The sequence below is a fragment of the Procambarus clarkii genome, chromosome 63 (genome assembly GCF_040958095.1).
Source record: "Procambarus clarkii isolate CNS0578487 chromosome 63, FALCON_Pclarkii_2.0, whole genome shotgun sequence".
NCBI lineage: Eukaryota > Metazoa > Arthropoda > Malacostraca > Decapoda > Cambaridae > Procambarus > Procambarus clarkii.
This window is the reverse complement of record NC_091212.1, coordinates 7,493,569-7,594,552: the sequence shown is the minus strand read 5'-3', so window position 1 is coordinate 7,594,552 and position 100,984 is coordinate 7,493,569. Positions and strand designations below refer to the sequence as shown.

At 43.6% G+C, this 100,984-nt stretch overlaps 3 protein-coding genes across 6 annotated transcripts in view; 2 read left to right on the top strand and 1 right to left on the bottom strand.

Moving 5' to 3' along the window:
- Positions 1–5,306: 5,306 nt before the first annotated feature.
- On the bottom strand, positions 5,307–30,497 carry LOC123769553 (protein Asterix-like). Its single transcript, XM_069308683.1, has 5 exons — positions 30,379–30,497; positions 15,494–15,660; positions 11,585–11,693; positions 8,813–8,910; positions 5,307–6,540 (listed from the first exon to the last, which is right to left on the bottom strand). Exons 2-5 carry the CDS (start codon positions 15,544–15,546, stop codon positions 6,465–6,467), a joined length of 336 nt encoding a protein of 111 aa, XP_069164784.1. The 5' UTR covers positions 15,547–15,660; positions 30,379–30,497; the 3' UTR covers positions 5,307–6,464.
- A 916-nt stretch (positions 30,498–31,413) lies between these two features.
- CPT2 (Carnitine palmitoyltransferase 2) lies at positions 31,414–79,825 on the top strand. 3 transcript variants are annotated; one of them, XM_045760784.2, is made up of 14 exons: positions 31,414–31,587; positions 38,677–38,760; positions 46,014–46,066; positions 48,183–48,286; positions 50,527–50,672; positions 53,525–53,694; positions 56,164–56,305; positions 60,651–60,807; positions 62,616–62,886; positions 70,068–70,264; positions 70,911–71,080; positions 71,459–71,684; positions 76,124–76,316; positions 79,586–79,825. In XM_045760784.2, exons 2-14 carry the CDS (start codon positions 38,716–38,718, stop codon positions 79,707–79,709), a joined length of 1,998 nt encoding a protein of 665 aa, XP_045616740.2. In that variant the 5' UTR covers positions 31,414–31,587; positions 38,677–38,715; the 3' UTR covers positions 79,710–79,825. The 3 variants fall into 3 exon arrangements, with proteins under 3 accessions (XP_045616740.2, XP_045616741.2, XP_045616742.2); XM_045760785.2 differs by having other exon boundaries at positions 31,418–31,551; XM_045760786.2 differs by having other exon boundaries at positions 31,443–31,587; positions 48,172–48,286.
- A 16,191-nt stretch (positions 79,826–96,016) lies between these two features.
- Positions 96,017–100,984, top strand: part of LOC123769550 (Nuclear polyadenosine RNA-binding 2) — a 70,842-nt gene continuing 65,874 nt past the window's right edge. For both annotated transcript variants that reach the window (XM_045760783.2, XM_045760782.2), the window contains exons 1-3: positions 96,017–96,152; positions 98,384–98,426; positions 99,553–99,714. In XM_045760783.2, coding sequence (XP_045616739.1) covers positions 96,114–96,152; positions 98,384–98,426; positions 99,553–99,714 — 244 coding nt within the window. In that variant the 5' untranslated portion in view covers positions 96,017–96,113. The remainder of the gene's footprint in view (positions 96,153–98,383; positions 98,427–99,552; positions 99,715–100,984) is intronic.

Here is a 100,984-nt window from a genome sequence, read left to right as displayed (position 1 = left end):
GGCGCGCGGATTGAACGCTCCTGGCTGGGCTTTCTTTTCTCACCTCATCCGGAGCTCTTCTTTGGGCCAGTGTGTGCTCACTGCAACTACCCAGGGGCTCACAGCACCGGGAGAGGCCGGAACCTCCTTAATGGACGCCTTCCTGAGTGGGGGCGCCATGCATGGACGTTGACAGCAAGTCCCAGAGAGACAAACGTCTGTTGGAGAAGGTTTCGTGTTATTTTGATCATTAAAAAGGCATACGAAAAATGTTGTTTCCAATACAAATGATAAAAATCCATGTGTTTTCGTTAGAAATAACTAAAATGTTCCTGATTTTCCGTTTATATTACCAAAAGATTAATTCTTGGAGTTCGGAGCTTCATTCCGACAGACCTCACAGGCTTCCTCCTGCCTGTCGGAGTCGCGGAGTTCTATGTGGGAGAGTCTTGAGAGTGTACAGTCGGCTATTCACTTCAAGCTTGCTTATATTTGGTGACTACACCTGAGCTCTCTCCAACAGGATGAAAAGAGTATTACCTGTAATTGGGAAAAGGATTGTAGCTTCTGTAATTAGTGCTAATTAGTTATGCCATTAAGATAATGAGAGACTGGAGCGAGTAAAGAACACTGCTTTTCCCCAAAAGCGGTGGGTTTTCTGTGGGAAGAAAACATATGTCTAGGAGATGCGTCTAACCGCCTAAGCTGCACACGCAACGAGCCAGTGTTTATATAAGCCTTGCCCGCAGAATTGGCGACCCCTGTTCTCACCCCGCCCGCAGCTGCCTCACCTACAAAACGCCCACCCTCCTCCCTGGGATCCTCTGCATCCCCTGTTCTCTTTTTTAAGGGATGACGCACAGGCAGGCTTGGGACACCTGTTTTAGCTTGCTAAGTATTTGCGGTATCTTTTGGGGTGCTCCGCCGGAACCCCCAAAGTGATAAAGCCTGCAGATAGCTAAGAAATATTACCATGAATTGTAATTAGTGTAAATTCAAATAATGCAACTTTCAATTACTAACTATAGATGTAACTATTAATTGTAATTGATTTAATACTTTATCATTATAATGATTATTCATTATAATTATTCTTTAATACTTTATTGTTATGCATTAGTCACTAATTATTTATCATTCACCCTAATTAGCTATTTGATTCATTAAAATTATTGCTTATCATTATACTATTTATTATTATTATATTATCTATTATTATATAATAATTTATTATTTACTATTATAAAATAACTAAGTCCCCACTCTGAGCGCGTTTTCTTCCAACCGCAGAAATAATGTTTACTCCCTACAATATCAATTGTGACCAGGTCCGTCTAATTACCACAAGCTACACAAGCTTCAGAAAGCTTCCTGGCAATACGCTAGTAATGAATAAATATGATATATTTACCATTATAGTGTTGTGCTGAATGTACAACACGAGAAAACAAATTTAATCTGAAAAAGTATCTTTTTATAAAAAAATTAGACAAAAATAAAAAGCTGGACCTAGATTCAGGAAGCTCTGTGTATTTCTTCAGTAAGTGGGTTTGCTACGAAGGTTCCTAAGTGCGCCCTAAGAAGATGCTTAGGTGCGATTCAATAAGGTATACTTAGGAAGAAAATTGTTGGTTCACCTGCGTGCCGATAGAGGTCACTACTGTGTTTCGTTTGGCCAATCAGAGAGCAGCAACATTCTTCATATTAAAGATTTAGCGCTGGCTTATCGGAGCTCTACTGCCTCCTATTTACGTCGAATTATCTTATAAAATTAGTATATTTCGAAGTAAAACAATGTTTTTTCAACTTCTACAGCCAGCACCGACATTGTAGTAAACAAATATGTTACATTTGTTGTTTACCTACGTAATTCTAAGAGATACTGTGTAGCTGTCCTTGTTGCTCGGAAGATGCGCTGACAATTATTGTATATATTTACTGAATTTACCCAAGGGCCACTAACTATCTAGTGACCTCGAAGAGGACAGAAAGCCGGCGGCTTGTTAAAGGGCCCGCCAATTGTCTTAATGATATTTTTTAGCTGGAATTTGGCATTTACGGCTTCAGCGGGTAGGCGGTTCCATGGGTTTATAGTCCTCTTGGTGGAAAAAAAACATCTGTTTTCAGTCCTACTTGAGAGAACATACTCTCCAACACTATATCTGTGATTGTCCTGTTATCAGTGACTTCATACCAAATGGTATGAGGTATTTTGAGCTCTGTAATTACTTCATACACTCAGGAATATTGGAAGATATTCTTGTGCTGCACCCAGATTTTGCCAGTGGAGGCTAATAGATCAGCATTAAGTATTTTGTTCTCTCCTAATTCCATGTATGACTGGCCATCCTGTGAGGTGAGGATGTTGGGTGAGCTTGTAGCTGGTTTTTGATCTACACTGTGTGGTCCTTTATACAGAATAGGGAAGCAGCACATTGCTGTGTATACCTAAACATGTTTAAAAATACATTGTTTGAGAGGAGTTTTGTAGAAACTGGTAAGAGTAATTATAATATAATGTTTCCATGATTCAGTGCTTACCTCTTGTGAAAATTGCTTAGAGTTGTTTAGTCAGAGTTGATTTGTTTTTTGTATTGAGGCTGGTATTTTCTAAATTGATTCCATGTACAGTATGTCTAACCATCCTGTGAGATGGGAGTATTAGATAAATTTATAGCTAGTTTTTTATCTACACTGTAATATTCCATATAGACTAGGGTAGCAGCACATTGCTGTGTATACCTAATCTTCTTAATAAAAAAAAATCAGTAATAAAGATTTTAAATTATAGTTTGTATTACAAATACAGTACTGTATTATCCTTATTAAATCATGTTGACCATGGATCATTAAGATCTCATGTTGATATGTAATACAAGTCATATTTCTTTTGAACTGCTAATCATTCATTAAATTGTGCATTATGTCTCACTTTTTCACTTCCTTGGATATACTGTACAGTACAAAAAGATAGGATAAAAATAAACCAGTAATATTTCTTTCATTATATTTTTCATTTAAATAACTGCATCAATATTTTTACAGCTGACAGGATTTGTTTTCCCATACAGGTGCATTATTTGTTAAAAAAAATTTGGTTTATTGTTACACACAATGGTGCTACATAGCCTTCCCAGCTTGGTGCCTTCTTTTAATACTTACTGATTAAAAAATAAATAATAAATACATTTTATTCAGGAAAAGTACATACAGTTGATTTACAAACATAATGATGGATTTATAGGCAGAGCTAGTACATACAATACCTAAACCCACTAATACTCATAGCATTTCGGGCAAGGTGTGGGAAAAAAAAACACAGACTAAAACTTAATAGTAATCGGGATTAGGTATAAATTGTGTTGAAAGAAGGAATAAAAAATACAAAAAGGGGGTTAACATAGCATAAATCAGCAATTGCACATGTTGGTGAACAGCGTTGTTTAAAAAATAGCAAGACATGTGTTGACATTTAGGAGGTAAGTTAGGTTACATGGAGTTAATTTGGCAGTACTTGGTTTAACTCTTAAACTGGTTGAGAGAGGTACAGCCTTTGACATGATTCGGGAGGCCATTCCACATTCTGGGTCCCTTGATTTGTAGAGCACTTCTAGTTTGGTTACACACAGCCAAATTGAGTAACAGGAAGAGGTCTTGGACACAAATTTGTTCCATGCTAAATGTAAAGGAATCAGCTGAGTATTCCTCAAATAAAATAAGTTGCCTCAGCTTATAAGGTAAATAAAATGAGCATTTCTCAAATAAGTAGCTGCCTCACCTCACTGCTTTACTGCTACATAGCCTTCCCGGCATGGTGCCTTCTTTTGATAATCACTTGTTCCACACCCAAATTGTATAACAGGAAGAGGTCTTGGACCCCTACTTCCCTCTCTCTTTTTTAATAATCTATATAGTCATAATTATAGCTTTTAAGTATTCAATGAATAAAGTTTTTGACATTTTTACCCTTTTCCTTACCTAACATCATTTGTGCAGCATATTTTTATTTTATGTCTCACCCAGATTTAATTTCAAAATAAAACCAAACTAAATAAATTAGAAATGGGTATGTATAGCTAAGGTACACCCTTACTACTAGGTGAACAGGTGCATTTGGTGATAGTAAATGATCCCATCAGGCAGGGCTCATCACCTTCTCTCATATTTCATGTTCACCAGTGTTTATTTACTTAATAACTACTGGTATAATATCTTGCTATTATAAAACTAATTCTACTATCACCAAACACATATTTACTTCAAGTTTCAAGCAGAGAATGCATATATAACTAACACGAAGGATTCCTCTTCACTAGATTCACCAGCTATAATATTTTGGTCATGTTCCAATATCATAAATCGATCCCAGTGTTATGTAGTAGAGAAAAAATTACTTATATCCAGTTTACGTAAAGCTACGAGTGGTCGAAACCACACTTAAATCCAGGAATGAACTTACGAAGGTTTTTCCACTTAGGGTAGTTAATTGAATACGGACGTAGCCACCACGAAGGCGCTAAGACGGAAAACGCTCTTAGCTAAGAGGAAAAACCTTCGTAAGTACCTTCCTGAATCCGGCCCCAGGTCGTGTAACTTTTTGCACATCCTAGTCCATGGGTTAAGGTGCACATCTGTGGTTATCCACAACATTGGTTCGATCGTGCTGTCCTGCTCTAAAGATTATATCATTGATTTATCACATTGTGTACAATATCTTTATACATTTAATATTTTTTATGTTCGACATACAATACTGTGGTGTAAATACTTTCTAATGAAAGGATTCTAATTGGGAAATTGTAAACAACGCCACACCTTAGGGATGGCATGTGACTGAAAGCTTTATTGTACAGATTTTAATGGACAACAAGATCCACAGCATTCACCCTTTATTTGTGCACATGATAGGACATACATTTGTGCATAATTTGATGCAGAAATCGCATGGAAAAAGCACTGTTTGAATTTTTTAGTAATATTAATTTAAAATTATCAGTCTTGGAGGAATTCTGCATTATCTAGATGCCAAATTCATTGTACAGGTCACTGGCTAGATTAAAATCCCTATCTTGGACCAGGTTCCCATGTAGTACAAAATCCACTGAATTTATATTCAATATAGTATTGTATAGTGAATATTCTTTGCTTGAGCCAGTGAGCCCAACCACCTTACTGATACATCTCAGCGTAATACTGTAATGGGAAGGAGAGATACTGTATACAGTATAGTAATGGGAGGAACACGCAGTCAACAAGGTAGTACTGATAAAATCCTGATATACCATATAATTCAACATGACAAATGCACTATTGAAAGGAGAAGATAATTATATATTATGGTAAAAGGTTTACTATGAAATACAAAAGTACATATTTAACAATAATACATGTGGCCTGCATTAATATATATTTTATACACTAAGTATAGTACTGTATAAACTGTTATACATACTGTACTTACAACCTGTAACTATATTTTAGAAATTCTAAATTCTGATAGTCAAAATAAGAAATTAAGGAATGATATGTTTCCTTTGTAACCATAAAACAACAACTTTGCATAACTAAGCAAAATGGAAGAGGAGGCAGTCCTAAAAGAGGAATTAACAATTCACTGTAGAATCTGTCTTTATCCCCATGAACGCCCCTCTGATGGAGTAACCACAACTGAAACCTATTCAGGTAGCCCTATCTTAACATGCTCTTCTGATTTGTCCTCTTTCCTTTATGTCTAAGAATTATTAGCCAGCAGTAACTGGTTGGAGTTAATGTAATTTCATGATCAAAAAGATATTATGCAGTTGATGTCACCTCGAAGAAAACTATAAAATCAGTGCTAGTGACTGATAACTTTGCCTGTCATCCGATCAGGTGACAGCCTGGCTCTACTGAATGGACAGTACTGTACTGTACTCCAAAAGTCTCCCTTCCCCCATACTGACTGCCTACCATTCCACTCCCAATTCCCTTTCACTCTTCTATTTCTAACGTGGTGATCAAGTCTTCCTTTTATGTCTAATATGGAGGCTATCTACTGTACTAATGTGGTTGTCACTCGAGGATCAACTCGTATGGTACTTCATATTCCAGGATATTTTAAGCTTTGACCTTCATGCTATTGCCTTTTATACTGGCATGAATGACATGATAATGTTATGGGACAATACAAATTTGTCCATTTGTTAAAGAAAAAAAAAGACAAGCTGCTTACAAGAAACTTTTGTATGGGAAGTATAACACAAGAATTATATAGTGCAGGCTACACAAATTAAAAGATTAACAAACCAAGCCATTTTGTAACTCATGCACATCATCAAATGTTGGCACTGTTCCATATTGCACATCATAATACAAACCTGGCACCATTAGCTAGTTTATTAAAACTAAAATTGTCACTGTCATTCAGCAGTACAATTTTAATACAAGTATGGTGAGGCAATTATACATTTCCATTCAACCAAAAACAATCGATAATATAGAACTGTTTATATATTGGACCATGGAGGTGTCATTGGCTGTGGGTTTTGAAGGTAGGACATCACAACTGCAGAAATGGACAACCTGAAATGTTAATATAATTAGTAAATTATTTGTGACAAGCAAATAAAAGTATATTTGTTTAATTATGATAATTTACTTTGAAAATCAGAACTATTAGCCAGTAACAATGGGTTGGATTAATGTACAGTAATTTAAATTACATTCAATAACAAAAGACAATTATGCAAGTGTTGTCACCCTTAGGAAAATCATGAAGTCAATGCTATAGTGACTGACAAGTAAGCTCAGAAAACTACTGACAGGGCTCTCCCAAAAATAACAAATCAGAGCAAGAGAGATTGTTGAAACACAGGGAATACAGAGGACATACTCAGCACACAAACACAATAAAGTACATAAATTATTGGGACCATTTGAAGCTCCCAAAATGTACTCTGGAAAGGAGACAAGAGAGGTATCATGTACTGTATACATGGACTGAACTCCAGGTCCAAAATTTGCACAGTATTATAACAGTGGAGCGAACAATATGGTAGGAAATGCAGAATAGCGCAAGTGAAGAAAAAATGTGCCACAGAAACAGTCATAGAACACTGTATGAATATCCAGGTCCAAAATTTGCACAATATTATAACAGATGCTATACCGATGATGATACTTTTCAAAACGCTTGTGCTCTCTAGAGTGGAGTACTGCTGCACAATGACAGCCCCTTTCAAAGTTGGAGAAATTGCTGACCTGGAGAGTGTGCAGAGATCCTTTACTGCTAGAATCCACTCAGTAAAACATCTAAACTATTGGGACCGACTAAAGAGCCTAAATCTGTACTCCCTTGAGCGCAGGCGGGAGAGATACATAATAATTTACACGTGGAAAATATTAGAGGGGCTGGTCCCAAACCTGCACACAGAAATAACATCACATGAGACCAGAAGACATGGAAGGATGTGCAGAATACCCCCATTGAAAAGCGGAGGTGACACAAGTACTCCGAGAGAGAACTCTATCAACATCAGAGGCCCGAGACTGTTCAACACGCTTCCGCTACACATAAGGGGCATAACTGGCCGACCCCTCACAGTGTTCAAGAGAGAACTGGATAAGCACCTCCAAAGGATACCTGATCAACCAGGCTGTGACTCATACGTCAGGCTGCGAGCAGCCGCGTCCAACAGCCTGGTTGATCAGTTCAGCAACCAAGAGGCCTGGTCGACGACCGGGCCGCGGGGACGCTAAGCCCCGGAAGCACCTCAAGGTAACCTCAAGGTAACCTCAAGGTAAGGTAAGGTAGTGGAGCGAACAATATGGTAGGAAATGCAGAATAGTGCAAGTGAAGAATAAAGGTGCCACAGGAACAATCATAGAACACTGTATGAATATCAAAGGACCACAGCTCCTTAATATCCTCACAGCAAATAAAATAAGTATGGCTGGAACAAAAGTATTTCTTCAAGAAAAAATTAGAGTTTCCTGCAAGAAGTGCTGGACTAACTAGATTGTAAGTGGGAATATGGCCCTGCAGGCCACTCCAAGCAACAGTCTACTGGACCAAGATCTTGCACGTCATGCCTGGCCCAGGCCAGGCTTGGAGAAAAGAAATCCCAGAACCCCCTTATCCAGGTACAAATCCAGATCCAGGTAATGAAATGCCCTTTTCAGGCATGTAGTCAATCGCTCACCTCCCAGTCCTGTTCTCTTCCTTATAGAATATTTGGGGGTTCCATTTGGCTCAACGAGCGGGGATGGCAGGCTAGCTGGGACTTTAGGTGACCTGACCCACCATATGATGGTGGTCAGGCACATCATGGTTCAACCTGTCCTCTTGAAAATAACGTCGCTTTTCGTTCGAATGCATGCTATATCCAAAAATGAACGTAATTTGAAATGAAATTGGCTCACGAAAGTGACATACTGTCGCGTTTTCTCTAAGTCCTCTGGCTTACTTGGAAAGGTTAGGAGAGGAAACTTTCATTCAACGTTTTTCATAGCTTTTGAAACTTGAGGACAATTTCCTGCCCTCCTAACCTACGAGAGGACCCTTAACTTACTGTTTTGAAACAAAATCCAAAATTTATTTTAATTTTTTTATTTTTAAATTACGTCCATTTTCGGCCATATGGGCAAACGACCAAATTCAGACGTAATTTGTAAGAGGACAGGTTGCACAGTTAGGGTATTTACCCCGTCGCAATGTTTATTTGCCTTAGTACACCAGGTTTTGGCCTTGTGTAAAGTAAAGTATATGTTAAAATGTGACATGCTATGAGGACAGGTTGTACCTTTATGGGTTTAGTAATATACAAATTTCAGAAGAAAACAAGATAAACCTTACATGAAGCTGCTGAGCATTTGTTTCGTATCGTCATTGACTCTCGAGTTGGCAAAGCTGATGCAGGAGCAGTATAGCGCAACCCAAGCACACCACTTCAACTGCAAGAAAGAAATAATGAGTTCACTATAGAGTATCATTTATAACAACAATGTCTAAAATTTCTATAATCATAGTTTTAATAATACAGTATTTGGAGGATTAAAATTCATAAGTGAGTAGAAATCACATTCCTCAATATAAGTATTATAAGATTAAAACCCTAAATAAGAAAATGATCCAAGATAAAGTCTGATATTATTTACTTAAAACATGTACTGTACTATATATGTGAAAATTAAGCATTGAATACTGTATAATTAAACATCTTTTTCTGGTAGGCCCTTGATTTACCCATCTTCCACCAGATGACAGCCCTGAGGTTACCTGAGGTTTCAATCAACTTGCCTAAAAGGATCAACACTTCAAAAACGAAGGGTGAACAGGAGCACTGTCCAGAGCGAACGATGCACTAGAACCCCTACCCCAGCCAGGAACCAGGAGATATGGATCTACACATGGCCCAAAGCTGGATCCGAAGAACTCAACTGAAGCAGACTGAGGCTAAAATACTGCACTGCCAGCTATCAAAGATTGATCTACCTTCCCTTCCCGCCCAACCACTTGGGCTAGACAGTAGAGCGAAGGCCCATTTTTTTTTTGCAAGCCGGTTTTCAATCCCTGACTGTCCAAGTGGTTGGGCACAATTTCGTCCCCATGTCCCATCAAAAATCCTTATATTGATCCCTTCCAAATGCTATATAGTTATAATGATTTAGTGATTTCTCCTAATAATTCCCTTCCCTTCCCTTTCCCTCCAGAAAGTAGAAAGGGTGTAAAAAGAGAGGCAAACCGCAAGGAATACAACTAAGAAGATTCCTGATGATCTAGAACTGCACGCTGGAAAGCACGACAGGCCGCATATAGTGTAAATATGCAACCACATCCCACAGCAGCAGCTCAAACAACTAGAGCAATGCTATCAAGGCAATCTTTGAAGGCAACACAAATGGTGAAACCAGCTGGGAAGAACCCTGCTCTAAACATAATTACACCTGATGAACCAGGCTGTGACTCATACGTCAGGCTGCGAGCAGCCACATCCAACAGCCTGGTTGATCAGTCCGGCAACCAGGAGGCCTGGTCGACGACCGGGCCGCGGGGACGCTAAGCCCCGGAAGCACCTCAAGGTAACACTGAGAAGAGCTCCAGAGTTGCACAAAAATGGAGACCCTATGCCATATGGATCTAAAATTTGTGGTCCAACATGATCTATTACAGTATATACTTATCATTTTGACAATAGCATATGATAGAGCAATCATTGGCAAACAATTCCATTTAAAAATCATAATTACAGTATATGACAATTATTGGTGGTCCCAACATAACATAATGACCAGGATTTACACAAACTCAACCATTCTTGACATAAATCCCAGTAAATTGAGGGTACCGGTAGTATAGTCGAGTTCGTTCTTGACTCGCAATCTAGAATTCTGGGTTCAAATCCTAGGCAAGATAGAAATGGCGGGTGTGTATCCTATCACCTAATGTACCTGTTCACCTAGCAGGAAATAGGTACCCAAAAGTCAGTCAGCTTATTGTGGGGTTGCATACTGGGGAGGGTCAGTAATTAGACCCTAGGGATAGGGGGGAAAGGGGGGGGGGGGGAACCTGGATACAAACCTAACATGTACTGTATGTATAACCTGGCTGCCAGTCCTCCAACACAATGAATTATTATTATTAATAAATTATTCGCAAAAAATTCTTTTATGATGCGTCTTGATTATGGCATATGATACTGATCACGGATAATTTGGTATTAAAATTATAGATGTACACACACACAACTTTATTGAAACCAAACATTCAAAAGGAGAGAACTTTTTCACCAAGCTTGAGAGAGGAAATGAGGAAGGGATAGTCTCACACCCCTCCCTCCCTCTTCCCCCATGCCCAGCATTCAGCCGACTGCTGTTGCTTTGTCACACTTTTGGCTCACTTCACGCTCATGCCATAAATTTTTCAGTAAAGTGAAAATGTATTTTGACTTAATTACAATCTTCAGCACAATAATTACCGAATAATGGACATCCATGTTAGTCACAAGGGTTGAGTTGACGGTTCTCCAACCTCCTATCAATTAAAAAAACTAGAAAGATCAGACCTATGTGACAGGTATTGAAGTATTATTAGTGTGACTCCAACTGTACACACAGAAGATGATGCAAGGCACCAACATGGCACACGAGTCAGAATCAGACATAACACACACTAAAATACCCAGCAACAGGCCTGGCCACGTGGACCGAGTCCCAAGCAGTACTGATGTAATGGCAACTCAAAAGGAGAAGCCCTGACTAGGACAACACCCAGAATCTTGAAAAATATTACTGGTGGGAATGGGTAATACAAACTAGCAACAAAGCAGAGAGTTGAGAAACTAAATCAGAATGAATGAACAGCTAAGGGCACACAAGATGGGTGCCTTAAACTAACAAGTGAAGCATGAATATAAACAATACAAAAAGCATGGCTCCCACAGAAAATGTTCCCATGAATGCCAACATCACTTACATACAATATACAGTAGTTCATAAAATATGAGTTGAAAACAAAAAAAACTGAGCAAGCTAGTGCCAGGATGAATAGGGATGATAGTGGTAGACAATAGGGATGATACCGTGGGCTTCAGAACAGACCCTATAATGCCAGAAACCCAAAACTTACTCTCATCATTAGACCACACATGCTGAAGATCATGCCTAGTACATTCATGTAGTCAGTAGTTGGATCTTCACCAGGGGCCCCTGGAGTCCCTTGTGCTGATGGTTTGTACCTGTCAATGGTCAAATTACATTATATTGCAGTTGGTATGTATAAAAATGTAATATTAATGTATTATTATTATTACTGTATCAGTAAGGTGTTATTGATCAAATAAGTAACATTAAAGCATGAGTGAGAAGGCAAATAAAATGAATTCAATAAACACAGGTTTTATAATTCTCTTTGCAAGAAGTGATTAGTTATGGAAAATCAGGAGGGAAGATGAGAGAACATTACAAATACAAACAACAATGAAGTTCAACAATTACTGTACACAAACCCTCACAAAAGTAACATTATTTGAAAAAAAAAAAAAATACAGCACTGAATGTAATGAAACACCATTTTCTGGGTGAGCCCAGAGGCTCCCTGGAGCCTACAAGGCTCTCCACAGAAAAGATTTTGAAAAGTTTTTTACTTGTATCGTACTTAAGTATGATTTCCCATTGGGGCAAAGCCAGTTAGGTTTATCAAGGTCCCCTCTAGGCCAACTACAGTACTAGTCTTTCCCAAGATGCAACCAACAATAGTTGCCCAACTCCTAGGTACTTATTTACCGCTAGGTGAACACAGGCATCGGGCAAAAGCAAACGTGCCAAACGTCCCTGTCCTGCGGCAGAAATCAATCCCGAACGTTTCAATTGCGAGCTGACTGTGTTGACCACTACACTACAGTATTTTGAGGTTATCTTGAGACGATTTCGGGGCTTAGCGTCCCCGTGGCCCAATCCTCGACCAGGCCTCCTTTTTGTTACACCCCCCAGGAAGCAGCCAGTAGCAGCTGTCTAACTCTCAGGTACTTATTTACTGCTAGGTAACAGGGGCATCAGGGTGAAAGAAACTCTGCCCATTTGTTTCCACCTCCACTGGGGATCAAACCCGGAACCTTAGGAATACAAATCCGGAGCGCTGTCCACTCAGCCGTTAGGCCCCCCCTGACACTGCAATATTATTCACTACAATGGTTATTTGTACAAATGAATCGCCATTATCTGTACATTCTTGTAAAGCCACTAACATGCATAGCATTTTAGGCAAATCTTAAAGCTAACGCAAAATTTGCAGTGAATTTTAAATTATTGTACAAGGGAAACAGTTAATCTTAAGAGAACAAATCTACAAGGGGCCGTGACGAGGATTCGAACTTGCGTCCAAGAGCATCCCAGACGCTGCCTTAATCGACTGAGCTACGACGTGGTATAAGAATTGCAACCAGAAATTCTTCTGAATTTACTTGGATCCTGCAGCCTCTCCGAGAGACAAACCAGGATTTTACACAACTCCCCCCATGCACTCGAGCTATGTCAATAGGCCGTTCTACCTCTTCGCCCTTACTTCATTATACACAGAAATCACAATAGCGTGACATCTAAGCTAAGCTAATTGTTAAGCGAGAGGTAAGGTAGTAATAAGGGTGATGAGAAATTATGTTGATGGAGTGCATTTGTAGATAGTACAGCACTAGATGAGTAATTAGCACAATGTGGGATACTAAAGTGAAGACATTGGGTTAGGAAATTCCACACATTTGGTCTCTCTATATAGAGACCTGCATAGAGAATCTTAGAGATATTTTAGCAGTGATGTTCATGCAGAACATCACAAACATTCTTATTTCATACAATTCGGAAGTTTAAAATCTGAGTTAGTATTAAGGAACAGAGCTTTGCAAGTGTTTATAATGTGAAGAGTACGGATTAAATGTTTAGTATGTCCAGGGGTTTGAGCAAAGAGGCTGTATGTTGTCTGAAAACAGAATTTATTATAGTTGAGGGTATCACAGTGTAATCAACTCTCATACCAGGAACAGTTGAGGGCCACAGCACTAACAACACTTCAAACCAGACATGACTTAGCAGACCTCATTGAAATTTTAAAATACTGAACAATTTGGAGGATGTTGATCCAGATAATGTCTTATAAAAGCTCAACAAACCACAACATAGGACTGAAAACAAGAGATGCCTTTTACCCCCATACGGTTATAAACCCATGGAACTGCCTACCTGCCAAACATAATTGCTCAAACTCTTACATTTTAAAATCCAACTGGAAAAAAATAATCAAGGCAAATGAGGGGACTTTGGACAAGCTTTTCTGTTCTCGTCGAGGCCACTAATACGTTAGTGGCCCTCAGGTAAAGTCAGGTAAAAATCGGTTGCCTTTCCCCTTGACTCCCAACTGGGGATCCTGGGTTCAATTCCTAGTCAGGACAGATATGGCTGGGCACATTTCCTTTCACCTAATTCTTCTGTTCACCTAGCAGTAAACAGGTACTCGGAAATTAAACAACTGTTGTGGGTAGGATGATATAAATACTGTACTTTGTAAAGAAAACCAGATACAGTACTGTAATAACAAAATATATTTAAATTAAGATTATAGTGCATTTTAAAATCTGGTTATGTGGTCGCTGATGGAGAGTTTCCATAAATACGTAACTAACATGAAACTGGCCGCTAACAGTTTCATGTCAATGGCTGCTTCGGCCAGCTGCATTTAGTTCAATAAACATTTCTGTATATTACCTGTTGATGGTTTTAACAGTTCTTCACACACAGCCTGGCCTTTATACAGGTCATGAAAGGTCTACCAGAACCTAGTGAGTTACTTGAAACACCTAACATTTTTATGCAAACTTTGTACAAAATTATTAATTACTACTATACACTGATAACACAACTGTTGTTTTCCAATAGTTGTGTTAGTCCTACATTGCTTTTTTATCACTAGTAAAACGGTCTGTAATAAAGTGTCACCCTGTACACATGACTGTTCACCAATGGATTGGAAAATTTACCTAACCTTACCCAGGCTAACTCAAACCAACCAAGCCTAACACAGCCTAATCTTGGCTAATACATCCTAATGTATCAAACTTTATGGATGGTACTTTTTGGACATGAAATAATTCGACGATGCTCGTTTTCCCGTTTGTTAAAACCGTATACACTATACTGTTATGGTAGGATGTATTAGCTTAGGTTAAGCTGTACTGGACTCCATTGTTTTGGGTTAGGTTGATTCTTGGTTTGGTTAGTTTAGGTTGGGTTGAGCTAGGTTATCTTGAGATGATTTCGGGGCTTAGCGTCCCCGCGGCCCGGAAGCAGCCCGTAGCAACTGTCTAACTCCCAGGTACCTATTTACTGCTAGGTAACAGGGGCATCAGGATGAAAAACATTTTGCCCATTTGTCTCTGCCTTCACCGGGGATCGAACCCGGAAACCCTAGGTTAGATAGGTTTTAACATTTGTTTGCGAGTCATCGTGTATGTGGTATGACTTGTATCTGATTTAATATGGTCTTATCTGTCAAAACTAAAAATTAAGTAAAAATCTTATATACCTTCTTGTATATAAATAAATAAATGAGCTTTGTTTAACCCTCGCCATTTCTTTTCAAACTCCAAACAAAATGGGAGTAAAAAATCATTTCAACAAGGCTAGTTTTCTGATAAAAATGTACTACTAAGTTAGACTTGGTTATGTTATATGGATTAGGTTGTTTTATCATTAATCATTATCGTTTTAAGTCTGCTAACTAAGCATCTTGTATACGTAATGACCTATACCCCCTACAGCAAAAATACCGAACTATAATACCCTAAATCCCACCCATATAGGTGTACAGACAAGTAATTCTTTAAACATCACACCAAAGCATTGTACAGAGACAAGAAAACCCATGCCTATATAAGAACGAATTGTCCATATGATGACCTACTAACTTCCTCCCCCACACACACACAGATCCTCATCATTACACAATAATAACATCTTGCACTACAATATCCCCCCTACATTCACTTACCTAACAATCTTATCCACTCTCCGTGGGTCAGAGCTGTTGTTTGACGTCTGCATTTTGAGTGGGAATGTTGCTGGCGAGCTGCTCCTGTATGTCGTCTGCTGGTCCACAACAGTGCTGGTGGAGGCTGAGGGTTCCGGGCCACGGGGACCTCGGTTGCCAGATCCAAACTGCGGTAAGTACCGAATTTGTAATAAGAGTAATATATATATATTATATATAATGTATATATTGTTAAATATGACCGAAAAGGTAAGATTAATAATTCTACCACGAATTTTCTCAATATTTCTTATGTTTCTTTTTTACTGTGGATGGTAATTGAAAAATCAATTCTCCAAAATTCATTTTTATTTCTAGTCTGACGCGAGGCTTGAACGCGTTTCGTAATAACTTGTTACATTTTCAGAGACTTTAGTTTATACACACACAACTGTAACCTGAGAACACTAAACAGTTTTACTTATGCTAACATTAAACAGCTTGTCTTATATACTCGCATTTGGGTGAGGTGATGTGTTGCAACAGTTTTGGAAGAGGTGAACAAACTTTTGACCAACGCAGAACACGGAACAATGGGTATAAATTGGATAAATGAGAGGGAAGAATGGAAGTAACTGCAAAGGGCCTATTGACCCATACTTCCTCTTGATGCTTCTATATTGGTACGGAGTCTTGAAGTGGGTAGAATATAGTTGTGCATCAATTGGCTGTTGATTGCTGGTGTTGACTTCTTGATGTGTAGTGCCTCACAGATGTCAAGCTGCCTGCTATCGCTGTATCTATCGATGATTTCTGTGTTGTTTGTTAAGACTTCTCTGGTGATGGCCTGGTTGTGGGAAGAGATATGTTTCTTAATGGAGCCCTGTTGCTTATGCATTGTTAATCGCCTGGAAAGAGATGTTCTTGTCTTGCCTATATACTGAGTTCTTTGAGGCTTACAGTCCCCAAGTGGGCATTCGAAGGTATAGACGACGTTAGTCTCCTTTAAGGCGTTCTGCTTTGTGTCAGGAGAGTTTTTCATGAGTAGGTTGGCTGTTTTTTTGGTTTTATAGTAAATTGTATCTTCTGATTTTTGTCTGTAGGGATAACGTTCCTATTAACAATATCTTTCAGGACCCTTTCCTCCGTTTTATGAGCTGTGGAAAAGAAGTTCCTGTAAAATAGTCTAATAGGGGGTACAGGTGTTGTGTTAGTTGACTCTTCAGAGGTTGCATGGTGTTTCACCTTCCTTTTTATGATGTCTTCAACGAAACCATTGGAGAAGCCGTTGTTGACTAGGACCTGCCTTACCCTACAGAGTTCTTCATCGACTTCCTTCCATCCTGAGCTGTGGCTTAGAGCACGGTCAACATAAGCGTAGACAACATTCCCCTTGTACTTGTCTGGGCAGCCAACCCTATGCCCTACCAAGAACCCACCCAAAGCCGGACAGACACCCACCTGGAGCCCGAACAGTCACCCACCCGGAGCCCGCCAGCTGAGTGAACCGGGGCCCGCCAGTTGAATGAACTGGAACCCATCAGTTGAGTACCTGGAGCCTGCCCCGAGCCCGACCAAGAACCCACCCAGAGCCCTACCGAGAACCCACCCCGATCCCTACAGAGAACCCACCCCAAGCCCTACAGAGAACCCACCCTGAGCCCGACCAAGAACCTACCCCGAGCCCTACAGAGGTACCCCAAGCCCGAGAGCCCACCTCGAGCTTGACAACCGAGAGCCAACCCTAAGCCCTACAAAGAACTCACCCCCAAGCCCTACCAAGAACCCAGCCCCAAGACCTACCAAGAACCCAGCCCCAAGACCTACCAAGAAGCCACCCCCAAGCCCTACCAAGAACCCACCCGAAGCCGGACAGACACCCACCTGGAGCCCGAACAGTCAAACACCCAGAGCCCGCCAGTTTAGTAAACCGGAGCCCGCCAGTTGAGTGAACCGGAGCCCGCCAGTTGAGTGAACTGGAACCCGTCAGTTGAGTACCTGGAGCCCGCCCCGAGCCCTACCGAGAACCCATCACAATCCCTACAGAGAACCCACCCCGAGCCCGAAAAGAACCTACCCCGAGCCCTACAAAGGTTCCCCAAGCCCGAGAGCCCATCCCAAACCCGAAAGAGCCCACCCTGAGCCTGACCGGGAGTCAACCCCAAGCCCTACCAAGACCCCACCCCAAGCCCTACCAAGACCCCACCCCAAGCCCTACCAAGACCCCACCCCCAAGCCCTACCAAGACCCCACCCCAAGCCCTACCAAGACCCCACCCCCAAGCCCTACCAAGACCCCACCCCCAAGCCCTACCAAGACCCCACCCCCAAGCCCTACCAAGACCCCACCCCCAAGCCCTACCAAGACCCCACCCCCAAGCCCTACCAAGACCCCACCCCCAAGCCCTACCAAGACCCCACCCCCAAGCCCTACCAAGACCCCACCCCCAAGCCCTACCAAGACCCACCCCCAAGCCCTACCAAGACCCCACCCCAAGCCCTACCAAGACCCCACCCCCAAGCCCTACCAAGACCCCACCCCCAAGCCCTACCAAGACCCCACCCCCAAGCCCTACCAAGACCCCACCCCCAAGCCCTAACAAGATCCCACCCCCAAGCCCTAACAAGACCCCACCCCCAAGCCCTACCAAGACCCCACCCCAAGCCCTACCAAGACCCCACCCCCAAGCCCTACCAAGACCCCACCCCCAAGCCCTACCAAGACCCCACCCCCAAGCCCTACCAAGACCCCACCCCCAAGCCCTACCAAGACCCCACCCCCAAGCCCTAACAAGATCCCACCCCCAAGCCCTAACAAGACCCCACCCCCAAGCCCTACCAAGACCCCACCCCCAAGCCCTACCAAGACGCCACCCCCAAGCCCTACCAAGACCCCACCCCCAAGCCCTACCAAGACCCCACCCCCAAGCCCTACCAAGACCCCAATCCCAAGCCCTACCAAGAACCCACCCCCAAGCCCTACCAAGAACCCACCCCCAAGCCCTACCAAGAACCCACCCCCAAGCCCTACCAAGAACCCACCCCCAAGCCCAACCAAGAACCCACCCCCAAGCCCAACCAAGAACCCACCCCCAAGCCCTACCAAGAACCCACCCCAAGCCCTACCAAGAACCCACCCCAAGCCCTACCAAGAACCCACCCCAAGCCCTACCAAGAACCCACCCCCAAGCCCTACCAAGAACCCACCCCCAAGCCCTACCAAGAACCCACCCGAAGCCGGACAGACACCCATCTGGAGCCCGAACAGTCACCCACCCGGAGCCCGACCAGTCAATCACCCGGAGCCCGCCAGTTTTGTAAACCGGAGCCCGCCAGTTGAGTGAACCGGAGCCCGCCAGTTGAGTGAACTGGAACCCATCAGTTGAGTACCTGGAGCCCGCCCCGAGCCCTACCGAGAACCCACCCTGAGCCCGACCAAGAACCTACCCCGAGCCCTACAGAGGTTCCCCAAGCCCGAGAGCCTATCCCGATCCCGAAAGAGCCCACCCCGAGCCCTACCGAGAACCCACCCCCCAAGCCCTACCGAGAACCCACCCCCCAAGCCCTACCGAGAACCCACCCCCCCAAGCCCTACCGAGAACCCACCCCCCAAGCCCTACCGAGAACCCACCCCCCAAGCCCTACCGATAACCCACCCCCCAAGCCCTACCGAGAACCCACCCCTCAAGCCCTACCGAGAACCCACCCCCCAAGCCCTACCGAGAACCCACCCCCCAAGCCCTACCGAGAACCCACCCCCCAAGCCCTACCGAGAACCCACCCCCCAAGCCCTACCGAGAACCCACCCCCCAAGCCCTACCGAGAACCCACCCCCCAAGCCCTACCGAGAACCCACCCCCCAAGCCCTACCGAGAACCCAGCCCAAAGCCCTACCAAGAACCCAGCCCCAATACCTACCAAGAACCCACCCCAAGCCCTACCAAGAACCCACCTGAAGCCGGACAGACACCCACCTGGAGCCCGAACAGTCACCCACCCGGAGCCCGACCAGTCAAACACCCGGAGCCCGCCAGTTGAGTGAACCGGAGCCCGCCAGTTGAGTGAACTGGAACCCGTCAGTTGAGTACCTGGAGCCCGCCCCGAGCCCTACCAAGAACCCATCCCGATCCCTACAGAGAACCCGCCCCGAGCCCTACCAAGAACCCACCCCGAGCCCTATAGAGAACCCACCCTGAGCCCAACCAAGAACCTACCCTGAGCCCTACAGAGGTTCCCCAAGCCCGAGAGCCTATCCCGATCCCGAAAGAGCCCACCCCGAGCCTGACCGGGAGCCAACCCCAAACCCTACCAAGAACCCACCCCCAAGCCCTACCGAGAACCCACCCCCCCAAGCCCTACCGAGAACCCACCCCCCCAAGCCCTACCGAGAACCCACCCCCCCAAGCCCTACCGAGAACCCACCCCAAGCCCTACCGAGAACCCCCCCCCCCCAAGCCCTACCGAAACCCCCCCCCCCCAACCCTACCGAGAACCTACCCCCCCAAGCCCTACCGAGAACCCACCCCCCCCCAAGCCCTACCGAGAACCCACCCCACCAAGCCCTACCGAGAACCTACCCCCCAAGCCCTACCGAGAACCCACCCCCCAAGCCCTACCGAGAACCCAGCCCCAAGCCCTTACCGAGAACCCAGCCCCAAGCCCTACCGAGAACCCAGCCCAAAGCCCTACCGAGAACCCAGCCCCAATACCTACCAAGAACCCACCCCAAGCCCTACCAAGAACCCACCCGAAGCCGGACAGACACCCACCTGGAGCCCGAACAGTCACCCACCTGGAGCCCGAACAGTCACCCACCCGGAGCCCGACCAGTCAAACACCCGGAGCCCGCCAGTTTAGTAAACCGGAGCCCGCCAGCTGAGTGAACCGGAGCCCGCCAGTTGAGTGAACTGGAACCCGTCAGTTGAGTACCTGGAGCCCGCCCCGAGCCCTACCGAGAAACCACCCTGAGCCCGACCAAGAACCTACCCCGAGCCCTACAGAGGTTCCCCAAGCCCGAGAGCCTATCTCGATCCCGAAAGAGCCCACCCCGAGCCTTACCGAGAACCCACCCCCCAAGCCCTACCGAGAACCCACCCCCCAAGCCCTACCGAGAACCCACCCCCCAAGCCCTACCAAAACCCACCCCCAAGCCCTACCAAGAACCCAGCCCTAATACCTACCAAGAACCCACCCCAAGCCCTACCAAGAACCCACCCGAAGCTGGACAGACACCCACCTGGAGCCCGAACAGTCACCCACCCGGAGCCCGACCAGTCAAACACCCGGAGCCCGCCAGTTTAGTAAACCGGAGCCCGCCAGTTGAGTGAACCGGAGCCCGCCAGTTGAGTGAACTGGAACCCGTCAGTTGAGTACCTGGAGCCCGCCCCGAGCCCTACCGAGAACCCACCCTGAGCCCGACCAAGAACCTACCCCGAGCCCTACAGAGGTTCCCCAAGCCCGAGAGCCCACCCCGACCCCTACCGAGAACCCACCCCCCAAGCCCTACTGAGAACCCATCCCCCAAGCCCTACTGAGAACCCACCCCCCCCCAAGCCCTACCGAGAACCCACCCCCCCAAGCCCTACCGAGAACCCACCCCCCCAAGCCCTACCGAGAACCCCCCCCCCCCAGCCCTACCGAGAACCCTCCCCCCCAAGCCCTACCGAGAACCCACCCCCCCCCAGCCCTACCGAGAACCCATCCCCCCCCCAAGCCCTACCGAGAACCCACCCCCCCAAGCCCTACCGAGAACCCACCCCCCCCAAGCCCTACCGAGAACCCACTCCCCCAAGCCCTACCGAGAACCCAGCCCCAAGCCCTTACCGAGAACCCAGCCCCAAGCCCTACCGAGAACCCAGCCCCAATACCTACCAAGAACCCACCCCAAGCCCTACCAAGAACCCACCCGAAGCTGGACAGACACCCACCAGGAGCCCGAACAGTCACCCACCCGGAGCCCGACCAGTCAAACACCCGGAGCCCGCCAGTTTAGTAAACCGGAGCCCGCCAGTTGAGTGAACCGGAGCCCGCCAGTTGAGTGAACTGGAACCCGTCAGTTGAGTACCTGGAGCCCGCCCCGAGCCCTACCGAGAACCCACCCCGAGCCCTACAGAGAACCCAACCCCCCCGAGCCCTACCAAGAACCCACACCCCCCCCGAGCCCTACCAAGAACCCACACCCCCCGAGCACTACCGAGAACCCAGCCCCAAGCCCTACCGAGAACCCAGCCCAAAGCCCTACCGAGAACCCAGCCCCAATACCTACCAAGAACCCACCCCAAGCCCTACCAAGAACCCACCCGAAGCCGGACAGACACCCACCTGGAGCCCGAACAGTCACCCACCCGGAGCCCGACCAGTAACCCACCCGGAGCCCGCCAGTTTAGTAAACCGGAGCCCGCCAGTTGAGTGAACCGGAGCCCGCCAGTTGAGTGAACTGGAACCCGTCAGTTGAGTACCTGGAGCCCGCCCCAAGCCCTACCGAGAACCCACCCTGAGCCCGACCAAGAACCTACCCCGAGCCCTACAGAGGTTCCCCAAGCCCGAGAGCCTATCCCGATCCCGAAAGAGCCCACCCCGAGCCTGACCGGGAGCCAACCCCAAACCCTACCAAGAACCCACCCCCAAGCCCTACCAAGAACTCACCCCCAAGCCCTACCAAGAACCCACCCCCAAGCCCTACCAAGAACCCAGCCCTAATACCTACCAAGAACCCACCCCAAGCCCTACCAAGAACCCACCCGAAGCTGGACAGACACCCACCTGGAGCCCGAACAGTCACCCACCCGGAGCCCGACCAGTCAAACACCCGGAGCCCGCCAGTTTAGTAAACCGGAGCCCGCCAGTTGAGTGAACCGGAGCCCGCCAGTTGAGTGAACTGGAACCCGTCAGTTGAGTACCTGGAGCCCGCCCCGAGCCCTACCGAGAACCCACCCTGAGCCCGACCAAGAACCTACCCCGAGCCCTACAGAGGTTCCCCAAGCCCGAGAGCCTATCCCGATCCCGAAAGAGCCCACCCCGACCCCTACCGAGAACCCACCCCCCAAGCCCTACCGAGAACCCCCACCCCCCAAGCCCTACCGAGAACCCCCCCCCCCAAGCCCTACCGAGAACCCACCCCCCCAAGCCCTACCGAGAACCCACCCCCCCCCCAAGCCCTACCGAGAACCCCCCCCCCAAGCCCTACCGAGAACCCCCCCCCCCCAAGCCCTACCGAGAACCCACCCCCCCAAGCCCTACCGAGAACCCACCCCCCCCAAGCCCTACCGAGAACCCACCCCCCCCAAGCCCTACCGAGAACCCACCCCCCCCAAGCCCTACCGAGAACCCACCCCCCCAAGTCCTACCGAGAACCCACCCCCCCAAGCCCTACCGAGAACCCACCCCCCAAGCCCTACCGAGAACCCACTCCCCCAAGCCCTACCGAGAACCCACCCCCCCAAGCCCTACCGAGAACCCACCCCCCCAAACCCTACCGAGAACCCACCCCCCAAGCCCTACCGAGAACCCAGCCCAAAGCCCTACCGAGAACCCAGCCCAAAGCCCTACCGAGAACCCAGCCCCAAGCCCTACCAAGAACCCAGCCCTAAGCCCTACCGAGAACTCAGCCCCAAGCCCTACCGAGAACTCAGCCCTAAGCCCTACCGAGAACCCACCCCCAAACCCTACCGAGAACCCACCCCAAGCCGTACCGAGAACCCACCCCCAAGCCCTACCGAGAACCCACCCGAAGCCGGACAGACACCCACCTGGAGCCCGAACAGTCACCCACCCGGAGCCCGACCAGTCAAACACCCGGAGCCCGCCAGTTTAGTAAACCGGAGCCCGCCAGTTGAGTGAACCGGAGCCCGCCAGTTGAGTGAACTGGAACCCGTCAGTTGAGTACCTGGAGCCCGCCCCGAGCCCTACCGAGAACCCGCCCCGAGCCCTACAGAGAACCCAACCCCCCCGAGCCCTACCAAGAACCCACACCCCCCCGAGCCCTACCAAGAACCCACACCCCCCGAGCCCTACCAAGAACCCACACCCCCCGAGCCCTACCGAGAACCCAGCCCAAAGCCCTACCGAGAACCCAGCCCAAAGCCCTACCGAGAACCCAGCCCCAATACCTACCAAGAACCCACGCCAAGCCCTACCAAGAACCCACCCGAAGCCGGACAGACACCCACCTGGAGCCCGAACAGTCACCCACCCGGAGCCCGACCAGTCACCCACCCGGAGCCCGCCAGTTTAATAAACCGGAGCCCGCCAGTTGAGTGAACCGGAGCCCGCCAGTTGAGTGAACTGGAACCCGTCAGTTGAGTACCTGGAGCCCGCCCCGAGCCCTACCGAGAACCCACCCTGAGCCCGACCAAGAACCTACCCCGAGCCCTACAGAGGTTCCCCAAGCCCGAGAGCCTATCCCGATCCCGAAAGAGCCCACCCCGACCCCTACCGAGAACCCACCCCCCAAGCCCTACCGAGAACCCCCCCCCAAGCCCTACCGAGAACCCACCCCCCCAAGCCCTACCGAGAACCCACCCCCCCAAGCCCTACCGAGAACCCACCCCCCCAAGCCCTACCGAGAACCCACCCCCCCAAGCCCTACCGAGAACTCCCCCCCAAGCCCTACCGAGAACCCACCCCCCCCCCAAGCCCTACCGAGAACCCACCCCCCCAAGCCCTACCGAGAACCCACCCCCCAAGCCCTACCGAGAACTCACCCCCCCAAGCCCTACCGAGAACCCACCCCCCCAAGCCCTACCGAGAACCCACCCCCCCAAACCCTACCGAGAACCCACCCCCCAAGCCCTACTGAGAACCCAGCCCAAAGCCCTACCAAGAACCCAGCCCAAAGCCCTACCGAGAACCCAGCCCCAATACCTACCAAGAACCCACCCCAAGCCCTACCAAGGACCCACCCGAAGCCGGACAGACACCCACCTGGAGCCCGAACAGTCACCCACCCGGAGCCCGACCAGTCAAACACCCGGAGCCCGCCAGTTTAGTAAACCGGAGCCCGCCAGTTGAGTGAACCGGAGCCCGCCAGTTGAGTGAACTGGAACCCGTCAGTTGAGTACCTGGAGCCTGCCCCGAGCCCTACCGAGAACCCACCCTGAGCCCGACCAAGAACCTACCCCGAGCCCTACAGAGGTTCCCCAAGCCCGAGAGCCTATCCCGATCCCGAAAGAGCCCACCCCGAGCCTGACCGGGAGCCAACCCCAAACCCTACCAAGAACCCACCCCCCAAGCCCTACCAAGAACCCTGCCCTAATACCTACCAAGAACCCACCCCAAGCCCTACCAAGAACCCACCCGAAGCTGGACAGACACCCACCTGGAGCCCGAACAGTCACCCACCCGGAGCCCGACCAGTCAAACACCCGGAGCCCGCCAGTTTAGTAAACCGGAGCCCGCCAGTTGAGTGAACCGGAGCCCGCCAGTTGAGTGAACTGGAACCCGTCAGTTGAGTACCTGGAGCCTGCCCCGAGCCCTACCGAGAACCCACCCTGAGCCCGACCAAGAACCTACCCCGAGCCCTACAGAGGTTCCCCAAGCCCGAGAGCCTATCCCGATCCCGAAAGAGCCCACCCCGAGCCTGACCGGGAGCCAACCCCAAACCCTACCAAGAACCCACCCCCAAGCCCTACCAAGAACCCACCCCCAAGCCCTACCAAGAACCCACCCCCAAGCCCTACCAAGAACCCAGCCCTAATACCTACCAAGAACCCACCCCAAGCCCTACCAAGAACCCACCCGAAGCTGGACAGACACCCACCTGGAGCCCGAACAGTCACCCACCCGGAGCCCGACCAGTCAAACACCCGGAGCCCGCCAGTTTAGTAAACCGGAGCCCGCCAGTTGAGTGAACCGGAGCCCGCCAGTTGAGTGAACTGGAACCCGTCAGTTGAGTACCTGGAGCCCGCCCCGAGCCCTACCGAGAACCCACCCTGAGCCCGACCAAGAACCTACCCCGAGCCCTACAGAGGTTCCGCAAGCCCGAGAGCCTATCCCGATCCCGAAAGAGCCCACCCCGACCCCTACCGAGAACCCACCCCCCAAGCCCTACCGAGAACCCCCCCCCAAGCCCTACCGAGAACCCACCCCCCCAAGCCCTACCGAGAACCCACCCCCCCAAGCCCTACCGAGAACCCACCCCCCCAAGCCCTACCGAGAACTCCCCCCCCAAGCCCTACCGAGAACCCACCCCCCCCAAGCCCTACCGAGAACCCACCCCCCCCAGGCCCTACCGAGAACCCACCCCCCCAAGCCCTACCGAGAACCCACCCCCCCAAGCCCTACCGAGAACCCACCCCCCCCCAAGCCCTACCGAGAACCTACCCCCCCAAACCCTACCGAGAACCCACCCCCCAAGCCCTACCGAGAACCCACCCCCCAAGCCCTACCGAGAACCCAGCCCAAAGCCCTACCAAGAACCCAGCCCAAAGCCCTACCGAGAACCCAGCCCCAATACCTACCAAGAACCCACCCCAAGCCCTACCAAGGACCCACCCGAAGCCGGACAGACACCCACCTGGAGCCCGAACAGTCACCCACCCGGAGCCCGACCAGTCAAACACCCGGAGCCCGCCAGTTTAGTAAACCGGAGCCCGCCAGTTCAGTGAACCGGAGCCCGCCAGTTGAGTGAACTGGAACCCGTCAGTTGAGTACCTGGAGCCTGCCCCGAGCCCTACCGAGAACCCACCCTGAGCCCGACCAAGAACCTACCCCGAGCCCTACAGAGGTTCCCCAAGCCCGAGAGCCTATCCCGATCCCGAAAGAGCCCACCCCGAGCCTGACCGGGAGCCAACCCCAAACCCTACCAAGAACCCACCCCCAGGTCCTACCAAGAACCCACCCCCCAAGCCCTACCAGGAACCCACCCCCAAGCCCTACCAAGAACCCACCCCCAAGCCCTACTAAGAACCCTGCCCTAATACCTACCAAGAACCCACCCCAAGCCCTACCAAGAACCCACCCGAAGCTGGACAGACACCCACCTGGAGCCCGAACAGTCACCCACCCGGAGCCCGACCAGTCAAACACCCGGAGCCCGCCAGTTTAGTGAACCGGAGCCCGCCAGTTGAGTGAACCGGAGCCCGCCAGTTGAGTGAACTGGAACCCGTCAGTTGAGTACCTGGAGCCCGCCCCGAGCCCTACCAAGAACCCACCCTGAGCCTGACAAAGAACCTACCCCAAGCCCTACAGAGGTTCCCCAAGCCCGAGAGCCTATCCCGATCCCGAAAGAGCCCACCCCGAGCCCTACCGAGAACCCACCCCCCAAGCCCTACCGAGAACCCACCCCCCAAGCCCTACCGAGAACCCATCCCCCAAGTCCTACCGAGAACCCAGCCCCAAGCCCTACCGAGAACCCAGCCCCAAGCCCTACCGAGAAACCAGCCCCAAGCCCTACCGAGAAACCAGCCCCAAGCCCTACCGAGAAACAAGCCCCAGGCCCTACCGAGAACCCAACCCCAAGCCCTACCGAGAACCCAGCCCCAAGCCCTACCGAGAACCCAGCCCCAAGCCCTACCGAGAACCCAGCCCCAAGCCCTACCGAGAACTCAGCCCCAAGCCCTACCGAGAACCCACCCCCAAGCCCTACCGAGAACCCACCCCAAGCCCTACCGAGAACCCACCCCCAAGCCCTACCGAGAACCCACCCGAAGCCGGACAGACACCCACCTGGAGCCCGAACAGTCACCCACCCGGAGCCCGACCAGTCAAACACCCAGAGCCCGCCAGTTTAGTAAACCGGAGCCCGCCAGTTGAGTGAACCGGAGCCCGCCAGTTGAGTGAACTGGAACCCGTCAGTTGAGTACCTGGAGCCCGCCCCGAGCCCGACCGAGAACCCACCCAGAGCCCTACCGAGAACCCACCCTGATCCCCACAGAGAACCCACCCCTAGTCCTACCATGAAAACACCCTGAGCCCTACAGAGAACCCACCCTGGGCCCGACCAAGAACCTACCCCGAGCCCTACAGAGGTACCCCAAGCTCGAGAGCCCATCCCGAACCCGAAAGAGCCTACCCTGAGCCTGACCGGGAGCCAACCCTAAGTCCTACCAAGAACCCACCCCGAAGCCCTACCAAGAACATACCCGAAGCCGGACAGACACCCACCTGGAGCCCGAACAGTCACCCACCCGGAGCCCGACCAGTCAAACACCCGGAGCCCGCCAGTTTAATAAACCGGAGCCCGCCAGTTGAGTGAACCGGAGCCCGCCAGTTGAGTGAACCGGAACCCGTCAGTTGAGTACCTGGAGCCCGCCCCGAGCCCTACCGAGAACCCAACCCCCCCGAGCCCTACCAAGAACCCACACCCCCCCGAGCCCTACCAAGAACCCACACCCCCCCGAGCCCTACCAAGAACCCACACCCCCCCGAGCCCTACCAAGAACCCACACCCCCCCCCGAGCCCTACCAAGAACCCACACCCCCCCCGAGCCCTACCAAGAACCCACACCCCCCCCCCGAGCCCTACCAAGAACCCACACCCCCCCCCCCGAGCCCTACCAAGAACCCACACCCCCCCCGAGCCCTACCAAGAACCCACACCCCCCCGAGCCCTACCAAGAACCCACACCCCCCCGAGCCCTACCAAGAACCCACACCCACCCAAGCCCTACCAAGTACCCACACCCCCCCAAGCCCTACCAAGAACCCACACCCCCCAAGCCCTACCAAGAACCCACACCCCCCAAGCCCTACCAAGAACCCACACCCCCCCAAGCCCTACCAAGAACCCACACCCCCCCAAGCCCTACCAAGAACCCACACCCTCCCCAAGCCCTACCAAGAACCCACACCCCCCCAAGCCCTACCAAGAACCCACACCCCCCCAAGCCCTACCAAGAACCCACACCCCCCCAAGCCCTACCAAGAACCCACACCCCCCCCAAGCCCTACCAAGAACCCACACCCCCCCCAAGCCCTACCAAGAACCCACACCCCCCCAAGCCCTACCAAGAACCCACACCCCCCCAAGCCCTACCAAGTACCCACACGCCCCCAAGCCCTACCAAGTACCCACACCCCCCCAAGCCCTACCAAGAACCCACACCCCCCAAGCCCTACCAAGAACCCACCCGAAGCCGAACAGTCACCCACCCAGAGCCCGCCAGTTGAGTACCTAAAGCCTGCCCGGAGCCCCGACCGACAACCCACCCCGGAGCCCCGACCGACAACCCACCCCGGAGCCCCGACCGACAACCCACCCCGGAGCCCCGACCGACAACCCACCCCGGAGCCCCGACCGACAACCCACCCCGGAGCCCCGACCGACAACCCACCCCGGAGCCCCGACCGACAACCCACCCCGGAGCCCCGACAGAGAACCCACTTGGGGCCCGACAGAGAACCCACTTGGGGCCCGACAGAGAACCCACTTGGGGCCCGACAGAGAACCCACTTGGGGCCCGACAGAGAACCCACTTGGGGCCCGACAGAGAACCCACTTGGGGCCCGACAGAGAACCCACTTGGGGCCCGACAGAGAACCCACTTGGGGCCCGACAGAGAACCCACTTGGGGCCCGACAGAGAACCCACTTGGAGCCCGACAGAGAACCCACTTGGAGCCCGACAGAGAACCTACTTGGAGCCCGACAGAGAACCCACTTGGAGGCCGACAGAGAACCCACCCCGCGCCCAACCTTTCATGGAGAAAATTGAACACCAGGCGACAAAAATAATTGTAGAATGAGGTCTAGTTTCATACCATGAACGGTTGAGGGTCACAGGGCTAACAACACTGCAAACTAGGCATGCCAGGATGGATCTCACCGAAACTATTAAAATATCGATTTGAGAATGGCCCAGGACGGACCGAAATTCGTCGTCCCTTCAATTTCTAGTGTGTGGTCTGGTCAACATACTTCAGCCACGTTATTGTGACTCATCGCCTGCCTATTAAAATATTGAACAGTTTCGAAGATATGGATCCAGAGAACAACTTCAAAAGGTCAGATGGAACACAAACAAGGAACAACGGTTTCAAGTCCAACAAGCCGCAGTGTAGGACTGAAAACATAAGCTATATTTTCACCCACAGGGTTATAAACCCATGGAACCGCCTATCTGCTAAAGCAGTAAATAACATAACACTTGAATTGTAAAATCCAATTTGAAAAAAATCGGAACAAATGGGGGACCTGATCTGCTACCAGAAATTTTAGCCAAATATCCCCAGTCTGCTAACTGTAGGTAGTAACCGAGTGATTGTAACCTATCCACCGCTGCCCACTGGATGGGGGGCGGTGTGCAGGACAAACATAAATTGTGACACTAGCTCTCCACATATGTCAGGTGCTTAATTTAGAACCTGTACTTGAGGTCGATCTCGAACCCATTGTTGATGTGACGACTTATATTGAATTTTGTAACTAGCTCATCAAGATTGTAACTTGCTTAGCTAAATGAATTGTGGGGTTCAGTCCCTGAGCCCATTATGTGCCTCTGTAACCCTTTCCACTACCGCCCAGCCGAGGTACAACAGGTACTCAGAGAGAACTATCAACATCAGAGGCCCGAGACTGTTCAACACGCTTCCACTACACATAAGGGGCATAACTGGCCGACCCCTCACAGTGTTCAAGAGAGAACTGGATAAGCACCTCCAAAGGATACCTGATCAACCAGGCTGTGACGCATACGTCAGGCTGCGAGCAGCCGCGTCCAACAGCCTGGTTGATCAGTCCAGCAACCAGGAGGCCTGGTCGACGACCGGGCCGCGGGGACACTAAGCCCCGGAAGCACCTCAAGGGGGTAGCCCACAAGATGGGTATGGGGTGCATAATAAACGAACTAAACTAACATTGATAGGCATTGTTCGAAGCAAACTCCGTACGCGAAACCCTATTATATTATATAATTCTATATACTGTGTATATAGAAGATATAAATATGTCAAAAAGAATTATCACTCTTACCTGGAGCAATGTTGCTGATGTCGGAAATCAGCGATACATGTTGTCGCTTTGGCGGCAGCGACGATACTGAGCGCTGAGCCTTGAACGACCAACCGCCGTTTGAACGCCATTTTGAAATTTCAGGCGTACTACCCGAAAAGTGCGTAAACTAGTATTTGCGTGCATTATAGACCATTCCAAGAAACCTTATTGCTATGAATATCTTGTTATCTAACAAACGAATTATTTATGTTAATATTTTTAGCACATATGTTAAATTAGGCCATTTTTCATTTAGAGGGGGTATATATATATAGCTATTTACATTTTAAGTTTGAAAAATTACCGTACAAAATTGAATACAAAGATAAGATAAGATTTATTTTTACAACCCTGTTTGGAAATTAACTCCTTTTACAATGAAGACACCTGAGGACGACCGAAACGTCGTCGTCCCTTCAACTTCTAGTGTGTGGTCTGGTCAACATACTTCAGCCACGTTATTGTGACTCATCGCCTGCATATGAATAATAATAGTATTTTATTTACAAGAAGGTATAATGAGTTGGTGAGATTACATTAGAGTAATATTTTTACATTCTTGCAAAGCCACTAACACGCAAAGCGTTCCGGACAAAACTTATGTAACATTATGTGAAACTTATGTAACATTAATAATTGTGTAACTAGCTTCAAAAGATTGTCAATTGCTTAGCTAAACGAACTATGTGGTTCAGTACCTGAACCCATTATGTGCCTCTGTAACCCTTTCCACCACCGCCCAAGAGATGGGAATGGGGTGCATAATAAAGAAACTGAAATTGGAGTGTTTTTACACCCATGGAACCGCCTACCCGCCAAACCGTAAATGCTAAAACTCTGCTGAACTTTAAAAATCCTGCTTGAAAAAAATCACCAGGACAAATGGTAAGACTTTGACAAGCCATCGGCTTTCTGTCCTCGTCGAGGCCACTAGAGTGTCAGCGGCCATCAGGTAAATTCCGGTAAATTATGAATTCATCTTGAGAAAGTGCTGCACACTTTTCGATATGGTGCAGTTGGGCAGAGTGCGCGGAGCAGCTGGTGCAGTCGTGTGGAGGAGCAGCCGTGAGCCAGCACCAGCAGGCACACCTACCCTACACCTGTGACACACCTTCCCCTACACCTGTGCTACACCTGCCACACAAGCAAGTGGTGAGACACCTTACCTGCCTCACATACCCACTCCAGGTACTAACACTACTCGTGGCCTCCTTCATATAGGATGTCATATTGGCGCAGGAATTATAGTTAGCTTATCTGCGGGCGCAGAGTTCGCTGACCGGCTTATCGTTGATAAAGTATCTAGTGTTTAGTAAAGCTTGTGTATTTGGTAATAGTTGTTTTCGGTCCGTCTAATTATCACAAGCTGCACAAAGCTTCCTGTCAATACGTTAGTAATGAATAAATAAGATATATTTACTCATTATAATGTTGGTGCAGAATGTACAACACGAACAAACATAATTTTAATCTGAAAAAGTATCTTTTTTTATAAAGAAATTAGACGAAAATAAAGAGCTGGTGACGCCAAATAAAGTTGACGATCCAAGCGTCAGTTAGGTTAGGTTTGGTTTGGTTAAGTTAGGTTAGGTCACCTTAACCTATCATATTTATTCATTACTAACGTATTGCCAGGAAGCTTTGTGAAGCTTGTGTAGCTTGTGGTAGCTTGCGGTAATTAGACAGACCCGTTGTTTTCAATACCCACGTGGGACTGGGTATTATCCAGTCGAACATATGGGCTTCGATATGGCTCGTTTGTAATTGTCAGAACCATATAATAATAAAAATAATGCAGTATATTATATATGCCATTATATGTCATTCCAAATTCCCAGAATGTGGAATGACCTTCCCAATCATGTTAAAGACTGTACCTCTCCCAACCAGTTTAAGATAAAAACATAAAAACTAAGTACTACCTAATTAACTCTGTGTAACCTACCTTACCCCTAAATGTCAACCCATGTCTACTATTTTAAACAATGCTGTTTGTTGACCAAATTGTATATTTGCTATTTTCTGCCATGTTCCCCCCCCCCCTTTTTTATTTTTTATTTTATATATATTTGCTTGGGGACTGTCTTGGGTATGATTTTATTTTATTTTATACAGTATATACAAGAGTTCGTACATTCTTGTACAGCCACTAGCACGAATAGCATTTCTGGCAAGTCCTTAATCCTAATTTTCCCCGGAATACGACCTGTCAAATCGTGTAACAACCAATTACCTATTCACCCAATTACCTGGGTGAACAGGCGCCTAGTAAATCCTCCCCGGCCAGAATACAAACCCAGGCCAAAGCGCTCACGAAGTGTTGGGTGAGTGTTTTACCACTGCACCACGGGGAGTGTGATATGTATCCTAAGACGGTATCCCTCACACATTCTTAATGTATTCACTTAAGTGTGCCTATGGAGATTGAGCTTTAGCTCTTTGGTTCCACTTCTCATCTTTCAGCCAACTGGTGAAGGCATAAACATTTCCTGGCATACTACACTGAAAGTTGTGTATGGAGTCTGCCTCCACCACTTCACTGCTTCATGCACTCTATTTGTTAATTACTAGAAATCCTTTAAATACTTCACTGTTCATAAGGGGAATACAAATGGTAATTTTGTACACATACGGATTATTATTCATATAATAATTCACAATAATTTATTGTGTTTGGGGACAGGCAGCCACTGTATCATACACATTAGGCTTATAACGAGGTTCTCTTTTCCCCCCCTTTCTGAGTCGAATCATTGACCCTGCCCAGGATGTAACCCCACAAGAAGCTCACTAACTCCTAGGTATATTTACTGCTAGGTGAACAGGTGCATTATGTGATAGGAAAAAGGTTGGGCACATTTCCTATCAGCATTAGGCGATACGAAATATGGTAAGTTGCCCTATGCCTCGCAAGCGATTTGGCCTGGGTTTGTATCCTGGCCGGGAAGGATTAACTAGGTGGCAATCCTTAACAGTATGCCTCTGTTCACCCAGCAGTGAATGGGTACCTTGTTATTAAACGATTTGGATGGTCGTATTCCAGGGAAAAGTTAAGATTAAGGACCTGTCAAAAATGCTATGAGTGCTAGTAGCTTTACAAGAATGTAAGTACTCTTGTACAGTATGTATAAATAATAAAAAAAAAAAAAACTGACTCCTCTGTTCAGTAAACAGATCCCTGAGAATTCGTCAGCTGTTGTGGGGAATGGTCAGTTATCGGATAGTGGGACCTTGATAAGCATAACAGGCATCCAGTCCCAGATAATGGGAACGATCATCTAACCCAGCCTTGTCTTAATATTACTGTACTGCATATTATGCATATCATTTATTCTAAACTTTTTAAAAAAATACATGCAATTTGTAGTACTGTACACTTGTAGTTGTTTAAACTAGTTCTCAGTAGTACACTGGATTTATTCTTGACTCACTATCAGGGATCTTGAATTCAAATCTTGTGCAGAATAGAAATGGTTGGGCATGTTTCCTTTCACCTAATATTTCTATTCACTTACCAGTAAACAGGTACCCACGAGTTAGGAAACGTGTAGGGTTGCTTCCTGGGAAAGGTTAGTAGTTCCACCTTTGAGGGGAGGACCTTGACATAAGTTTAAGGTATATATATCCATATCACAACTACCAAAATAAAAAGTACCTTGCAGCTGATTGATGAAGGAAAAGACCTTGGAGTCACAATCCTTCAGTCACTGAAGGTTACACAAATAAGAGCTGCAGTAAAAAAAACCTAGGAATAGTCAAGCAAACCTTTGACATCAAAGAAAAGTAGTAGTTATTCAACTGGCGTTTCGCAAGTGCTTTGGCCTGGGTTCGTATCCTGGCGGTTGAGGATTTACTGGACGCCAATCCTTAACCGTAGCCTCTGTTTACCCAACAGTAAAATGGTTACCTGGTTGTTAAACGATTTGGTGGGTCTTATTCCGGGGATAATTAGGATTAAGCACTTGCCCAAAATGCTTATTCGTGCTAGTGGCTATACAAGAATGTAGGAACTCTTGTATATATAAATAAAAAATAAATAAAACTGTATAAATCTCTGCTATACCCCCACTTGGATTACTGTATCCAAGCATGGAGACCTCATCTTCAGAAAGACATAGCTGCTTTGGACAAAGTTCAACACCGAGCAACAAAAATCATTTTAGATCCAAGTCAACTCTCATATTGGGAACAGTTGAGGGCCACAACAACACTGCAAACCACACATGAGAGGGCTGATCTCATCAGAATTTCAAACATATTACACAGAGCTGTATATACATGGTGTAAATCCACAATGAACATCATGGATTATGAGATATATAAAAGGGGCATTAAATTCAGCTACCCAGGAAATGAGATTAGCCAAAATAAACTACGAAACAAAACTTGCCCAAAACATAAAGGAAGATCCAAAATCATTCTATGCAATGTTTAGCATGTTTAGGGATTAAAACTGAGGGGCTGTGTTCTGACTGAAAACAGAATTTGTCATAGTTCTGATTGGAGATCTTTTTCTGGGTGATGATGAGCTTGAGTTAGTTTCCAGCGATTGAACCCAAGGCAGTGATAACGTATGTTAGATAGGGGGATAGCTTAGTGAGTAGTACAGTGTAAGAAGAGTAGAGTGGAGAACATTATACCCTATTTTAGTTGCTATAAGTACAATGGTACCTTCATTTAGGATTGTAATCCTTTCCCAGAGATGCATTGTCAACCAAAACGAATTTTCCCATAAGAAATAATGTAAATTGAATTAATCCGTTCCACACCCCAAAAAATATTAACTTAAAAGTACATTTAATACCGAATAACACCCATTTTGTACTAGCCACAAAAAAGTACTGTATGTACAGTGTATATCTTACCTTGAATGAGGACTCTTGTTGGTGTATGGGACATGGTGAAGAGGGAAGGAGGAGAGGTGTTAGTGTTTGGAAGGGAAGTCCCCTTCCATTATAACAGCAGTGATGACATTTTTGGGGTACTCTCTCTCTCTCTCACTCACATTTTGCAGGCATACCACTAGAACCTGGTTGTGGCTCACTGCTTGCTTGTCTTACTAAGAATCTGTCTAATGACACTTGTTTTTCCCTTCGTTTTAACACTTCTGTACTGAGACATCACATTCATTCGCTGAGAATGATCTATTGTTTTTACTCCATCATTCTTACAACTATTTTCTTAGGTTCAACTTTATCACTGACTTTGGACCCATGGCATGATATATAGTAAGAACTTTTATGTTAAAAAAAGCAAAAAAGCAGGCAAACAATGACATTCTTTATAAAGAATTCAAAGCACGGATGCAGTCGTCACTATGCGCAATAGACTTGTAAACAAACTGAGTGTGTTTCGCCCCGTGTCCCCAGCACCACGTGCTCATTATACCCATATGCGTATGAACAGATGTCGTCTTCCAAGTAAACCGTCATGTACCAATTCAAATTTTACAATGAATTTGACGTTGTCTTCCAAAAAATTTGTCTTCTAGGGAAGTCCCCAACCAAGGGTTCCACTGTACTATTATTTTTGGATGACATTTTTTATGATATATTTTTTATGACATTTTTTATATGACTCACATCCCACTAGTGATCATTTTTTTTTTTTTTAAACAATGTAACCCTTCAATGAGACCCTCTTTAAGGTTGACTCAGAAGAATAAGACATAGGATAACTGAAAAGTAAAGATAGGGTAATATTTTTTTTTTAGCAAAGCTCCACAAATGGCAGTGGAATTTGAATTGGTTACATGCTTTGTCTATTTATCCGTTACCTCTCATCCATTTTGTTATGCCAGTTATATGCACTTATGTGATTATTGCTAGTTAACTGTAACTTAGTTAACTTCTGTAACTATAACTACTTATAAGTTAACTAAGTTATAAACCACAGTACTTATAAATTAATGTATAAATAAATTAGTCCCATACCAAACTAGTTAACTTTCCAGCTACAGAAAATGTCTTTCTGAAGATGAGGTCTCCATTCTTGGATATAATAATCCAGGTCAGGTTGCATGAGAAATTTATACAGTTTAATAACTACCTTCTTTTCCTTGAAATCAAAAGTTGTTTGATTATTCCTAGGATTTGGTTTGCTTTTTAAACTGCAGCTCTCTTGTGTTGAGCAACTTTCGGTGATTGGTGGATTCTGACTCCAAGGTCCTTTTACTTCATCAACCTGCAAGCTAATATAGTTTATTTGGTAGTTGCATTATGCATCGTTATGCTCCAAATGCAAAATATTGCATTTTTTTTTTTATATTAGGAAGCATTTGCCAATCTTCATGCCATTTGTGAAGCTATGCCAAAAAAAATTAATTATCCTATCTTTACTTTTCAGTTGTCTTGAGTCTTATTCTTGAGTCAAGCTTAAAGATGGTCTCACTGTAGGGTTACATTGTTTAAAAAAAAAATGATCACTAGTGAGATGGGAGTCATATAAAAAATGTCATCCAAAAATAATAGTACTGTACTTAGAGCAGCTAAAATCAGGTATAATGTTCCCTGCATTACACTTCTTACACTGTAGTACTCGTTAAGCTATCCCTATCTAACATACGTTATCATTGCATAGGGTTTAACTGCTGCAAACTAACTCAAGCCCATCATCACCCAGAAAAAGAGCTCCAATCAGAACAATAACAAATTCTGTTAAAAGTCAGAACATAGCTCCTTGGTTTAAATCCCTAAACATGCTAAATATACTCCACTCATTCTCTTATATTAATAATAATAATAATAATAATATAATAATAATAATAATAATAATATTAATAATAGGTAAAAACACATACAGCAGAATGAGTTACAAGCAGAATGTTGGATTAATAAATAGAGCTAGTATATGCTATGCTTAAAGCCACTAATACACACAGCGTTTCGGGCAAGATTGAGATTGTGCTATTTACACTTACAAAATCTTACTCCGAGATTCTAATCTTGATTTGAAACTCTTCCCTGATAGATGTAATAGAACCCATGGGTACCACAACAGAAGTATATATATCTCTGATATTCTTCAAGTCAAGCTAAATCTGTGTAAACACTCTGTGCAAGTAAAAGGACCCAGTCTGTGAAACTCGCCCCTAATGAATTAATTAGTTGTCCAACCTATACTTTATTCTAAAATAGAAAAAAAAGTATCTAATTTCATCCTCATAGTTTCCCACCTTGTGCTACCCCACTCTCCCAATATAGTACTTAGGACATGCAACTTTATCAGTACATATAATGTATTCTATCAATTTATATTGTAGATATTATGTTGAACTCAAATTCTGTTAAAATGTACCTATCATTATATATATTGGTTAGCTGAAGGACCTGCCTAAAATGCTGTGCATGTTAGTGGCTTTGCAAAAATGTAACACACGATCACCATTGTATTTACTTTCACAACCCGATGTACCTTATTGTATATAAAATAAATAAATGAATAAGCTATGAGTTGAACACAAAAGTGGGCTGTTGTACACAGACAAAACTTTATTTTGTGCTATTTTGTTGAGGGCATGAGAAAGACGGTAACAACTGAACCAAAACTTTCTTAGACCTGGTATAACATATATACACGGTGTACTAAATTATGCCTAAGATGACATATGTTAGGCCTAGGATTGCTTACTTAAGTCTAGGAAAATTTTGGTTAGGTTGCATAGTTCTAGTTTTTGGCATGCCTTTTGGAGTATTCCAATAATGTAAAATCAGATTTTAAGTACAGTACAACAATCCATTTTTTAAGTGCAACAATAGTTGCTATAAGTACAGTACTGTACTGCCATTTTTGGATTATGGGTTGGATTCACACAGAAATCACACTAGCGTGATATATCAAATGAATAAATCCACAAGGGATTTTTTCTTATATTCTTATTCTTCTAATTCTTATACCATGTCATGGCGCAGTCGATTAAGGTGCATCTGGGATCATCCTGGACGTAAGTTTGAACCCTCATCACAGCCCTTGTGGATTTATTCATGGGTTGGATTCATTGAGGTGTGTAGCATGTATATATGTAGCTCTTTAAATGGTGTTTGATTTCTTTTAAGATGTTGAGATCAGAGGAAGCTTAGGTATTCAAATTCAAATTTTTATTCAGGTAAAAGTACATACATAGAAGATGAGTTACAAACATTAAGTTGGATTTACAGATAGAACTAGTACATACAATACCTAAAGCCACTAATACGCATAGCAAATATAGTACGTAGTTCATAAAGTTTTTCATTATACTCTATTTAATTTAAGGCTTTAATTAATTTTCTCTTACAGGTCTTTATCACTGTATAGTGAATCAACCTTTCATCTAAAATGCTGACAGCTCACAGCAAGATTGTTACGGGTCCTCTAAAACAGGTATGATTGTAGCTGAAAATAGAACTAGAGTAGTTGTCTAATAATTTTTTCTAAGTAAAATGGGGCATTGAAACTACAGTACTGTACATGTATTTTAAAATATTTTTGTTAGCAAATGTAATACAGTACTAGGATATTTGACAAAAATTTTGACATTTTGAAAGTGATCAAATTTTTTTTCGTTCCGAGAGAGCATCCTTAGCACAGTACAGTAGTTCCCTCATAGCTATGCAGTAATGCAATTTGATGTTCTTGGACCCAAAAGGTCACTCTTGCTGCTTCTGTCATTCTCTTTTGTTCGCAAGTCCTTTCACCATTGGGTGTGTCCTGTTTGTCAGCATTGGACTTAAGTGCAAGTTGAGTTATTCTCTTGGGCATTAGCTAATCAAGACATTGAGCATCTGCCTGTTCCAACCTCACTCCTACCTTCTCGGCTGCCTCTGTCTTTGCTGTCAAATGACCAGCTTGACCAACGTTTGTTTAATATGTGCCTCTAAATAGCTTCAGGTGCCAATGAATCTGGGACTGCTATGCCTGGGTCTGTAATCAAATCAAATGAATATTCAGGTAAAAGTACATAAATACAAGACGAGTTATAAACATAATGTTGGATTTCTAGAAAGAGACAGTACATATAATGCCTAAGGCCACTAATACGCACAGCATTTTGGGCAAGGTGTGGGAAAAAACACTTAGATTAAAACTTAATACTAATTGAGATCAAAGCTGCTTGCTCGGTGTCCATACCTGAGGCGTTTTCTGTGGCTCCACCTCTTTCAGCTGCTCTGACCAGTCCGGTACATGGCTGGTTCAGTCTTCTCCGCTCTTCGCGTCTAGTTCTTTTGTTGCAGGTTACTCCCCATTTGTTTGGTGATCAGGTGGCTTTGTTAAAGGTGTCCCACCTGAGACTTCGTTTCAGCGACAGTTTGAAGTTTCCTGGCGTTCTTTCTACCATTCTCTCTCTCTCTCTTCGTCAGTTGTCATCTGTTTCTGATTGGGCTGTCTTGGCTCTTTCAGGACAGTCATTTAATGCCCACTACTGTTGTCTCGTATCTGTCGAGCAGCGCTGGCGGAGCTGCTGTTGCTTGCATTCGGGGTCAGCATCACTTCTGCCCTGTTCAGTAAGCTCTCTCGTGCTCTGTTTCACCTCTGGCCTGCTCATGCGAAGCCTGAGCCATCCTAGTCCTTAGATAGAGGCCTCTCCTATCTCTCTTCTCCTTGGTTCGTGATGGCCCTATTGGTTCAAGATTGTTTTTTTGAGGATCTCTTTCTGTTGGCATTGGCCTCTGGGGGTCAAGTCGGTGAACTTCATGCTCTCCACCGGCGCAGGGGTTTCTACTCCTTCAGTCTTGGAAGTCAGTTTGTTCGGATGCAGCTTTGTCCTTTTCTGGCGAGAATGAGATGACTGCTTTTTGGAGGGGTCCTTGGGTCACTGATGCTTGCTTGGTCAGGCCGCGGGTACATTGTGTGTTTCCAGTTGCGGCACTTCGCCGTTGCCTGTGCGCCTCTACTTCTGTGGCCGGGGATGCGCTTTTGGTTGATCCTTGTTTTTCCTTGTTCCCTGTTCCAAGGCTCGGGTCTTCAAGGTCGTCCTCAGGGTTCTTAACTCTAACCAGCGTGCAGTCTATCCGACGTGCCCATGACATTCGGATGTCTGTTGCTTTGGCTGCCATCTTCGGCGACATGTCTTTGCCTGTTATTTGGGTGCGGGGATTTTGGAGGTTGTACAGGATCCTGGCTATGCGATATTTGGTTCACATTCCTGGTCCTGGGCATTTGTGTGTTGCTTTGGGTCTCAGGTTGCAGCAGTTGTCTTGCTTTCGAGTTGAGGTGCACGTGGCAGCCACCTCTCGGGTGTATCCCTCTTACTTATCCCTGGTTATGGAGCTCCAGGGAGCCGAAGGGGCTCCCCACCGAAAACCAGCGTTGAATGTAATGAAACACCATTTTTCTGGGCGAGTCCCGAAGGCTCCCTGGCACCCTGCCTCCCACTGGTCGGCAGTTTTTGCTTTGTTTTGATGCTTAGCCTCTGAACTGAAGTTTCTGGGTAGCTGGCTCGGGTGTGGGGGGGGTGCAGGTCTCCCCCGCTCATGGTGTGATGTTTTCTTGTTTCTTTGGGAATTGAGGGAGTTCTACCTCTCTGTTCAGCTTTCGTACCTTGTGGGGGGTCTGTTTTATTACGCCTAACTTTCTGGGTGCCTAACCCCGGTCGATGGCAGATAAGGTAAACCCCAACCATGGGGGTTTTCCAGGGCCATTGCTCCCTGTACCTCTGAGGGGGCCAGGTTCTGGCTCGTTGTCCCTGGTAGGCAGAACTCCATTGACTAAAGCCCTGGTCTAATGTATCGCATATTAGCCCAAGAGCTCCAGGAAGCTTCCGGGGCTCACCCAGAAAATTGCATTTCATTACATTCAGCACTCGTTTTTTGGAGTGCTCGTACTTGATACATGGATCTATTTATGTTTGCATTGAATTATTGGCTTTAAAACTGTCACAACATTTTCGGATTGCGAGGATTTTTCATGGTGGATGCATTTTACCTGGACTGTGGATGGTTTTCTTATCTTTAACTTGTCCCATCTGTCCAACTTTATTTTCTTGTATTGGCCAGGATTGAGAAATTTGCAGGCCCAGTCCTCCTTATTCTGAAATGCCCAGTTCAGCCCTGGTTTCCTGCTCTTCTAGGACATTGTGCTAATGATCTCCCTTTCCAGAATTTCCAATTTCCATTGCTCCAGTTGCCATTGACATAAAGGGATGGCAAACCACATTGTATGTACCCATTTATTGGAGGGTTCCTGTTCTTATGTGGTGCAGTCAGTTTTTTGTGGATATTTACCAATGAGTCACTTTCTTTTCTGTGTTTATAATGACCTCTGGTTTGTCTGCTGCTGCAGCCTCTGTTGAGATACATGTGTTTGCACTGCCCCTACAGGATGTGGTTGCAGGCTTCATTGCAGCTCTTTGTGCTTGTGAGCTTGATGTTTAGGCTTATCTTCAAGAGTCCACTTGGTTGTTCTTCCTCTTATTTCCTGCTCCATGTTCTCCATGAATTCCTAATTACATACAATGGTTTTCTTTACTGAAACTAATAGGTAAATCATAAGCTTTACAATTAACCTGAAGGGTAAACAACATGGCCGCAGCCGCCATGTTAGAGGCTAAGCTATTACTTCCCATTAGTTCAAACTTACACTGGGAAGCTCAACAAGTTGGCCTTAATCCGCCATTAAAACCATTCAACACTACATTAAGAATATATGGATGCTTCATCTTACAACATTTATATAGTAATGTAATAATAATATATTATAAGGCAACGCCTAACATTTTTATTACTCTGAATTCTACTTCTACTTATAATAGAAAGTTACGAGTTCGTTATTCTTTCAGCTGGAAATAACGGATTCGTAACAGGGAGTCAGCAGCATTTTATGTTTCTCTGTGACTGCTTTGCCTGGCAATTTAGCCACTGTCTAAAGTTCTGATTCTTGCTTCAGTTTGGATGGGGTAGGTGTTCTGCAGTATCAGTCAGTCAGGTACTTGTGAGATTTTGTGTACTTTGCAGCTCTGTATCATGACATTTTTTGGAACCCGCTATGATCTGGGAGTCATTGTGGTTCATCCTTCCAGCCCCGTCATTACTTGCTGGTGCCGACTTGGTGGGACTCCTGAGCACTTTGTCCTTGTCCAAGGTTTATCAGGTGGCACAGTGTCTTTTGGCTTACATCCCAGAATTTCTGGAGTGTCTATTGGCATATCCTCTTCCTTCTTAAGTTCAGGAATCAATTGAGGTGTTGTGTAAGGTATGTCTTGTACCATTTTTGGGCTCTGCCATCTTGGTCTTTCCCTGGTCCCCAGCTTTTTCCCAGGCGGCCTTGTATGGTTCTGCAACTTTTTGTCTTCAGCGGATCTGCATTCTGGACTGCCATAATGACTTGCTGCTGGCCAGGAATCTAGTTCTTTTTCCAGTTGGCTCACTCTGGATTTTTGGGAGCCTGGAGAATGTCCCATTTGGTGCCTCCTCAGGGTCTGACTGACCTGGGCCTGGATGTGAATGTTGGCCTGGGCCTGGATGCAGATGTTGGCCTGGATGTGGATGTTGGCCTGGGCCTGGATGTGGATGTTGGCCTGGGCCTGGATGTGGATGTTGGTCGGGGCCTGGGCCTGGACCTGGACCTGGACCTGGACCTGCGCATGGGCCTGAATGTGGACATTGGCCTGGGCCTGAATGTGGACGTTAGCCTGGGCCTGGGCTTAGTTAAGATTGCCAGGTTTACCAACTTATTTTTGTCCTTTGTTCAACACTGTTGCAGCTGTACCTTAGGCCTCTGGCTGTTTCTAGGGTGGCTTTTTCTTTTTCTTTGGAACCTTGTACATCTTTTGGGTGGCCAAACCTTTACCAGCCTGGTGTTCTCACTGGGAAAAGCCCTCCACCACTGGCTGGCTGGTGAAGGTTTTTTTTTTTTAATTTTCTCTGGCAGTGTTCTGTCACTTCTCTTAAGGTAGTGTGGTTTGTGCACACACCATTTTCATTTCTGTAGTGTGTATCTCTTCCACAGGCTTTATTCGGAATGTCTGAAAAGTGAGGCCTCAATGTCCTCCATGTCTCTGTTGTTGAACTCTGTCTGTACCCTTGCTTTTTTATTCATAGGGCTTAACATTCCACATAGTTCACATTCAAGATTGTCAAATGTGCTTGTGGGCTGCTCTGTCATTTGTCTGATTTCAACAGAATACAAAGTGCACAGACCCTCCTTTCAGCAAATGTGTGCAACATTTGGTCAAATGCATGTGTGTACCTTGTTATCATCACTGATAAAATCACTGATACACTAAACTAAATACACATCATAAATACACATCACTAAAACATCACTGATAGGGGCCTCGTAGCCTGGTGGATAGCGCGCAGGACTCGTAATTCTGTGGCGCGGGTTCGATTCCCGCACGAGGCAGAAACAAATGGGCAAAGTTTCTTTCACCCTAAGTGCCCCTGTTACCTAGCAGTAAATAGGTACCTGGGAGTTAGTCAGCTGTCACGGGCTGCTTCCTGGGGGTGTGTGTGTGTGTGTGTGGTGTGGAGAAAAAAAAAAAAAAGGTAGTTAGTAAACAGTTGAGAGGCGGGCCGAAAGAGCAAAGCTCAACCCCCGCAAAAACACAACTAGTAAACACTGAATGTGATCCTTTGTCATTAGATGCCTTCCAGGTGGACTGGAACAGGTGGATGTTCATCAGCCCATTTTTTTCAATTCAGTTGTTGCTCTGTGTTGTCGAACCTGGAGAGCTTTTGCAGGACTCGTCATTCTGTTGGGTTCCGAATAATCAGGCTAGCACTGAGTCTCAACTGTCCTTTCTCAATGACCTGCCCTGATTTCATTCATGGACATTAATCTTTCCCAGACATTTGGCGGTCATTTATGGTTTTCCTCTCTCCTTCAATCTCTACATCTAGAATTTATCAATATAATTTATCACCTGTATTAAATTGTAGTTGCAGAATTTTTGGTGTTGCACCTCTGGGTTTCTCCTAGTCACCCATAATGTTATCTGGAGGTCATTTAAATTATTTTTCTTCTATGTATCCTCCTTTTCTGTGTGTTGGTTATGTCCTATTTGTTGTGGTTATTTCTGGACAATCACCTTGTGCCCAATTTGAAACTGTTCTTTTTAAAGAGTCGGTGCTCTCCAAACATCTTAAGTTTTGATTTGGACCACTCCAAGCCGCTTCTTATTTTTCAAGCATGGTTAAGCATTTTTTCCCATCTCTCAGGCTTTTTTTCCTTGACACAATTTTAGTCCTTTGATGTTATGAATTATGTTTTTCCAGTTTTAGATGTTGCTACCATTAGACGATGTCTTGTCTTGGTGTCTGAAAATCAGGTGGAAGAGGGGGTGTTGAACCTTTGTTCTTTACTCTTTGTCAGCAAACATATTCCTTGTTCTCTCGGCCGAGGGTTTCACTATCATTGATGTGGCCAAAATAAGGCTCCTTCTTTTTGTACCAAATGAACCACTTTACCACAACCTCTTGTAGTGAGGTTGATAATTTGGCCTTTCATTTTCTATGCTCTCTGCTCTGTAGCGGAGGTTTATTATAGTAAGGCTATTTGGGCATGCCATTGTTCTACACTCTTAGCCTTTGAGCCCTCTTCCATATACAATGATTTGTCTGTCTCAAATAATTTGGCAAGTAGTTAAGCTGAGTCAATCATACCTTATTCTTGTGCAAATGCCTTGAGAAAGCATGCAGCTATATCCTCCTCTTTCTCAGCCACTCTCTTGGCTGATCTTAGGACCTGGGGGATTTTGGAGTTAAAAAAAAAGTGATGCCTTCTTTACATTACATGCCTGACATCCCAGGTCTTTATCAGAGATGAGCTGCCGAGGAGCAACCTTTGCACAATTCCGTCCTCTGAAATCCCCTCGGGCTCCACCCACTCTATAATTTGCTTGCTTCTCAGGAAAGTGTCCAGTACCTTTGTTCTACATACTAGTACAGCAGTGTGCAGTACCATGAGGAGATGGCTAGGGGGTGCTACCTAGTGGAGCTTCCTCAGAAACACACCAAGTGTAATTAAACATCCCTTTCTGAACTGCAATTCAATCAGCCTTTTAATTCTTGCCTTACCTGAGAGTAGGGTAGGCTAGGCTTAAGAGGATGTAACTGCTTGTCCCGACCCTGGGATCTGGTAGGACTGCTGCCTGGTGGTGTGGCTGGCATAATTGGTGAACAAAGTCCATTACTTCAGAAGGACTTTTGATTGATGATCAAGTTGCTAAGAGTCATTTGCAGGGAGTGGATAGAAGGGTTTGTGTGTCATAGTGTGCGTTTCCTTCAGCCAGATATGACACTGATCTCTCCCATGAACTCCCAGCCCTATTTTTAATGAGGCATTAAAACTTACAAGGTTACTTTTCTATTGGGCTAATAGTTGCTCAAAGCCTAGTGCACTCCTTGGACTGGTTTTGTCCAGAGCATATGGCTAAGGACCCTACTGAAGTGCTATTTAATTTCATTTGATCCTATATTTTGTTAAACAAGGTTGTCACATTTTATGTTGTGATAACTGGTAGTTATAATATTAGTTATATAAATTATAACTGGTACTATTATATAACTTTAATAGGAGTTATAGAAAGAGCAATTTTTATATTTAATAAACAAAATGTGTGGTGAAATATAAATATCCTGCCATATTGTTAAATTAAGAAAAATTGAGTACTCATGATCCAATTAAATTGTCCACAGGTGATAGAGGTTACAAAAGACAGTGTGATACGAAGGCTTCACACAACCTCTATGTAAGTATAATAATAATAAATTATGTAGTAGTATAATAATGTATGATGAATGTGGGAGTGAGGTCAGTGAGGTGAATGTGGGGAAGGAATGATGTGAATTAAGATGTGGTTAGTGAAGTGAAGGTGAAAGAGCTGAAGGAAGGGATGTGGTCAGTAAACTTGCAAGGATGAAGTCAGTGAGGTGAAGGTGGGGTGAGGTCAGTAAAGAAAATATTGGAGATAACCTCATTTCTCTCGAGTTATCACAACGGCACGAGACCATGTGATAATAATGCGAGGACAGGAAGGAATACTCTTGGAGAATGACAAAAAAGTGTGGGATAGCATTAACAAGACCTTCCATGTTATCAAACCAGAGCCAGATTAATGTCCAAGTAGTTAAGGGTTGACAACAGACGACCAGAAACAACACTAGACAAAATTTAAGTTCTGTAGTAAAAAGAGGTAAAATGATTACTGGAGGAATTGGATGTAACAAAACCATTAGGAATAGACCATACTGTATATCATCATGGTTACTAAAGGAAACTGCAGAGATTTTGTGTTACCAATTAACTATAGTGTTCAACATTATACAGTAAGTACTAGAAATGGGAGAGCTACCAGAAATCTGGAAAATAATAAGTGTAAGTTCCAATATTCAAAACTGGGGACAAATATATGAAACACTAAACTGCAGACCAGTGTCATTAACACACATTCCATACAAGTCTAGAAAAAGTCACTAGGAAAAAATTGTAGAACATTTGGGGAGTAAATTTTATAGGCACAACATGGCTTCAGAGAGGGAAAATCATGCTTAAAAACTTGATTGAATTCTATTTCAGGGTCACCAAAATAAGACAAGAAGAAAGGATGGGTAGACTATCTTCCGAGACTACCAAAAAACTTTTCATAGTTTTCACGAGAGACTAATACGGCAGGATAGAGAGACAAGTGGGAATAACAGGAAAGGCACTGGACTGTGTATGGGAGTACTTGATGGAGAGGAAGCAAAGGATCATAAGAGATGATGTCAGGCTGGAGAGGAGTGGAAAGTAGTGTTCCACAGGGCTCTGTACTAGGACCATTGCTCATTGACTTATGTAAATAACCTCAGAGGGAGTGAACTCTTACTTGATGTTTACAGATGATGCAAAGTTAATGAGGAGAGTATATGACTGGATAGGACTGTATGGTGCTGCAAAGGAGAATTGGACAAACTTCAGGAGTAGGCAAATATTTGTCTGCTGAAATTCAATCCAAATAAGTGTAAAGTAATGAAAATGCCTAACTAAGATAAGAGACGTGTATTTAACTACACCATAAGGAGTAGCAGTTACAAGAAACAATTAGAAAAAACACATGAAAATAGACATAATCCTAACTTTATCACCAGAAGCTTGTGTGAACAGGATAACAAGTATCAGCATATGGGAAGTTAGCAAACATGTGTCATTTAAAAATCTAAACAAGGAGGCTTTCAAGTCCATGCATACAGCCTATGTGAAACCACTTCTCGAGTATTCATCACCAGTATGGAACCCATACCTTGTGAAACATAAACAGAAACCTGAGAATGTTCAGAGTTTTGTAATTAGATTAGTACCAGAATTGAGGGGGCTTAGATGTAAGGAAATCTAGAGAGAGAACACTCACAGCCATAAAGGACAGGAAAAAAGGGGTGGGGGGGATATGATAACTGCATACAAGATTTTGATGGGAATAGACAGTGGACAAAAAGGGGTCATCAAATGAAGCTGGACATTAATTTAGTTGAAGAGATGTAAAAAAGTTCTTTCCTTGTATGGGTGGTTGGCAAGTGGAATGCATTGAAAGAAGTAGTTGTCAAAGTCAATTCCATCCACAACTTTAAAAAGAAATATGACAAAAACTTTAATATTGAGAGGGGTAATTAGCATGCCAGGTGTAAACAGCCAGGCATAAAAAACTAGACCTCACTTTCACCCCTCCCCCCTTCCCTGTAGTCACTGATAGGTTAGCACTGATAGGTAAGTACCATTCTGATGCTGTCATGAGATTGGTATTTAATCAGTGGCCTGAGTTCCTGTACAGTATTTTATTGTCTACTTCATAGTTAAATAAATATTGTATAATTTATCTAGTTTTATTTCAGTTGTAGCAGTACTCCCAGAATCCAAGATGAATATCAATACATTCAGAGGTCAAAGATACCGACTATGCATTTTCAGAAGTCCTTGTTACGACTACCTATTCCAGGTGAGTTATGAATTTTTATAATTATTATTATTTATTATTATTATTATGTGTATTATTTATTATTATTATTATTATTATTATTATTATTATTATGATTTGTAAACCTGTAGTTTGATGTACCACATTAGGATTATGGGGGCAGGCAGCCCTAATTTAATGCCCAGGCCACCAAAGCATGATCGGGAGAGAGCTTAAACTGCTGCAACTGAGCAATTGCTCAAAAAAAGAAGTGCTGATATTTTATTCTTCTGTAATACTGTACACTGATTAGAATGACAGGATAGGAAGATTACTGGGTGGTTGCACAAAGCAGTACCAGTCCAAGTGTATAGCTGTGAAACATGGATGTTGCACGAACTTGAAATGTTGAGAATAATATTACTGTAGTAGCAGTGGATTATCTGAGAAGCAAGTGTGCTGTTTATATAGTACAACATATTGTTAAGAATGTAATAAAAAGAAATATAAAGATTGAGTAGAATATGATGGATGGTCAAGTTGAACTAATGGTAAATATTGTATAGGTAAATCATAGACAATTTTTACATTTTGTGTGCTGTTAATTCTTGGACAATAGTCCAAAAGCAGTACATCAAGTTAAATGCCGCACTTCCTCTCCACCACCCAATTTTCTGTGGGGTGCCACATTGGCTCCCTGAAGCATATTAGTTTGGGTTCATCAGTCACAGGAGTCCTTATGCCTACAGGGGACCACGAGTCAGAACCTGGTCCCCCTCATAGAGGCGCAGGGAGCAATGGCCTATGAGCACTTTACGTATAAATTGTCATAATTGCCATAGACTGGTGAAGGACCCAGAAAGGTATGCGAATCAAAACAGACCACTGTCTGGTTAACCTGTGCAATCTACATGTGAAAAGATCAAAATAACTCCCCTAGAAAGAAGCCCATCACGCAACACTTCATGCATCTAGCACTCAGGCTCAGCATTACACCCCCCATCGTATGGAGGGAGGGAGAAGCAGCAGCCCACCACTGCAGTTCTTGAACTGATGTACTGGTGGTCACTTCAGTCACCTCTGACCTCAAGTTCCTGTTCTGGATTTTTGCCGTGTGTGGCTGTTGCAGCTATGTGTGGTGTGGTGGCCAGGTGTTTTAGAGTACAGGAGCAGCATGCTCCTTGGGTGACCTTTCCTAGATGCTCCGTGAGTACTCCGTAATGCAGTCAGAGCTAGTCACAGTCGCAACCAGTCAGTGGCAGCCATTGTTAAGTCACAGTCAGTCAGGCATTCAGTCACAATAACAAGTCAGTCAGTCATAACCCGTCAAAGGCAGTTAGGAATTCACAGTTGTGGTAGTAATCAGTCACAGTTTATAAACAACATGAGTCTGATGTTTACAGAACACCAATGTTATGTTCTCTCACAAACCCAATGTATGTTCTTTTATAATGAGGCAGGCAGTCAGGGCAGTCAGTCAGGGCAGTCAGTCAGTCAGGGCAGTCAGTCAGTCAGGGCAGTCAGTCAGGGCAGTCAGTCAGTCAGGGCAGTCAGTCAGTCAGTCAGTCAGGGCAGTCAGTCAGTCAGTCAGTCAGGGCAGTCAGTCAGTCAGTCAGGGCAGTCAGTCAGTCAGTCAGGGCAGTCAGTCAGTCAGTCAGGGCAGTCAGTTAGTCAGTTAGTCAGTCAGGGCAGGCAGTCAGTCAGTCAGTCAGGGCAGTCAGTCAGTCAGGGCAGTCAGTCAGTCACTCAGTCAGTCAGTCAGGGCAGTCTGCCTCCGAGGCCACCATCTGGTAGGATGGTAGCCGAGAAGCTGAACCTGGAGGGGTGGGGGATATTTCTGGGAGGGTCTGGTGTGGGGGATTGGGATGGGGGAGCTGAGGGGATGTGGTGTGACCACAGCCAGTCTGTGATAGTCCACCTGCCCGTCCGCGTGCTCAGACCCACCCAAACCCGCCTACCCACCCGAACCCACCCAAGCCCACCTACCAGCCCGAACCCACCCAAGCCCACCTACCCACCCGAACCCACCCAAGCCCGCCTACCCACCCGAACCCACCCAAGCCCGCCTAACCACCCGAACCCAACCAAGCCCGCCTAACCACCCGAACCCTACCCAAGCCCGCCTAACCACCCGAACCCACCCAAGCCCGCCTAACCACCCGAACCCACCCAAGCCCGCCTAACCACCCGAACCCACCCAAGCCCACCTACCTGCGGGAATTTGTGCAAAAAGCTGATTTGTGATGGTTAGTATATAATGAATGTGTTTGGTTTATTTTCAGATTTGGACAAGACATGTACTAGATATTTACGATCACAGAAAGCATTATTAACGCCTGAAGAGTACAGTGTGACTGAACGTGCAGTTGCCCAGTTCAAAGAAGGACCTGGGAGAGATTTACATGCACAACTGAAACAAAAAGATAAGGTTATTTTCATTATTATTTTGGTTTTATTGTTCATTATTCATTGTACATTATTGTTCTGCACAGCTTTGGAAAGTTGGCCATATTGGGAAACACATGGCTCTTATATAAATGTAACTTAAGAATCATCTGAATTATGAACCTATTGGCTACACTAAGGAATGTAGATATGTTGTGACACTTCCATAAATACATTTCATGAGCAGGAGTGATGACCTTCTCTCTACAAGATCTGGGAGTAACTGGCACACAGACTTCTGCCACTGGTCAATGGCAGACTAGTTGTATAGTCAGGCATTGTACATCCTGAGATTTATTTACATATCTGAGTAGCTAGAGCTGAATAGATCTTGAACCTAGCCATAATCATCTTCACAACAGACCAGCACTAAAAGAACTTGTCTCCCCATCTTTTTCCAGTAGTACTAATAGTATGAATGAAAAGAGAAGATGTTCTATAAAATGTACATACATACCCACAGAAATACTGTACTAACCAAGTTGGCGTCTTGAGTTGTGACGTGCCAAGTGTCGAGACACCCAATATTCAGATAAATGTATTTATTCAGATATACAGATACAGATCCATACAGATACTGTATGTATTCAGCCAGTATTCAGATAAATGGCTATTGTGTGAAATGGCATTTAGACCAATAGCTAAATAGCATTTTGAGCATAGTGGTATAAACATATGACTTATGTTACAATACTGTATAACTGGAATTTAGGAAACTATTGTTAAACTTTTTGTAATATTCATTGTAAAATATAATCTTGTATCAGATCACATGTTCATGTCATGTCATGCCTTATGGTCAAAATGATGTCCAAATGCTGGATCATATTATAGGCTGTACAGTGAATACAATCCCTAACACTTGTAATGAAATTCAGTATTTGACTGAATGATTGTGTTGGTGGTTATATCACCCCATGTTTTAGGAGTTCTGCCAATCTAAACATGTATACCAATAGCAAGTGAATGATGTAAGGAATTCAGATTATGGCTAGAAGCTGGAATTTAACCTATTAAGAGCACAATTATTCCAGCTAGGTGCATGTCAGATGTCATATGCACAATTCATTTTGTTTATTAAATGCTGTGTAGTTCAAATCATTAAAAATTCAGCAAACCTAAATATTTAAAACAAACTCCATACATTTACTTTGATATACAGAATTTCTTATTAATTAATCCTCAAAGTGTGGTCATGATCATCATCATCATCATCATCATCATATGTTGATTGCCTTCCAAATTGGTGTTTTATTGGGATAATAAGCAGAAGAGCTATCAGTACAATCAATTGGAAAATATTCTTGATCACGTGAAAAGATCACGAGTTTTAATTAATTTGTTTCCTCTTATTCCAACCCAACCATCCCCTCTCTTACTTCGCCTTCCTTTCTTTTTTTACCTCAATTATTTTTGAGTAAGCGTGACAGTCTGGGTTTTCGGAAACTTAGGTGGTGCCACTTAACACTTTCGCTCGGGGATGACGCAGCATTGCGTCATCCGTTTACTGGCGGTAATGCCGGGGATGACGCAGCATTGCGTCATCCACTTTAAAAATTCGCCAAAAATCAGGTTTTTATCCGATTTTTTGGGGACTGGTTTTAAAATGCGCGCCGATGTCTTCCCATTTTCTTTGTTGCGCCTAGTGGCCCTCAGGCGCAAAATACTAAACATATGTGGGCGGGAATTGGGAGTGTAGCTGGAAGGCGTCTGAGCGCTCACTCACGGCTAACGCGTGGCCCGTCTTCAACTCGTTGGCGGTTGGAGCGTGACCAGGTTTTTTATTTTATATGTTAATATTCCTCTAGAGAATTCTATTACGAACCCATTGAGACCAAAATGAAAGACCTAGGACGAAAATTGAGGTGACCAGAGTGAAAATAGTGAAAACATTTTATCGTGTTTGCGTGCTCCCGGGTAACTCGTTCGCACTTTCTCTGCTTGCTGCGGGTAATTAGCCAGGCTTTTGGAGTTTATATGCATTTAGTGCTGTAGAGAATTTTATTGCGAACACAATGATACCAAATTTAATCTCGTAGAACGAAAATTGAGGTGACAAAGTTGAAGAGAGTATACACTTTTCGGAATTGACGCGCGCTTCCATGACACGCTGGGGCCCATATCGCCCTGTCGAGGGGTGGCGCATGGGGTGCGCGAAAGTGTTAAGGGTCAGACTAACTCGATGGCCGACTCTGGTTGTTACCTTTCCTTTAACCCACTGTGGTTAGCGTCATGTTGGTGACAGCAATTGATGATGTCAATGAGCACCATATATGACCCAGGAAGTTATTTCTGAAGGTGTGTATTATGTTTGTAGGATTTTCCAGCAGCTTTCACTATTACAGTATATAGTTACCCATTGTCAGGGCCTGGAAACCTGCCAGGCTTAGTGAGGTTTCCCTAGACCAACTACTGACCTTTTCCAGGATGCAACCACAATGGTTGTCGAACTCCCAGGCACCTGTTTACTGCTAGGTGAAAAGAAACCTCAGATAAAAGGAAATTTGACAAACCAGCACAGGATGGAAACTATTTCCTATGGCATCAGTACTTATTTCAGTTATTAATTGACAGTATTCTTATGAATGGCGCAGACAGAATATAACATAAGTCAGCAACAATTTGAAACAGTACTAAACATTTTTATTTTCACATGGTCTAAGGGTATTGGTTGAGCTGGCCTGCTATATAGTGTAGCAATTTAACATATATTTTATTTAAACTTTGAACAATACAATACTGTAATAGATTAATAACGATTAGCACGGCTAGGAGATGTTATACAGTAGTGTATATCATATGTTCACATAATTAATGCACAACTTGTATCAACAGGCAAACAAACACACAAGCTATATCTCGGGACCATGGTTTGATATGTATCTTAGTGATCGTGTCCCTGTTTTGCTGAACTACAACCCTTTCTTGGCTTTTCATCCTGAGGAGCGACCGGGGTATTCTGATCCAGTCGTACGTGCTACAAACATACTAGTGTCATCTCTAAGGTTGGTTCGTTATATATGATAATATGGCCATTGGTGTGAAATATTGCTATTAATGTCACACATGTTAATGCTAATCCATAGTCAGTGAATGTGAAGAATGCATTATGGCAAGATGAACAGATATGATTAAAAAAAAACATTCTATATTAATATAGCAGTTTTCATATGTAAAGTGTAGTCAGTTTTCTTTTATCACACAAGGGTAATGGGATTCAGTTTACCCAGTGGGATTTTACTTTCTTGAGTGAATAACATCACGTAAAATCTTCTCTAGATGTCTTACTCATTTTCAATTGTTTGGCTTTTAAAAAGAGCACTTGAAACATTTGTTGCAATTTTCCTTATTTTGCATCTCATCTGCACTTACAATTGATATACATTAAGTAATCCAAAAGGTATTCTCACTCGTCATAATCATGTTCAAACTGCTATTTTGTGTGGCAACTTACGTTGTACTGTATATGCAGTAGAACTTAACGTGTATCATGTGTAACAAAAATTTGGATTTTGAAATACTGTACAGTAAATGTGAAAAGCCTCTTTATGAGCAATACACTTTGGTTCTGTCTGAGGAAAGATCCATGAGGGTTAGGCAGGGTCAGGAACAGTAAAGCAGGTTGACATTCTGCACTGGCATAACTGGAGAACATTCACAGTCCAGTCCAAAGTGACCTACAGAAAATGAATTCATAAGAACTGTAACTCCCTTCAAATCCTCCTTGGCACTTTTAAGTAGCCATAAAAACATTTTTTTGCTAACAGTTGGCCCACAAACCACCGCTGCCAACTGCTGCCAGGTGGCAACACCAAAACCTAACAGGATTCTTGAACCTGAGCCACTCCCATATACTACTTCACTTCATGGTGCCATCAACACAAAACACACTGCACATAGTAAAAGTGGGGACACAATAGTGGGGGGAAGGAATAGTAACAACCAAGTATTTTTCACAGAAAGGAGCCTTTTCTGTGGGGAGCCCCTCTGGCTCCCTGGACTGATATATGCTATATTAGTCTGGGGCATCAGTCAATTGGAGTTCTGCCTACCAGAGACCACGGGCCAGAACCTGGCCCCCTCGGAGAGGTACATGGAGCAATGGCCTATGGAAACCCCCATGTGTTTGGGAGCATTCCATGTCTGCCATAGACCAGGGTTAGGCACCCAGAAAGGTAGGCATAACAAAACAAACCCTCACCTGGTAAGAAATTGCAACCGAAGACCAAACGGAGAAAGAGAACTCTCCCAAGAACATAAGGAAACAGGCATACGTCTTTCACAGCCGCTGCTCTGCTTGTCCGTGCCGCCCTCCCCTCCCCAGGAGGAGGAGGGGGAGCCCCGAACTCCCCGCACCGACTACTCACACCTCCAGTTTGGAGGCCGAGTATTAAAAACAAAATGCAAACCGCCAACTGGAGGGGGCCAGAGAGCCTCCAGGGCTCGCCCAGAAAATGATGTTTCGTTACATTCAACGCTGGTGTTGTGGGGGGGGTTGAAGTCTGCTCTTTCGGTCTGCCTCTGAACTGTCAATCAATCAACTGTTACTAACTACTAAGTTACTAACTGTTAAGAATTTGTGGTACGGTACTTGGTATGTCATCAGTGAACCAGTGCCATAAGCTTAGGAGAGCTCCTGTGATGCTGATCTTATCTGATCTTATCATGTGAAATATAATTGATGAATTTATTGTTTAAATTGTCTTTAACTTTGTTCCCTAGAGCTTTTTGAGTTGAGATGAGAGAGCCTCTGCAGTTACTGGTTTCATGATTTCAATGAGTACATGTTTAGAGTTGATACATGCTAATAACATCTTTTGGTACAGACAAGTTCCATTCCTTGTTTTGTATGTACTGACCAGAATGGATGGTGGCAGCCCTTCTACTATTTACGTTTCTACTTCTACCTATCTACTCCTCTCCCTCCACCCCTCTCCAAACTCTCCCTAAAACTGACGACCCTCCTCGCTCCTCCCACCTCTCTACCTCTCTCACCCCAAACCCTCACTAATTACTTCATTATTCATCTCTTTCCTTTCTCTTGTACGTTTGTGGCAGTGAATTGTGCTAGAGTTTCTCTCTAGAGTTACGAGTAGCTGATAAAGTTACAATGCCTTGTAGTTGTAGCACCTAGGTACTAGGTTACAAGGTGTTGAACTGGAGAAGTTTCAGTAGGAGCTCTGGTTGGGGAACTCTAGAATAGTTAGCTAACTGAGGGCGGGATAACGGACTAAAGAGAACCTGTTTCCCCCACCCTCGTTAGTTAACTGGGGGGTGGAATAATGGACTAAACAGAGCTTCCCCCTCCCCCCCTTGTAAATGTCATTCAGAAAGAGGCTTGTCTTTACATTCAGTATTGTATTTTTATATATATGTACAGTCCTATAGCTGTAAATGTTTCATTGCTTTTAGTATTAAAGTGTTGGTAATCCTCAAGGATGTTTAGATTTGATGTGATTAATATGATTCAACAGGTACATGCGAACTCTTCAGGATGGTCTCTTAGAGCCAGTTGTTTATCATCTTAACCCTTCAAAAAGTGATAATCAAAGGTTCTGGGAAATTATGAAATGGATGCCTTCTTCTGTTGCTTCATATGCAGCTTATGCTTTAAAGGTGAGGAAAACTTTTAATTTTTCTGAGTTGAGACTACTAAGAAAACTGAATAGTTTCTGGAGTATACAAATTACCTAATAATGGAGCTTTGAAAATCCAGACAACAGGAAACCTGAAACTCCTAAAACCTGAGACATTCAAAATATTAAATTATTTCAAAAGTTTGCAAAATTTATAAAAGTTGGGAAACTCAATATTGGATCACTGTTATAACAATGTAATTCATATTGATCTGACATTAGCTCAGTGTCAGTTGTGCTGATATAATGTTACTGTGGCTGATTTAGCATCATATCACTGTCAATAACATTGGCTAGTGTCAACATAAAAAATTTAACAAATTCACAAGTTCATATCTTCGGTGGCCTTAAACATTCCACATTTTTATTAAGGCTCAAATGTATTAGATAAAGTAATAGATATTAGATAAAGCCACTTGTAACAAATAAAACTATAGTGCCTACAGAGCTGCAGTTTATCAGGATCTCTTAAAATATAATAGAAAATGTTGAAATATAGTATATATCTAAATGGGTTTTATACAAAATTTAGAACTTTTCCATACAGCAATGTATTGATGACCCTCGGTAGCTTGCTAAAACTTATCAGCACTGACATTACAGAGGTGCACTCAAAAATCAGGCTTTTGAGGTTTTCTTGGCCTTTTGGGAGAAAGGGTTTGGTTCTCTTAGAGAGGTGAAGGGAACATTTGGGGATCAAATATTAACCCACATATGAGGTAAACTGCTCAAAGTCAAACAACAAAATAAACATCAACATTTTTATGAGAAAAGAATGACAAGGGCAAATATACCTGCCCTAATTCTCCAAGGCACCACCAGGTGGCAGCCTAGATCCCCTTGGGTCCCAGCCGATGACCCTCTTCATTGTCTTGCCTGATTCATTAGCCGATTGCTCCAGTGTGTGGTTCCTGTGCTTTCGGCACCACTGCTGCATGGCCAGTTTTGGTGTTCACCTAGCAGTCGGCAAGATTTTTCCCACCAGCCCCTTGGTGGTACACCCTGGTGACGGTGTCGGGGGAAGGATGTTTATATGACCACCTTGAGCACACCATGTCATGAGATTCCTGGGTGTCTTGTATGACATCACAGGGCCTTTGGTGGGCTTGTTCCTTTCCTTCGCCATCCCTCTGGTGTCTCAAGGGTCCACTCAGTTATCTTTTCTCCTCCTATTTGTCATTTGTGCCTTGTTAAAGAAGAATGCTTGCTGTGACCTCTTCCTTGTTGAGGGGTGTCCAGCTTTTCTTTTCTTTTTCATTCCCATGGGAGATTCTTTGGATGCACATTTTATTCTGGATTTGTCCTTTCTCAGTGGTCTAAATCTATCCAGAATTCAAGTACAGTAGCCACTCAATTTAACGGCCTCTTTTATACCGATCTGCTGATAATGAGCGGTTTGGGAGACCGGTATCTGGAGCCTCATATACTGGTCTGGTGGTCGATATAACTGTAGGTCGGTATTGGGTTTGTTTTGGTATCAGCGGGCCCTCACATGGCAATAGGCCACTGACCTCCAAGGCATTGAGGGAGGGATGGGAGGCATTGAGGGAGGGATGGGAGGCATTGAGGGGGAGAGGCAGGGAGTGTGTTAGTGTTGGTGGTGGTGGTGAGGGAGGCAGTGATTGATGGAGGGAGGCATTGAGGGGGAGAGTGTTGGTGGTGGTGGTGGTGTGGGAGGGAGTGTTGGTGGTGGTGAGAGAGGCAGTGATTGATGGAGGGGGGGCATTGAGGGGGGAGAGGCAGGGAGAGTGTTGGTGATGATGGAGTGGGAGGTGGTAAGGGAAGGGGAGGAGGGAAGGACTGCTGACCAGGCAATGGTTGCCAAACCTCTCACCCATACTGTATTAAAATTTTTAATCTTAGTTGTAAAATATTTATGCCAAAATATGTTAATTTTCCATATATTACTATACAATATTAATCATTAACATGTTTTATGGTTTCTTATTTATTAATTAAACAAAATATAGTTTTATTTATGAATTATGCACAGTTGGCATCTGCGAGCAGGCGCTGACAGACATGTCCACCTCTACACCTAGCCTTGACCCCGTTAGTAGCTCCCTCCTCCATAGCCTGCTGTTCTTATGTTATGAGGAAGGCAGTGAAGGAGGGATGGAAGACATTGAGGGAGGGATGGGAGGCAGGGATGGAGGGAGGCACGGAGGGATAGAAGCAGTGAAGGCGGGAGGGTGGTGGTGGTGGTGGTGATGGTGAGAGAAGAGTGGGGGGGGGCGAGGAAAGAGTGGTGGTGAGGGAGGGAGGGAGGGAGGTGTTTGGTTAATATGGTTCACTTGTTGTGTGGTCCACTTGTCCACTTGGTGATCCAACTTGTCATATGAAGGAATTATTAATTGTTACCTGTGATAGAATGGGCACTAACACAGGAACTAGCTTGGAACGCAATTACACAATGAACTTTATTTCATTTTAGTTATATTAAATATATCTTTCCCGAATGTTACTCGAAATATTACCGACACTTCAACAACTTCAGAAATACCGGAGCCCCGGAAATAACGACCTGGGTACAGCCCCATATAGGCCGTTAAATCGAGTGGATACTGGAGGACTAGGGGTTCAGATTGGGTTATCTTTAATACACCTATTGAGATGGACTGTCATTTGTGCTCAATCGGTTTCCCAGGATCTTCACCAGATTGACTCATGTTGTTCTTCAAAGTCTTCAACTTCTGGAGATTCGTGTTCTAGCCTACCTCGACAATTGGCTGGTTTAGGCTCCAGTCATCAGCTTATCAGCCTTACTACATCTGCAATACTGTCTTCACTAATGTGAAGACAGTATTGCAGTCACTTATAAGGCCCCTCATCTTTCCTGACAGACCCTCCAGGTTTTTCCTGATTGCTTTAACTTTGTGTGCATAGTCTTTCTGCTGGGCCAGAATTTGCTGAATGGGTGGTATCACCTTCTGCACAGATCAACTATTTGTCTGCAGTGGGACTACATAGTGCAGCCTTGGGCTTTATGGCTTATTTTGATTTATCACTTTCCTTTTTGGGCTTTTGAGGGTGCTCTCTCTCTCTGTCAATCTTATTTCCTTGCTGCCTTTTTTCAAGGCCAGGTTTTGTAATATTATGTTAGATGGTTTGATTCAGCTAGCCTGATGTGTGCATGTATGCTGTTATTATTGCTTCCTTTGTTAATATTCAGGCCTAGGATTTCTGACTGTTAATTTTGCCTGCTCATTACTTTTAAATTTTGCCTGTCCTTGCTTGGCCTATATGGCTCTTTCATGCCTTTCCAGTCACCAAGTTGATGAGCAAATCCATAGGATCTGTGATGACGGTTCGAATATATGTGCTGGGTGTTCCCAGGCACATGCTCTAGTCTAGACAACTATGCCACATTATTATGATCATGATTGTGTGATTACTTTGTGTACCAAGTTTATCCTTTTCTGAGCTTTGGGTTTGCTGTTTTCTCACCTCGCAGATCAGCCCTATAATTGTACTGTACCATTATTAATTTAGTTTTGCTCTAAGACTATTTACTGAGAGACACATTGGAAGTATGCACAGGGAAGTTAATGAGGTCTGGCCAGAAATCAAGCATTGAATGTAATGAAATGTCCTTTCATAGTGGTTTCAGTAGCTCACTGTTCCTGCCCTTCCTTGCCCCTTTGTGCCTTGGGGGGATTAGATGGGGCATACAAGTGGAGACTGGCAGGCAGGACACATGGGTGACCTGAGCTATAAAGCCTAGTGATATGCTGGGGTAATAATGTATGAGGCAAACTACTGCTACTGTTGCTTTCATCTCTTCTCTCTTTAATCAAGATATGTAATTTTTTGCTTCACTTGTACTTTTTGGGCAAATTTACTCAGTTGATTGGAAATTCCCATGCCTTCCCATGACCCTTCCTTCACTAACCTCGGTGCAGACTAGATTCTGATCCTGGTGTTACTTTATAATAATACTCAAAGATCTTTTGCATTAACCGTCACAATTTCAGAGAATGGTCTTGCTCTCTTTACATACATTGTGTGTGACACACAGAGATTGTTCATCACCCTTCTTAATTACTTCTTAAATTCTTCACTACATATTTTCTCATGTAGGGTGCAAGAGTGATTTTCTCATGTAGGGTGCATATTTTCTCATGTAGGGTGCATCATGTGAATGGCTTCACCACAAAAATAATGCTGCTGTATACTGTTCACATACAATATACAGTACAAATGAAATGGATATCACATTTGACTTCCTTCTTTAATTGATCTAATTTTTTTTATTTGACAGTATTTCATTCAACTAGTATCTGATTTCTTTTATATTTCATTATCATTATGTATTTATGTTTTAGGTGTTTCCTCTGGATATGTCTCAATTTGGCAATCTATTCAACTCCACTCGTATCCCAGAGATTGGCAAAGACAAGCTGAAATGTGATTCGAGTGCCCGCCACATGCTATTCATGAAAAATGGCCACTTTTACGTGTTTGATGTCCTCGATGCAGATGGTATGTGTTTACTTAAGTTGTTTGCATATTAATTATAGTGCATCCAAAAAATGTCCTTACTATTTTTCATCATATCTGCACCTGCAATGCAAAATGTGCTACAGTAAAAGTACTGACAATGTGATAGGTGATTATTTATTTATTTTCTTCAATTTCTGTATTTCCTTCTCTAAGGAAATACAGTGGTTCAGGATTTGAGGCTGTATTTCTTGATTTTTGCCTGAAGTAATAGTCTTCTCTACCTCAATATCCATTTTTACTGTCAAGCTGTGCTGCTTGTTCCAATGAGATTATTTCACTGGAACATTTAATTTAGGTTGGTTTCATGTAAGAGGCATGGCCTTGAAATATATTTTTGCTGGTACTGAGGGTGCTGGATTTCTCAACTAACTTAATCCTCTCAAGGAATTCTTTATCATTTGGCAATTCCTATCAGGAAAATAGGTTGGCTGTCTTCGAGTCTTGGTATCATTACTGGGATGCCTTGTTAGTTGTAACACGGTAAGGGAAATAGTCCATCCCCAGTCATACCCACAGATATCACACCAATGAGATATTGTGCTCACTCATTTGTGTAGAAGCACACCCATGAAACAAATACTTGTTGACAGGTGATCACTTGCCAAACTGTAAGTACTGTGGAGCTTTGCTGAGTGTAAAGCACCTGCTGGTAGAATGCCCTACACTTGGGATAAAAATACAGTTCTGTATCTCTGCAACTACCATTGGCATTGAATATTTTCCACTATCTTTAATGCTAAGGGATGATGATTTCTTCTTTGTGAGTAGTATATTGCATTTTATTGAGGAAGCACAGACTGTTACTGTATATATGGTCATATTAAAACATTGAAACTTTTTAAGCCTGAAAATTTGAATAGTTCTGTTTTCCAATTAATTATTTACATAGCATTGTATCCTTGGGTTGGCTGTTAGTGGTACAGTTACAGTCTGTAGCTAAAAGAATGATATTAATCATGGGTTAATACCATGGTTAATACCATTCAGGGTGAAATCATCCTGAACTTCAAAACCAGTTCAGGGTGACTGCAAACGTGACATAGTACAATACCTGCATTTTGCTTCCTCTGGGTTATCAACCCTAACCTGTGCTACAATACAAAATAGTTAATGAAATTAATTTTCAGGTTTTTTTTTTGTCTACAGAAAATCATTATTTATCTACAGTATTATTTGTCAGAATATGTTCAAACATATATAATAACATTTGCTTTAAGATAAGTCAAGAACATTTGGTGATAAATCGGTGCATCCTGTCAAGTTGTCACAATGAACGGATAATGATGAATTAAAGTGCCTCGACTGAACCGACCCCCCCCCCACACACACACACACACACACACACACACACACACACACACACACACACACACACACACACGTTGAGAATACAAATGTTTGTGAGCCACTATGATTTATCATACATCATATTTCGTCCATTGGGGATTTTGATGTCAAAATGTGATATATTTTTTGAGAGGACAAGTTGAATAAATAGCCAAAAACTGGGTAACTTTTGAAATCTAGTTTTTCCACAAATCAAGAATATGATCTAAATTTTGGATGTGCTTTTATGTATGAAATGTATGTTTGAATGTACAGTATCTATATATGTATGTGTATAATATGTTTTTATTTTTATTGTGTGTATAAATTATCTTCTTCTTATTGTATGTAAATTGTATATATTTATATATTTTGTATGTATACTGTATGATATAATGCATGTTACTTATCTGTTAATCATTTTTATGCTAATTTTGGGTCTTTTTCGTTTTTATTTCCAGGTAACATTCTACCTCCAAACCATATTCATGCCTGCATATCACACATTGCCAAGGATCAAACTCCACCTCCAAAATATCCTATTGCCATCCTCTCATCAGAAAATCGTGACACCTGGGCTGCCTGTCGGACAGAATTAGTTGCTGCAGGAAATGAAGCTGCTCTGAATTCTATTGATAGTGCTGCCTTTAATATAGTGTTTGATGATCAAGAAGTTGGGTTAGATGCAGAAAAAATGTATCGCACATTTCTCTATGGGAATGGGAAGAATCGGTTTGTAGCTACATAAGCCGACAGTACTTTTATGATTAGGAACAATATCCCAGATGTGGGGAATACCTTAGTTTTCTTTTTTTATGTATCCCCCCAGAAGAATTTCTTCTTGTCTTGTGTATTTTTCTAGACTGTCCATCTGTGTACCTTTCTCAAATTTACACTCAGATACTGCCAAGCCTTAGGAATTGCACCAGGCTTCTGAGAGAGTTTGTGGTTATTTAACTATATTTTCCTGGTGTGTGTGTGTATGATACAGGGACAGAAGATAACTGGATTGGCATATTACCTCTTCCAGGAGGCATTCATGTACTGTATTGGAATATTAAAGAACCAACAAGAATGAGGGGAAAGTAATGTGCCATCAACACTGGACTTAATATTTACTAGGAAAGAGGCAGATATCTTTGATGTACAGTATTTGCCTCCAATAGGTAAGAGTGTGACCATGTATTCTTAGAAGTAAAATACAATGCTAGCAGCAAGAGTTTTTTGTGTTCAGGCTCAATAGACAAGGTATTATTCATATAGAAATTGAAAAATGATTATTCTTGTGGAAAGCAACATGGTGATGTGTGTGGTCACTGCACATGATAATGTTGCCAGTACAGCAAGCCCTTTCTATTTGGGATAAATTCTTGAAACACCCTTGTCTTGTAAAACCACTAGGGCTAGAACAAAGGGCAGATAGGTTTGCTGACAAACAACTGTGCAGGGTAATTCGAAAAAGTAAATATGTAAAAAGTTTGAAAATATAAAGCTGTGAATATGTTAGGGTATGTACACTTACATGTGCTTGCAAGGTGAGCTTCAGTTCTTATTCTTCACCTTTTAGTTACCTGTTATGACTCCCAACCCTCTTCCCTCCTGTCATACCCACTGTACTCTTGAAATTGGAGTAAACCTAACAACCTTTCCCTTTTAGCTTCTTCCACCTACTCATTGCTCTTAAACTAAAGTAGCACTTACTTATGTCTTAGTGGCTTCTCTGAGTTTCAAGTTTCCACCTATGTTTTCTTGTCATGTTCCTCTGCATGCTGAGCATTTTGATTCCATTCACTTTGTCAGTGACTTGAATAATCTTGTGCAGTATTTATTAATCATGTCGCTTCTTTCCTTTCTCTTTTCCAGTGTGATGAGGTCTAGGTCTCTCAGCCTTTCTAATCTCTATTCCTATGGGAATAGGCATAGGAGATTTATTAATCCCAGGTCTTTTTTTCCGACATGGCACTTGGGAAATTTTCTCAAGCCTGCTCCAAATCTCATCACCTTACATTTGCTTGGATTAAAGTTGAACAGTCATTTTGTAGACCGTCTTTTTAGTTTGTTCAGTTTCACTTATGTTCTGCTCCTGTATAGAAATCTAGTTACAGTATATAGGAAATATTTACATTACACTTTACAGTGCTGTATAACCATCCTAGCTTAGCAGTTTGATACTTATTTATTCCTCCTCCTCCTTTCATTATATAATTCCTTTTTAATTTTTTTAATGTGGGGAGAATCTTTGACTCTGGAGCTATCAGACTGATATTAGCTTATATTAGTCTGGGGCTACAGTCAATGGAGTTCTGCCTACCGGGGACCACAAGCCAGAACCTGGCCCCATCAGAGAGGCACAGGGAGCAATGCCCTAATTAAACCCCCTTGTATTTGGGAGTATTCGATATCTTCCATCGACCGGGGTTAGGCACCAAGAAGATAGGTGTCCCAAAACAAACCCCACTTGGTAGGAAATTGCAAACCCAAGACAGAACAGAAAAATAGAACTTCCCCAAAAGAAAACAAGTAAACATGCAAACGTCATCAACCTCCGCCATTTTTGGGCTCTGGGTAGGGAGTAGTGTTGTTGCTGGTTGGGGCGCAAGGTGCTGCACAGCTCACCTACCTAGCAGCAGCCTTGTTCACTGTTCCTCTGTTGGTGGTGTGCTTTTGCAGGGTTTCTCTTTTCTTGTTTTACTGCATTCTTCCTCATATTGAACCGGGAAGAACTTCCTGGTTCTTCTCCATATTGGGTGCTTTATGAGGTTCCAGAGTCTTCCTGGCTGGCAAACTGTCCTTTCTTTTCTCAGGGAGCATGGCATGGGTTTTGTTGGACCCACGTGCTTGAATGGCGGGAGGCTGCTACCGTTCTTTAGGTTTACTTGGGGAATGATTTTGAGCGCCTCAATGTGTGCCTTTTCGCCCCTGTGCTTCCTCGTGATACTGGCTTTCTGCAGCACGCATAGGTTCCTACCCTTTCAGCTGCTTTGGTGGCTAAGGATTTTTGCACCCGTAGGCATTTGTCCTCGGTCTTGTGATTCTTTTCCCCTTCTCGAGCTATCCTCAGACTGGCTTGCCTTCGTCTGGGGCGTTGGCTTTGCTGTTTAAGCTATTTGCACTGATACTCCTGGAGGCGGTGTCTCTTGTTCTTTGCCTCTCGCATCACCAGGCCGTCCTCGCTCTCTCCTTGGAATCCATTTGGGTCCTGGCTTTTGGATTTTCGTCACCCTTCTGTCTGTTGTTGTTTGCAGACGGGGCTGGTACTCAGTTTTTGCAAGCGGCCTCAGCTAGTTGCCATGCTCTTTTTGGATTTGTTGATTCTCCGAGGCGGGCTATTCTCGGGCTTCTTGGAAGGGTCATGCCAGAGCTTGGGTTTCTTCTGGGCGAGGTGGGCCCATTGGTGGCAGTTTCTGACCGGCGCCTCCTTCGGAGCCATCGTCATCTGGTCGGCGCACTGCTCGCTCTGCACATTGGCCGGCTTCTCATTAGTGGCACCGGCCCTTTCGCGGGTCGTCCCGTTGATGGGGCGCTGGGGGGAAGGGAGGTCGGCTCTGTTTGCCCACCCTTGGTCCCACAATTTGTGGGTGTTTCAGGTCGTGTCTTCTTCCCAGTGGTGGCGATAGGCTGCTGCTCCTCCTCTGGGGGGTTCGGCACTGGCAGGGCAGGCTTCTGCCCCCCTGCCTTGTCAGGTCATCTTGGAGTGGGTGCGCTTGGGTGTGGTCAAAACAACCTTGTCCCTCAAGTGGGTTTCCCCGCTTGTTTCCAGTACTGGAATAGGGCTGTGCAGATCTTCAGTTCATTCTGGACATATCCCGCCCGAACTGCTGGATTCCTTGCCCCTCTTTTCGGATGACGACGCTGTCCCAGGTCTGGCTTCTTTTGGAGCTGGGGTGTTGGATGGTGTGTCTGGACTTCCGGGACATGTATTGGCACATCCCGATTTCTCTGAAGTTCAGGGACTGGTTAGGTTTCCTAATGGGGCGTCGTGCTTACCGCTTTCATTGCCTTCCTTTTGGCCTAAATCTGGCATCTCACGTTTTCATGCATCTTACCCGGGTCATGGTGACTCGTCTGTGTCTGCTAGGGGTTCAAGTTCTGGCCTACCTTGACGACTGGTTGGTGTGGGGTCCCAGCCAGTCTGCTTGTCTGCTCATCAAGGATGTGGTTCTTTCCCATGTCGCAGTGGACGCTTTTCAGCAAGACTGGTCGAGGTGGTGTACCTGTCCCTTTTTCCCCCGGTCCAGCTGTTGCTTTGGGTTCTAGCTTGGTTGGAGTCTTATCCGGGAGAGTCATCCTTGTGGCCCCATGGTGGTCGGCCCAGCTTTGGTTTCAGTCGCTGCTTGCTCGATGTCCGAACTTGGGGCGTTTTCCATGGCTCCGGCTCTTCCAGCTGATCGGGCTGGTCCTGTACCTGGCTGGTTTGATCTACTCCTCCACTCTTTGCATCTGGTCTTTTTTGACAATTGTGTATCACCATTTATATCATGATCAGGTGGTTTCATTGATGGTGTCCCACCTGTGTTCTTCATCTCGGCAAGAGTGTGAAGTATCATGGCGTTTCTGGGGGGGAGCCCCGGAGGCTCCCCTTAGCTATCCAGGCTGATATGCTAATGTCAGACTTTGGCATCAGTCATGTGTATGGAGATCTGTGGGCTTAACGGGGACCACGAGCCAGAACCTGGCCCCCCTCACAGAGGCACGAGGAGCAATGGCCTATAGGAAACCCCCGTGTGGTTTGAAGCATTCTATGTCTGCCATTGACCGGGTTAGGCACTCAGAAAGGTAGGCATCCCAAAAGAAACCCCTATTCTGGTGAAAATTGCTACAAAAAGGTGAACAAGTGTATAGAACTCCCCAAACAGAAACGAGCAAACGAGTATGACATCCCATGCCGCCGTCTGCGCAGCTCCCCCCACTCTCTGAGAGGGGGAAGGAAGAGCCCCTGACCCTTGTGCCGGCCATTCACACCTCAGTTCTGAGGCTGATGCTAAAGGCAGATGTCGTGTGCTTTGACTCCAGTGGTTGTTTCAGTATTGTGTCTTGTGTGTGGTGACTGTCTTCTAGGTGGTGCGCGAGGCGGGCGTTATTCTTCAGTACTCGTATTTCCCTAGGTGCCCAGTAAGTACTGTACTACCCTTGGGGCTTGGGGTCACCTTCCACAAGTTCCTTGGGTTCTGCCTTTGCTAGGCCGTTTACTGCTTGGTTTTCGGCCGCCCTTTGTGTGCTTGGGTGTTCTGTCTCCCTCGTTTGCCTTAGAGTAGGGGGCAGTTTACACTGGTAAGGGGTGCAACTTACTGCGCAGCTTGTTGTCACCAATCATTCTGTTCTGCCTGGGTACACTGTCCTCTTGCAGGGTTTTCTTTTTCTTTTTGTTTGCCTGCCTGGTTAATCTGCCTTGATTATTCCTTGATTATTACCCCCTGTGTACTGAGTATTCTTCTCTCTTCTGGTGGTACTTGGTCCCACATGAGTGTACACGTCCCGGGGGTTCAGTTCTTAGATAGTTGTTTTGTAGACTTGGGCGCCGGTTAACAGTACCCTGCCTGGGCTTCCCTGAGCGTGAGTTCCATCTCAGGACCCTGGGAATCCCCATGGGGTTACAGGGGGTCCGATGGATGTGATCCCTGAGTCCCCTCTCGCTTTGTGCAAGTTCGAGGGTTGCTTTGTCCCCTTGTCTCAGGGTGACTTTCGCTGTTTTTGCCTCAGTCTACTGCCTCTTGGGTCGATATCACCTTCAAACAAGGACCTGGAGTCCTGCGAGTTTTGTTGTTTGTTTGTGGCTCGGTTACCTGGTCTAATGCTGACTATGCTGATGCAGGCAGAATCCAACATGCAACGCCCGTTGCACATTGGATTCAGGTGGTTGCAACACGCTAGATTCTTTGCTCCCCGGAAGCCCTGAGGCTGCCCCGTTTTGCTTGTTGTGCCAGGGCTTGGGGGTGTTGGAAGCTTCGGTTTTGTTTCCGTCCGCACTCCCTTGTCTTTTCCCTGTTGTGGTCTAGTCTGGTCCCCCTCCCTTTCCTCCCTGCATCCGAATCCTCACCGTCTGTGGGTTTGGGGTCGGGGCGGGGATTCGATGGTCTTGAGACTTGGGTGATCTCGAGGATTTCCCTTTCCAGGGTAGCGACGGAGGCATTCGACCCTGTTCCTCCAGCCGTGTTGTATGAGTCTTCCAGTGGGCTCCCTTCCTTAGTATTTATCCGGCTGCCCCGGCTTTTTTCCTGTTAGGCTGGGGCATTGGAGGGGACAGTTTGGCCTCGTGGCCTGCCATGGAGGTTCCCGGGGCTGGGGAGGGGCTGACTTGCGGGCCTCGGGCCCCGTTGGACCCTGCCAGGGTTTTCCTACCCTCTGAGCGGGGCTTGCAGTTACGGGGAGTGGGTTTTTTCCTTTTCCCCCCTCTGCGTAAGAGTTGTTGGGCGTTGGCCCCTCCCCGAGTTCGGTTCCTTGTCCCTTCGCGTCCGTTGGTCCTGTCCTATCGGTGGGTACTCTTCTCCGTTTTCTCACCCTTCATCTCTGGGACAGGACTTCTCCGTCATGTCAGGTAGATGGCTCCGGGAAGCCGACGGGGCTCCACCCAGAAAACCAACGTTGTATGTAATGAAACTCCATTTTCTGGGTGAGTCCCGGAGGCTCCCCGGCAACCCTCCCTCCCTCCCCCCTGTCGGGGGTTTTTGCGTGTTGTTGATATCCAGTCTCGGAACTGGGGTGTAGATGGTCGGCGCAGGGGTCTGGGGCTCCCCTGCCCCCTCTTGGGGAGGGGGGGGAGCTGTGCAGACGGCAACGTGTGACGTCCTGCTCGTTTCTGTTTGAGGAGTTCTATCCACTGGTTCGGCTTTTTGTAGCAATTTTCACCAGAATTGAGGTTTGTTTTGGGATGCTTACCTTTCTGGGTGCCTAACCTGGTTGATGGCAGACATAGAATGCTTCCAGCCACACGCGGGTTTCTATAGGCATTGCTCCTCGTGCCTCTCTGAGGGGGGGGCCAGTTTCTGGCTCGTGGTCCCTGGTAGGCAAGAACTCCATGCACTTTGATGCCAGAAAGCTAATAGTTACATATCAGTCAGAATAGCTCAGGAGCCTTTGGGTCTCGCCCAGAAAATGGCATTTCATTACATTCAACGCTGGGTTTTTTTCACCAAATTGTTCCACCACACTTTAATTTTCTTCTCTAGGGAACAATAATTTTTCTGTAGTGCTAATTCGAATTATAGCACTGTACTTTTATTAGTTATGTTTAAATCTGGAAAAATTTAAGCGATTCATTAGAACTACAGCTTAATGAAGAAGCATTGTTGTATTCTTGGTTAAGATTTCCCTACTTGAAATATCTATATCGTGGTTAGTTGGGAAGAAGCTGGTTATATTATTGCTCATGTGTGAATGTGATCCATTGGTGTGGTATTTGCATAGTGCAGCAAGATATAATGCAGTATGGACTGACAATGTTGGGAGCATTTGTTGTGTTAGGAAGATGGATGGAATAAGGACTGATCATGTCAGGACAAGATGTGGTGTTTGAAAGTCTGTGAAGTCTAATATTGAGGAGAAAACTAATTTGTGATTTTGTTGAACCAATAAATGATTACTACGTGATGAAGAGGTTTGAGATTAGAATTATGAGATGATGATGTGGATGTTGAGTCTGATGGTGCTTGCTTTCTCAAATGATTTAGTGTAAAATATTGTGAATAGTGTGCAGAGTTGAACATTTTAAATGTTAAATGTTTAATATTTATTGTTTGTATTGATTGATCTTTTCAAGGCAAGTTCTTCTGCATCTCACAAAAATGAGAAATAGATTAATGATGACAAAGATTACAGTATTAAATACACTCTCCATTTGAATAATTTTAGGTTAAAATAATTACTGAATTTGATTTTTGTAAAGAATATTTAATTTCTTCAGTGGTTATTTTCAGGTGGTTTGACAAGTCTTTCTCATTAGTCTTCAGTCGTGATGGGCAAGGTGGCCTAAATTTTGAGCATTCATGGGGAGATGGAGTGGCTGTCATGAGCTATTTTAATGAAGTAGCTAAGAATGTCAACGAGCATCCCTACGTCCATCCTGATAGTGTACCTGCCAAAGTTGATGCCTCACAGTTGGTCCGGAGGCTGGGTATGTGTGTCCTCACTCTGGCTTCATTCAAATAAGTATAAACCATTATTATGTAATGTAGTAATGTTTTGGGGTACTTTGCTGTGCTTGGGTGTCCCTCCCCCTCCCCTCTCTGTTTTTCTTCCTATCTCCCCCCCCCCCCCCATTCTATTCCCCTGTTCCCACTCAGTTCCTCTCTTTCCTATATCCCCTCCTATTCCTTTTCCCCTATGCTTCCTCTACTCCTATGCCCCCTCTATTCCTCTCTTCTCCTATGCACCCTCCACGTTCCCTCTTCTCTTCTCCCCCTATGCCCCCCCTCTATTCATATCTTCTCTCTATGCCCCCCTTATACCACCTTACTCTCTTCCCCATATTCCTCCTCCTACTCCTCTCTTCCCCCTATTCCCTCTCTTCCCCCCTTATGCCCTCTCTTCCCCCCCTTATGCCCTCTCTTTCCCCCCTATGCCCTCTCTTTCCCCCTATACCCTTTCTTCTCCTCCTATGCCCTCTCCTTTCCCCCTCTGCCCTCTCTACCCCCCTAAAAAAAAAAAAGTTAATGATGGTTTCATACAAGAAATGGATTCTCATAGTAAATGTTGAACAAAAAACATTGTATAAACAGTGTATTATATGTACAGTTTCTATATATTAATACTAATTTCAGAATTCAACTTGACACCAAATTTGGAGGCTGCTATTGATAAGGCTATCCAAACCTACGAGACTAGCACCAGTGCTCTACAGGTAGATGTTTTGGAGTCAACAATATTCGGCAAGAATATATGTAAAAAGCGAAATGTGTCGCCAGATGCCATGATGCAGTTAGGATTTCAGGTATTTATTAAGATAAAACACTACAACGAATTACAAAAATAATAATGTATTTTGGGGTGATGGTAACAGACATAAATATTTGTCTTATTTTGTGTGTGTTTTTATTTTGTTGGTTGTGCAGTGGTTAGGGATCTAGTGCGCTAAATTTAGTTTCATTATTTTATTATAATTTCCTCCATAAAGTTTTAAATGAAAGTGGTGATTATGTTATAAAATATTTAAATTGCTCAAAATATTTAAATTTTAGAGGTTGTACTCATTAAGTTCATATGCAGCAATTCTTAAAATTTAATTTAATGAAATTAGTTTATGAAGTGGCTATTTTTAATCTTGATTTTGTAAATATCTTTAAATGCAGAGTTACATATTTTATTACAGGTTGCATATTACCTCCAACATGGAATGACTGTCGCTACATATGAGTCATGCAGTACGTCAGCATTTAAACATGGACGTACAGAAACAGTGCGTCCTGCAACCTTGGAAACGGTAGAATTTGCCAAAGCTGTGTCTGGTTCACAGCCACCAAGTAGTGAAGACTTGAAGAAATTGGTGATGGAATGCTCAAAAGTTCATGGGATGCTAACCAAAGAAGCAGCCATGGGTAGGAGTGCTATATTATAGTAGACTCAAGGTTGTGTTCCATGTTCTATCTGATTGCATAATATTTAATTTAAGGTTTAACCCTTTAACTGCGCAACGCGCCTGCAGGCCTACGTCTGGGGTGCGCTACACGCCTCCAGGTATTTGTATTTTTCACGTTCCATTCAAAACTCCCGCAGCTACATGGGGTTCATATCAGCTTCCTCAGGGCTCTTGTAAACAGACACCATCTATATAAAAAAAATCATGGTCCACATTCTCAGGTGTGAGAGCCTCAGTAGTGAGTGAGCAACCAAGGCTGGCGCTCACAGCATGAGTGCACAGCTCTGCTGTTCAGCGTGTGACCACAGCATCGCCTAATAATGTCAAAATATATATATAACCTGTATTATTTAGCCATGATAGTATTGTAAAAGAGCCTGAGTGTGATAATGACTGGTATAATGTTCAAATATCAGTGATTCAATGCTGTTCACGATGTTCACAGCGCTAGCCACAGCACCACAGCATTATTTCATCCATCTAGGAATCTTCAAATGACTTCTTAGGTTCCTTTTTAAAATAAACTTGTGGTCAATTATTCATTTACAGGAATTAGTGACCAGGATTGTGGTTATAATTAGCGTTGTGCGTAGTATTGTGGAAGGAGGAATTTTGGTGAGGGAGGGAGGAAGGGAGAGAATTGAGGTAGCCTCACTGTGTGGCAACCACACTCTCTTTTTTTTTTTTTTTTTTCTCACTATACTAGCTTCGTGGTTCGCTATGGGGAACACACATGTACATGGGTATATACAATGTGTGTCTGTATAGTGTAATAACAGCAACAGGAGTATGTTGAGTGGAGCTATTTTGGTGAGGAAGGTGACGTCGTAATCGTAGCATCGTCTGCTGTCTGTTGTGTGATTTCTCATGCAGTGTATGGTGGCCACTGTACAGTTTGGACACAATACCGGCTTACTTGCATAGTTCTGGAAAATAAAACATGTAGATAGGTATATATATAACATGTGTAATAAAAACAATAACAGTATGGTGGGAGGAGCAATGTTGGCGAGTAAGATGTTGGAGTGAGGGAGGGCCTGTCTGGGTGTGACTGCTCACACTCGCAATGTTCTGAATGTGTTGATGGTGAATGTGTATACTGTAGTGTGTGACAGTATATAGTGTGTACATATGTTGTAAATATACATAAATGAACATGAAACATTGGTGTGAATGACTGTATGATGGGAGAAGCAATGTTGGCGAATACAATGGAGGAGTGAGGGAGGGCTGGCTGGGTGTGACAGCTCATACTCGCTGTGTTCTGAGTGTGTTGATGTCATGTCCGTGTTCCTCTGTTGCCATCGGCCTTGTTCTCTGCTGACCACAAGGCTTAAATAAACTAGGCAGATGTGTAGTGTTTTTCTCTGGCCACAAGTTGTATGGTCCACAGTTGCATTATAGGTACTAACTATCGTTTAAACTACATTATCATAGTTGAAACAGTCAGTTCACAATGGAAAGGTTCCATGTTCAATTCCCTTCACAGGACTGAGACATTTTGGCACCTTTCATTTCACCTGATACCTCTGTTCAAGCAGTAAATAGGTACCGAAGAGTTATATGACTTTTGGATTGCATCTTGGGAAAGGTCAGTTGCTGGCCTAGGGACACCTCAATAAGTTTAACTAGCATCCTGTCCCATGACAATTGGAAACCAAGTTGTTTGGCTGCTATTGGTATTGACAATGATGGAAATGGGTTTTGGGAACTAGGTTCAGTATATGCTAAAGCTGTATATAGGATTTATGCTCAAGGATCACAAGTAAGGGGGTCTAGCCTTAATTATAACAAGTAAACAAATAATTTTAATTGATAGAAACTTTACAAAGAATAACTAATAAATGTGTGTATTAGTATAGAAATTGAACATAAACAAACCTGGAAACTGAGACATAAGTGTATGCTGCACACCATTGTCCCCATCCTAAACACATTTCCATCACTGGATACTAAGTTCCCACCGATTCACTAGGCATTTCAGTTTAAGACTGCTCAGTCAGCCCCACAGCCTACCCCTTGCCATTGTTGGGACAGTTGATAAATAATTTCCCCTAGGCTGCTGTACATCATCAGGGCTGTGCTTTACATTCCTGGTAGCCCTCTGTACATCATCAGGGCTGTGCTTTACATTCCTGGTAGCCCTTTTAGTGGTAAGTTTGTGTAATGGGCGATGTTTGGTGTCTGCCACTTTTAGAACCAGTGTAGTGTAGTGTTGGGCCCCTTGGGTGTGTCAGTTGCATGTCCTTCCCCAGGAGTCTGTGTATGCACCTGTCACTTACCCCCATCTATTATGCATTGAGCATCACTGTATTTTGCATTGGGGCACGACTGGTGTCATGCAAAATATGTCACTTGAACAACTGTGGAAGCTTTCAGGAGGTAACTTGACAAGTTTCTGCTGGGGTTTTGTATGTGGATGTCTTTGTGGAGGTGTATCATCTTCTGGTCTTATTGAGGTTTTACCATTTCTGGGGCTGTGTTTACCCATTCCATGGGTTGGGGTGCTGTTCACTGTGTTCTTCTCAGTTGTACATACCACTGCCTGCATGTATGAATTATGTGCTCCGTATGAATGCTGGTCTACTAGGTAGCCTTGGTGTGATGTAGTCTTCATTCTGTGGCTGTTCTTCTCTGCCCTGGTGCCCAGTTCTTGTCTTGGGCGTCAAGCTGCATGCCTCATGATTGTAGGGCTGTGTAACTGACAGGTTTTGGTTTGCTGACCCTAAGTTTTCAGATTTCGTGCCCTGGTCTCCTGGACTATTTTCCTTCGGGTCTCTGGGCATTGTGCCTCCAGGTTTTGTTTCCCAGGCCCCTGGGTTGTGGCACTCAGGGTGTTTTCTCTGTGTTGCCTGCCATGTTCTATTAGTGTATGTTCTCTGCACTCTGTGTCATTAATTGCGTGCTGTAAACTTCCAAACTGTATGCCTTCAATCTTTCCATTTATGTGTTACATGGGCTATGTGCCCCAGTAATTTCAAGTTATGTACATATGTTGTGTTGGGCAATGTGCACTGGGCCTTTTCAGATTGTGCACAATGGACCTTTTGGTATTGTGCACAATGGGCCTTTTCGGATTGTGTGCACAATGGGCCTTTTCGGATTGTGTGCACAATGGGCCTTTTAGGATATAGGTTATCTTGAGATGATTTCGGGGCTTAGCGTCCCTGCGGCCCGGTCCTCAACCAGGCCTCTTTATTGTGAATTAGTCCAGGATTGTGCATATACTGAACCATTTTGAGATTGTGTGTGCACTGGCCCATTTGCGTATTGTGCCCACACTGGGCTATTTGGGGATTGTGCGTGCACTGGGCCATTTAGGAGTGTGTGCGTACCTGGCCGCCTTTTGGCCTGTGTGTACACCTAGCCTCTGGATTCTGTCCTTCAATCCTCTCTGCTGTCGCCCGACCCCTTGCAATTTCAGTTCTATAGTTGAGGAGTTAGCACAGTTATTTTTCAGAAAGGATTTTTTATTTTCTGGACATCCATTCCACTTGTTCTAGTCATCGGTTTTATGCCTGTCAGATGGGTTGGTGGTACCCTACTATCTGGGATGGGTGCTCTTCTCTGCAGGAAGTGGTGATATGCCATTCTGTCTAGGTGGGTTTATCAGCCCTGTGCAGTTGTCTGCTATCCTCCTTGTTCCCTTGTTGTCATTCCTAGTTTGCAAACTGCATCTCTGGCTTCGGTTGGGGTCCACTGCAGCCTTTCGTAGTTGCAGTGGTTGTGGTTGGATCTCATTCCTGGGCTAGGCTGCTCGCTTTCTTCATGGCAGTGTGTTTGCCTGCCTGTCTCTTCCTTGTTGGATTCTTTATAATTCTATTCTGTTTAAGGGTTTTGTGTGTGTTTCTTTGTATTTTTCTAAGGTTTCCCTGGGTTTTTGTTTTCCCTTCAGAGTTCTTTGTTCATTGTTGGATATATGGCTCTATGGTGTGCTTCACCATCTACTGCCTGGGTCAAGTGCCATGGTGTTTTCATTTCCTTGGTAGTGTCCCGTTTCCAGTCGAGCTTTGTGGCACAATCATTGGCTAACTTTCAATTATTTTTTGCCTTGAATATACATTTTTTCTTCTTAAACACAGTGGTTTTAATTTGCTCTACCCAAATCACTCGAGCAAGTTTTGCTGGTGTTTGAGTGGAACTCTGACCTCCAGGCTTCCCTCAACTATTTGTGCTAACAATTGTAGTCGTGGTTTGTGATAGGCTGCGCAGGCTTTTAGAGGCTTTGGGGTATCTGAGCCTAAAGTACCAAGAAGCTATGCAGAAAGGAACATTTCATTACATTTATCACTTCATTTTTGTCTTTTGTGATTTGAAATCATTAATTATGAAATACTGAGGTGAAGAATAGATCTGTAAACTTGTTTTAAAATAATATACTTCATTTTATACTTCCAGGTCAGGGGTTTGACCGTCACCTATTCGGTCTGAGAAAGTTAGCAGAAGCTCAAGGTGGTCAGATACCAGATCTCTTCTCTGATCCTGCATATGCCAGAATAAATCATAACATCTTATCTACGTCTACTCTTCCATCTGCTGCTATTAGTTTTGGTGGTTTTGCACCAGTTGTTAGAGATGGATTTGGTGTTGGGTAAGCTCTAATTATCTTTTTTTACTAGGTACTTATGATTAGGAAATAATAAAGGAATTTTTTTTACTAAATATAGGAGAAATGAGATTGAAATGCCCCTAACTACAGCTGTACGTGAGACCTGCCCGTAATGGTTGAGAAAGCAGTTAGAAAACTAAAAAATGGGAGTTATGATAGCCCCTTTAACATATACCCTTTACAATTTTAAACAATGAATTCTGAAAATGTATGTTTATATGTGTGTGTGTGTCTTACAGGGTTCCTCTCCCATGGTACTTCGCCATCTACTATAAACACCTCTGTACTTGTTCTCATTCCAAAGAACTGCCAGGCTTTTATGTCCTCTAATAACTAAAGAGTTGTTGCCTTTAACACATTAAAGAAAGTATTTGATTGTATGCTCACTGACTTTCTACCTGACAAACTGGCCACTTCTGACTTTGTTTGCATACAAATCTCATTACTTGTCAATCGATAAAATTGATAAGGAAGAATTCCTGAGACCTGGAACTTCAAGAACAAGAGGTCATAGATTTAAACTAACGAAACAAAGCTGCCGGAGAAATATAAGAAAATTCACTCTTGTAAACAGAGTGGTAGACGGTTGGAACAAGTTAGGTGAGAAGGTGGTGGAGGCCAAAACTATCAGTAATTTCAAAGCGTTACATAACAAAGAGTGCTAGAGAGACGGGACACCACGAGCGTAGCTCTCATCCTGTAACTACACTTAGGTAATTACAGTCTGTAGTTTCGTATTGGTGGAAACTATTCGGTATTACATTTCAAAAGGTAGTTTTTGTTCTCTCGCTGTTTCTTGATGCTTCCAAAGCTTTTGACAAAGTTGAACACAATTTTTCTGTGGAGAGCCCCTTCAGCTCCCCTGAGCTATACCGATCATATGTGTATATATTAGACCGTGACAACAGTCAGTCGATGGAGTTCTAGGCCTACCGGGAACCACGAACCAGATTCTGATTCTTCCCATTATTCCTTCCCTTGAATCCTATCACATCTAACTAGTTGCATACTGGCCCAGCGGCCAGTTCCTTTTGCATTTGGGAGGTCTGTTTGTTAATTTCTCTGTTGGTTGGAACATGATGGATCAGTCACCTAAGTCCACCATGGGTGCTGAATTTCTTTCAAACTTAAATGTGATATTTGTCTTTGTTCAACTTAGGTGCTGTCTGAAGTGCTACATTTAGCCACGTGCTATACGAATACCTAATTACCTAAGTGTAGTTACAGGATGAGAGCTACACTCGTGGTGTCCCGTCTTCCCAGCACTCTTTATCATATAACGCTTTGAAACTACTGACGGTCTTGGCCTCCACCAACTTCTCCCCTAACTTGTTCCAACCGTCTACCACTCTGTTTGCGAAAGTGAATTTTCTTATATTTCTTCGGCATCTGTGTTTAGCTAGTTTATATCTATGACCTCTTGTTCTTAAAGTTCCAGGTCTCAGGAAATCTTCCCTATCGATTTTATCAATTCCTGTTACTATTTTGTATGTAGTGATCATATCACCTCTTTTTCTTCTGTCTTCTAGTTTTAGCATATTTAATGTCTCTAACCTCTCCTCGTAGCTCTTGCCCTTCAGTTCTGGGAGCCACTTAGTAGCATGTCTTTGCACCTTTTCCAGTTTGTTGACGTGCTTCTTAAGATATGGGCACCACACAACTGCTGCATTTTCTAGCTTTGGCCTAACAAAAGTTGTGAACAATTTCTTTAGTATATTGCCATCCATGTATTTAAAAGCAATTCTGAAGTTAGAAAGCGTGGCATAGGCTCCTCGCACAATATTCTTTATGTGGTCCTCAGGTGATAGTTTTCTATCTAGAACCACCCCTAGATCTCTTTCTTTATCAGAATTCTTTAAAGATTTCTCAGATAATATATAGGTTGTGTGGGGTCTATGTTCTCCTATTCCACATTCCATAACATGGCATTTAATAACATTAAATTCCATTTGGCAAGTGGCGCTCCATGTACTTATTTTGTCCAGGTCTTCTTGAAGGGCATGACAATCATCTAAGTTTCTTATCCTTCCTATTATCCGATTGGGGTTTGTTCGGATAAAAAAGTTTGGATAACTGGTAGGGCAGAGTTGTTTCTGAATAAAAATGTGTAATAAAGATGGAACTAGTTTGCCCAGTGACTGTACACAGCACCATTTGAGCAGTGTTCATACACTAATGAATGGCTCAGAAGCTTTCAACTATGCCATGGCAATAGGTACATTAGAGTACATGAGTCGACCAGGCCTCCCGCAGGGACATTGAGCCCCAAAATCATCACAAGGTAACATGGTAAAAGGCAGTCTGCTGAGGTTGCCTCATCACCATTAATCTCCACTTCAGTTAACCCAGCACTATCATCATCCACCACCACCTTTTCTATCTAAATAATTTGAAGATTATAGTTGATGGAGCATTGTTAACAAGAAGATCAAAACATATATTCCCCCACATCCCTAGCTTTTCAGGATTACTAACCACTTATTCGAACACAACATGTAAACCATTCAGTCTCACTCCTGAGGGGTTCGGATAGCATGTGGCTGACTGTAATCCCAATGCGATAGCAACAAGGAGCTACCAAGTGGCCCACTAGAAAAGAGCATTCATTACATTCAAAGTTTGATTTTAACTATTGAAACCATAATAAATGTTAAGGTTAATTTTATGGCTACTGCAGTGGACATAAGCCTACACAAGTGAGAAGTTTGCTGGCCATTTTCTTTCGATTTAGAAAATGAGGGAAAGTATATGTTGCTTCAAAATCCTGCACTCCACCAAACCTAATACTTGTAGAAATCATTAGCCTTGAGATATGGTAGGTCATCTTGGCAGCTGGCACATTACAAAAAATGTACTCTTTCATATCACTTTCTTATGTTAACCCAACTCTTGTTAATGGTACAGGTCAGACTGAAATGTCGTTTCTTCATTTTCTGAATAGTAGTTTTGTCATCATAGTATATATTTTTTTAATTTTACCTATTTTGGTACTATAATTAGCATGCCTTATAGACCAGTTTAGTCTATATTCATCCAATTATGTACTCGCTCATAAATCTTAATCCTTACACATTAAAACAATAATTTTATTATTAAATATTATCTATTTTAGGCCTTGTTGAGTTTAGCATATTAAATTACATATGTACCTTAAGTTTTGTTTAGGATTAATACTATAATAAATATTTTTGGATTTGATGTGTGATATCACATATGCTGAATAAAATGCAAGATAAATATTTTATTTGCAGCTACCAGATTCAGGATGACCGGCTGGGGATTGTACTGTCATCCTATCCTCCTCATCGTGATGGTGCTGGCTTTATTGAATGTGCTGAAAAAGCCTACAAGATTATTCATGATGTATTACAATAGTCTTAACCTATGATTTGGGTTGGGCAACTGCTCCTTGAAAGTACAGTACTGTACAGTGTATACTAACAATTATAGTGAAATATTTTATGAGGGTCTGCAATAAAATATTTATGGTATGAGAATCTTATTTATGCAGGTTTCAAAGTACCGTTTATGTACTACAATTTTGTCCCCCATTGCTTCTGGGACACCCGGTGCCTGAGGTAAGAGTGCCACCAGTTTTTCTAAGGAACTGGGTTTAAATCATAATAGCATGATATATCAAATGAACAAATCCCCAGAATAAGGCGCATCTGGGATCATCCCGGGTATAGGTTCAAACCCTCATCACAGCCCTTGTGGATTTGTTCAAGAGACCCTAGAGCTACCAGCTTCCTTTTTCATCACCTCAGCGTGGCGCTACAGAGGGGAATGCACACTGCATTCAGGGTTCCTGCCCGCCATCTGAGGAGCTGGAGGAACTCAACAGCTTATGATAATCATCTTTGTACCCTATTTGTAACTCCTTTTTTTTGTAACAAACTGCAAGTAAAACAAATTATATACAGTGTATATATATATATATATATGTATGTATGTAAAATTAATATAACACAGTATACAGTAGCACCTTGGTTTACAAATTTAATCCGTTCCAAGATACAATTATTACACCAAAAATTCTTAACCAAAAAAATTTCCCATAGTAAATAATGTAAATTGAATTACTCTGTTCCTCACCCAAAAATATTAACTTAAAAATACATTTTATACAGAATACTGCTCATATTTTTTACTGTACCTTACCTTTATTGAGGACTCTTGTTGGCATTTTGAAGACGGTGAGGTGGTGGTGGTGGTGGTGAGGGGGGGGGGGGTCAAGGAGAGGAGTTAGTGTTTGGAAGGGAAGTCCCCCCTTCCATTATAACAGTAGGCAGTGATGCCATTTCTGGGGTACTCTCTCCTATGTTTTGCAGGCAAACTACTAGGACCTGGTTGTGGCTCACTGATTGCTTGTCTTACTAAGAATCTGTCTATAGACACTTGTTTCTGTGGGGAGCCCGGTTGGCTCCGAGCAATCGGACTGACATTAGTTTCTTTTACTTACTTGATCAGTAAGTAAAAGTTTATTTACTCAGTGAGACAGAATAGGAGTTTCCCCACGTGGGAGTACCTCTTGTTTCTAGCCCTAAGCGGCGGAATGGCGATGACCGAGTGTCTCAGTTTTGGAGACATGATAAGTCTGGGGCTTCAGTTATATGGAGTTCTCATGCTTACCGGGAACCACGAGCCAGAACCTTGTTCCCTCAGAGTCGCAGGGACCAATGGCCTATGAAAACTCTATACTTTAAGAGTATGTATATTAATGTCTGCCAACCTGGGGGTGGGGTTTGGGTTCTGTTCGGTCTTGGGTTGCAATTTTCTACCAGTTGGGGATATTTTTGGTCGCCGATCTTTCTCGATGCCTAACCCCAGTCGATGGCAGACATGAATATACTCTCAGAGTATCGTTTTCATAGGCTATTGCTCTCTTCGCCTCTCTGAGGCGAAGTTCTATTCTTTATGCCCTGCCACTTAGCCGTTTATACCTGGTGTACCACATACCTCTCTCAATATTAAAGTTTTATCGTATTTCTTTTAAAGTTGTGGATGACATTGGCTTTACCAACTTCTTACTTTATTGCATTCAACTTTCTTACCATCCGAACATGCAAACCAAGATCGCAATAGTGATGTATCAAGGAGAAAATTTGGGAGCAGTATTCCCCTCCCTTTCCGGCCTGTTGACATCGTGAGGGGGGGCTTGGTGGGCGGCTGCCAGAGTGTGATGCTCCATGGGACAGTCCTCTGTCTTTTTGAAGCCTTAAGCTCCTGCTTCTGTCTTTTGGGATAAAAAAATTACAATTTTACCTGTTCGTTTATATGCCAATATCTGATCCTTTTTTAATGTTTCAGACTCATGGGGTGGGCGACCAGGCCCCCAAGTCGGACCATGATGGAACATAAGAACAAAGGTAACTGCAGAAGGCCTATTGGCCCATACGAGGCAGCTCCTATCTATAACCACCCAACCTGGAAGGCCAGGCTTTGTAACCCCTACTACATTGGGCTCAGACCAAGCTGCTTCTCTAACTCTCCTGATTACCCCTCTCTGCTGTCCTCCCACCTCTGTGGCAGGGCTGAGCCCCAAGCCCCCAGTGGTGATCACCTCATCACCTGGAGTGGCTCCATTTCTCATTGTAACAATTGTGCCATTTACCCCTCTTACAGGGGTGGGGGGGGGGTCGTCACCGTCGCATCAAAAAGCAAGAGTAACTCCAGTCCATAAAGGAGGCAATCCGGTGGACATAAACAATTATAGACCAATATCAAATCTACCCATTCTATCAAAAATATTTGAAAAAAATTATCTACAAACAGCTCTATTCCTACCTCGCAAAATTCGACATACTCAGCCCCTGCCACTTTGGCTTCCGGTCCCAAAAGAGCACCAATGATGCAATCATTATAAAAAATAAAATAAAATAAAAGTAAAATAAAATGTTTATTCAGGTAAGGTACATACATACAAGAGATTTTACATAATTTGATCGATATATAGATGGAGCTAGTACATACAATGCCTAAAGCCACTATTACGCAAAGCGTTTCGGGCAGGAAAAACATTAATGACTAAAACTTGATACTAATTGAGTATAAAGAATAAAATGTGTTGAGAACAAATAAAAATAAAGATAAAAAAGGGGGAAACATGGCTGAAAACGCAGCACAAATATAATTAGGTCGACAAACAGCGTTGTTTAAGAAAACAGACATGGGTTGACAATAGGGGGGTAAGGTAGGTTACAGGGAAATTATTAGGTAGTGCTTTGTTTTTACCTTAAACTGGTTGAGAGAGGTACAGTCTTTAACATGGTTGGGAAGGTCATTCCACATTCTGGGTCCCTTGATTTGTAGAGCATTTCTAGTTTGATTAAGTCTGTGGCAACAGTCACTCGATGGAGTTCTTAGCCTACCGGAGACCACTGGGCCACCCCCATGTAGTTGGAAGCAGTCTATATCTGCCATCTACCAGGTCAGGCACCCAGAAAGGTATGAATCCCAAAACAAACTACAGCTGGCTAAAAATTGCAAACCGAAAGCCGAACAAGCAAGCAGAACTCCAAACTAGAAAACAAGCAAACAAGCATGACGTCACAACAGCTGTCTGCGCAGCTCCCCGCGCAGCTCCCCTTCCCTCCAAAAGGAAAAGGGAGGGTCCCAGACCTCCTGCGCTGGCTACCCAACCTCAGTTTTGAGGCTGTTTTGCTGGGTGGCGGTTGATCAGCCCCAATCCTTCAGCATCCGGAGTGACCCCCGGTCACTCCGGGGTCACCAATGTAACAGTTCTATTGTTACGTAAAGTATGGTGACAAATAAACACAGACACTAAGATACTATATATATATTTGGTCGAATATACAGAAGTACACAGGTGATACTTTGGTGTGAGTTGAGCGCACTGAGCATCGGTACAGTATCTCGCAAGTGTCTGCTCTAGACCACACTTGAAAGTAGACTCTGGTTAATGTTTGCTATTCTGCTGCTTATATGCTCGGGCAACACCTCACCGTGTTGCCCGGGCAACGCCTCGCCTCATTCATCTCCAAAGGTTGACAGGAATATTAACAATGCATTTGGAGCGAGTATATTATTGGGATAATCTACTCGCTACAGTTTGGTCCTGCTACATGGACTAAGTACAGTATTTTGATCTCGGTCATGTTGATTCTACAAATCCTGATGATTTATTCATCTATAAACACCTAGTTGGTTTGGTGGCAACCTTTGACACTTTTAACCTCCACCCGTACTTGTACACGTTGTTGCAGCCCCTTCTCAGTAAGCAGCTAACCGCTTAGCCTGGTTGTCCTGCATTGGGGAGACCCCTGTTCAGATCTCCAAAAATGCCCAGTTAAATGTCAGCATTGGCACAGTTATTCTCTCGCACCTTCTTCGGATAGAAAACTAAAAGACTGCCATGAGAATATTAAACATATCCTTGAGGCCTAAGGCCATTCTATCCTCCAGATTGATACGTTCACCCGACCCCTTCGTGGTCGCCGTTTTCAGCCTCTTCGCGTAGTGAAGATCACTTTTTTGATAGTAGGTCTCTTCTATCTTCTGTAATTCTTGCTGGTGCCAAATGCTCCGTTCAGGAATACATCCCCTCTTCTCGCCTCTGCAATGGGTGCTGGAGATTTGGACATGGTCCCTTCAGATGCACTAGTGAGGCGTCTCTATGCCCCTTGTGTGGAGACTCGGGTCATTCTAAGACAGTGCTCTTCTTCCCAAGCTCTCTACATCAATTTCAGTGACACCCACCCTACCTTCTCTCGTGCATGCATGCACTACAAATTTGAGGAAGTCATCCTCAATTTGAAACTGCGATCATTTATCTTTTCCTGAGGCGAGATGCCACGTACGCCGCCTTCCCTCTTTCTTTGGCATGTCTTATGCTCGTGCATTGCTTTCCACTTATTCTTGCTTACTTTTAACCCCACCCGTACTGATACGGGTGGGGTTAAAAGTAACAGAGGTATCCACCGAACCAACTAGGTGTTTATGGATGAATAAATCAGGATGTGTAGAATCAATATCATTGAGATCAGAATACTTAATCCATGTAGCAGGACCAAACAAAGCTTGGAATGTATTAGAACTGGAAGGAATCGTGCGCATGCGACTACGGAGATAACAGCGCTGAGCACCCCAGTAAGAAGGGGATAAAAGGCGCAGATGTTACAATGAAAGATGGATCCACTCCAGGTGATGAGGTGGTCAGCACTGGAGGCTTGGGGTTCAACTCTGCCGCAGAGAGGGGTAGTCGGGAGTCAGAGAAGCAGCTTGGTCTGGGCCCAATGTAACAGGAACTACAAAGTCTGGCTTTCTATCAGTCCGATATGGGGGACTGGTCACCCACCCCACAAGTCTGGGAAGTTAAAAAGAGGGTGAGATATTGGCATATAAATGAACAGATAAAAATTTAATCAGTGAATAAGCCCCCATACCCATCATGGAGCCACAATTAAAAGATAGGACACCCGACAAGATGCTCCCCCCCCCCCCCCCCGGGGTGCAACGTGGGGTATACGCCCTGCAATCGCCACCTTAAGAACCATCAGTCCATCGAAATCGGGTTCAGCAATGAAGGCAAAGATTGACAATGAAAGCGTCCCCTCGCTCAACAATGTCGGGTACCACATTTTACAGGTGAGTGCGCGCGCCCTCTCCACTCACAGGATGAGTGGTGCAGCCCAATAAACTCACCCCTCGGGACAAAATTAAGTGTGCCCAAACACCCGGCATCGAGAATGGCAAAAAGTCGGCAGGAAATAACAATCAGAAAAGAGAAGTGAAACATAAGTGGAAAGGGCATCCAGTACAATTAGTGAAGAGGGCAGCAGGAGCATAAGGCTTCAAAAGGACAGAGGACTCCCATGGAGCATCACGCTCAGCAGCCGCCCACCAAGCCCCCTCACGATGGCAACAGTGCACGCGTGTGCAGAAAGTTGGGTGGGGCCTCACTGCAAGTGATGCAGCGAGCTTGAAAAGAACAACAATCTGTCTTAGAATGGCCAGAGTTACTACATAAGAAGCAAATGGACACCTCGTACGCTACTGCACTTCGAGGATCTATGTCCAAATTTCCAACACCTATTGCAAAGGCATGGAAAGGGAATGTATTCCTGAACGGTGCATCTAGCACCGTCAAGAATTACTTACGGAAGACGGAAGAATCCTACTTTCAAAATGATCATAACTACTTGAAGGGGTTGATGATAACGACCATGAGTTAAGTGAACGTGTCAGTCTGGAGGCTAGAATAACCTTGGGCTTTGTGGATATATTTAATATCCTCATGGCAACAAGAGAATTCCCCATCTCCAGCCACAACATGGTGTGGGAGAATAACTGCCAATGCTGGCACTTAATTGGGCATTTCTGAGAATCTGAATGGGGGGGAGGAATATCAGGAGAAAGTGCCAAGCCATTACGACTATGTAGCACATGGAAGGGATCAGGATATGGATATGAGAAAGGGACAGGAATCCGAACTGGGGCCTTGCCAATTTACTTGATTTACCCGAGGACCACTAACCCTAGTTACCTCGACGAAGAGAGGAAGCTGGCAACTTGTCGAAGGTCCTCCCCCATTTGCCTTGATCTTTTCCAGGTATAGTTTAAAACAACACGGTTTTGGCAGTTACGGTTTCGCCGGGTAAGCGGTTCCATGGGTTAACACTTTCCAGCTCCCTGGAGTAAACTGTGTACTTTCTGGGTGTGCGCGTTCGTTTCGGGCGACCGCGCGGCGACACTAAAATGTTTATAATCTTTTCTGTCTGTTCACCTTAATATTCCATGTATGTATTTAAATTTGGTATCAATTTGTTTGCAATAGAATGTTCTAGAGGAATATATATGTAAAATTTCACCAAACCCGACATGAGACCCGCACCAAATAAAAAAATATGGCGATCGTTAGCCTTGAGCGTCAAACCGCGCTGAAATGTTTATGATCTTTTCATGTTTGTCAACCCCAGAATTATTCTACGTCGTTAATTTTGATATCACTGTGACCACAATAAAATTCCCTACACAGACATATGCATATAAAGGTAGAATCATGATCGCGGCCCACCCTCAAGTGTGTGGGAAATGGCTGAAGTGTTACCTCTTATGGCACACCAGACGGCAGATCGGCGAAACACCTATTGAAAAGTTTATATTCTTTTCACTGTCCTGACCTTAATTTTCGATGTACGTACTTAATTTTTGTACCAATATGTTGGCAATAGAATCTTCTAGAAGAATATATGTATAAAATGTCACACAAAGATGCGTTAGACGGGCACCAAATCAAAAACTACATTGATTACACTCGTCCTGTTAACAATACAATGGTCTTACCAGGATAATGCCGTTCTCTCAAATAGGCTATGTGGCTATTAGAGAAAACGAAAATTTAAGAGCAAGCATGTTTATACTATCCCCAAGTCGATCGGATAAGAATTGGATTTTATAGAAATATTTTTTCAAATGCCGCTTGGGGTGCATTCAGGATAAAAAAAATATGTCGTGCTCAAGCGAAATATGGGGGCGAAAGTGCTAAATTGTACGGAATCTAAAGGCGCTCATTTTGAGATAAAAAAGAAGTTGATCGGATAATAAATTAAGTCTCCGTGGTGTAGTGGTAAGGCACTCGCCTGGCGTTCCGCGAGCTCTATGTCATGGGGTCGTATCCTGGCCGGGGAGTATTTACTGGGCGCAATTCCTTAGCTGTAGCCTCTGTTTAACTCAACAGTAAAATGTGTACTTGGATGAAAAAATTTTTTTATGATTATTATTTTTCTTATTATTTTTTATTTTACATTTATATTGTCAGTCTCTACTGATTTTTTGTGTTTTATTTTATGTAACTTCTGTGTCCTCCCTGGCTATCTATTGGATCTTTATTTTACTTCTAAATTGTTACTATTTTATTGTATCTGCTCTTATTCTTGTGTTTTGCTTTATCGTGTATCTTGTATCGTGATCCCTCTGCATCTCTATGCACACTGATATTGATCCTGATCAAAATCTTCTGTCTCATATCTATACCAACCAGCACATTGATCATCATTATTGTAAGTATTTCACAGCACACCAGGCTAAAAACAAACTCCAAAATAGCACCTATCTATCAGTTTATAACCAAAATGTTAGATCACTTGGTAAACATTTTGACGATTTAAATGCACTACTCACAGCACTAGGTACTAACCTATCGTTCATTATTTTAACAGAAACTTGGCTAAATAAAGACTATACCCAACTCTACAACTTAGCTGGTTATAAAGCCATTCATAACTGTAGGCCTAATAAAAAAGGTGGTGGCACAGCTATATATTACCGAGATACATTTATCTGCAACAGTGTTATTAGTGACAGAGATGACTACTGTGAATATACTTTTGCTCAGTTTACAATTAAATCCCTTAAATCCTCTTTGACTATTGGAGCCATCTATAGATTTCCTAATACTAACATAGCTTCTTTCTCAGACAACCTAAGGAATCTTATTATAAACAACAATCTCAACAAAAACCACATCATTCTGGGAGGAGACTTTAATATTGACCTGGGTCAACAAAACTGCTCTCAAGTTGACTATTTCCTTAACAGCATGAACTCCTGTATGCTAATCCCCACTATCACCAAACCTACCCGAGTCACTCAAACATCAGCCACTACCTTGGACCACATATGGACAAACATAACAGCTCCCCTTGTATCTGGTATAATCTACGACAGAACAACTGACCACTATCCTACCTTTCTCATAGCGAACATGGACATAACACCACCAAAAAGCAAGAAATTTTCATTTAGGCTACACAGTGAATCAGCTTTAGACAATCTTACAGAGGCACTTCACAATATTAACTGGGATTCTGAATTCAATAATACCCATGATATAAATTCATTAGCTAACCTCTTCCTCTCCAAAACTCTAAGCCTCTACAACCTTCATTGTCCCCTTCTTACAAAGCAAGTAACTGACAAAAGATTAAACAATCCATGGCTCACAAATGGCATTCTCAACTCAATCAACAAGAAACATGAATATGAAAAGAAAGTTAGGATTGGCCTAGTTTCAAAGGAAGTAGCTAAAAGGTACTCATCAATGCTTACCAGTATCATAAGAAAGGCAAAACTTGCATATTATGTGAATAGATTCAATGAAGCAAAAGGCAACATGAAAAACACTTGGAAAACTATCTCTAGTATCCTAGGAACTAAACAACACTCACATAACCAAATAAAACTCTACAAGGATGGGGATATACCGTCAACTGATTTAGAAATGGCAAATGAATTTAATAGTTTCTTTTCATCGGTTGGTGCTAATCTTGCCAGTAAAATCCCACAGACTCAGACACATATTAACACATATCTCTCAGGCAGCTATCCAAACTCTCTTCTCCTTTCACCAATCAGCCCGGCAGATGTTGTGTCCATCATACACTCTCTAAAAACCAAGGCAGGGAACACCAGTGAAATTCCGTCCATTGTGTACAAGAGAGCCTCCCATGCCCTTGCCCCACCCATAGCACTACTGTTCAACAAATCTATAGAGTGTCACACCTTCCCTGATATCCTCAAAAAAGCAAGAGTAACGCCAGTCCATAAAGGAGGCAATCCGGCGGACATAAACAATTATAGACCAATATCAAATCTACCCATTCTATCAAAAATATTTGAAAAAATTATTTACAAACAGCTCTATTCCTACCTCGTAAAATTCGACATACTCAGCCCCTGCCAGTTTGGCTTCCGGTCCCAAAAGAGTACCAATGATGCAATCATTAGTCTCCTTGACATTATCTACTCAGCCCTTGACAAAAATGAGTTTCCGATTGGACTCTTCATTGACCTAAGAAAAGCCTTTGATACTGTTAATCACAACTACCTCTTATTTAAACTCCAGCATTATGGAATCCGAGGCCTTGCCCTTGACTACATCCGATCCTATCTTAGTGACAGACACCAATATGTAACCATCAATGATACAACTTCTTCCACTCTACCAATTACCGTTGGAGTGCCACAGGGCAGCATCTTAGGACCTCTTCTATTTCTTATATATATAAACGATCTGCCTAATGTCTCTAATATTCTCAAACCTATATTGTTTGCTGACGATACTACCCTTATCTACTCAAACCTCAACCCACATACACTAAATAATGTTGTGAATAATGAATTAAAAAAAGTCCACTTATGGATGTCAACGAACAAACTAACATTAAACATCGAAAAGACTTACTACATCTTATTTGGAAGCAAATCATCAAATGCAATTCAGCTACAGATAGACAACATTAACATCAGTAATAAAAATGATGGCAAGTTTCTTGGCCTATTCCTAGACAAGAGACTCAACTTCAGCACCCACATTCAACACATAACTAAGAAAGTCTCTAAGACAGTTGGTATACTCTCCAAAATCAGATATTATGTTCCTAACTCTGCTCTCCTCTCACTATATTATGCACTAATCTACCCCTATCTTAATTATGGTATCTGTGCATGGGGGTCTACCACTGCAAACCACCTTAAGCCCATCATCACACAGCAAAAATCTGCTATCAGAATAATAACTAACTCTGCTTTCAGACAACACTCAGCTCCCTTGTTTAAATCTCTAAACTTGCTAAATATTAACTCCCTCCACACATTCTCTTGTGTCAACTACATTTACAAAACCCTGTTCTTAAATGCAAACCATGCTCTGAAACTCTCCCTGGACAGATGTAATAGGACCCATTATCACCACACCAGAAATAAATATCTCTTTGATATCCCCAGGGTCAAACTTAATCTGTGTAAACACTCTATGCAAATTAAGGGACCTAGTCTATGGAACTCACTCCCTAGTGAATTGAAAAACTGTAAAACTTTTGCCTTATTTAAAAGCAAAACCAAAAAGTACCTAACTTCATCTATTTAGTTTCCTACACTGAGCTTTAAATTTGCTCTGTACCTAGTGGTACCCAATCTCCTAATTTTTATGTAATATCAAACAACCTTATCATTGTGTTCATTGCTGTCTTCTTTTATGTGCTAGCCATATGCTGTATTGTGACTACCAATTTTTGTCAACTACCATTCAAGCTGTCATTGCAATCAATCTTATATTGTTTCTGCTGTATTGTGCCTACCAATTTGTTGTCAACTACCATTTTAAGCTGTCATTGCAATCAATCATAGCTACCTATGTGCTTTAATATACTGTACCTATAATTTTCTCTCATCTTTTTTTTTTCATTCCATGTAATCTGTTATCATTTTTTTGTCTATAAATTTTGCAAGTATTTACCTCCTTAAAATTTTCTTAGATTAAGGACCTGCCCGAAACGCTGCGCGTGCTAGTGGCTTTACAAGACTGTAATTACCATAATTGTATCCTCACATTCCTTATGTACATTCTTGTATATGCATAAATAAATAAATAAATAAAAAAAAACGATTCTTCGCGGCAGGGGATCGTATTCCAGGGACCTACCCGAAACGCTACGCGTACTAGTGGCTGTACAAGAATGTAACAACTCTTGTATATATCTAAAAAAAAAATAACTTTTTTTACAAATATTTTATTAAGCAACGCAACGGACAGCCGCTCGCTCAAAATCAGGAGAAAAATGAACGACTTTATCATGCCCGAAACGCTTTGCGTAATAGTGGCTTTAGGCATTGTATGTACTATTTATTTATTTATTTATTTATTTATGCATATACAAGAATGTACATAAGGAATGTGAGGATACAAATATGGTAATTAGAGTCTTGTAAAGCCACTAGCACGCGCAGCGTTTCGGGCAGGTCCTTATAATCTAAGAAAATTTTAAGGAGGTAAATACTTGCAAAAATTATAGACAAAAAATGATAACAGATTACATAAAATGAAAAAAAGATGAGAAAATTGTAGGTACAGTATATTAAAGCACATAGGTAGCTAAGATTGATTGCAATGACAGCTTGAATGGTAGTTGACAAAAAAAATTGGTAGGCACAATACAGCAGAAACAATATAAGATTGGTTGCAATGACAGCTTGAATGGTAGTTGACAAAAAATTGGTAGTCACAATACAGCATATGGCTAGCACATAAAAGAAGACAGCAATGAACACAATGATAAGGTTGTTTGATATTACATAAAAATTAGTAGGAGATTGGGTAACACTAGGTACAGAGCAAATTTAAAGCTCAGTGTAGGAAACTAAGAAAATGAAGTTAGGTACTTTTTGGTTTTGCTTTTAAATAAGGCAAAAGTTTTACAGTTTTTCAATTCACTAGGGAGTGAGTTCCATAGACTAGGTCCCTTAATTTGCATAGAGTGTTTACACAGATTAAGTTTGACCCTGGGGATATCAAAGAGATATTTATTTCTGGTGTGGTGATAATGGGTCCTATTACATCTGTCCAGGGAGAGTTTCAGAGCATGGTTTGCATTTAAGAACAGGGTTTTGTAAATGTAGTTGACACAAGAGAATGTGTGGAGGGAGTTAATATTTAGCAAGTTTAGGGATTTAAACAAGGGAGCTGAGTGTTGTCAGAAAGCAGAGTTAGTTATCATTCTGATAGCAGATTTTTGCTGTGTGATGATGGGCTTAAGGTGGTTTGCAGTGGTAGACCCCCATGCACAGATACCATAATTAAGATAGGGGTAGATTAGTGCATAATATAGTGAGAGGAGAGCAGAGTTAGGAACATAATATCTGATTTTGGAGAGTATACCAACTGTCTTAGAGACTTTCTTAGTTATGTGTTGAATGTGGGTGCTGAAGTTGAGTCTCTTGTCTAGGAATAGGCCAAGAAACTTGCCATCATTTTTATTACTGATGTTAATGTTGTCTATCTGTAGCTGAATTGCATTTGATGATTTGCTTCCAAATAAGATGTAGTAAGTCTTTTCGATGTCTACTAGCTACTAGCTAGTCTACTTTGTCTAGCTAGACTACGATGTCTACTTTTCTACTAGCTCTACCTATAAGTCAACCATTCTTTGTAAAAATTTATTGTATGTATGTACCTTACCTAAATAAACATTTTATTTTTTTTTATTTTTTTTACTTGAAGTTCAGTCGCTAGATAGCGAAAGTGGCCCTTAACTTACTTAAGGTCTCGTCCCATACTTCCTGGGGAGCTGAGAGACGCACGCTTCTCTCTTTTTTACATTCCTCTCTCGTGCTGTGTAAACTTGATTATGGTTATTCTGTTTACTCGTCGGCTTCTCCTACTCTTTGCCGTCTTGATGCTTTGCACCATACTTGGTTACGCCTTAGCTCTGGTGTCAATTCCGTTCAACTCCTACCTTAAGCCTGTTTGTTGAAACAGGCATCCTGTCTCTACAGGATCGCTACTGTCTTCGCTACATTGCACGGTCCCTACAACACCCTTACTCTCGCTTATGCCGTTCTTTGACCTTTACCCCTCCTGTGGTCCCTGTTTTCTTTCACGTCCTACCTATCTCTGTATAGTTGTTTCGTTTGCAAAGTTATCTTTTGGCACGTGTTACCAATACGAGGTTCTCGTGTCGTTCCATCCCTGCCCACATGGAGGGTCCTCCTTCCTAAGTTTCGTAAAACCTTAACCCACGTGACTAAATCTTTTACTTCTACAGTTCTGAAACGCCTTTTCCTTCCACACTTTTATTCACAGATGGGTCCAAGTCTGCTGACGGTGTAGGCTACTCTGTTGTTTTTCTTAACCACACTTATATGTGTCGCCTTCCTCCATAGACTAGAATCTTCACGGCCGAATATTATGCTATTTGTATGCTCTTCGTCAACTGCTTTCTCGCTGTCAATCTTCCTTTTTTTTACATTTACATTCTTGTAAAGCCATTAGTACGCGTAGCGTTTCGGGCAGGTCCTTAACCCTAATTTCCCCGGAATACGACCCCGCCGAATCGTTTAACAACCAGGTACCCATTCACTGCTGGGTGAACAGAGGCTACAGTTACCCCATTTGAGTATCTCTCAGATGCTATCTTATTCATTAGTACATTAAACAGGGTGGGACTCAACACTCCTCCCTGAGGTGTGCCGAGTTCAAAAGACCTCACACCTGACATGCAACCTTGATACCACTGCTGAGCCTTCCTTTCGTAAAGATAATCCCCTATCCAGCGCAATAATTTCCCTTTAACACCAAGACTAGCTAATTCATATAAAATAACCTCTTTGTTGGCTTTATCAAAAGCTCCAGACCCCCAAGGAATTGCGAATGGGCTCGTAAATAAATGGGCGGAAGCTGCCAAACTTAGTTCATTACCCGCTGTAACGAGAGAGCCATTAGATTCTTGGAAAGATCTAAGAAAGGATTTTATACTTATAGCAGGTAACAGTGGTGATGTCACTTGCACAGGTATTACCAGAGAAGAACTAATAACGGCGATTAAAGTTGGGAAATCTACCGCCCCTGGGGAGGATGGAGTAACTTATGAAATACTTAATGAACTTGCCATTATGACGAAAAGCCCACTGTTAGACCTCTTTAATATTAGTTATAAAGAGGGCAGTATTCCCAGTAAATGGAAAAAAGCTATGATCATCCCTATCCCTAAAGCCAATGAAGAGTATAAACCTGTGTCTTTAACCTCGTGTTTTTTGTAAAATGATGGAGAGGATCATTTTAAATAGACTTTTATATATAATAGGTGATCAGCTGTCTAGTAATTTGTTTGGGTTCCTCAAAGGAAAAAGTACCTCTGATTGTATTATTAAATGTCTAGCTAATGAAAATGATAATTATAGAATTTTCATTGATTTACAAGGTCCCTTGATTTGCGTAGAATGTTTACACAGATTAAGCTTGACCCTGAGGATATCAAAGAGATATTTATTTCTGGTGTGGTGATAATGGGTCCTATCACATCTGTCCAGGGAGAGTTTCAGAGCACGGTTTGAATTTTGTGAATCTTGTGGATTTGTTCATGAGCGGAGTGTTGTCTAAAAGCAGAGTTTGTTATATGGTATACAAAGTTCTGAAAGATTCCTTACACAAGTTTCTAAAGGTCGTTCTTATGTTAGCCGACCTGGCATATGCCGCTGATGTTATCCTCTTGATCTGAGCTTCAGGGACAGATCTGGCGTGATATCAACCCCCAGGTCTTTCTCTCTTAGACTCTTGAAGTACTTTATCTCCCAAATGACCATTATATGTCATATCAAGGGACCTTAGGTACTTCGTTAATCTTATATTGTTTCTGCTGTATTGTGCCTACCAATTTGTTGTCAACTACCATTTTAAGCTGTCATTGCAATCAATCATAGCTACCTATGTGCTTTAATATACTGTACCTATAATTTTCTCTCATCTTTTTTTTTCATTCCATGTAATTCCATGTAATTCCATTCCATGTTCCCCCTTTTTTTATCTTTATTTGTATTTGTTCTCAACACTTTTTATTCTTTATGCTCAATTAGTATTAAGTTCTAGATATTTATGTTTTTCTTGCCCGAAACGCATTGCGTAATAATGGCTTTAGGCATTGTATGTACTAGCTCTATCTATATATCAATCCATTAATGTAACATCACTTGTATGTATATACCTTACCTGAATAAACATCTGAATCTGAATCTGAATCTAATCTGTTATCATTTTTTTTGTCTATAAATTTTGCAAGTATTTACCTCCTTAAAATTTTCTTACATTAAGGACCTGCCCGAAACGCTGCGCGTGCTAGTGGCTTTACAAGACTGTAATTACCATAATTGTATCCTCACATTCCTTATGTACATTCTTGTATATGCATAAATAAATAAATAAATAAATAAATAAATAAATGATACCTTGTATCTGGTCTCCTGCTCCCTATAACCTGTCTTCATAACATTGCATTTGCTTGGGTCTAACAACCATTTGTTCGACCATTCCTGCAGCTTGTCCAGGTCTTCTTGAAGCCTCAAGCTGTCCTCCTCTGTCTTAATCCTTCTCATAATTTTGGCGTCGTCAGCCAACATTGAGAGGAATGAGTCTATGCCCTCTGGGAGATCACTTACGTATATCAGGAACAGGATAGGTCCGAGTACAGAGCCCTGTGGGACTCCACTGGTGACTTCACGCCAATCTGAGGTCTCATCCCTCACTGTAACTCTGCTTCTTATTGCTTAGGTACTTCGTTATCCACTGGAGCGCCCTACCAGTTACTCCTGCCTGTCGAACCCATTGTTGATGTGACGACTTATATTGAATTGTGTAACTAGCTCATCAAGATTGTAACTTGCTTAGCTAAATGAATTGTGGGGTTCAGTCCCTGAGCCCATTATGTGCCTCTGTAACCCTTTCCCCTATCGCCCACAAGATGGGTATGGGGTGCATAATAAATGAACTAAACTAACTGTTTCTCCAGCTTATGCATCAACATTTTATGGGGCTGTTTATCTAAGCTTGTTAAAAAAATTAAATCTATGAGAAAAAACGAAAGCGGGTTTAAGATTTATGCAAAAAATTTGTTGTTTTTGCTGATTGATGAGCGACGACGAGGATCCAGGGGTCGGATGCGCCCTAAAAAAAAAAATGTGTAGGAGAAAACATAAAACTATACAATTTCCTGAGTGTCAACTGGTGATATATAGATGGTCTGTACATTTTCTTTTATCCGAGGCCATAAAATGTATTTCTTCTTTTAATTGTTTTAGGTGACCACTTATATACATACATCTCTATTTCTGTATTGTATATTATTGCATAACGAACACAGCAGGAAAATGTTAGAACAAATGCCAATACTTGCGTGACGTCATCTGTTTCTCCTGCTGATGTCTAGGAAATGATGACGGACGGATGTTTACGTTGAGTAGTTTAATGCTGCAAAGTTATATATTTTTACCATGGAAGGCGTGGGCTCTGAAGTCAGCCTTAAAATAAGGGTGAGTATTAACACATTTTCAGACGTGTGGTGTGTTAGAAACTTGTGAAAGTCTCCCTTTGAAAGTTGATGACACTGGAGTGAGAGTTGGAAAAAAAATGTCTGGGGCAGAGTGTGGTATAGACGGCTTAATTAAGAGATCCACGGTCGTGTTGGTGGTGTGAACCACTTGACCAATATATGTCATTGCCAAGTATGCCAAGTCTTCAAAGAATTTGCAATAAAAATGGATAATCAAATCGTACACCGGCCTTTCGACAAAAACTGCTTCTAATCCTAGAAACCATATAATTAATTAATTTTGCTGGGGACAGGCAGCTTGTGTATATTTACATGGTAGGTTTATATCGTGGGTGCCCACAAGGTGGAACTCCTCACCTCCTCCAGGTTGTAAGGCCCACAACAGCTGCCTAACTCTTGGGCACCTGTTTACTGCTAGGTGAACAGATGCACAGTGAATTATATAGTTAATTAACTAATGACACAGCTAGGTACTCTGTAATTGCTGACATGAAAGGAAACTTCGCTAATGCACAAGGAATTGTGATCCTAAATGAGCTGACATGTATGGGTGTCAATCCGTATCACTCATGACATGGACTGAAGATTCCCTCACAGGAAGGGAAGCAGAGGTTTGGTTGAACGGAGCAGGCGGTGGCAGGTAGGTAAGACCATAGGGGTTTTACTCTATGGGAGAAGAAGCATCTCTTGTTTTCTGTCCTACATTGTGGCTTGATGAGTTTGTAGCTCTTACCCCTTGTATGTGGTACATTTGACCTTTTTATTTTTGTTTAAATTAGTGGTGTGGATTAATATCTTCCCCTATTACTGGAGGGGAAAAAAGCATTGAAGTCAGTGACATGATGGTTCATGTGTTATAATTTATATTTTTTTAAGTGCTATCTTACTTGCTACCTTAGTAGTGTTAAATTTGCCTTTATTCTGTGTGATGGTGTATGTACTGCTGTTTTCTAATACTGTTTGATGATAAGTTTGTTGTCTCTGAAGTTCATAAAGAATTGCTCCTGCTTCATGTGTGTGACAAGCATTGTCTCTATTATTAATCCAGAAGGCACACTTATGTTCATAAATCATTGATGCAAAGTATAGGGATGTCTCACTAATGCATACTTTGTCACAGTTATTACAAAGCAGAGTGTACACCCGAGCCATTGAACTTGTACAGTACTGAAGTTGATGTTTATACAGTATTGACTTAGTCCTATTGACTTGCCACAGTCCCCGTGGCGAAGTGGTAAGACACTCACAATCGTATATAAACCTTTATATACATATATGTATATAAAATTGCAAGTGTCAGTTATGTTCGTTACTATTGTCTTGTTAGGAAGGTGAGCCATTGCACTGGTTTTGATTTGTTAGTACTGTGCTATTAATCATCATTTGTGCTTGATTTATGTAGTATTACCTAATGAAGAGTAGTCTTAGGAAGGACTCAGTAGTGTATTGGCACTCACTTTCAGAAGACTGCTGGCTACAAATTGTAAAAGCCCAAAGAAAAAGAAAATAACTACTGTATATTACTCTGCTTCATTTTGACCTATTTTGTTGAAAGCAAATGTGAACAAGGTCTTTCTTGTAAATTCCAGTGCAATGCAAGAAACCTTTTTACAAAAATGTATTGCACAAATAGCTTCTTTTGTAGTGTTTCTCTACAAAGTTATATTAGCATATACTGTACTTGATTATGTTACCTTGTATGCAAGTACAGTACCTGTACTGGTACTGTACCACTCGGTCGGCCGAGCGGTCAGCACACTGGACTTGCAATCCTGTGGTCCCGGGTTCGAACCCAGGCGCCGGCGAGAAACACCTGTTACCTAGCAGTAAAATAGGTACCTGGGTGTTAGTCAGCTGTCACGGGCTGCTTCCTAGGGGGGGAGGCCTGATCGACGACCGGGCTGCGGGGACACTAAAGCCCCGAAATCATCTCAAGATAACCTCAAGATGTACTATAGTTCAGAGGAGAGCCTCGCAAACAGTATCAAACGGTAGAGGAGAGCCTTGCAAACTAAAAAACCATCCACAGGTTAAATAAATGTAAGACATAAACTCAAAATGTCCATGAATATTAATTAAGCCTACAATATCAGCATTTGTAAGTTATCTGTTAGGACAAGTTTAACAATTATTGAAATGGTGGTGTTGTTGCAGGATGTGTTTACTGTGATAAAGAAAATCCTACATTTAATTGTATTTATCTATTTTCAGTCTGCCATAAAGGCAAAACTGGTGGAACTTGGAACGTATGTGGGTAAGTAATCAGTCTGTCTTACACAAATAGGTATAGTATTCCAGTTTATTGCTCAATGAGTCTTGATATATTTGATCCAAGCATGTCAATTGTGGCATCTCTGTACATTCCTTTCTTTGTCATGAATAAATCAGTTTGTGATGAGTTGCCCCACATCCAACTTACTTCTTATGTAGAAAAGTGCAGTTAACAAAAAGAAATGTGTTGGATATGAAGCTACTTAAGATACTGCACTAATGAGTTTTTTGTTCATCATCTTTTGCCTCCTCATCTTTTTATCATTAGATTATTTTTCTTTTATTTATTGAGGCTATTTCACTGTAATTTCAGCAGAGTTATCACTTTTGTTAATTTATATTGTAGTTATATGTTGATATCAAATTTTGTTACAATGTTCCTATTCATCTTACCTGATCTGTTTGATTAAGGACCTGCCCAAAATGCTGCGCATGTTAGTGGCTTTGCAAGAATGTAAAAATACCAATATTATTTACTCTCAAACCCATTACCTGCTTGATACCTGCTTGATGGGGTTCTGGGAGTTCTTATACTCCCCATGCCCGGCCTGAGGCCAGGCTTAACTTGTGAGAGTTTGGTCCACTAGGCTGTTGCTTAGAGCGGCCCGCAGGCACACATACCCACCACAGCCCGGTTTGTCCGGCACGTTTTTTAGAAAACAGTCTAGTTTGCCCCTGAAAACGTCCACGGTTGTTCCAGCAATATTTCTTATAGTCGCTGGGAGGACGTTGAGCAGCCGTAGACCTCTGATGTTTATACAGTGTTCTCTGATTGTGCCTGATTGATTTTAGTCAGTGTCATAAGAGGCCTGGCACCATCCTTAAGTGTGTGTACTATACTACTGTATATAGCTATTGAAGGCTACTAGAAAGTTTCATTATTCAGTGCTAATTTTTTTTTTCAAATCTGGCCCTTACTTTTGGTTTTTCGTAAGTACTGTGTGCTGGACTGTTTTGGAGTCTATACATAATAAAATAATAAATATGGTAATGCATGCATATTGTTTTAATTTGTTATATTAATTAACAAAATAAGAGAAGATCAATAAATTTTCTCATGAAAATTATGATAATTGAAAAGTTGATGAATTCCTTTTACCTCTTTGTAGATGAAGAATTACCAGACTACATCATGGTGCTGGTTGCAAACAAGAAGACAAAAGACCAGATGGATGATGATTTAAGTCTTTTCTTGGGCCACAATACAGAGCGCTTCACCTCCTGGCTTCACCATGTATTGCAGAAGTTGAATGCTGCTGCACTTTTACAAGGTAAAAATTATTGTATTTTTATTCTTTATTTGCAATAAGAGACTAAAAGGGTCTTGTGTTATTGTTCGCTATAATCTCCGACTTAACGGCACTGTACTGTACTTTTCAATTTTCTTTTCAAGCTTCCAGCTCCAATAAAATTTAATGGTTACTTTTCAATCCTCCAGCAGGGTCTTTAGTAGGTAGTACATTGATATGCTGATGGTTTATGCTACCAAAATATAGAATACAGTATACATTGGAACCTTGATTTTTGAATGCCCCTGTTTTCAAATTTTTCAGTTCTCAAGCTCAATTTCTTAGAAAAATTTGACTCTGGACTTCTAAGTTTGCTTTGGTGCTTGAGTTTGTTGATACACCTATGGGCCGACCAAGCACATGGTGCTCTTCAGTTTGCCAGTGTCTCCCGCTTAGGGATGATCTAACCTGTCCTCTTATTACAAATTACGTCTGAATTTGGTAATTTGCCTGTATGGCTGAAAATGGATGTAATTTGAAAATGAAAAAAATTTAAAATAAATTTTGGGATTTTGTTTTCCAAAACAGTAAGTTAACACTTTGGCGTACCCCACGCGCCACCCTTCAACTGTGCAATATGGGACCCAGGGCGTCACGGGAGCGTGCGTAAATTCTGAAAAGTGTATACTCTCTTCAACTTTGTCACCTTAATTCTCGTCCTACGAGATTAAATTTTGTATCATTGTGTTCGCAATAGAATTCTCTACAGCACTAAATGCATATAAACTCCAAAAGCCCGGCTAATTACCCGCAGCAAACAGAGAAAGTGCGAACAAGTTACCCAGGAGCGCGCAAACACGATAAAATGTTTTCACTATTTTCACTCTGGTCACCTCAATTTTCGTCCTAGGTCTTTCATTTTGGTCTCAATGGGTTCGCAATAGAATTCTCTAGAGGAACATTAGCATATAAAATAAAAAACCTGGTCACGCTCCAACCGCCGACGAGTTGAAGACGGGCCACGCGTTAGCAGCAAGTGAGCGCTCAGACGCCTTCCAGCTACACTCCCAATTCCTGCCCTTTTCAAGCCTTTCTTTTGCAATTTTCTTCCGGGAAGGGCCTTGTTCATGATCACTATCCATCGTGGAGTAAGCGTAGATAGTTTCTAAAGCCGCAGTAAGAAATATAGCCACGGAAAATAGCCGAAATGTTCACACGTTTGAGATGCGAGTGGAGGCGACATTGGTCACAAACAGTGGAGCGAAAACAATGGGCCCACGGCGTGTGCCAAGCCGCCTGAGGGCCACAAGGC

Excerpts from the sequence above, each read along its gene's own strand:
- LOC123769553 (XM_069308683.1), bottom strand. The coding sequence starts at position 15,546 with ATGCAGACGTCAAACAACAGCTCTGACCCACGGAGAGTGGATAAGATT. Across the intron at positions 11,694-15,493 it reads AGAGTGGATAAGATTGTTAG|GTACAAACCATCAGCACAAG; the intron begins GTAAGTGAATGT and ends GACCATTGACAG. Across the intron at positions 8,911-11,584 it reads TGTGTGGTCTAATGATGAGA|TTGAAGTGGTGTGCTTGGGT; the intron begins GTAAGTTTTGGG and ends TCTTTCTTGCAG.
- CPT2 (XM_045760784.2), top strand. The coding sequence starts at position 38,716 with ATGCTGACAGCTCACAGCAAGATTGTTACGGGTCCTCTAAAACAG. Across the intron at positions 38,761-46,013 it reads TTACGGGTCCTCTAAAACAG|GTGATAGAGGTTACAAAAGA; the intron begins GTATGATTGTAG and ends AATTGTCCACAG. Across the intron at positions 76,317-79,585 it reads AGAGATGGATTTGGTGTTGG|CTACCAGATTCAGGATGACC; the intron begins GTAAGCTCTAAT and ends TTTTATTTGCAG.